The sequence below is a fragment of the Staurois parvus genome, unplaced genomic scaffold (genome assembly GCF_062004578.1).
Source record: "Staurois parvus isolate SC_StPar_1 unplaced genomic scaffold, SC_StPar_1.0 ptg000172l, whole genome shotgun sequence".
NCBI classification, from domain to species: Eukaryota; Metazoa; Chordata; class Amphibia; order Anura; family Ranidae; genus Staurois; species Staurois parvus.
In genome coordinates, this window is record NW_028317968.1 from 12142261 (window position 1) to 12260498 (window position 118238).

General features: G+C 43.7%; 2 protein-coding genes across 2 annotated transcripts; both read left to right on the top strand.

The window, feature by feature from the left end:
- Window positions 1–17577: 17577 nt before the first annotated feature.
- Window positions 17578–32909, top strand: RPL11 (ribosomal protein L11). Its single transcript, XM_089676693.1, has 6 exons — window positions 17578–17666; window positions 21114–21261; window positions 22089–22195; window positions 23381–23512; window positions 27525–27635; window positions 32838–32909. Exons 1-6 carry the CDS (start codon window positions 17661–17663, stop codon window positions 32865–32867), a joined length of 534 nt encoding a protein of 177 aa, XP_089532819.1. The 5' UTR covers window positions 17578–17660; the 3' UTR covers window positions 32868–32909.
- A 3534-nt stretch (window positions 32910–36443) lies between these two features.
- Window positions 36444–103481, top strand: ELOA (elongin A). Its single transcript, XM_089676694.1, has 11 exons — window positions 36444–36552; window positions 59846–59902; window positions 60330–60442; window positions 60556–61465; window positions 71205–71313; window positions 72352–72513; window positions 74913–75010; window positions 84519–84699; window positions 91075–91186; window positions 91273–91463; window positions 93338–103481. The coding sequence occupies exons 1-11, from the start codon at window positions 36481–36483 to the stop codon at window positions 93397–93399; spliced, it is 2067 nt and encodes a 688-aa protein (XP_089532820.1). The 5' UTR covers window positions 36444–36480; the 3' UTR covers window positions 93400–103481.
- Window positions 103482–118238: the final 14757 nt, after the last annotated feature.

Here is a 118238-nt window from a genome sequence, read left to right on the forward strand (position 1 = left end):
AAATCCACTGGCCCCCTAAGGGGGTGAGCAACCACAGGTGGAAGAGTGCCCAGCAATTGTATAGGTCTTTGTCACAGACTAAGGCAGAACACAAAAGGTTCATTTCTCAGCAAAAATATTTTGAAGTGGGCAAGTCTGCGGGACGTTTGTTATAGCAAAATCTTAACAGGATTCTTCCTTCATCAAGTGACAGCGTTTTGAGATTTTTATTTGGAGTTATACTCCTGTAAAGTTACACTATATTGCCAAAAGTGCCTGCCTTTACACGCACATGAACTTTAATGGCATCCCAGTCTTAGTCCGTATGGTTCAGTATTGAGGTGGCCCACCCTTTGCAGCTATAACAGCTTTAAAGGCTGTCCACAAGGTTTAGGAATGTGTCTATGGGAATGTTTGACCATTCTTCCAGAAGCGCATTTGTGAAGTGAGGCATTGATGTCGGATGAGAAGGCCTGGCTCACAGTCTCCACTCTAATTCATCCCAAAGGTGTTCTATCGGGTTGAGGTTTGAACTCAGTGCAGGCCAGTCAAGTTCCTCCACCCCAAACTCACTCATCCATGTCTTTATGGACCTTGCTTTGTGCACTGGTGTGCAGTCAGGTTGAAAAAAGAAAGGGCCATCCCCAAACTGTTCCCACAAAGTTGGGAGGATGAAATTGACCAAAATGTCTTGGTATGCTGACGCCTTAAGAGTTCCCTTCATTGGAACTTAGGGGCCAAGTCCAATGCCTGAAAAGCAACCCCACACCATAATTTCCCCTCCAACAAACTTTACATTTGGCACAATGCAGTCAGGCAAGTACTGTTCTCCTAGCAACCGCCAAACCCAGGCACGTTCATTGGATTGCCATACAAAGAAGCGTGATTGGATGCAGTTGCTCGGCCATGGAAACCCATTTCATGAAGCTCTCTATGCACTGTTGTTGTGCTAATCTGAAGACCACAGGAAGTTTGGAGGTCATTAGCTACTGACTCTGCAGACAGTTGGTGACTTCTGCACACTGTGCGCTTCGCCATGCGCTGACCCTGCTTTGTCATTTTAGGTGGTCTACTACTTCGTGGCTGAGTTGCTGCTTTTCCCAGTTGCTTCCACTTTGTTATAATACCACTAAGAGTTGACCAGGGAATATTTAGTTGCAAGAAAATTTTACGGATGGACTTATTAGACAGGTGGCAACCTATCACGGTAATTCACTGAACTCCTGAGAGCGGCCCATTCTTTCACCAATGTTTGTAGAAGCAGTCTGCATGCCAAGTTGCTTGGTTTCATACACCTACGGAATATTTTTAGTGTATAATTTACTGAAAATCTGTGTTTGCTTAAACACGTGCTATTATTCTGTGATTTAAAAAATTGCAACAACCACTATTTTTTTTCTCCATGGTCTTTGCTTTCAGAAAATATATACTATTTGGGAGGGGGTTTTACTAGTCTTCAAGCCTAAAATGTGAATCTGTGCAATAACATAAAAGCATGGCTCTGGTAGACAAGTGGTTAAAGGAGAAGTATGACCAAAGCTTTTAGGATCATAGAACTACACTTGTTCTTTCCTTAGATCCAGATTCAGCTGACAGTGGGCTAAAGCCCACTGTCGGCTGACATCACAGAGCTGTTCCAGGCTCTGGAAGGATCCAGACCATATTGTGGGGATAAACATAGCTGGCTGATTGACAGCTTGCTTTGGCTCTCAACACTCAGCTAAGAGCTGATGCCAGCTGCGTCTACCTACTCCCCAGCCCGTCACTCCTGTGAGCACTGGATGGGCAGAGTGGAGAGCAGTGCCTGACAGTCACCACTCTCTACTCAGAGCTGACCAATTAGTGGTCATGTTAAATTTTCAAAATGTCCCACTGAAGAGTCTATAAATCATGAACATTGTGATGTGCCAGAAAGAGACTCCAGATCCTTCCACACCATCCACCACTAGTGAGGACACAGAGCCTCTTACCAAAATAAATTGACCTTCTATGTATTGTGTGGTCAAATAGTGCTTGTTAATTTGGATTTCCAAAGTCATGCACATCTAAGGTTCAACAGCCTCCACTGGACCTCATCCACCCACCCAGGTTCAGCTGAGCCACTTTCTCATGTGTCTGAAACTCCCTCCTTGCCAGGGGTCTAAAGGCATCCAACTCCCATAAACATTCAACTCATGAAAGGCAAACAGAACAGCCTCATGGTGTAGAATAGAAACCCAACATTTATTAAAACCACATATACACTCACATGGTAGTAGAATTGATATGCATATCGTACCAAAAAGTTGGACATGGAGCTTAGCTTAATGACGTCCTGTAACTCCACCCTCCACGATTCGTCATATGGTGATGTCATCAGGGGCATAACCAGTGACCATCATCATGCTATAAATATAATATCAGAAGAGCGACCTCCCACCCCACCATATGTGTTCCAAGACCCAGAACTGATTTAGCCCGCCCGAACTGAAAGTCGCTCTAACCACTTCCGTTCCAAAGACCGGATGTTGTAATGTCAGTGAAGGCAAAAAGACATTCTTCTGTCCCGCCACAGTTCTCTGAAAAATGGAACTGATAGAAGGACTTTTAATCAAGTTGATCTTCATGTCCCCAGGGGTGCCAACTTCTTTGTGGGAAGCCAGCTGTGACTTCCTGGTGTTTTGTAGCCAGCTATCCGCTGCACATACGTAAGATGAGATGTGCTTTCTCAATGGTCCTGCAGTCTCCTGGGACATGCAATGTGTCCCAGGAGGTTGTGGGTGGGTGAACTTCTGCACTTAGGCTGCTCAGAAGTGAGAGTGGGTACCTGTCAGAAATAGGTATTTACCTCTAGGAAAAAAAAATTCACAATGAAAAGAGAGGAGGGAGAAGGATGAGAGGAACTTCTCTTTTCACATCACATTCTACTATAAGTTTGATAATTTTGTTTTTTAAAAATCAGCACAAGGGAAAGTACCTACAATACATAAAACAGTGTCCCTGTCAGGAATGGACTGGCCAGCAATGGTGGGACTCGCCTGCCTTATGGGCTGCAGTACCAGGGCTGGCCAGCGGATGCTCCCAGCAATCAGAGACTCAACCTTGCAGCCACCTAAACACCTGAAACTGCTTATACTGGTGTATTTAAGGGATGGCCAGACCTGCAGACTCTGCCTTGGTGTGTGTTTTTCCTGGGCCCTGTATCCTGTTCCTGCATCCTGTTCCTGTCTTGTTGCTGACCCTGCCTGATCTGACCTCTGCTGACTTCTCCTGCTCTGACCCCGGCTCGTTCCTGACCATCCCTCTGCCTGACCCTCTGTACCACGCTGCCCGCTACCTGCTGAACCTGGCTTGTGACCCCGACCATTCTCCGCTTGCTCCCCCTGTACCTACCTGCCCGATTGATATTGACCCGGCCTGCCTGACGATGCTTGCATTGTATGTACTGTTATCTGTGGGTGGTTTGGTTTGGTTCGTTTGCACTGTGTTATGTTTTAGTATTGCACTGCGTTTATGTTTGTATTGTTAGTGTTAATAAATTATATTGTTTATAACATATCTGAAGTCTGCGTTTCCCTGCGTCAGTCACACACCTCTGGTCATACCCGGGAGCCCTGACATTACACCAAGGCCAATCCTGACCAGAAGTGGCTGCACAGGGAAGCCATCTTGGTTTGTTGATGGGAAGGATGGATCTTGATGAGGTTGTGTATTTATATCTGATAGTGTATGATGACAGAGAGTATGCTTATCAGACTCTGAAGGAGTATCCCCGGGATCAACTACTAGAGTGTATACAGATCGCTCATGTTCTAGTAGATCAGGGCACAGAATTCTCTGAGGTGCAGCCATTGATTCAGATTTGTGCGGAGTTGGTTTCATCTGGTACCCCCGAATGCAGGGATGAATTTTTGCCGCCATTTAGTGCAGACCAGGTAGAGTCCCTGGTATGGTTATTAGAGGATGATGTGGATTGCTTCTTGGAGCGTTATTCTGCATGTTCACCACAGATACTAAGAGATTGTATAAACGCAGTGCAGTCTTTGACCAGACAGGCTTTGTGTAAGCTCAGCTTTGTTCAACCCATACTGCAGACATGGACAGATTTGTTGCACCCAGCCTCAGTCAGCCTACAAAGACCCAGTCCTGCTTCTAATCTATTTCCTCAAAGCTCTATTCCTGCATTCCCAACAGCTCCTCCTGCCCTGCTATCTACCGCATGTCAGTACCCTGTTCCCACTCGCTGCACCTATCCTGCCTTTAACCCTGTAAAAAAGCCCTCTGTAGCAACTGCTCCCTCCCCTGTTCCATCCTCCAGCTCTTCTCTGTCTCCAGCTTCTCCATTCGTTTACAGACCTGCGTTTACTTGCAGTGCTCCAGTAGTTAAAACCAGAAAAAAGCGGAAATTCTTTCCAACCAATACCATCCTGCCAGTATCCAAACCGGTGAGCCTGCCGTCTGAGAACCTGCCTTCCGTGGTTCAGCCTGGTGCCTCGGCACCCGCACTTCAACCTGATGTCTGTACCCGGCCTGATGCCTGTACCCAGCCTGATGCCTGTACCCAGCCTGATGCCTGTACCCAGCCTGATGCCTCTATTCAGCCTGATGCCTCTATTCAGCCTGATGCCTCTACTCAGCCTGATGCCTCTACTCAGCCTGATGCCTCTCTTCAGCCTGATACCTCTCTTCAGCCTGATGCCTCTCTTCAGCCTGATGCCTCTACTCAGCCTGATGCCTCTACTCAGCCTGATGCCTCTACTCAGCCTGATGCCTCCACTCAGCCTGATGCCTCTACCCAGCATGATGAACTGATCCAGCCTGATGATCCTATTAGGCCAGTTGACTCGATGCCCGCTGTTGATCCAGATGATCCGGTACCTGATCCGGTGCCCGCTGTCGTGCCAATTGACTCAGAGCCCGCTGTCGTACCTGGTGACTCGGTGCCCACTGCCTTGCCAGATGACGCGGTGCCCGCTGGCGAGCCAAATGACCTGATGCCTGGTGACCCAGTGCCCGCTGTCATACCTGGTGACCCGATGCCCGCTGTCGAGCCAGACGATCCAATGCCTGGTGACCCGGTGCCCACTGCCTTGCCAGATGACGCGGTGCCCGCTGGCAAGCCAAATGACCTGATGCCTGGTGACCCAGTGCCCGCTGTCATACCTGGTGACCCGATGCCCGCTGTCGAGCCAGACAATCCGGTACCTGATGACCCGGTGCCCGCTGTCGTGCCAATTGAGTCAGAGCCCACTGTCGTGCCTGGTGACTTGGTGCCCACTGTCTTGCCAGATGACGCGGTGCCCGCTGTTGAGCCAAATGACCTGATGCCTGGTGACCCGATGCCCACTGTCCAGCCAGACGATCCAATGTCTGACCCAGTGCCCGCGGTCATGCCAGTTGACTCGGAGCCCACTGCCTTGCCAGATGACGTGGTGCCCGCTGTCGAGCCAAGTGACCTGATGCCTGGTGACCCGATGCCCGCTGTCCAGCCAGACGATCCATTGTCTGACCCAGTGCCAGCGGTCATGCCAGTTGACTCGGAGCCCACTGTCGTGCCTGGTGACCCGGTGCCTGTCGCTCCGCCTGGGGGTCCGGCGCCCGCCGCTCCGCCTGGGGGCCCGAGACCTATCACTCCGCCTGAGGGTCCGGCGCCCGCCACCCCGCCTGGGGGCCCGAGACCTGTCGCTCCGCCTGGGGGCCCGAGACCTGTCGCTCCGCCTGGGGATCCGGCGCCCGCCACTCCGCCTGGGGGCCCGAGACCTGTCGCTCCTCCTGGGGGTCCGGCGCCCGCCGCTCCGCCTGGGGGCCCGATGCCTGTCGCCCCGCCTGGGGGCCCGATGCCTGTCGCCCCTCCTGGGGGCCCGGCACCTGCCGCTCCGCCTGGGGGCCCGCCGCTCCGCCTGGAGGCCCGATGCCTGTCGCCCCGTCTGGGGGCCCGATGCCTGTCGCCCCGTCTGGGGGCCCAGCGCTCGCCGCTCCGCCTGGGGGCCGATGCCTGTCGCCCCCCCGTCTGGGGGCCCGATGCCTGTCGCCCCGTCTGGGGGCCCGATGCCTGTCGCCCCGCCTGGGGGCCCGATGCCTGTCGCCCCGCCTGGGGGCCCAGTGCCTGCTGCTCCGCCTGGGGGCCCGGGGCCTGCTGCTTCGCCTGGTGATCCGATGTGCCTCTGCCCGGAGTCCAGCCCAATGTGCCTCTGCCCGGAGTCCAGCCCGATGTGCCTCCGCCCGGAGTCCTGCCCGATGTGCCTCCGCCCGGAGTCCTGCCCGATGTGCCGCTGCCTGGAGTCCAGCCCGATGTGCCACTGCCCGGTGTGCCGCTGCCCGGAGTCCAGCCCGATGTGCCGCTGCCCGGAGTCCAGCCCGATGTGCCGCTGCCTGGAGTCCTGCCCGATGTGCCGCTGCCCGGAGTCCAGCCCGATGTGCCGCTGCCCGGTGTGCCGCTGCCCGATGTGCCTCTGCCCGGAGTTCTGCCCGATGTGCCTCTGCCCGATGGGCCGCTGCCCAGAGTCCTGCCCGGTGTGCCAGTCTTTTATATCCCGCCAGTTACCAGACCCGGGCGGTGGAACATTTTGCCCAGCTAGGACTGTTTGGAGCATCCTGAGGCCGCTCCTTGAGGGGGGGGTACTGTCAGGAATGGACTGGCCAGCAATGGTGGGACTCGCCTGCCTTATGGGCTGCAGTACGGCTGGTGTGTGTTTTTCCTGGGCCCTGTTTCCTGTTCCTGCATCCTGTTCCTGCCTTGTTGCTGACCCTGCCTGATCTGACCTCTGCTGACTTCTCCTGCTCTGACCCCGGCTCGTTCCTGACCATCCCTCTGCCTGACCCTCTGTACCACGCTGCCCGCTACCTGCTGAACCTGGCTTGTGACCCCGACCATTCTCCGCTTGCTCCCCCTGTACCTACCTGCCCGATTGATATTGACCCGGCCTGCCTGACGACGCTTGCATTGTATGTACTGTTATCTGTGGGTGGTTTGGTTCGTTTGCACTGTGTTATGTTTTAGTATTGCACTGCGTTTATGTTTGTATTGTTAGTGTTAATAAATTATATTGTTTATAACATATCTGAAGTCTGCGTTTCCCTGCGTCAGTCACACACCTCTGGTCATACCCGGGAGCCCTGACAGTCCCTTGTGCTGGTCTCTTAGTTGAAATCCTTTGTCCCTCCCATACCCCTGAAGCTCTAATCTTCTAGTGCTAACAAATACACTAGATGGCGCATACAAGTTGTCAAGGTATAGGGGCCCTGCCAATTATTAATCCTCTTATTAATCCCCCATATCATATGTCCCTCAGCGTCTCGCTCTGTATGTCCCGTGTCACTCGGCCAAATGGCCTAATTCAATTACTGTGGCCCCCCTCCCTCCCGGCCAGCTTGCTGCCAGCTCGCCGCACACCTCCCAAATTGCCTTTCATAAATGCTGACACCGGCCCCTCTTATGTCCCCGGGGGGTCCGGTGTCACCCTGCCCCTCAGAATGTCCCTGTCACCAGCCTGATTCATCCCTGGGGTCTAGTGTCCCCCCCTCCACCTCTCATCCTGCTGCATGGGATGAGACGTGCGACTTCCACCACCCCTGTCCTATCTTCTCCCTCTCCAGCTGTGGCCGGAGAGGAGAAGGTGGCGAGATTCACACCTCTCCGCGGAGGGGTGCAAACCTCCCACAGGGATGGCCCGGGCTCCGGCATCTAGCTGACGCCACCTCAGCCCTGACATCTGAAGTGCGAGCATGCAAGGTTCCCGCGCTTGCAGATGTCCCTGGACAAGGGCCGCGCTCACAAGAGGCCCGGCCCTGGTTGCCTAGATGACCAGGAAGCGTCCTGCATCAGCTTAAGAAGCTGATGCCGGGCGCTCCGGTCATTTTTCTGCTGTGCAGCCACCGAAGGAGCCCAGCTGCGGTGGGACCTTCGTGGCTAGACTCTGCAAGCCCCCCAGCCTCACGGGGACCCGCACCTAAGCCGGCCAGAGACCCCACAGCATAGGGGAAGATTGCCAGAGACTGCCTGCCATTTCCAGAGACCCCACAGCATAGGGGAAGGTTGCCAGAGACTGCCTGCCATTGCCAGAGACCCCACAGCGTAGGAGGAGATTGCCAGAGGTTACCTACCAGCACCAGAGACCCCCAATCCAGGGGAGGGTTTGCCAGAGACCCCCAGCATAGGGGAGAGATTGCCAGAGATTACCTGCCAGCACCAGAGACCCCAGTCCAGGGGAGGGATTGCCAGAGACCCCAGCATAGGGGAGAGATTGCCAAAGATCACCTGCCAGTGCCAGAGACCACCCGCATGATCCAGACTCTGCAGGTACCTGTGTTCTGCTTCTACCCCAGTGCCAGAGACCACCCGCGTGATCCAGACTCCGCAGGTACCTGTGTTCTACTTCTACCCCTGGGAGACCAGGCACTCTGTCGGATCCATGAGTACATGCTTTCCCCCTGTCTTACCTGAACTGTTGCTGAACTGACCCCCCCCCCCCTTTGTCGATTACAATTGCTACAGAGACTCTCCCTTGGCTCTCCGTGTTGGACTATAAGTGGGTTGGCCCCTCTTCGCTACCCTTTACTGGCAGATTCACCCTCCCTACCAGTTCCTTTATTGAATGACTGTCATCTGTTTGTCTCAATAAAGCTTTGTGCATTTGCCATCTACTCTGTGTGTTGTGTCCTGCCTACCCTCCGTCACACGAGTAGATAAACACTAATGGTCAAAAAGCATGAATAAATCCCATATAATCCATAAAAAGGTCAGTCCTACTCTGATGGCAGCTCCTCGGAGACTGAAGCGATCTTTGTAGATAAGAACAAACAACAGAGGGCGATCTCTGTAATATATCTTAAGTGATATGTGCACCATCTGATTTTCACTTTCACTTTGTATTTTTTAACAAAGTGTACATCTAATACTACAGCAAGATCAGTGCTCTCTGTTTGTTCTTATCTTCTGGTGCTGTTGGGTTAATACAAACCACTGCACCTGTCATGAGCAATTTTCAAAAGTGCAAACTATGACCTCCTCTTCCGCCCCCTTCTCTGTTCATAGCAGCTGTAATAAAGCTTTCATGAATGGAAAGTGGTTTGTGAATGGAGGAGGCTGACCTTTCCTTCATCCCACAGTCTTCCGTTCATAGTGCACTTTTCACAGATGAAAGCTATAGTACAGCTTCTATAATTAAGAAGGGGTTGAAAAGGATGGGCATAGTTGGCACTGTTCACGAGTACATGACAGGCCCAAGGCTTGTATTAACCCCTGCAGCTCTAGACGATCATGGGTATGGGCATAGGACTTTAAGACAGCAGCCATCAGCGTAAGGGACACCTGTTTGCTGTGATAACCTCTGTTTGGCTATTACAGTGATCAGTCACTGTGCAGCCCACCCGTTTTCTTTCTCTCTGAATGGAGGGAGAGTTACATTGTATCTCTCTCTCCTTGCAGGAAGAAAAAAAAATAACTGTGTAAAAAAAAAAGAGTGAACAATAAAGAAAAAATAGCAAGGTTTGATCTAGGTCGGTATTAGGGTTAGTGTGTGGGTCAACAGTCAGGATCAGTAGATTTTGGATGGGATTTTAAAAACAAACAAACATTTTTTAACTTTGTATCAGTTAGTGTCAGTGTGTGTTAGGTAGGATACAAAAAGCAAAATGCTCACTGTTGTTTCTGGGCCATACTATGGGTAAAAACAACAACTAACATACACATATGTGGTATCGCTGCGATTGTAGAATTTATTTTGAGTTGGTCTTTGGTGGTAGGTTATGGTAGTAGCAAGTGATATACAGCTAAATTTAAAAAAATGATTTTTTTTTTTACTATTTTGGGACGGTTTTCCTATGATAATAAAAAAAATCAGGAGATATCCATTCCCATTTACCATGAAAAGATAGTCAATTTATCCTGAAAAAAAAAACAAGGTATAATCCACCTGGATGCACAAAGTAGTTGTGATGATATGTACAGTTTTACTAACACACGTCAAAGTTGCAAAATTGTGCTCAGGCATTAACATTTTACCCTCAGTCACTTAGTGGTTAAATTAGAACTATAGGCAAAACTTTTTTTTCCATTTTGGATAGAGTGAGGGAAGGTCATAACCCAGCAGATTTTTTTTTTGCCATCTGTGTACCATTGGGGAGATTTCCCTTCAATTCCTGTCCCATTGCTATACAGGAAGAGAGGAAATCCGTGCAAATTAAGGGAATTCCTTGGAGACCCACTAGAACTAGTGTCCACAGTGGAAAGGTTCCCCGCTTTTACTTTCCTGAAGCTTAGACTGCAAGCTGCCAGGAGCAGGGCCCTCCTAACCCTCGTTTTAAATTTGTATTGTCTCCCCTTATATTGTAAAGTGCTTCGCAAACTGTCAGCGCTATACAAATCCTGTATAATAATAATAAAGCAAAATTTGAAATTTTCTTTTTACTTTCAATAATGGTAAACAGGACAAATAGAGAGGGAGAATCTCCCTAACAGGGACACAGACAGCAATACAAATCTAATAGGGGTTCTAATCACTCTCTCCTCTATCCAAAACAAAAAACAAAACAATTTGCCATTGAGTAAACTTTAACCACTTCCTGTCCAAGATTTATAATCATCCTCGGATGAGAAGGGTGATATCTCGGTCATCATTGCAGCAATGATCGAGGTATCCTCTTGTAGCACTGGCAATCTCCTACAAAATAAAAGTAATCCAAACAGCTAACAAGCCGCTGGATTACTTTTACAGGGGAGTTCCAATACATGCAATTGGAGAGCCTGGCAAGGACATGTCCAGCAGCATCCAACTCTACACACACAGTGAGAGGAACGAATATCAGCGATGTGCTGCGAGTCTGAGCTAGCTGCTCCCGGCTGTGAGAATTCAGCAATCAGCGGTCATGTGATTGCTGAGTTCTCATACTTGGAGCCAGTAGGGGACCGATGCTGGATCCACTTAGGTAATTATGATTTAAAGAAACAAAACCCCCAAACTTCTCTTTTAATATTCAAAGCAAACTCACCCATCCATCCATTCATCCATATCTCCATGCTTTATTTTGCTGAGAAATAACTTTGATTTGACACCCTAGCATTTCTGTCAGTGGCCATCTTGAGTAAGGGCAGGTGATTCATGTAGCAGTTACTTCCTGGAATCCATCTGCATTTAGCTCAGGCATTTGCTGAGCTGAGAACCCTTCCTCCCCTCCTGAAGACTCCTGGGATGTATGATATAATTTTCCTAGGCATGGAAACCAGGAAGCAACTGAACAAATGAATAAAAAAAAGTTTAAAACAAGTAAATATGATATACTTTCCTATTCATTTACTACTGCTAGCAGCATAAGGATTAAAAATAGTCCATGCTGATTGACAGTGAAGTTCCACAAGGGAAGGGTTGGGAGCTATGCTTGATTTTCATTGCCTTCAGTACCAGTGTGAGATTTCTACTTACTTCCTATCCTGACAGCACTGTACAGCCCTGGCCAAAAATTGTGAGAATGACACAAATATTAATTTTCATATTGTCTGCTGCCTCAGTTTTTATGATGGCAATTTGCATATACTCCAGAATGTTATAAAGAGTGATCAGATGACTTGCAATTAATTGCCAAGTCCCTCTTTGCCATGAAAATGAACTTAATCTAAAGAAAAAAGACATTTCCACTGCATTTCAGCCCTGCCACAAAAGGACCAACTGACATCATGTCGGTGATTCTCTCATTAACACAGGTGTCAGCTTCATTGAGGACAAGGCTGGAGATCACATTGTCATGCTGACTGAGTTAGAATAACAGACTGGTAGCTTTAAAAGGAGGGTGGTGCTTGAAATCATTGTTCTTCCTCTGTTAACCATGGTTACCTGCAGGGAAACACGTGCAGTCATCATTGCTTTACACAAGAAATAATTAACATGCAAAATGATTGCTGCTAAGATTGCACCTAAATCAATAATTTATTAAATCATCAAGAACTTCAAGGAGAGAGGTTCAATTGTTGAGAAGAAGGCTTCAGGGCACCCAAGAAAGTCTAGCAAGTGCCAGGAACCATCTCCTATAGTTGATCTAGCTACGAGATTGGGGCACAACCAGTGCAGAACTTGCTCAGGAATGGCAGCAGGCATGTGTGAGTGCATCTGCATGAACAGTGAGACAAAGTCTTTTGGTGAATGATCTGGTGTCAGGAAGGGAAGCCACTTCTTTCCAGGAAAAACATCAGGGACAGACTGATATTCTGCAAAAGGTACAGGGATTGGACTGCTGATGACTGGGGGAAAGTCATTTTCTCTGATGAATCCCCTTTCCGATTGTTTGGGGCATCCAGAGAAAACCTTGATCGGAGAAGAAAAGGTGAGCAATACCATCAGTCCTGTGTCATGACAACAGTAAAGCATCCTGAGATCATTCATGTGTGGGGTTGCTTCTCAGCCAAGGGAGTGAGCTCACTCACAATTTTGCCTAGGAACACAGCCATGAATAAAGTGTACATCCCAGAGAGGTGGTGGATTCTTTTGTGTGATCATCAGCACATTTGCACTCTGCACCTTAATTATACTGTGCCTTATGGTTTCATGGACAATTGCTTCCATTTATGGATATTTGACTATATAAATAGCACGTTTAACCATGGACATTGATGTAGAGTTTTATCCTACAGTTGTGACCAAAATTATTCAACCCCCACTGAAATTGAGTGTTTTGGCCAGTTTGACATTGCTTTTGATCATTCAGTCATCTTGCTTACATTTACATTAAAGAGGCACTTGTAGGTCAGACAAATATAACATAACAGTTATAATGAAATAACCACAAATGTCTTTTCTGTGCTCACAGCATTATCAGTTTTATTCAACCCCCAAGTGACATTCAATCTTAGTACTTAGTACAGCATCCTTTTACAGTTATAACAGCTTTTAAACGTGAAGCATAGCTTGACACAAGTGTCTTGCAGCGATCTACGGGTATCTTCGCCCATTCTTCATGGGCAAAGGCCTCCAGTTCAGTCACATTCTTAGGCTTGCGCACTGCAACTGCTTTCTTTAAGTCCCACCAGAGGTTCTCAATCGGATTTAAGTCTGGTGACTGCGATGGCCACTCCAAAATGTTCCAGCCTTTCCTCTGCAACCATGCTCTAGTGGACTTGGAGGTATGCTTGGGATCATTGTCCTGTTGAAAGGTCCAACGTCTCCCAAGCCTCAGGTGTGTGACGGACTGCATCACGTTTCCATCCAATATCTCCTGGTACTGAAGAGAATTCATGGTACCTTGCACACGCTGAAGCTTCCCTGTACCTGCAGAAGCAAAACAGCCCCAAAGCATGATTGACCCTCCACCATGCTTCACAGTAGGCAAGGTGTTCTTTTCATCATAGGCCTTGTTCTTCCTCCTCCAAACATAGCGTTGATCCATGGGCCCAAACAGTTCTAATTTTGTTTCATCAGTCCACAGAACACTATCCCACAACTTTTGTGGTTTGTCCACATGGCTTTTGGCATACTGCAGTCGACTCTTCTTATTCTTTGGAGACAGCAAGGGGGTACGCCTGGGAGTTCTGGCACGGAGGCCTTCATTACGCAGTGTGCGTCTTATTGTCTGGGCTGAAACTTCTGTACCCACATCTGACAAATCTTTTCTCAGTTCCTCAGCAGTCACACGGGGACTTCTCTCCACTCTACGCTTCAGGTAGCGCACAGCAGTCGAAGTCAGCATCTTCTTTCTGCCACGACCAGGTAGCGTTTCAACAGTGCCCTTTGCCTTGAATTTGCGAATGATGCTTCCTAAGGTGTCTCTTGGTATGTTTAACATCTTTGCAATCTTCTTATAGCCATTGCCCTTCCTGTGAAGAGAAATCACCTCTTCTCTTGTCTTCCTGGACCATTCTCTTGCCTTCACCATGTTTGTAACCACACCAGTAAATGTCTAGAAGGAGCTGAGTATCACAGTCATTTTAAAGCTGCCTAATTGGTGCTTATTATGCTTGATTGCTGCTCGGTGACATCCACAGGTGTTTTCAATACCTGATGGAAAGCACCTGTATGAACCTCTGTTCTTCAGAGTGGTAGTCTTTAAGGGGTTGAATAATTGTGGCAATGAAGAAACCACATAAGAACCATTTACTACTGTATTACATAAACAATTGATGTCATTTTAGTTGCATTTGGGTAGTTACAACGTCCTTGTAGGATTTGATTCTGAATACAATTCCAAATGTACACTATAGTCCCTAAACCCCTTTACAGCATTGGGGGTTGAATAATTTTGGTCACAACTGTATTTATATATCTCAGATTTTATGTTTATTGTAAAATCATTTACTACTGCACTTTACTTCACGGATCACCACGGACATTATTGTATTTAGATTCTGCCCGTGATACACTTTATTGTTTGGCATTTGCTTTTTGAGCTGTTTAGCTGATATTTTCATGCTTTTACTTGATGCACTTTACTGTTTCACTCAGCTCATTACATTCAGGATGCACTTTATCATATTGTTTAATTTTTACATTTCGAATTTACCAATGTTTCTTGCACTTTTATGTGTTGCACTTTTGCACCATTCTGCAATATTTTTTTTTTTTTTAGTGCTGCACTTTCTTACATATCCCCTTTCCGATTGCTTGGGCCATCCAGAAAAAACCTTGTTCAGAGAAGAAAATGTGAGCGCTACCATCAGTCCTGTGTCATGCCAACAGTAAGCATCCTGAGACAATTCATGTGTGGGGTTGTTTCTCAGCCAAGGGAGAGGGCTCACTCACAATTTTGCCTAGGTACACAGCCATGAATAAAGAATGGTACAAAAACATCTTCCGAGAGCAACTTCTCCCAACCATCCAAGAACAGTTTGGTTACGAACAATGCCTTCTCTAGCATGATGGAGCACCTTGTCAAAAAGGTAAAAGTGATAACTAAGTGGCTTGGGGAACAAAACATCAAAATGTTGGGTCATGGCCAGGAAACTCCGCAGACCTTAATCCCAATGAGAAATTGTGGTCAATCCTCAAGAGGTGAACAAAAAACCTCCCACAAATTGTGACAAAATTCAAGCATTGATTATGCAAGAACAGGCTGCCACCAGTCAGGACGTGGCCCAGAAGTTGACTGACAGCATCCCAGGGCAAATTGCAGGTCTTGAAAAAGAAGGGCAAACACTGCAAATTTTGGCTCTTTGCATAGATTTAAAGCGGAGCTCCACACAAAAGGGGAAGTTCTATTTTAAGGACTGGTCCCCCGCTCCCTGTTAAGGATTGGCACCTTTGGGGAGCAGGTACCCCGAAATTGACAGGTACCCACTCTCACCTCTGCTGCAATCGCCTCGGCGATCAAAAGCGGAAGTTGCCCTCCCTCCCCATACTCTTCTGGGACACATGACAGGTCCCAGAAGACTACAGAACCATTCACAACGAGCAGCGCTACTCATGCATGCACAGTGGGCACCCGGCTGTGAAGCTGCAATCTGTCACAGCCAGGTGCCCATACTGAAGATGCTGGCACCGGGGACACTGAGCAGCCAGTGAAATGGGCTGTGGGAAAACACCAGGGGATCAAGGGACAGGTAAGTGTCTGTTATTTTGACTGGAACTAGGTGTTAAAGTAATTGTCAATAAAAGCCTTTGACACTTATACAATGCTTGTAATTATACTTCAGTATACCATAGTAACATCTGACAAAAAGATCTAAAAACACAGAAGCAGCAGACTTTGTGACAATTAGGGCTCATGTACACTGCAGCTGATAAACTCACATTCAGGAGCTGTTCAGCGTTTTTTTCAGCAGCCCCCGAACTCTCCCTAATGTTTTCCTATGTGTTCATGTACACATCGTCATTTACAGGCAGTTGAGTTTACAGTCATTTTTTTGAATGCAGAAAACTTGTGTTCAGCAGATTGTATCAGCGTTTAAAACGCAAAATGCTTGTAAAAGCGGCTAACCACGTTTATAAGCATTTGCATTTGGAAAATGTTTAACTTTTATTTCCAGATGCTGTCCAGAGCCTTTTTTCATCATGAAAAATGCATGCAAAGTGTTTTCCCGGTGCTCAAATGGACCTGGTACACCATACTTTGAGGTTTCGCATGAAATAAAATATGTTAGACACTGCTGCAATAATTTCTGCACAGAAATGAGCTGGAACACATCCAAACACCACATAAAAAAAAAACACAGCTAATCTCAACAAATACTGCTCTCTATGCTTCTGCTCTATTTCTCTCAAAATGTCTGAAATAGTTAATTTTTTACTGTTTTTCAGTGCGTTTTGGAAAGTCTCCTGAAGTTACCTTTAACCACCTCCCGTCTGGCCGTTGTATATAAACAGCCGGAAGGTGGCAGTGCAGGGTCGGGTGGCCATTTATAAACGGCCTCCCTGCCCCCTGCTTGTGCGCGAAGCACCGCGATCCGGTGCCCGCTGTGTCCTCCGGAAACAGTGGAACACCGATCATTGTACGGGACCTCTGTGCGAGGTCCTGATCATGTGATCACTGATTAGCCAATCAGTGATCACATGCAGAGTAGTAAGCAAGATGTCACTTCTGACATCATTGCTTACTATGTGTGAAATCTGTGAATGATCACCGAGGTCACATGATACAAGGCTATTCACAACAGCCTTGTACCATGTGACAAACTATGACCAATCATAGCTCACACAGTAGTTCTCAATGGCTGCAAGAATGCAGCCAGATAGGAGAAATGATTGCTTTTACAGCCTTTATGGGTATAAAAGCAATGAGTGTAAAAAAAAAATCTTCATCACCCCCCACAAGTAGTAGTGTCACCATGGTGACACTGTACTGCTAGGGTGACGGTATGTAAAAAAAACAAAACAAAACATAAATAATATAAAAAAATAAACATGTAAAAAAATGTTTAAAAATTATAATTTTTGGTTATAAACTAATTTGGGTTATTTTTTTTTTACTAAAAATATAACGGAATAAGTTTTGGCCAAGATTTATGATGAAATATTATTTATTTGCAAAATTTTATAGGAAAAACACTTTTCAAAATTTTTGGACTTTTTCATTTACATAGCAAAAGAAAATAAAAATCCCAGTGGTGAATAAATACCACCAAAATAAAGCTTTATCTGTCTAAAACAAAATGCTAAGAAATTCATATGGGTAGTGTTGCATGACCACACAATTGTCATTCAAAGTGTGATAGCGCTGAAGGCTGAAAATTAGCCTGGACAGGGGGGTGTCCACAATTGAAGTGGTTAACAAACGCTTCTAAACGGAAACGCTCATAAATGCGGTACGCAAACGCGGCTAAACAGACGTTTTTTAATCTACGTTTTCCAGCAGTTTCCATGGTTCAGAAGTGTCCCGTGTACATGGAACCTTAATATGTGTCATTCTCAAACCCTTTGGCCACGGCTGAACAGGAAAGGCAGTAAGAGGGGTCTCTACAGCAGCACCCACAGGTCCCACCTATTCCCCATTCTATCCAGCTCCTGCACCCACATCACATTGTGTGCATCTACCGCCTTCCACAAGGGAACCTATCGCCTTGGAACACTGGAGAGCCTGCTCTCTCAGGGATGTAAAGAACGTTCCATGCAGTGTAGATGGAATCATGACTATCACTCCACCATTCAGCTTTCTATCGTCTCTGAGGGACTTCCGCTAATCACGTGGTACGTAAAGCTCTCGAGAAGAGTGACTTCGAGCATTACGTCACAGCCCGGTATAAAAGGCAGAATCGGAAATCTCGCGATCTCTTCCCATCTCCCAACATGGCGGTGAGTGTATGCGGGAACGGAGAATACCGGCTGTTGTAATCTGCTGCAATCCTCCTGCTGTGATAATATCGGGCGGGTCGGCTTTGTGTTAGGGTTGTGTACCGTCCTGCGGACCTCAGGCGCCCTATTATTGTATGGCAGGGAGTGAGGAGGGGGCTGCAGTGACGGATGGGCCTAGTGTGTATGTCGCCCTGTACATTTCCCATCTCATCCCTAATCAGGGCACTAATGAGCCCTGTGTGTCTGCTGTATGTCACTCAGTGTCTTATTGGGATGCTACTCTGCAAGGAAGCGAAGGCCTACATGATATCTAGTTCTTGGAGCATCTGTTGGTTTTGTAATGTTTGTATTTGTGGGCTTTTCTAAAGATGATCCAAAAGCTGAACTGTATACATTGGAGACTTCATGATGATCTCATGTGTTGCTATGCAGTGTGTAAAGTCCGATGCTACTTAATGGCCAGGCCCAGATAAAATGGGGGGGGGGGGGGTGTTGTGGTCCCCTGTCCAGTGGATGTGCTGTGATCAGGACATGGCTAGACTTGTCTGATACTGCCCTCCGCATGTTGCTGGGATCATCTACTTCCTCTGGCGGTAGCCTCTGCTCTAGGCCTTCCTTTTATTAGGATTATTGTCTGTTTTCTTTTATTTTGGTGTAATGTATGAATTGCTGCAGCTTTACATCCCGGTCACATCAAAGCTGACGTTGACAATCGTGCGACTTGCATCCCGGTCACATCAGAGCTGACGTTGACAATCGTGCGACTTGCATCCCGGTCACATCAGAGCTGACGTTGACAATCGTGCGACTTGCATCCCGGTCACATCAGAGCTGACGTTGACAATCGTGCGACTTGCATCCCGGTCACATCAGAGCTGACGTTGACAATCGTGCGACTTGCATCCCGGTCACATCAGAGCTGACGTTGACAATCGTGCGACTTGCATCCCGGTCACATCAGAGCTGACGTTGACAATCGTGCGACTTGCATCCCGGTCACATCAGAGCTGACGTTGACAATCGTGCGACTTGCATCCCGGTCACATCAGAGCTGACGTTGACAATCGTGCGACTTGCATCCCGGTCACATCAGAGCTGACGTTGACAATCGTGCGACTTGCATCCCGGTCACATCAGAGCTGACGTTGACAATCGTGCGACTTGCATCCCGGTCACATCAGAGCTGACGTTGACAATCGTGCGACTTGCATCCCGGTCACATCAGAGCTGACGTTGACAATCGTGCGACTTGCATCCCGGTCACATCAAGCTTAATGTTAAATCACGCGGCCTACAGTGAAGTCGCACAATTTCAAAGTCTGGGGCCATGCCGATTTTAAGTGTGATTTGTAAAACATCTGACAGATGTCTATGCAAATCGCACCTAAAGTAGTGTATGTACTACTTTAAAAATTGGCGCAGCTCCGACCAAGTCGGAACCGCACTGATGTGACTGCTGTAATTGCGGACAATAGGATGTGATTTGCAAGTCGCATGCCAATTCACACTCATTGCAACTGGGGGTTTAAAGCAGAGTTCCACCCAAAATGGGAAGTTCTGCTTGAAAGACTGGTCCTCCGCTCCCCATTAAGGATTGGCACCTTTGGGGAGCGGGTACTTGAAAACGACGGGTACCTACTCCCACTCCGCTGTGATCGCCTAGGGAAGTGGAAGTTGTCCTACCCTCCCTCCCCGTAGTCTTCTGGGACACGTAACAGGTCCCAGAAGACTACGGGGCCATTCAGGAAGCGCAGCGCTATTCGCACATGCGCAATGGGCACCCAGCTGTGAAAGCGCAAGCTGTCACAGCCGGGTGCCCACACTAAAGATGCCGGTCTCCTGGAATACAGGACGGCTGGTGAAATGGGCTGCAGGGAGGACACTGGGATCATGGGACAGGTGAGTGGCTTTTTTTTTTTTTTAAAAGTCCGCTACAGTTTTTGTTGCAGCTGACTTATTTTTTTTTTTTTTACAGTGTGAGTGGAACTCCGCTTTAAGCCCCTGGTCATACTGCATGCGAATTGCCATGGGATTTGCATGCCATGCGACTTGCAAATCGCATGCCAAGTCACACCCTATTGTCCACAATTAGAGCAGTCATATCAATGCAGTTCCAACTTGGTCACCGATATCTAAAGTAGTACATGCACTACTTTTGGTGCAGTTTACGTACACATCTGTGTCAGATGTCTTGCAAATCACACCGGAAATTGGCATGTCACCCAACTCTGAAATCGTGCGACTTCACTGTAAGTCGCACGATTTCGAAGTTGGGGTTGATGTGACCGGGGTGTTGGGGCCCGTTCACATCAGATACAGTGGGATGCTATGCTGAACACATGCGTACTGCATTGACTGTATAAAATCCAGGTTTTTATGTTCCAGTGCACGAAAGTACAAGAAGCTTGCAATAATTTTTTGTACTGCAAAGTACCATATATAAAAGGCCAAAGGAAATGTGAACTCTTAAAACGCTTTGCAAGCATTCAGAAATGCATTTGATGTAAATGGGCTCTTACACTGCGGTTAGATTCTGCAATGGTGTGAATTCTAAATTTGTCTTAAAGTAGAGCTTCACCTAAAATCGAAAGTTCTGCCTATTCTCCCTCATCGTAAGAATTTTTGGAGGGAATTGGTACCTTTTTCTGACAGGTACCACTCCCATTTCTGCTCTTTTCGCTGAGGTGAGAAAAGCGGAAGTTCAGCCCCCTCTTCCAGCAGCCTCCTGAGACATGTTGCATGCCCCAGGAGACTCAAAGCACAGCGTGTCTCTCGCATGCGCAGTAGGATGCCAGCTGTGAAACAGCAAGTCACAGCTAGCTTTCCAAAAGCAAGATGGTGGTGCCACAGACCTGAAGACAGGTGAAGAGCTGACAGCACTGGATCCATGGGTTGGAAAGTACCTGTATATTAAAGTGCTTGTAAAGCCTTTTTTTTTTTTTTTTTTTCCCCCTAATAAAATGACATATGTCATAATTGCCTGCACTGTGCAGTGGTTTTGCACACAGCAGCCCTTATCCTCCGCCTTCTTGGGTCCTCTGGCTCAACCCTCCCCTGGTTGCTGTATCTGAACCAGTGAGGAGCAAGAGAGCCTAGGCTCTCATGCACATTGCTGGATTGAGATCAGGCTCAGCTAAGTATTGGGGGGGGGGGGGGGGGGGGGGCTGCATGCAGAATTTTTTTTTTTTTTTTTTTTTTAACTTACTGCACAGAATGCCTTTACAGCCACTTAAGTCAACAGCTATCGTATCTATATCTATTGGCTTTTACCTTTTTGTGTAATTGACTAGATCCTTTATAATTGCTTTATGTACTTAGAGCAGAGTGTTGAGCTGCCTAGTATCTGACTGTATTGATCATGCTAAACTGAGGCTGGCTTTCAGTTATGTATATTTTATCCCACAGCTTGAGGGTTAAGTCTTTTCATGAAATTGATATCTTTCCCAGGAAAAATCAGAGAAAGAAAATCCTATGCGTGACCTGAGAATCCGCAAGCTCTGCCTCAATATCTGTGTTGGTGAGAGTGGTGACAGACTGACCCGGGCGGCTAAAGTGCTGGAGCAGCTCACTGGGCAGACACCTGTCTTCTCCAAAGGTAAGCTTCTTGTCCTACAGTGAGGCCAGTCTTGCTGATTGTATAACAAAGCTTCATTTTCTTTTTTTCTAGGGGTGTACAGTACTGTTAGCCTCTGTGTACATTATAGCTCACATGTCAATCACACCACATTTCTGTGAGATTTCTATGAAATTCTGCGCACTGCACCAAAGAAGTGCACGCACATTTTATTGAGCTACTCTGGAAATCTTTCACATGGTTGGTTTTTTACTGTGCAATCAGGTTCAGCCAGACTCGCTGTGATTGCGACTTGCTTTTGAGGTGTCGTTAACTGAGAATTGACACCTGCAATAGATCGCAAAACTGTGTGTGCAGTACAGGAAATACAGGGGCCACAAAGTTTCCCACATAGCAAGGGGAAGGAGAACGTGGAGGCAAGTAAGGCTTTTACTACATGGGCTAGTAACACTGGGTGTGGTTTTTGTTTTTTTTTTTTTTTTTTTTTTTTTTTTACAGGGACAGTTAAGAGGAAACTTCCATAATCAATTTCTAAGACAGCCATCAGAGGTGATTGGCTCCACAATTCTCTTTTAACTGGGTATACAAGCACAGAAAAATTGGTTACAGGGTTAGGCAGGGGTAGTCGAGCAAGTAGAGAATCTCCAACTCCTGGAAAGAGATGATCTACAAATCTGTTTTGTTAAAGCTGTATGGTGCATCAAGTCAGGTCCTAGCTTAGTTTACATGAATTGGGGATGTTGGTAGTTGCTTGACTTATTTAGTTGATATCTGCCTGATTTTGGCCAAGAAATTTACAATGACTTGCATGTCCGTGTTGACTATTTTTTTTTTTTTTTGTTCTACAGCTCGCTACACTGTGAGATCTTTTGGAATTAGGAGAAATGAAAAAATTGCAGTTCACTGTACTGTCCGAGGAGCCAAAGCAGAAGAGATCTTGGAGAAGGGGCTTAAGGTAAATCAAAATTTTAAATGGGCCTGACTTGCTTTAGTGCAGCTTTCTGACTTTCACTCAGATGCCAGCTAAGGTAGGACTGCAGAAGGTGTCTTGTCTTATTGCTGGACATCTCAGCTGGTGCCATGATCTTCAGTTTAGTGCTCTTGTATTCTAGGAGTGCGAAAAGAATATGTACTTGGAATTATCTGGGGCTTTAAGCCTAATTCTGTTTTTGGGTAGTGATCATAACCTTTAAAATACAACCAAAGGAAGTTAATCACCTTTCCTTCAATGGTCAGTCGCACACAAACCTGTCCATTTTCAGCCATCTTCATCTGGTGTGGGATGCCATCACTCTGGCACATAGGGATTAGGTCAGCAGCTGCAAGCTCAGTTTAAATGCCAGGGGATGCTGCAAATAGGCAGGTAAGTGTTTTTTTTTCTTTTTTATTGCAAGCGAGACATTGTATATCTCTTCTGCAATAAGAAAAGCTGCCTGTGAGCGGCAGAACTTTGGCCGCGCTTTAAAAGACAAGCTCACCTTTTGGTAAAAATAAGTGTCTGTAAAGCATTTGCACAGGTGATCAGTAGATTGCTGGTGCCATGCAGGTCTCCAAATTTGTCAGGATTTCTGCTTGCCATTCTGGCATATACAAGCAAGCAGATATATTGACCGATTTAATGAACTACCATGGTGCTATACAGCACCTTGGTAGTTAATTGAGAACGGCCACTTTTTCTTTTCTATATTTTTATTTTTATTTTTTTCCTTGAGGGGGGGGGGGGGGGGGTTGAGAAGAAATGGGGGGATTGGCAGGGAGCAGGGGCTTATGCTTTCACAACATTGTACACACTATAAAAGAACAAGTTCACCTGTGTATTATTCAAGGGAGGATGTTAGTGTTGGTCTTTTACAAATTGTCAGAGCTTGATTCTGGCCTCGAATTGCCATTGGCTTGCATTGCTCTTGCTTGTTCAGAGACTTCGGGTCACTTAGGCTTTACTGGTCCCTAAGCAGGGATCATAGAACAGTAGGATTTGTAAAATCATTGGGAAATATGCTAGCATTGCTATACATGGATGTAAAATGTGGCATTTTTAAAGGTGTGTGGTGTTTTTTTTTTTTTTTTTTTTTTTTTTTTTTTGTTTTTTTTTTTTTTTTTATGCTCTGCTATAATGGTGGCTTGTGTTTTTTGTGTACAGGTCAGAGAATATGAGTTGAGGAAGAATAACTTCTCTGAAACAGGAAACTTTGGATTTGGTATCCAGGAGCACATTGATCTGGGGATTAAATATGACCCAAGCATTGGAATCTACGGGCTGGATTTCTATGTGGTATGTATAATGTAGTACACAACTACGGTGCTTTAAACCCTGTTTTCTGATGTGGTGAACAAAATGTGAGCATCTGTTAATGGCTTTAACAAGAGGCTCTTGAAGCAGTAGTAAACCGCAGGTTTAAAAAGAAAAAATCCCCTCAAAGGAATGTCACTATGTGCTAATATGCATTGCTTACTAGCACATTATGAAGGACTTCTTTTAAAATGAAGCCCTCCAGCTTTTAATATGGTGGCTGCCTTTCCACTTTTTGTTTCTACCCTGGTGACCTGCTAGTTTATATTTTTAAACTTGTATCAGAGTGAACAGTCCAAAAAAAGTTTTTTAAAGGGCTGAAAATATTTAAGACTGTTGCTTAGTGGTTAGCTTTTAATATCTGTAAAAACATTAAAGTGGCACTTTTTATGTAGTAAAGATGGGTCAATAGGCAGATGAGACCTGCTTTGTCTCTATCATTACCTGCCTGTCTGCCCTTGTACAGTGAGCTGCACCCATGAAAATGGGTCACTGTTCCGAACGAACTGCGCTCTTGTGATCCACAGAAGTACAGTGAAAATAGCTTCTCCTTTAACCGCCTCCCGCCCACCATATAAGCTAATGACGGGCGCAAGGCTTTTCTCTCATTCCGCGCATGCACGGATCCGCGAGCGCGGCGATCGGTGGTGCGCTGTGTCCCTCGGACACAGCGGATCAACAATCAATGGAAAGAGCCAAAGATGTCGGCTCGGTCATGTGATCAGCTGTGTCTAATCACAGCAGATCGCATGTAAATAGGGAAGTGCCAGTTATCGTCATTTCTCTCCTCACGAGCTGTCACGCTGACAGCTTGTGCGGAGAGCTGGTAATCGGCATTCCTCAGAGGGGACATTTGTACACTGATCATCGGTGCCCTGATGATCAGTGTAGCCCCAGCAGTGCCGCCTTATCAGTGCTCATCAGTGATGCCTGTCAATGCCCATCAGTGCCACCTACTATTGCCACCTATCTGCTCCTCAGTGCCAATCACTGCAACCATATTAGCGCACATCAGTGAAGGAGAAAAATCACTTATTTACAAAATTTTATAACAAAAATTAAGAAACGTTTGTTTTGTTCAACATTTCAGTTTTTGGTTTGTTTAGCAAAAAATAAAAAACCCAGGGGTGATTAAATACCACCAAAAGAAAGCTCTATCTGTCTAAAAAAATTCATATGGGTACAGTTTTGCATGACCGCGCAATTGTCATTCAAAGTGTGACAGCACTGGAAACTGGCCTGGGCAGGAAGGGGTTATAAGTGCCCAATAGGCAAGGGGTTAAATAGGTGTTTTTGCATTGAAGTCAATTATCCTTATCTGTTTTCCCTTCCTCCCTTCCTTCCTTTCCTCCTTCTGAAAAAGCTGATAGCCCTATTTGGCTGATTTTCAGGGATTGATGTATTGGTGCATCACTATATGCCCTTTGGAAAGTTAATTTTTTTAGTATATAAATGGAGTTAATGCTGGTTCAAAATCTTAAAGCAAATTTGTTATTTTGCCCATTGTAAACAAAGTTGCATATACAACTTGAATGTGTGCTAGTGTTTAACCACTTCCCGTCTGGCCCGCGTATATAAACGGCCGGACGGTGGCAGTGCAGGGTAGGGTGGCCGTTAATAAACAGCCTCCCCGCACCCTGCTTGTGTGCGTTCCCTGGGAGCGCGCAGCACCACGATCCGGTGCCCGTTGTGTCCTCCGGACACAGTGGAACATTGATCGTCGGACGGGACCTCTATGCGAGGTCCCGATCATGTGATCACGGATTAGCCAATCCGTGATCACATGCAGAGTAGTAAGCAAGATGTCACTTCTGACATCATTGCTTACTACCTGTGAAATCTGTGAATGATCAGAGGTCGCATGGTATAAGGCTATTCATAACAGCTTTGCACCAAGTGACAAGCTGTGACCAATCTCAGCTCACACAGTAGTTCTCAGTGGCTGCAAGAATGCAGCTAGAGAGGAGAAACTATTGCTTTTACAGCCTTTTATGGGTGTAAAAGCAATCGGTGTGGGGGGGGGGGATCTTCATCACCCCCCACTAGTAGTGTCACCATGGTGACACTGTACTGCTAGGGTGACAGTATGTAAAAAGAAAAAAACATAACTATAAAAAAGTAAGGGTTTAAAAATTTCAATTTTTGGTTATAAACTAATTTGGGGTTTTTTTGTTTTTTTTTTTTTTCACTGAAAAGATAACTGAATACATTTTGGCCAAGATTTATGATAAAATACTATTTATTTGCAAAATTTTATAAGAAAAACACTTTTAAAAATGTTTGGACTTTTTCATTTACATAGCAAAAAAAATAAAAATCCCAGTGGTGGATAAATACCACCAAAATAAGGCTTTATCTGTCTCAAAAAAATGCTAAATTCATATAGGTACAGTGTTGCATGACCACGCAATTGTCAGTGTGACAGCACTGAAAGCTGAAAATTGGCCTGAACAGGAAGGGGGTAAAAGTATCTGGACTGGAAGTGGTTAATGTTTGGAATTCAAACTGCTGTTCAAAAGTGGTTGTAAACACTCACATATGCTCAGTGCTGTGACTAGGCTCAGGTGATACAAATATGAAACCATTCCTCCTACATAAGCTCTACTTGTATCTGCAGCCATTCATAGTGCAGAATTTATCTTGCTTGTTGAGCTTTCAGAAAGCAGGGGGCAGGGATATGAAGTTACTTTGCAGACCTCAATGAGCGCTATTTGGAGTGAAGCACACCAACACCCCCCCCCCCCCCCCCCTCCACAGCACACAGGCAGGGAACTGAACTGAGGCTGTCAATTAGTTGTGTGCTGGAGCTCCCTCTCCTGTCATCTATTATTTTTTTTTTTATTTATTTTTTTTTTTTTAACAGCAACTCAAGGCTCTAATCTGTCAAAAAACTAGAACTCCTAGCATATTCTAGAACCTGTTGGACAGTAGCTAGGACTTAAAACACTTTCAGAACTATTGAGGATTCACAGGTCAGAGCAAATATGGTGGTCTCAGGCATTGGAACTCTGTTCACTAAAAACGTATACTTAAATTGCTACCTGGTTCATAAATATCCCTTTTCTGTTGAAAATAAACTTTCAGGGCCTGTTCATTAGTGGCTAATCCCATTTTATATTTTTGCAGTAAAACTTGTTGAATATTGCTATCTAATGTTCTTGGAACTTCATAGTAGACTTCATTGCTGTAGGTAACTGCACTGTTTACTGCATTAGTTTCAGCCTCTGTCATCCTGTACCACCAACAGGTTGTTTTCAGGATTTCCTTCACTTTTTACAGATTCATTAAATGTCATTAGCTTATTTGACAGCTTCTTAAAGTGTTACTAAACCCACAGCAGTAAAGTCAGTCTGTATATGCAGTAAAGCATGCTTGTTATACTCACTGTGGAACCTAAGGGGTTAATCCTCCACATTGTATAAAGACAGTTGGATCTGGTCTTCTCTGATCCTCCCCTTCTACTGTCCCCAATCAATCTGCTGATGGTACAGTGCTCTAGAAGTCACTCTGCACATGCATGCTTTAGTGTGTATTGCTAGTGTTTTGGGTTTTTTTTTTTTTCCCCCCCTTTGGGAGGGTGCATGTGATGAGCACTGTCCAGAGGATCATCGGTTATGCAGGCTCAGAGGAAAGTCGGAGCAGAATGAAAACTCTAACGGGTGCTCAGCTGCACACTGTCCCTAGATCCTTATATTGCTGATAAGGAATTTAGCAGTTAATATTTACTAAAATGATTGCATTTCTGTGTACTGTGGGAGACCAGATAAAGTGAATTCAGGGTCCTGAGTTTAGTAACACTTTAAGGGAAATTCCTAAAGCATGGTTTGTTTTGGGGTACTTGAGGACTGAGGTTGTAAACCATTGAATGTGGCTAGACAAAGGTAAATTCTGACTAGTTTCTTTAGGTACCGGATATGCTTTTGGTCATTGCAATTTTAATATAAAAGGCTCATGCGGACAACAATTTAGTTCTTGGTGGTCTATACTCTTGTAGGTCCTTGGCCGTCCAGGCTTCAGCATTGCTGACAAAAAGCGCAAGACTGGCAGCATTGGTGCCAAGCATCGGATTGGTAAAGAGGAGGCAATGCGTTGGTTCCAGCAGAAGGTAAATTGTTATAGGACTTATACTCTGAAGTATTGTCATATTTTTATATTGTAATGTTTCATCTAAATACATTTTTAAAATTTGGTCAAATATTTATATGCAAGATTTCATTTTTCAGTCTGTGTGGATGGTGCTCTAGGCTCCCCTTAAAGCGAAGCTCCACCCAAAAGGGAAGTTCCACTTTAAGGATTGGTCCCCCACACAGGAAGTGGCACCTTTGGGGAGCAGGTACCAGATTTTTGGCAAGTACCTGTTCCCACTTCTGCTCCAACCATCTAGGAGATCAGAAGCGGACGTTCCGCCTAAAGATAGATGAAATGTGCAGTTTTAAGCACATAAACATTTTCCAATTGAAAAACCATTCTAATTTTGACAGCTTTTGAAAGATGCACTGAATTGATTGAGATTGTCAGAACAGTGCAGGCCCTAGAAGTGAGGAGATCATTTACTGCTGGCATGACTTGTGCAATAAAGTGTTTGCCTCTTAAATCACACTTTAATAGAATGAGTAGAAGGCTGATCCTAAAGTAGTACTGTTAATCTCAATAAGGTTTGCTCGCTTTTCAAAGACTAGCCATACATATTTTTCTGAGAGCCATTCACATTTTGTGTAATGTGCAATATGCAGTAAGACATGCACTTCCCATCTATTCTACCGTGGCATGCTTTGTGAAATGCATCTCAAAGCACTGTTGTAGAGCGTGACATACCGCAGTGTACAAGCATCCCATGTGTTGTAGTGAGCTGCATTGCTAAAGGGTCACATGCATGGTTATCCTTTAGTGAGCCCTGAAATCTAGAAGTGCTGATGGAATGTTTGTAATTTTCTAGTGACATTCTAACTTTTTCCTAATTTTGCATCTTGGTACAATTCTTTTGTGCAGAATTGCATGTATGGTGTGTAGCAAAGTATTGGTGTCCTGCGGGGCTTGACAAATCCCACACTAAACCCCACCCCCTTGACCAACTCCTCTCCCCTGCCCCACAGTGGAGCCCAGCTAAGTGTCCTGGAACCCCTGGAGTCTTCTCCATTCCTCCCCGTGCACATTCCAGATTGAGCTAACTGGTGCAAAACACCACAGTAGCTGGCCCACTGGAGGACACTGCTTCTCACTGACAATCTGGTCCACTGATGTGGCCATGCATGAATGCTCGGAGGGTCGCCAGAGCCCGTCAAGGCCACCTTCACATGCAGCTTTCCCCAGTAGGCGCATCGAGAGACTGCAGTCACTGGGCCACCAAGTCAGACAGCCCCATCTCCAGCACAGCGTCAACACTGCAAACTGCCCTAACCCCCCTTCCCCAACCACCAGGCGGACATGAGCTCAGCTACCCCTCCTGGCACCAGATACACTCCACTGACACCATCTGGAGGAGCCACTGCTGGATAGGTAGCTGTGATGCTACCCCCACCTTGCTTTATAACTTTTTAGCTGGCTCCTAGATTCAAAGCAAATTTGTCAAGCCCTGGTGTACTGGACATCATGACTGGTGTAAAGTAGGTATGGTAGAGATGCGTCAGATAGTGCTTTGTGGCTTTCACTTGTTGGGCAAATGGTCTCAAGTCTAAAAATGGTGATCATTAGTGTTCAGATTGTAGTGTCCTCAAGCTTGTTTAATCAGCTTGAGGTGGCCAGTCAGGGTTAGAACGAATCTGTTATGATGCAGACACCTATAATCAGGTAATTTTTGGCAAACTCCTTTTTGTAAACGGCCTTTTTTGACCAGGTGCCTTGAGAAGTAAACCTACGCATATACTGAATCTCTGTCCTGGAATATGTGTTGAACTGAGAGTGATGGTCCCTTTTACACCTAGTTAGTTCTTAGAAGAGCGATGAAGCGATTACTAACCACATTGGTTTATATTGCTGTGTAGTGTCCGTAATTTCCATACTCATACTTTGTGATCACGTGTGGGCAAATTTCTGGGGTAGAATTGATGGCCAATGCTTTGTTTTCAGCTGGTGGTTTTAAATAATCATCCCTTTATAGTTGTATATTAAAAGTGTGTGTATATGTTTCTATTACAGATCTTTAGTGCTGCAAATTTATTTAAACCTTTAGGAATTGTACAGTATGGCTTTGCATGTTCTGCTTTTCACTTAAATTTTGGTGAGGCACACCAGTAAACCACAATGAACATCAGGCTATGTCATGCATGCTCTTTTGTGTGATAGTTGGGCCTTGCACAGACTTCTTTTTTTTTTTTTTTTTTTTTAATTGGCATGTATACTAGAATTTGGGGGACTTTAAACAGATCTTGGTGGTGGGACTGCAGTCTATTTACAAGAATTGCAGCCATGGTATTTTGGACCAGTATTTGTATACGATACCTGGCTGAAGCCCTTGGAAGCTAGAAATCACTCATGTAGGATACCACTACTTCAGTGATCTCCACTTGTGGGCCCTGTGCTAAGCCTGATGCATTGTGGACGTGGAAGTAATCCGCTTAGTGTGGGCACCATTCAGAAAATGCTTTGCATTTTCTGAATGAATACAAAGCAGTGTCAGATTCTGATTGAACAAGGTGGGGCGGCAATGCAGGGATGTTGAATTACTATCGCCTGATGCCCAGGACATGTAGTTCTGGGCGCTGGGCAGGTAGTTTCTTTCTACCTTTAGCCCTGCTGTGGGCAAGCAGCAGGGCTCGCCTGTCAGGTGAAGCAATCAGTGGCAGTGTTCTTGCTGATTGCTTCACACAGTGCCAGCCTCTCCACGCCCTGGCCATGAGGTCTCCCGGGCTCTGCTTGGCCATCTGCAGGCCCGGCTTGCCGTCAGAGGGTAGGGAGAAGCAGACAAGTCCACTCCCGTCCCCTTGTGCTAACCCGGACGTGATGTCACTTCTGGGTCCCCACTGAGAGATTGTAATTCAAAGAATGTAATATGGTGCGATGTGCACCACATTACATTCAGTGGAGCAGAGGGTGACATCCAGGGTCTTTTAGACCTTGGATGTCTCAGAACTTGTCACCAAAAATCATCACATAGGGAACTTTCGTCCCCTATGTGGTGGGAAAAAAAATAAATTTTTAATTGTAAAAAATTAAAGTTACACCCAAGCACAACACCCCCCCCCCCCCCAAAAAAAAATTGAGGCCCCAACCCCCACATATACGCATGTACAAACGTAAAAGCACACGCTGGGAAGCCTACGCATGAAACCGTTGATTGTGATACACATGTCACATATGGCTGCAGACGCCAGAATGCACGCAATAATTCTAGCACCAGACCACCTCCGTAACACGTGACCTATAAGGGGCTTTAAAAGTGTCACCTATAGAAAATATTGGGTACTGATGTTCGTCACCATTTCACGTAGCGCACAAATTTTAAGGTTTCACAAGTTGGATATCGATATACTCGATGCAACCTCATCTTTTATATTTTACAAAAAAATAAGGCAATTGTATTTTTTACTGAAAGTTTGCGGTAATATGTGACATAAAAAATTGGAACTACCACTATTTTATTCTCCAAGGTCTCTGCTTTCAGAAAATATATCATGTTTGGGGGTTTATGTAATCTTCAGACCTAAAATTATTTTATTTTTTAAATGTGTGCAAAAAATGGCTCTGGCAGCATAAGGGTTAAAGTACAAGCCCTGACCCACCCTTTTACGGGGGGGCAGCCAATCGTTCATCACACTGTACACGTTTAAGTTGCCATAAAGACCCTTTTTGTTTTTAAAAGCCCCAGACATTCCTAAAATCACCTTCGATTTTTAAATACGGTTTTTTTTTGTTTTTTTTTAATCTGGACAAGTAGATTGGAGCCCTGATTTTAGTCCCTGGACAAGTAGGTTTTTTTTTTTTTTTGTTTTTCACCAGCAATGTCACACCCTCCACTTCATCCAATTGGTGAATGCTTTGCATTTTTTGACACCCATGCCTGACTTGCTGACCACCTACTGGTATTCAGTATCTGGCTGGCCTCTTGGCACTGGTCCCAGAAGCAAGTGAAGATCACTGGAGTAGCGGTGTCTACTTTAGTAATTTCCAGCTTCTGGGGTATCGGCTAGGGATGATGTATTGTTCCAGCTTGAACCAATGTAACTTTGTATACAAGTATACACCATGCCTGGAATTTGCTTTTTAGAAAATTGAACAGTCTAACAGGAACTTGTTCTAAGCAATGGGCTCTCCCAGTAAGATGTGTGATCCCAAACTGGAGTAGAATCTTGCTTTTAAGAAACCTGTTTGAATGCAAGCGTGACAGGCTTAATGTTGCACAGAATGCTCTTATACAAGCTAAAACTTGTATACAAGGTCTTAAAAATTGGGTTCCTTTTTAAGTACATTCGGCTAAATACCTGCCTTCTTGCATTGCCAACCCCAATTATGTGACCAGAAAACTGGCCACATAATCGAGGTTGTATTGAACCATTCAGAAAATGTTGTCCACTCTCATGACCATGCTTCAACACCTTGATTCTGCTTGGAGCAAGTGTATTCGAAAAGGACTTATAATTTTGACTAGAATTTTTAACTCTTGCTAAACAGCAGATCAATGAAACATCCCCGTATTTCTTGTAACAGTTTTTACTTTGTAGTGTCTTATTGGTAAATTATAGCTTTTAAAGTGGGACTTTACCCAGAACAACTTGATAAAAAATGGATCATATACTCCACAATATACTACCAAAATTAGTGTGCACTGTAAATTGCCTCCATCATTGCTCCCATTTCTGCTTGCCGGAGGCTGCCATTTTTTTTTTTTTTGAAGGCCAGAGTCCTGTGCAGCATTAAGGTGTACATTTTTAATACCCTGTACACCCTCCCTCCTAGATTGTAAGCTCGAAAGAGCAGGGCCCTCAAACCCCTCATGTATTTTGTTACTGTATTGTCTCATGTTCTGTCCCCCACTATAATGTACAGCGCTGAGCAAACCTTCTGGCGCTATATAAATACTGTATAATCTTTAGGCTATCAAATCAACCTCTAAAAACTTGGCACAGTGCCTAAAAATGGAGCAACTGAGCATGTGTAGAGCACTGGATCTAAAACGATATAGGCACTTTTTTTTTTTTTTTTTTAAATCGTTATGCCTGCAAAAGGGGCCAGCCTGAAGTGATCCATGAGGACTTGATTTTCTGACTAAAGTTCCGCTTTAAGTAATATCCACACGTTTTGATATTTACTGCTGGCAAATATTAAACATGTTCCTTGATTCTCTAACAGTTTTTGTTTTGTTTTTTTCTAGTATGATGGCATAATTCTCCCTGGAAAGTGAGCTGCTCCCGTTTCTACAAAATCAATAAAATTTCTGACAAAACTTACTGTTGTCCCTTTTTTTTTTTACCTGTTTTCTGTAAAGAGTCATAATGTTTCATGTAAAAGTTAGGTGATCTATTAATCTCGGATTGTTATACTACAAACATCCTCAAAATGTCAAGACTTTAGACATGTTTAACTACCAGTTGTGAGCTATACCTGGGGGATGCACTGTAATTATGAGTTGTGCTTGTTATAGTAACCAGTCTCCCACCTGGGATGAGAATAGGAGAAATAATTGCGGGTCTTGAGCAGTGCAGGTTCTGTCAAGAGGGCTGCCAGATGTTGCTATGGTGTCTTTTTCCCTGATGAGATGAGATGTCACAAACCACCAGTAACTTTTAGCTTCAATTACTTGCTCCCTTCCATCAGGCTTACTGTGATATTTGGACACTTTCATGTTTTCATTTTTGAAAAAACCTAAACTGCACAGAATGCAAGGAAAGTGCTGTAATTTGTTTAAAACCAGTAGAAATTGTTTCTTTAAAATCTGAGATGACAAAGGTTGTCCTTTTTTAAAGGGAAGTGTAGCTTTCTGGAATTAAAAAAAAAAAAAAAAAAAAAAAAAAAAAATTGTACTCTCCTAGGTGGCAGTGGCATCTCTCCCCTGCCAGCTCAACAAGAACTGAGCCATCAAACACCACTGATCATGCAGTTCTCCCCTCTGCTCTGGGCAAAGAGTTTGACTGTCTGTCACTGGAGCGCTTGGCTGTGGAAGGGCTGGCACAGTGGATCATTAAGAGGCTGAGCCAGGTGCTGATCCAGGTTTCTTTGGTCAGGATCTTTCCAGAGTTTAGACAGGCTTTGACATCAGCTGTCAGCAGGCTTCAGACTGTTAGCTGAAGACTGAGAACTGCACTGTTTTGATCCATAGAAGTATAGCTTTGTATAGTATATACTTTGGCTATACTTTTAGACTCCTGAAAATGTTTTGCCTAGCTTAGTGTTCTGGAACAGGGATACAATAGGTGCAGCCAGCTCCTGCTCTGCATACTTAAAGCTGTGCTGTAGATCCATTACTGTAGCTATAAAGCTCAAGTATGTTCAAGCTTTATACTGGCAGACTTGCCTTTATAATTTGCCCCCCAGTGCTCACAAGACAGAACTGTCACTCAGTCTGGCTGCTTCTGGTCTTGGATTCACGGCACTCCTGCCATTGTGTGGCCAACTTATAAAGCTGCTGCACATGTGTACTTGGGGTTGTCATTCTAGCTCTTACAGATGACAGCAATGGGCTGGGAGTGAATGCTGCACTGAAAAGTAAACATTTCCTAGAAAGCACAGGTAGGTTTTGACTTTTTTTTTTTTTTTTTTGTTTGACTGAGGTTAAACACATCTCTTGTAAAAGGTTTAGAACTTTACATTTCTTGAAGAAAAAAGCTTGCTGAAGAATCTTTAAGCTAGGCATACATGCTTATTTAGGCTGTGGGGGGGGGGGGGCCTGGTGGAATAATCCAGCCCAAGCCTGGTGAAAAATTCTCAGCCAAAATGGTGACTGCAACTATCAGATGCAACCACTGGTTAGGTATTCAGACAGCTGCTTCACCCTTGCATAACTGCTGAGAAAAAGATGTAGCTTTTTCCAAAAAGGGTAAGATGAAAGCTGGCCATACACAACTGGAATTGGGAAAACTGACATTGAATAAAAACAAACTGAGCGAGGTGGAAATTGTTTTTCATAAGTGACTACATCCTGTTTCTGTATTTAGGTGGCAGTGGAGATTCCTCCCATGTGTGGATGGAGGAATCTTTGAGTGCTTTTATATAGATATAATTTTATATTACTGAAAAGACTTTCTTCTGCATTAAAGATCCTGCCTGTCTGCCTATTTTAATTACTCAGCCTAAAGTTTCACTTTAAAGCAGAACTAAACTCTTTAGGTATTTTTTTTTTTTTTTTTTTTTCCTTCAGTCAAGCTGACATTTTTAGACTCTGATCTACAACTGCCATGAAGCTGCATATGTGATCAGTTGTTTGATGGTTTGAAAGCACAAGCAAATGTGACAGTTGGCATTCCTCACTTGCTGGGACTTTATATAAAAGACAAAACATTTTTAGATGGAGTGGAGAGGGATTAAGACCCCACCCACTCCCTAGCAATTTTTATTGCTGTATGTGCCCTGTTAGGGAGATTCATCCTCTATTTGTCCTGTTTACCATGATCAGTGAAAGTGTTAAAAAAAAAAATTGGTTTTCCCTAGAAGAGTTAGAAATCTTTCAATGGGGACAAAAGTTCTGGGTACCTGGGTATTCCCAAGGAATTCCCCTAATTTTCAAGTATTTACTCTCATCTGTTTGGCTATGGGACAGGAAGTGAAGGGGAAATCTCTGCAATTGGGACACATGGGGGGAAGAAAGACAAGTTATAACCCTCCCTTAGGCTAGGCTCACACCTATGCAGTTTGCATTTTAAGCAGTTTCTGCTTTGCATTGCATTTTTGCACCTATGTTTAAAATTTTTCTTGATGCTAGGCAGATTTAAAATGCAGCAAAAACGCACTACATTCTTTTCAGCAGCGTTTCCATTGAAGTCTATAGTCCCTTAGTCCCTGACCCTTTCCAAAAAAATGCACCGGGTGAAAATACAGAGATGTGAACGTGTCCTGTAGGAAATCATGTTAAATAGACTGCTGTGCGTTTCTGCAAAACTGCTGAAACCTCTTAGCTGTGAACCTAGGGCAACCATCCAACCTGGGAGAAAAGTTTTTGCCTATAGTTCTACTTAACTTTTTTTTTTTTTTTTAACTGATGGGTCTAGTTCAGCTTTAAAGTGAGATAAGTGGAAAAAGAAAAGGTTGGTACTTTTCTGTGTGCCACTGCATTGGAATGACTAGTATGAAAGAAAAAAAATTAAGCTTCTGCACTTCCCTTTTTTAAGCAAGTTGGAAATGAGAGTAGTTAGCACAAGCCTATTGTCTTCTTGCTTAGTATTGAATATTAGTATTAGATTTTTATTTAAAAGGGGAAAATTACAGTAACCATTCCTTCCTAGAAGGGTTGTCAACTGCCATTCATTCTAAAACTGGCCATCCATACAAGTTTTTGTTTGATTTTCTAATTGTTGGGGGTCAAATCAATGTTCATTTTTAACAGCAGTGGTGGGAAAACTTTAAGGGGGCAGCAAGGAAAACTTTTCTTGAGCAAATTAAATTTTTAGCCGGTGTATGTGGTTATCGTTCACAAATTACATTTTGTTTCAAAAGTGTTAAAAGAATTTTAGAATGACATCCATCAAATGCTCAAAGAATTTTTGGATGACTCTGCTTACGAATATTCTCATCTGAAAATCTACACATGTATGGCTAGTATCGAGTAGCAAGCAAGGTTCCCTGCCAAAGCAGCGGTCTGTTTAAAATGTGTGATAGGTTCTCTTTAACGCTTTCTGTGAATGAAAAGGATGCAGGGGGGCGTTTGCCAGTACTAAATATGGGAGTCTGCGAGCCTTTCCCAGCACGCCCAGGGGCAGACACGTCATGTTGCAAGTTCCGGTTCCATTAACTGGGATGGTAGGCGATACTGGGTAATATGGATTAAATGTAACTTCCGGTGTGCTTGCCTGCCAGTACTAAAGATGGCGGAATCCGTGGTGGAAGTTGTAGAGAAGCTGCAGTCTAGACTCTCGGCCAGTACGGAGCCTAAGAAGGTAAGATTTGGGATATGGACGGCGGTCCGGGGCCAGGCAGAGAGATCAGGGAAGGCAGCGTGTGTGTATAAAGGATGGTGTGAGCAGGAGCTGTGTATGCGTCCAGATGATACACGGAATGATCGGGGGGGGGGGGGGAAGCTCGGACCCCCCTCCAGTCAATGGTGTGCTGTTCCCGGATAGTGTGACCGGAGTAGCACCTCCCTGTCCCTGTGTGTGGGGGGGCCTGGAGCCTGCTTACTGCGTACAGACCCCGATCCGGCCATATGCTGGAGGCTGAGCAAACACAGAGCTTCTCTGGTAGTCTAGTCAGGGTTAACTTACTGCAAGTACTTCATCCCAGTCATCAATACAGCCCCCATCATCCTCTGGGCTCCTAGTCCTGTGAGGGCACCGGAAGTAGTAAGAGTGCAGTGGTCTCTATGGGCTCATGTGAAATGTCAGGGCTCATTCACACCATAGTGCACCCATGCAACGCATGTGATTTGACTTGGCTTTGCAGTGCGTTGCCTCACCCCTCATTTCTTTGCTCTTAATACGTCACACATTATAGTATATAAGAACGCGTTGCCCAAGAACGCTCCTTGTCCTGTTTTGGCGCACAGCAAAGTGACCCATTGGGGTGACCTGAGCTCCTAGGGCAGGGGTAGGCAACCTGAGAGCAGCAGGACTACAAGTTCCATCATGCCTCTGTAAGTCATAGCTGTAACTCAGTTTTGTAATCTTTGCAATGCCTCATGGGAAATGTAGTTCCACAACAGCTAGAGAGCAACAGGTTGCCTACCCCCTGTCCTAGGGCAAGAGGCAGACTCCATTGGAACTGCACAGTCATATTACAGACGTGAACGAGTCACAAAGCCCAACTCCAGAAAGGAGTAGCACCTTGTTCACACAGGCATAGGCCCGCACAAGGGTTGTGTTGACCCACACGTGGATGGACAGGTGTTCCATGCACCTCCCATGCAGGTGGTTCCATTCGTTTCAGATGGGATGCAGCGGTTGCATGGTCACAGCTGCTGCTCCCAAGTTGACAGCTATGCCAATGCATGACCTCAGACACAGTCTATGTTTAGGGCCTTGCGCTCATGCAGCTGTCACCTTGGATCTGTGTAGCCGCAGTATCCCAATTGAAATGAATGGGACTGCCTGCACAAGGATTGCATCCCTGTGTTGGCATATGCTATAGCAAGGTTTCTCAACCAAGGTTCCATAGGACCCTAGGGTTCCTACAGAGGTTGCTAGGGGTCCCATGAGCAATTTCTGTCTCTCAGATAAGTTCCAGTTATCTTTTAGCTATCTTTAACTATTTGCCCCCCCCCCCAGGGGATTTACCCCCCGCCTCTCCTGACCTGGCCATTTTTGGCGCTGCATTACTTTAACTGACAATTGCGCGGTCATGCAACATTGTACACATATGAAACTTGTCTTTTTTTTTTTTTCTCCCACAAATGGAGTTTTCTTGCAGTGGTATTGATCACCTGTGCGGTTTTGATTTTTTGCACTGTAAACAAAAAATCCAGACAATTTTGAATAATAAAATAGTATTTTTGACTTTTTGCTATTAAACATGTCCAAAAAAGTATCTAAATCTAATTTTGTCATAAATTTAGGCCAAAATGTATTCTGCTACATGTCTTTTCTAAAAACAAATCCCAGTACGTGTAAATTGGTTTACATGAAAGTTTTATATCATCTACAAATGGCAGAATATGTACAGGAATTTTTTTTTTAACTAGTAATTGCTGCGATCAGCGACTTATTGTGGGACTGCGGTGGGCATTCAGACACTGAGGAGAACTGACTAACTGCTACGGACATCTTCAGTGACACTGATACAGTGATCAGTGCTAATAAAAAGCACTGACACTGTACTAATGACGCTGGGCAGGAAGGGGTTAACATCTGGGGTGATCGAAGGGTTAAATGTGTGCTGTTTGTGTTTTACTAGGGAAACAAGCTGCTTAGTATTGCTCTGCTGTGCAGAGCAATAAAATAGCAGCCAGTTTGTCCTGGCAGGGGAGAGATCTGTGTTGTTTACATACAGACCTCTCCCGTCAGTTCCATTGACAATCACCAAGTCCGGGCCGAGAGTCGGCGATTGACATGCCAAGGAGCCAATCACGTGTATGTATATGTGTGTAAAATATATATAATGTGCATCCCTGCTGCCCTGTAGCAGTACTTTTGCTATATGGCGGTTGGGAAGCGGTTAAGGAGGTAATTCTTCCCATTGATTACAAGTGTCAGGAGCATTCTTCCTACTGACCATCGCACTAATGTATCATGAGTTGTAGATATAGTAATATTTAGCAGGGGTTCCCCGAGACCGGAAAGTTATTTCAAGGGTTCCTCTCTATTGAAAATGTTCAGAAAGATTGTGTTATAGTATGCATGTGTGAACGAGGCCTAAAATTTCCAAAGCTCCTTTCCCTTCTCCTTCCCAACCACTTCAGGACTGCCTAACGGTAAATAGACGTTGTGGCGTTGAAAAGGCTTATGGGGATTATGGCTGCAGCTGGATGCCATAACCCTGATATAAAAAAATTTCCACAGCTGCTCCACTTTCTGCTAAGTGATCCTAGCTGTTGATTAGCTGCTGGATCATCAGAAAGCCCAGGAACAAATCTGGCAGCTGTCCATAGAGATGAACAGAGGAGAGATATCCTCAATTCAGCTCTAAGACCTCGGAGGTGGGGATCAACGGCTTGACATCTCCCTTTTTTTTGGGCAATGTGTACAATGCCTCTTCTTCCTTTTTTTTTTTTTTTTTTTTTTTTTTTTTTGCGGGAGGGGGAAAGTATTAGCATTAGTTTTTTGTTTTGTTTTTTTTTGATCTGATGCGTTCCATTGTAGAGGGGAGATGTGGGGTCTTATAGACCCCAGATTTCTCCACAAAGATGACCTGTTATGCCTTATCACAAGGGATGTTTACATTTCTTGTGATAGCAAGAACAGTAATACAATAAAAAAACAATCCTAATACAAAAAAAAGTTAAATGCTCCCATCCCCCTATGCTCATGCGCAGTGGCGAATGCATACATAGGTCACACTCACATATGTAAATGGTGTTCACACCACACATGCAAGGTATATCTGCAAACATTATAGTGAGAGCAATAATTCTAGTACCAACCCCTCTCTGTAACTCTAAACTGGTAACCTATAAAAACATTTTAAAGCGTCGCCAATGGAGATTTTTAAGTACTTTAGTACGCCATTCCATGAGCGTTTGCAATTTTAAAGCATGGTAGCTATTTACTTGGCATAAGATCATCTTTCATGTTATACTAAAAAATTGAGCTTGAAAAACCGTTGTGCATATACTGTGTGACAAAAAAAAATTGCCACTACTGCCATTTTATTTTCTAGGATGGCTGCTAAATATACAGCGGGTAAAATAAGTATTGAACACATCACCAGTTTTCTTGGTAAATATATTTCTAAAGGTGCTACTGATATGAAATTTTCAACACGTGTCGTCCCACAGCCCATGCAATCCATACATACAAAGAAACCAAAACAATTACGTTTAGAAATAAAAGTATGTGTAATAAAATGGAATGACACATGGAAAAAGTTATGAACACGCTAACTGAAATGTATTTAATACTTTAATATTTAATACTTGGTACAAAATCCTTTGTTGGTAATGACCGCTTCAAGACGCCTCCGGTATGGAGAAACTAGTCGCATGCATCACTCAGGTGTGATTTTGGCACATTCTGCCACACAAACAGTCTTCAAATCTAGAAGGAAATGAAAATTTAATAGTACCTTTCTATTTACCGGGAAAAATGGTGACGTAGTCAATACATATTTTACCCGCTGTATATAATGTTTGGGGGTTCTAAGTAATTTTTTTATTAAAAACACAAACCAAAAAAAACCTGATGTCTACATGTAGGAGAGAAGTGTCAGAATAGGCCTGATCCTTAAGTGATTAAAACTAATTTTCCGCACATGCAATACCTAACTCTGGATAACAAACCCCCCCCCCCCCCCCCAGCTAATATCGCTGCCAAAGGAAAAAAAACAAATAAAAAACTAATCAAACTTAAAGCCGTGGTCATGTGATGTTCCAGTCTCCTGGTTTCTTGAGGCAGGGTCTTCCTTTTGGGTGTCTACATCCCTGCCTGTGTGAACACTCCCAGTGGTGGGAATCTCTTAAATCCGCTTCAGTAGCAGTGAGTGAACTGGTCACCAAAGGGATCATGAGCAGGAAATAGTGACCAGTCCACAGGGCTGGAAGTAATCTTTTCTGACATACTATCATCTGAGATAAAAATGGGATGGATTACGAAGATTTCATTTCTTTTCTTCTATTTTTTTTTTAAACACTACTTCTGAAAAAAAAATAATTCACGTACATTGCAATGTCCAAAATGTAATTAAAGACCAACTCCGGGCAGAAATCGCATCCTAATCAGTAAAAGGCTCATGGATCTGCAATTTTCATTAAAATACCAGGTAATCCTACCATGGTGTTCCTGATTTAGGCACCTCCTTTTATAGTGACAACACTCTGTTCTTGCTCATTGTCACCCTGCTACATTCCCTCTGGGAAGGCTATAAGTAGCTGTGTCGGAAAGCCTGTCCTGATGCCATGCATCTACACTGATGTTCGTTGATGAGGCTGCATGAATAGGCAACACTGATGCGCATTGATGAGGAGGCACTGATGATGCTGCACTGATATTCAGCAATGTTGGGCCTTGCTGGGTGGCACTGCATCAGGAAACTGATCATCAGTGCCGATCTCCTCTGTGACTGCTATCAGCAGTACTTCCTTCACTCTGTGACAGCGTGAGGAAAATGCTGCCAAAAACTGGGAACTGTATTTACTCCGTGATCTGCTGTTATTGGACACAGCTGATCACGTGGTAAAAGGCTGATGTGATTTGCCTTTTACCTTATAACGTGATCAGCTGTGTCCGTAGGATACAGCGATCATGGAGATGGCTGGGTGCACACCCCTGGGGGTGCATGGGAGGGCACATTCTGGGAGGACGTCATATGACTCCCTCCCAGAATAGGTAACCGCGCTGAAGCCGTCATTAGACTATAGCGTGGTTATCCACCTGCCCTCCAGAGGATTTACCCCCTTTTGTGACCAGGCCATATTTTGCTTTGGCACTATGCTGTTTCATCTGGCAATTGCTCGGTTGTGCAATGCTGTACCCAAATGAAATTTATATCCTTATTTTTCATACAAATAGAGCTTTTTTTAGGTGGTATTTGATCACCTCTGTGGTTTTTACTTTTTGTGCTATAAACAAAAAATATTGAAAAAAACCCCCAATATTTTTCACTTTTGGTTATAAAAATAATCCAATAAGCTCAGTTAGTCATACATTTAGTCCAAAGTGTATTCTGCTACATGTCTTTAAAAAAAAGACATGTAGCAGAATTAAAAAAAAAAAGTTAAAAAAAAAAAAAAATATATATATATATATATATATATATATATACAGGGTGCAGCAACATAACTTCCTTTTTTCAAAACGCAATAAAACCCATTTTATGAATCAGAATTGTTTTTATTGTCTTTAATAATGTAGGTACATATCTAAAGTTCTGTTTTACACAGTTTTGAAAATCATATCAGGTACGTGATGCCCCCCATTGTCCATACACTGAATAAGCCGATTTCTGGCGTTTTTCATGACCCTTACCAGCATAGCAGCGGGTATGTTGGCAATTTCTGCGCAGATGTTGGCCTTCAGGTCTTGTAGGGTCCTTGGACGGTTTACATAAACACGGGATTTAAAAAAACCCCACAAAAAAAAGTCGCAAGGGGCCAAATCGGGGGAGCGGGCTGGCCACTCCAAATCGCCCCTTATTGAGATGAGGCACTCCAGGAAGTGTTCCCTTAACCACTTGCCTACCAGGCACTTATACCCCCTTATTTACCAGGCCAATTTTCAGCTTTCAGCGCTGCCGCACTTTGATTGACAATTGCGCGGTCATGCAACATTGTACCCATATGAAATTTTGATCATTTTTTCCTCACAAATAGAGCTTTCTTTTGGTGGTATTTACTTTTTGCGCTATAAATAAAAAAAAGTGCAAAAAAATTTGAAAAAAAAAAGTTTCTTTGTTTCTATTATAAATTTTTTCAAACAGGTATTTTTTCTCCTTCACTGATGTGCGTTGATGAGGCAGCACTGATGGGCACTGATAGGCGGCACTGATAGGCAGCACTAAAGGGCACTGATAGGCAGTACTAATGAGGTGGCACGGATAGGCGGCACTGATAGACAGCACTAATGAGGTGTCACGGATAGGCGGCACTAATATGAAGCACTGATAGGCGGCACCGATAGGTGACACTGATGATGGGTACTGATAGACGGCACTGACTGGCATCACTGCTGGGCACTGACTGGCGGCACTGACTGGCACAACCCCTGGGCACTGACTGGTGGCACTGACTGGCAGCACTGCTGGGCTGCACTGGTGGGTGGCACTGGTGGGCAGCACAGGTGGGTGGCACTGGTGGGCACAGGTGGGTGGCACTGGTGGGCACAGGTGGGTGGCACTGCTGGGCACAGGTGTGTGACACTGCAGAGTGGCACAGGTGGGTGCACTGCTGGGCACAGGTGGGTGATCTGCTGGGCACAGGTGGGCGGAGTTAGTGGGCGCACTGCTGGGCACAGGTGGGTGGAACTTGCGGGTGGCACTGCTGGGCACCGATCATCAGGGCACTGATCATCAGTGCCCTGATGATCGGTGCCGATCCCCGCTGTGACAACTGCCGGTTCTCGGCAGTACTTTCCTCACGATCTGACAGCGTGAGGAAAGTGCAGCCGAGAACCGGCACTTGCATTTCCCTCTGATCAGCGTGTCATTGGACACCGCTGATCACGTGGTAAAAGCCCGCTGTGATTGGCCTTTTACCACATCACGTGATCAGCTGTGTCCGTAGGACACAGCGATCACGGAGATCGCTGGGTGCGCGCCCCCTGGGGCGCGCAGGAGAGCGCGTTCTGGGGGGACGTCATATGACGTCCACTCAGAACTGGCCGGCCGCAGTGCAGCCGTCATTCGGCTATCTGCGGTCGGCAGGTAGTTAAAACAGCCATTGATGCTCTTGAAGTGTGAACCGTTGCTCCGTCCTGTTGGAACCAAATGTCCCCTAAGTCCAATTCATCAAGTCGTGGAAAAACAAATTCCTCCAACATGTTCACATACCGGTCTGAATTCACTTATTCAGTGTATGGACAATGGGGGGCATCACCTACCTGATATGATTTTCAAAACTGTGTAAAACAGAACTTTAGATATGTACCTACATTATTAAAGACAATAAAAACAATTCTGATTCATAAAATGGGTTTTATTGTGTTTTGAAAAAAGGAAGTTATGTTGCTGCACCCTGTATATACAGTCATGGCCGAAATTGTTGGCACCCTTGATATTTTTCCTGAAAATCAAGTATTTCACACAAAAAAGGTATTGCATTAACACATGTTTTGCTATACACATGTTTATTCCCTTTGTATGTATTGGAACAAATATAAAACAGAGGCAGAAAAGCAAATATGACATAATGTCACACAAAACCCCAAAAATGGGCTGGACAAAAGTATTGGCACCCTTAACTTAATATTTGGTTGCACACCCTTTGGAAAACATAACTGAAATCAGTCGCTTCCTATAACCATCAATAAGCTTCTGACACCTCTCACCCGGAATTTTGGACCACTCTTCCTTTGCAAACAGCTCCAGGTCTCTCTTATTGGAAGGACACCTTTTCCCAACAGCAATTTTAAGATCTCTCCACAGGTGTTCAATGGGATTTAGATCTGGGCTCATTGCTGGCCACTTCAGAACTCTCCAGCGCTTCTTTGCCATCCATTTCTGAGTGCTTTTTGACGTATGTTTGGGGTCATTGTCCTGCTGGAAGACCCAGGATCTTGGACGCAAACCCAGCTTTCTGACACTGGGCCCTACAGTGCGACCCAAAATCCTTTGGTAATCCTCAGATTTCATGATGCCTTGCACACAGTCAAGGCACCCAGTGCCAGAGGCAGCAAAACAACCCCAAAACATCATTGAACCTCCACCATATTTTACCGTAGGTACTGTGTTTTGTTCTTTGTAGGCCTCATTCCGTTTTCGGTAAACAGTAGAATGATGTGCTTTACCGAAAAGCTCTATCTTGGTCTCATCTGTCCACAAGACGTTTTCCCAGAAGGCTTTTGGCTTACTCAAGTACATTTTGGCAAACTGTAGTCTTGCTTTTTTATGTCTCTGTGTCAGCAGTGGGGTCCTCCTGGGTCTCCTGCCATAGCGTTTCATTTCATTTAAATGTCGACGGATAGTTCGCGCTGACACTGATGCTCCCTGAGCCTGCAGGACAGCTTGAATGTCTTTGGAACATGTTTGGGGCTGCTTATCCACCATCCGGACTATTCTGCGTTGCAATCTTTCATCAATTTTCCTCATCCGTCCACGACCAGGGAGATTAGCTACAGTGCCATGGGTTGCAAACTTCTTGATAATGTTGCGCACTGTGGACAAAGGCAAATCTAGTTCTCTGGAGATGGACTTGTAACCTTGAGATTGTTGATATTTTGCCACAATTTTGGTTCTCAGGTCCTCAGACAGTTCTCGTCTCCTCTTTCTGTTGTCCATGCTTAGTGTGGCACAGACAGACACACAATGCAAAGGTTAAGTGAACGTCTCTCCTTTTTATCTGCTTTCAGGTGTGATTTCTATATTGCCCACACCTGTTACTTGCCCCAGGTGAGTTTACAGGAGCATCACATGCTTGTAACATTCTTATTTATCCGCAGTTGTGAAAGGGTGCCAATACTTTTGTCCAGCCCATTTTTGGAGGTTTGTGTGACATTATGTCGAATTTGCTTTCTTTCCTCCCTTTTTTTGTTTTGTCCCAATACACACAAAGGGAATAAACATGTGTATAGCAAAACATGTGTTAATGCAATACGTTTCGTGAGAAATACATGATTTCCTGGAGAAATATCAAGGGTGCCAACAATTTCGGCCATGACTGTATATATATACAGTTGTGTTCAAAATAAAAGCAGTCAGACATCACAAACCTGATCAATCACTGTTTTTGGTAGAAATGATATTTCTACATGGAAAATAATTTACTAGCAGGTGTAGTAGAGTAATAGAAATCCAACAGACCCAACAGTCATGACATGCATGCTGCTGATTCTGTGTAATTGAATCACTAATTGAAAGGGGCATGTTCAAAATAATAGCAGTGTGGAGTTCTATTAGTGAGGTCATTCATTCTTTGAAAAACAGGTGGCAATTATTGCCCTTATTTAAGGAAGGAAGGCAGCAAATGTTGTACATGCTGGTTACAGTGCATTTCTCTCTGCAATTCTGAGGTAAATGGATTGTTCCAGACATTGTTCAGAAGAACAGTGTACCTTGATTAAAAAGTTGATTGGAGAGGGGAAAACATATAAAGAAGTGCAGAAAATGATAGGCTGCTCAGCTAAAATGATCGCAAATGCTTTAAAATGGAAACCAAAACCTGAAAGACGTGGAAGAAAGCGAAAAACTACCATTCGAATGGATAGAAGAATAGCCAAAATGGCAAGGACTCAGCCAACAATCAGCTCCAGGAAGATCAAAGAAGGTCTAAAGTTACCTGTGAGTACTGTTACAATTAGAAGACGCCTATGTGAAGCCAAGCTATCTGCAAGAAGCCCCCACAAAGTCCCACTGTTGAAAAGAAGACATGCTGAAGAGGTTAGAATTTGCCAAAGAGCACATTGACTGGCCTAAAGAGAAATGGCGCAACATTTTGTGGACTGATGAAAGTAAGATTGTTCTTTTTGGGTCTAGTGGCCGGAGACAGTTTGTCAGACGACCCCCAAACACTGAATTCAAGCCACAGTACAATGTGAAGACAGTGAAGCATGGTTGCGCAAGCATCATGATATGGGGATGTTTCTCATACTACGGTGTTGGGCCTATTTATCGCATACCAGGGATCATGGATCAGTTTGAATACATCAGAATACTTGAAGAGGTCATGCTGCCTTATGCTGAAGAGGAAATGCCTTTGAAATGGGTGTTCCAACAAGACAATGACCCCAAACACACCAGTAAACGTGCAACATCTTGGTTCCAGACCAACAAGATTGACGTTATGGAGTGGCCAGCCCAATCCCCGGATCTTAATCCAATAGAAAACTTGTGGGGTGACATCAAAAATGCAGTTTCTGAGGCAAAACCAAGAAATAGAGAAGAACTGTGGAATGTAGTCCAATCATCCTGGGCTGGAATACCTGTTCACAGGTGCCAGAAGTTGGTTGACTCCATACAACACAGATGTACAGCAGTTCTCAGAAACAGTGCTTATACAACTAAATATTAATTAAGTGATTCAAAGGAAAGCAAAATCTTCAAACATTTTTCAGTTTATATAGTGAATGTTTGAGTTTGTAAAGAAGAATACAAACACTGCTATTTTTTTGAACAGTCTAATATTCACTTTTCTTCAATTTTTTTAGAGGAACAACACAAATTTGATATATTTTTCTTCATGTTTTGATTTGGAATAGAATGTGTAGTGTTCCCAATGCATTTGTGTGTATGGAAATAAAAGCTATTAGAAGGATTTTGAGCTTTATTCACTTTTTTCAACACACTGCTATTATTTTGAACACAACTGTATGTATGTATGTCTATATATATATATATATATATATATATATATATATATATATATGTGTGTTTGCGTGAAAGTTATAGCGTCTAGAAACTATGATGTGTGTGTGTATATATATATATATATATATATATATATATATAAATTTACTAAGCTTTTACTTTCTGACTGCCTATCACATTTCTTGAGGTGCAAAAATGTCAGGGCAGTACAACACCCCCCTCCCCAAATGACCCCTTTTTAGAAAGTAGATACCCCAAGGATTTTGCAGAGAGGCATATTAGGTCCATAGAACATTTTATTGTTTGCCACAAATTAAAAAAAAAAAATTTTTTTGATAGAAAATTACTTTGAACCCCCAAACATTATATATTAATATAGATGGAGAATAAAATAGTGGGTGTTGACATGTTTTACATCACAGTACTTGCGCAGCGATTTTTCAAACGCAAATCTTTTAGGAAAAGTATACTTTTTAGAAATGTAATGCACTAAAACACAATATATTGCCCAATTGTGTGATAACATCCACTCCCTCATCATATCACGACTCGACTACTGCAACTCCCTCCTCACTGGCCTGCCTCGCCGCTGGCTATCCCCGCTTCAGTCGATCCTGAATACGGCTGCCAGACTCATTCACCTTTCCAACCGCTCCGTTTCCGCCACCCCCCTCTGCCAATCCCTCCACTGGCTTCCGATTACGCAACGGATCAAATTCAAAATCCTAACACTGACGTACAAAGCTGTCCACCATACTGCCCTGAACTACATCACTGACCTAATATCCAAGTACCGCCCAGCACGCACACTCCGCTCCTCACAAGACCTCCTTCTCTTTAGTTCCCTGGTCTCCTCCTCCAGGACTTCTCCAGGGTGTCACCCATCCTCTGGAACTCCCTGCCCCAACCCATCAGATTATCACCTACTCTCCTCTCCTTTAGGCGCACCCTGAAAACCCATCTCTTCAGGGAAGCCTACCCCACCCCCTGCTAACTTGCCGACCTCCTCCACTCTTCCTACCACTCCATCCCCCACAGCTATCTCCTCCTGTACCACTATCCCCTCCCTCCTAGATTGTAAGCTTGAAAGAGCAGGACCCTCAATCCCCTCATGTTTTGCATTGTATTGGTATTGTTCTGTCACATGTTCTGTCCCCCTTTGTAATGTACAGCGCTGAGTGAACTATTGGCGCTTTATAAATACTGTATAATAATAATAATAACATATAAAAGATGATGTTACAGCAAATAAATTGATATCAAACATAACATGGTTTAAAATTGCGCATGCCCATGCAATAGTGACAAAGTACATTATAATATCGATAGATGATGCTTTAAAAGTCTTTACAGGTCACCAATTTATATTTACGCAGGAGGTCTAGTACTTATAGGTAGTGACAGGTATTCTTTTCTGAGAAATCTGGGGCCTATTGGGCTCTAGTAGATATCTCCTCTGCCCTTAAAGCGGGGGGGGGGGGAGTCCCTTATTTGGGTGGGCGATGATGTATTGATGTGCCTATAAATTACCTTGTCCCACAATCAACTGATAGAAATCTTCTGGAAAACATTTTAATGGTATTTTTGTTTTATTTTTTTAACATTTATTATTTTACTTTTTTTTAAATACTTTTATCAGAATAGTACAATGTTACCATAGTTTTTTTTTTTATATATAATAAAGATTATTTCTCATGCAAAGCTTGCTGTCATGAACCTAAATCATTCATTAATTGTCATGAATGAGTTAGGTTTTTGACAGCTCAAGATAGTGATCTGTGATTGGCTGGAGCTGCTCACATGGTACAGGGTGCTGTGATTTTCTCCATGTACAGCCAGAGCAATGTACCTGTACATTGCTTTTCCTGTAGCTGCCGTCTGGCCGCAGTACATTGCGGGCAGTCGGGAAGCTTTTCCAGATACACTATATTGCCAAAAGTATTGAGCCACCTGCCATTACACACACATGAACTTTAATGGCATCCCAGTCTTAGTCTGTAGGTTTCTATATTGAGTTGGCCCACCCTTTGCAGCTATAACAGCTTCAACTCTTCTGGGAAGGCTGTCCACAAGGTTTAGGAGTGTGTCTATGGGAATGTTTGACCATTCTTCCAGAAGCACATTTGTGAAGTCAGGCACTGATGTCAGATGAGAAGGTCTGGCTTACAGTCTCCGCTCTAATTCGTCCCAAAGGTGTTCTGTTTGTAGGTTGAGGTCAGGACTCTGTGCAGGCCAGTCAAGTTCCTCCACCCCAGACTCGCTCATCCATATCTTTATGGACCTTGCTTTGTGCACTGCGCATGTTGGAACAGGAAGGGGCCATCCCCAAACTGTTCCCACAAAGTTGGCAGCTTGAAATTGTCCAAAATGTCTTGGTATGCTGACACCTTAAGAGTTCCCTTCACTGGAACTAAGGGGCCAAGCCCAAGCCCTGAGAAGCAACCCCACACCATAATCCCACCTCCACCAAACTTCACACTTGGCACAGTGGAGTCACGCAAGTACCATTCTCCTGGGAACTGCCAAACCCAGACACGTCAGTCGAATTTCCAGACAGAGAAGCATGATTTGTCACTCCAGAGAACACATCTCCACTGCTCTAGAGTCCAGTGGCTGCATGCTTTACACCACTGCATCCGATGCTTTGCTTTGCACTTGGTGATGTAAGGCTTGGATGCAGCTGCTCGGCTATGGAAACCCATTCCATGAAGCTCTCTACGCACTGTTGTGCTAATATGAAAGCCACACAAAGTTTGGACGTCTTGCGCTATTGACTCTGCAGACAGTTGGCAACTTCTGCGCACTGTACGCTTCAGCATGTGCTGACCCCACTCTGTCATTTGACGTGGTCTACCACTTCGTGACTGAGTTGCTGTTGTTCCCAGTTGTTTCTACTTTTATAATACCACCAGTTGACCGTGAAATATTTAGTAGCAGGGAAATTTCACGGATGGACTTATTGCACAGATGGTAACAAATCACGGTACCACACTTGAATTCACTGATCTCCTGAGAGCGACCCATTCTTTCACAAATGTTTGTAGAAGCAGTCTGCATGCCTAGGTGCTTGATTTTATACACCTGTGGCCATGGAGGTGATTGGGACACCTGAATCCAATGATATTTAAAAAAAAAAAACATATCTATACTTACTTGCTATGTGCAGTGGTTTTGTACAGAGCAGCCTGGATCCTCCGCTTCTCGGGTCCTCCGCAGGCTCTCCTGGCTTCTCCTGTCTATCAGTTGCCCCCACAGCAAGCAGCTTGCTTTGGGGGCACCTGCTGCTCCGTGTGTCCATTCACACACGAAAGGGAGAATGTCACCAGAACACCGAGGATCACCAATATGGGTCCAAACATTTTAATGAACAATCATATAGTTACAGCAAGGCAACGTTTCAGAGTCTCACAGGATCCCTTCACCAGGCATGTGATGTCACCGATGTGCTGGTGACATTCTCCCTTGCTGATTCTGTTTGGTTCCAGCCAACATCCAATGGCTCCCGCTTGCTGTCTCAGCCAATGAGGAAGCAGAGACCCAGGACAGCTGAGGCTGTTATTCATCGCTGGATCACAATGAGGCTCAGGCAAGTATTGAGGGGGCTGGGGAAGCTGCTGCACACAGGAGGTTTTTTACCTTCATGCTTTTGAATGCATAAAGGTAAAAAACCTTCAGTCTTTACAACCAGTTTAATGACATTATTATTATTATACAGTATTTATAAAGCGCCAATAGTTCGCTCAGCGCTGTACATTACAAAGGGGGACAGAACATGTGACAGAACAATACCAATACAATGTGATACACGAGGGGTTCGAGGGCCCTGCTCTTTCGAGCTTACAATCTAGGAGGGAGGGGGTGGTGGCACAGGAGGAGATAGCTGTGGGGGATGGGGTGGTAGGAAGAGTGGAGGAGGTCGGCAAGTTAGCAGGGGGTGGGGTAGGCTTCCCTGAAGAGATGGGTTTTCAGGGTGCGCCTAAAGGAGAGAAGAGTAGGTGATAATCTGATGGGTTGGGGCAGGGAGTTCCAGAGGAACTAGAGAGAAGGAGGTCTTGTGAGGAGCGGAGTGTGCGTGTTGGGCGGTACTTGGATATTAGGTCAGTTATGTAGTTCGGGGCAGTATGGTGGACTGCTTTGTACGTCAGTGTTAGGATTTTGAATTTGATCCGTTGCGCAATCGGAAGCCAGTGGAGGGATTGGCAGAGGGGGGTGGCGGAGACAGAGCGGTTAGAAAGGTGAATGAGTCTGGCAGCCGTATTCAGGATCGACTGAAGCGGGGATAGCCAGCGGCGAGGCAGGCCAGTGAGGAGGGAGTTGCAGTAGTCGAGTCGTGATATGATGAGAGAGTGGATGAGCTGTTTAGTGGTTTCTGGGGTTAGGAACGTGCGGATTTTGGCGATGTTGCGGAGGTGGAGTCTGCACGAGTTTGTTAAAGATTGGACTTGGGGCTGGAAGGATAGGTTGGAGTCCAGAATGACACCCAGTACTCTGGCCTGCAGGGCGGGTTTGATGGTAGCGTTGTTGGATGTGACGGAGAAGTCAATGGGGGGTGGTGTCCGGGCTGGGGGAAGACAAGAAACTCGGTTTTGGAGAGGTTCAATTTAAGGAAGTGGAGCGACATCCAGTCTGATATGTCGCTCAGTAGGTGTGTGATTCGGGCTGAGACCAAGGGGGTGAGGTGGGGGGTTGAGAGATAGATTTGTGTGTCGTCGGCATAGAGGTGGTAGTTGAAGCCGTGAGAGTGTATGAGTTGGCCAAGGGAGGAGGTATAGATGGAGAAGAGAAGGGGCCCAAGGACAGAGCCTTGAGGGACCCCAACAGAGAGGGGGAATGAGGGGGAGGTGGTAGCATTATAGGTAACGCTGAAGGAGCGTTGTGACAGGTAGGATGAGAGCCAGGAGAGAGCAGAGTCTCTGAGGCCGAGGGAGTGTAGTTTTTTGAGGAGGAGGGGGTGGTCGACTGTGTCGAAGGCCGCAGAGAGGTCAAGGAGTAGGAGCACTGAATAGTGGCCATTAGCTTTGGCGGTTAGCAGGTCGTTGGAGAGTTTGAGTAAGGCGGTTTCGGTGGAGTGTAGGGGACGGAAGCCGGACTGTAGGGGATCGAGGAGGTTGTTGTCGTTGAGGTGAGAGCATAGGCGGGTGTAGACTAGGCGCTCGAGGAGTTTAGATGTAAATGGGAGCAGGGAGATGGGTCTGAGGTTGTTCGGGTCATTGGGGTCCAGGGAGGGCTTTTTAAGTATGGGGGTGATGTGTGCATGTTTCAGAGGGGAGGGGAAAGTGCCGGAGGAGAGGGAGAGATTGAAGATGTGGGTGAGGGAGCGTAGGATGGAGGGGGAAGGAGGTCGTAGGAGTTGTGAGGGGATAGGGTCGAGGGGGCAGGTGGTGAGGCGGGCATCAGAGAGGATCTTGGAGACTTCCTCGATGGTAGTAAGGTCAAAGGTGCGGAGTGTGGGGGGAGCTTCAGTATGAGGAATGTAGGGTGGGGTGGAAGAGGAGGTCAGAGCAGTGGTGGGGCCATGGGAGAGGGGTGATGAGGGGGTAGCTGAGTGAGGGTGAAGGGGGTTGGAGAAAGTTTGAGCAGTGACGAAGTCCCTGCGGGTTATGTCGAGGGGGAGGGGGGATAAGGGGGTAGCTGTGTGAGAGGGGACGGGTTGAGAGGGCGTGTGAGTTGCGGCAATGTCCTTGCGAATTGTGTCAATCTTGTTTTTGAAGTGATTGGCAATCTCAAGGGCAGTGAGTGATGTGCTGGGTGGAGGTGGGGGTGGAGAGAGTAGAGAGTTGAAGGCAGAGAAGAGTCGGCGAGGATTGGAGGAGAGGGCCTTGATGAGGGTCAAGAAGTAGGCCTGTTTGGCAGCATGGAGGGAGGAGGTGTAAGTGTGGAAGGCAGATTTGTAGCGGGTGAAGGCTTGTTGGGATTTGGTTTTGCGCCATAGTCGCTCCAGGGCACGACTTTGTCATTTGAGGGTTTTGGTGTGATCAGTCTGCCAGGGCTGGAGCGGTCGGGGTCTGATGTTGCGTGTGGTTAAAGGCGCTAGTGAGTCAAGGGCTGTTGAGAGCGCATTGTTGTAGGCAGTGTTGCTCTCTATTTTTAATACACTATGAATAAAGGCTGCTTTGGTGATGCCCTTTAGGGGGTGGGACCATGATATCATGTGACAATATATCCTCAGTCCTCATTTTCTTGGTTGAATGACTCTCTGGGATGCTGAGAACGTCTTGTGGTTAAAGAGAAGTACTGCAGGTCAGTGCTTTTGATTAAAGGAGAGTATTGCAGTCTGAGCTGTTTTTTTTCCCCCCAGGTTATCCTTTTCAGCTTTGCTGAAAAAAAAAAAGTATTTTATATTCAATAGCTCAGGCTCTAATTAACCAACACAACAAAATCTAATCCAGTTTCTGTCGGTTCTGTTCAGATGGAAAATACAGTTTCAATTAGTGGTGCATGGAAATGAAAGTTCTTGTGCTGAAACAGAAAATTCAGAATGCATTTGGCCGAAAACCGAACCAAAATGTCTGCATATGTGGGGGTGGGGAGGCTCCAATTCTTTTTTTCTTTTTTTTTCTTTTCTTGTATTTTTTTCTACTTTCATGTATATTTTTGTTTATTTGTTTTTAATTCATGATTTTATTGCTATCACCAATAGTCCCCTATGTGATAGCATATGAGTGACAGGTCCTCTTTATAGGGGTAGGGGGTGGGGAGAGGAGTAGTGGAAGGAGCAGGAGAGGAGCAGTATATACAGTGAGGGAGTAGTGTATACAGAGAGGCTTCCTCACTGGCTGTCCCTATATCGTCGGTGCCGATTTTTAAGTGCAATTGCCGGCTTTTTTTTTCTTCTTCACTATAGCTCACAGAATTGGCGGTAACTTTCCCTGGAGCTAAAGTAAACTTTGTTTCTTTTATCTCAGGAAAGAAACTAAAAGGAAACTTTGTTTATTTTATCTTGGGAAAGAAACTAAAAGGAAACTTTGTTTCTTTTAGCTGGGGGGGAAAGTGACAGCTGATTCTCTGAGCTATAGTGAAGAAAAAAAAAGCCGGTAGTTACATTTAAAAACCAGCATTGACATATAGGGGTTTATTTACTAAAGCTGGTTCACACAGAATCTGGTGCACTTCTGCATAGAAACCAATCAGCTTTATTGCTAAAGCTTCATTGAACAAGCTGGGGTTGGAAGCTGATTGGCTCCCATGCACATTGCACCAGATTTGGAGTGAACCAGCTTTAGTAAATACACCCCATAGCGACAGCCAGTCACTGTATACACTGCTCCGCTCCTACCTTTCTCAGCCGCCCCCTCCCCCCCCCATCACATCTGCAGTACACACAGTCCCCTGTATCAGCACCTGTATCGGCTAAACTAATGCCGATAGGGCTGTTTTCGGACGATATGTTTTGGTGGCTGAAATTTCGGGGCATCGCTAGTTTCAATCAGAGAGAGTAAGCCTAAAAGTAAACCACTGCCACTGTGCTTTCTCTTTAGAAAACCAATGCCTGCTATGTATATCCTGTGAGTGGTACACACTTGCATTTAAGGTTTATTTGTAAAATAAATAACTTACAGAGTAGAAAGCTGTTAGATATTTAAAAGTTTTAAAAATTGACCCCGATCCACTATAGTTTCTTTAATCTCACTATTCCAGTGAAGTGTGGGAAGGTAGGGAGGGCTCTGTTACTCTTCCTGGGGTCACAGCAGAGCCTTCATTCCTCTCATGCGCTTGGCTGGGTTACTGAAATCAAGAGACTGCACAGACAAGAGCTGACATTGTGCCCTTCTTTGCCAGAATGACGGCAGCTGGTGGGAGGGTTTGGGCTTGCTTGTTCCCAGGCTTCTGTGCAGCCAGTACAAACATTGACCATAAGCAACATATATCTTAAAAAAGCCATGTAAAAATTTTTCAGTGACACACAAAAAAGTCCATTGCAAACCAAAGACATTTGAGAATATGCGTTGTTCAAATAAAAATTTGTGCAGTAAAAAAAAAAAAAATGAAAATGTAGAAAAGTTTGAATGTTATTGGTTGATTCATCCTGCTCTACTTGTATGGTGATATTGGATGTACTTCTGAGTTTTTTTATCATCATTCTCTTTCTGTAAGATTTCCTGTCTTGCTGAAGTATGCAATAAAAGCTGAAGTTTAAATCTTAATAGTTAAAAAATAAAAACATTCATTAAAAATATCAGCAGAACGTATTACTGCTTTGGATGCTTTAACAGATGACTTGTGAAACAAAGTAAATACTACGTAACAGTCACTTTCTTACATGGTGTTTCTAACTGAAAAAAGAATACCTTTACAAAAAAATTCTGCTTTATATTATACAAAATGTATATAAAAAAAATAGCAACATTATACATATGATAAAAGAGCACTGTAGTTATTCATGTGAAGAATGCAGTCATCCCTGACAAAGCATCAAGCAACTGTGATACATGTGGAGTTTTACTCCACTTGTACTACCATGCAGTTCACTCAGCTGGGAGGCACCATATTGGTTTTTGTATTTGAGACTTGCAGGGATTGATTTACATGCACTTTATTATTGTTACACTGCTTATTCTTTGTCTTATTTGTGTCAATTTCTTACAAATCTTGCGGTGGTAAGACCCAGGTCACAAGTATATGAAGGAGTATTGAATCATGTGATGCTGGTTTATTAGGCTCTTTGGTACTGATAAATTGGCATGGTGTTTTTCTTTTAATTGATTTTAACTTTGTATATAAATATTGTTTAAGTGGAATACTGCAGTTCTCTTTTATAATATATACAATGTCTCCAATAACTTCTTCATATATTTTTATGGCTGCAAAAAAAAATGTTATTTTATAAAGGATATTCTTTTGATTCGTTGGGCTGTGTTTCCCCTATATTGCTTGCAGTGGTGCAGGTTTTCTGCAGAGTATACATGTTATTTACAAATGAAGCTTGTGAAGTGTTCAGAACAAAGTTCAGAAACTCAGTCTTACACAGCAGTGGCTGCAGCTGCTACGGTGATGCACAGCAAGTCCCAGCTGTTAGGCCCCATGTACACGGGACACTTCTGAATGATGGAAACTGACTGCTGGAAAATGTAGGTTAACAAACGTCTGTTTAGCTGCATTTGCATATGGCCGTTTGCTTTTAGAAGCTTTTTTTAAAGATAACCTCAGGAGACCTTCCAAAATGCCCAAAATGCACTGAAAAACAGTAAAAAATTAACTATTTCAGACATTTTGAGAGAAATGTGTTCCAGCTCATTTCTGTGCAGAAATTATTGCAGCAGTGTCTAACATATTTTCTTTTATGCGAAACCTCAAAGTATGGTGTACCAGGTCCATTTGAGTACTGGGAAAATGCTTTGCATGCATTTTTCATGATGAAAAAAGGCTCTGGACAGCATCTGGAAATGGAAGAGTTAAAAAAAAATTTCAAACACTTATAAACGTGGTTAGCCGCGTTTACAGGCATTTGGTGTTTAAAATGCTGATAAAATCTACTCCTAAATGTTTTCTGTGTAAAAAAAATAAAAATAAAAAAATGACTGTAAACTCAACTGCCTGTAAACTACATAGTGTACATGGACACATAGGAAAACATTAGGGTGAGTTCAGGGGCTGCTGAAAAAAACGCTGAACAGCTCCTAAACGTGAGTTTATCAGCTGCAGTGTACATGAGCCCTTATTCTGACAGCTGGGAGTTGCCTGCAAGAGTAGTGGAGGAAAAGGTCCCATGGGCTGCTTGTTGGACAGCCCTGCTAGGCTTCCAAAAAAGATCGTAATGCATAAACAATCCACTTCATTCACTTAAAGTAAATCTAAATCCAATAATATAAAAAGGAATATATTGCAACCCACCAGTCCTTAGATGTGGTTACAGCATTGGTTCCTCATTTAACCGACTCCCGCCCGCCATATAAGGTAATGACGGGTGCAAGGTGGTTCCCTTGTTCTGGGAGGACGTCATATGACATCCTCCCACTCTAACCTCACGTGCGCGGCTCTGGGAGCGCGCAGTGCGGCGAACAGTGGTGCGCTGTGTCCCTCGGACACAGCAGATCAGCGGAAAGAGCCGAAGACGTCGGCTCGGTCATGTGATCAGCTGTGTCCAATCACAACTGATCACATGTAAATAGGGAAATGCCAGTTATCGGCATTTCTCTCCTCATGAGCTGTCACGCTGACAGCTCATGAGGAGAGGAGAGACGGTAATCGGCATTCCTCAGAGGGGACATGTACACTGATCATCAGGGCACTGACGATCAGTGTGCCCTGATGATCAGTGTAGCCCCAGCAGTGCCACCTGTCAGTGCCCATCAATGCCACCTGCCAGTGCCTCATCAATGCCACATATCAGTGCCTACCAGTGCACATCAATACCACATATCAGTGCATCTGAGCTGCTTTTCAGTGTCACCTATCAATGCCAGTCAGTGCCACCTATCAGTGCTGTCAATCAGTGCGCATCAGTGCTGCCTATCAGTGCCATATATGAGTGCTGCCTTTCAGTGCCCATCAGTGATGCCTGTCAATGCCCATCAGTGCCACCTACTAGTGCCTCCTCATCAGTGCCCATCAGTGCAGCCTATCAGTGCCCATCACTGCAGCCTCATTAGCGCACATCAGTGAAGGAGAAAAATCACTTATTTATATTTTATAACAAAAAATTTATAACAAAAACAGTTGTTTTTGGTTTGTTTAGCAAAAAATAAAAAACCCAGAGGTGATTAAATGCCACCAAAAGAAAGCTCTATCTGTCTCAAAAAAATGATAAAAATTTCATGTGGGTACAGTGTTGCATAACCGCGCAATTGTCATTCAAAGTGTGACAGCGCTGAAAGCTGAAAATTGGCCTGGACAGGAAGGGGGTATAAGTGCCCTGTAGGCAAGTGGTTAAAGGATAAGTTCACCTTTTGTTACATCCATATTCAGGGTGTAACATGTTACTGTAGGACCGCCTCCCGATTCCCCCGTTGTGACAGCTTGCAAGGGACCGGCCGTGTCATTCATTCAGAGAATTCTGCGAATGGGAATCTACAAGTCCCAACAGCCTTTGTCAGCTTCTAGTTCTTAATGAACTACAACAGTGCTGTTGAGTGCTGTGGTAATTCATTGATTCTTCCTGTCAGTGAAAAACTGCCTGCTCGTTCGATGTGCAAGCAGACAGATACACTGACAGTCTGCAGGAGACTTGCATGGCACCAGTGATCTGTTGATCACTGGTGCAATGCATTCCAGGCTTCTAAAACAGAAAATAGTAAAGGCACATTTTTTTTTATTTACCTGCAAAAAAAATGTGAATTTATTAGTTTTTGTTAACTGGTGAACGTATCCTTTAAGGCTAAGTGCATTGCCAGCAAGTACAGAAAATGCCCATTGATCCTGTCTAAATTCCAGTATTCTTGTAGCTTTCTGTGGACTGAACAGAAATCTCAAAACAATGTTATCTGCTTTCTCAGCAATCTCCTGTGAACCACAAAGCAATGCCCCTCTATGTAATAGTGATGAGGAGAGGACCATGCATATTTCAAATCAAGAGAGCAGTGTGGTGCTACGGTTGCAGTGCTGCTCCTCCATAGAATCGGGGCAGTGAGTGATTGTTGCCCTAGGACAGTGTATGTTATTGGCTGAATCGCCACGTGAAACTAAAGGAAATAAATATCCTGAAAGACAGAAAAATAATATAGCCACCATAGCAAAGAAATTATTTATTGCAATGCATTATGTTTTTTTTTTGGGGGTGGAGTTAGATGTGCTTTAATCTTAGAGATGACCAACATTACCCCTCTGAGCTTGGGATCTAGCTACAACCATGGTCACAGTAAGTGAGGGAGATGTAGTTTCCAGGCATTATGCATATCACAGAATGATAACATGCCACAGGGGAATGCCCACATGTAAATGCAGTTTAGTACGCAGTTTAAGACCTTTCAACCACTAGGATATTCAATAGAAAAATATGTATTTCTTTTATGTGTCTATCAGTAATGCAACTCACGTTTTTGGCCATGCAAAAATGCTTTGGAATGTGTTGGTGTAACCAGTGTTATGCTAGAACTGTAAGGTTTATCTATGCCCGAGGGGCCATTTCCACCTTTACAGTTCATGCATTAGCACGCCATTCATTTTTATTGGCATGTTGTACACTAACCCAACACACCGCCAACGCACATATGTTGTAGTGCACCAAAACGCTTAGTCACAAACTACTATGAGTTGTGGTATGCTGTGTTATAAAACATGCAACATATTGTTTTTTTTTCCCATTCTGGTGCATTGGTAGCCCATTTTGTGAATATTTTGCCTTAACGCAATTTGCGACAATGTGGATTAACACAACGCACCAGGATGGCAAAGTGTGAATGGGCCTGGTATGTTTTCACCCATAACATGACTAGTTTCATCATTACCAGTGATAATCAGGCAGTTCAGATAGCAAGTATCATTGACCAAGTGCTTAAAGCACTCTTTACAGTTTATTTGCAGAACAACTCATCATGTTGGAGAATCCCTGTGACTAATTTTGAATCCATCCCATTTCCATACAGATGGGCTAGCAATATTTCTTCATGATAACATTTAGAGATTTGTTATTCACTGTCCACTTGGCAACATCTAGACATGTGTAACAACGACCTCCTTTTTTTTCATTTGCAGCTTCTGAAGACACTGAAGAGGTTAACAGAACTTCCTGTTACATTTGATATATTGGTGGTAAGGTTCTTCATATGTTGTGCTTCTTTTTTGTTATGAAATGTATCCATTTGTAAAATAATAAGCATTGCATTGATTAAGTAAGTTGTTTCTCATCTTGCCTTTTAAAATGGGGACTGGCATTGCTGACCCCTCCTGAAATCGCTTTTTGCCTGGGTGCGATGCTTATGCTCTGGATCCTATACTTTCAGTGACCAATAACACGTATGTAGATCAAGACTTGCTGCAGTCTTTTTCTGGAGCAGTAATCCAGAAAGCTTTCAGAAGCACCCAGTCAACTAGCATTTTTTTGCAGTTACTGCTTCCATATTTATTTTAGTACAGAAAAAGTCTTTAATCGGGGACTTCATGTTTCTGTGATAAAACTGACGTTTTAGAGGAGCACTTTATCCTAAGTGTTGTCTGTTATGTGTTTTATTTATTGTAGGAGACTGGGATAGGAAAGACTGTTAATGGACTGCGGAAACACGAGTTTGTAGGAGACCTAGCAAAAAACTTGGTTGCTCAGTGGAAGAAATTGGTGCCTCAGGAGATTCCAAGGTAAAACTGAATTATATAGAAAAAAACTATTTGGTTAGCTAAAAAATGCAAGGCTGTTTTAATATAAAACCTGTGGAATTAATATTTACCTTTCTATAAATTTGCTTACATAGAACCGCTGAACCTGAGGAGCGGGAGTACAGTAAAAGCAGTTCCAAGAAAAGACCACGATCCCCATCGCCAGAAGAAGACCATAATGAATATGAAAATGAATTTGATGACAGTTACAGGTCTCCTAGTGGATCAGGAAGGGAACAGTATTCAGACCATGAGGATTCCGAAGATGGCAGAGGTTATTCTCCTGAACCCGCCTATAGTTCACCAACTGTATCCAGAGTCCTTCACTATCCTCACAAACTAAGCAAAGAGCAGAAATCATCCCATAAAGAAAAGCACAAGTCAGAGACTAAAAGTCACAATCCAGAAAAAAAGAAAGAAAAAACATCTTTAAAGGAAATGCATGACTTTCCATCCTATTCTGGAAGCAGCCGAGAGAAGCTGCCATCTCCAGAGATCAGAGAGCACAGCCATAAAAAGGAAAAACATAGGCACTCTGTTTCAAAGAACCAAGCTGAGGATGCTTTAGATAATAAAAAACTGAAGTATCATGACAAAGCAAAATCTGATAAACATAAAATAGACTATGAGAAAGGCAGAATGTCAGAAAAGGATCACGAGCCAGCACACAGAGACAAATCAGAGAAGAATAAAACTAAAACAAAATCTGGTGAACAAGGATCTCAGGAAAAGAAATCCATCAAGATCTCAGTTCCACCAGAAGACCCAGACTTAGATGATGATTTTGAGCAACCAACTATGTCTTTTGAATCCTATCTGAGCTATGACCAGCCCCAGAAAAAGAAGAAAAAAAACACTCCGAAACTGGTAGTAAGTGCACCTGAAAAGAGCAATAGGAAAGTGAGTGATGGCAAAACAGAACATAAGCAAGTTTCCAAACATAAATCAAAGCCATCTTCCAACAAAAGGGAAAAAAAGGAAACCTCATCAGCTATTTTAAACAAGGTGAGATGTTATGTCTTCTAGAATACTAGTTTTGGCTTTATTTGAAAAGAACAGATCAAAAAGATTAAAATCCTCTTTATTGGTTAAGTATGTACAGGCATACAATTAATTTTGTCTTTGGTTTAATTTTTAAAGTTTAAAATGGCTTTTGGTGTACTTTGCACATAAACATTTGTGTACCTACACACACATATATACAGTTGTACTCAAAAGTTTGCACACCCTGGCAGAAATTGTGAGATTTTGGCATTGATATTGAAAATATGACTGATCATGCCAAAAAATGAAAGAAAGATTGCAGCCATACCTGACAGAAGAATTGTCCGGGATTCAAAGAAAAACCCACAGGCAACCTCATAAGAAATACAGGCTGCTCTGGCAAAAGATGGTGATACGTGAACATAAATTAGCTGTTTGGTCAAGGTGCCAGAAAGAAGCTTTTACTGCACCAATGCCATAAAAAAGCCCAGTTACAATATGCCTGACAACACCTTGACATGCATAACCAGGCCTTCTTGTGTCAATGATGCAGTAAAGGCTTCTTTCTGGCACCTCCACCATGCAGCTCATTTATGTTCAAGTGTCATCATATTGTGCTCCTTCAAAACAACCACACTCTCTTTTTCCAGAGCAGTCTGTATTTTTCTTGTGGTTACCTATGGCTTTCCCTTTGTATCCAATCTATCAGACTATCACCTACTCTACTTACCTTTAGGCGATCACTGAAAACCTATCTCTGCAGGGAAGCCTATCCTGCCCTCTGCTAATACTGGAATCCTCTACTCTTCCAACCACTCCATCCCCCACAGTTATTATCTATTGTACAACTCACCCCTCCTAGATTGTAAGCTCCAAGGAGCAGGGCCCTCAAATCCCTCTTGTACTGAACTGTATTGTTACTGTATTGTCTCCCACTATAATGTAAAGCGCTGAGCAAACCGTTGGCGTTATATAAATCCTGTATAATAACAATCCCAAACAATTCTTCTGTCAGTTATGGCTGCAATCTTTCTTGGTCTACCTGACCTTGGCTTGGTATCAAGAGATCCCCGAACTTTCCACTTCTTAATAGGTGATTTAACAGTACTGATTGGCATATTCAAGGCTTTGGACATCTTTTTATGTCCTTTTCCATCTTTATAAAGTTCCATTACCTTGTTACGCAGGACTTTTGACAGTTCTTTTCTGATCCCCATGGCTCATTATCTAGCCTAGTCAGTGCTTCCACGAAAGAGCTAACAAACTCATTGACTATTTATACACTGACACTAATTGCAATTTAAAAAGCCACAGATGTGGGACATTAACCTCTAATTGGCATTTTAACCCGTGTGTGTCACCTTGTGTGTCTGTTCCAAGGCCAAACATTCCAGGGTATGTAAACTTTTGATCATGGCCATTTGGGTGATTTCTGCTATCATTGATTTAAAAAGGAGCCAAACAACTATTTTGATAATAAATGACTTCATATGATCATCATCCTTCAATAAAAGAGCATTTTTTGGCATGATCAGTCATATTTTCAATATCAATGCCAAAATTTCACAATTTCTGCCAGGGTATGCAAACTTTTGAGCACAACTGTACATGCACACAAATGTATACATGAGTGCATACACATTGAAACAACTGCATAATATGCAAGTATTAGTTAAACACACAGTCATTATATACAGTTAGGTCCATATATATTTGGACACAGGCACAATTTTCATACTTATGGCTCTGTATGCCACCAGAATAAATTAAAACAAAACAATCAAATGAATTTGAAGTGCAGACTTTCAGCTTTAATTTAAGGGGTTGAATATAAATATCCATTTTCAGGGGCTCAAATGTAATTGGACAAATGAATATAATCCTAAATAAAATGTTGATTTTTAATATTTTGTTGAAAATCCTTTACTGGCAATGACTGTCTGAAGTCTGGAGCCCATGGACATTACCAAACACTGGGTTTCCTTCATTCTGTTGCTTTGCCAGGCTCTAACTGCAGCTGTCTTCAGTTGTTCTTTGTTTGTGGGTCTTTCTGCCTTTAGTTTTGCCTTCAGCAAGTGAAATGCATGCTCACTGGGGTTGAGATCAGGTGATTGGCTCGGCCATTGCAGAATATTCCACTTATTTTCCTTCAAAAGCCCATGGGTTGCTTTTGCAGTGTGTTTTGGATCATTGTCCATCTGTACTGTGAAGCGCCGTCCAATCAACTTTGCTGCATTTGGCTGAATCTGGGCTGACAGTATATCTCTAAACACTGCAGAATTCTTCCGGCTGCTTCTGTCTTCTGTCACATCATCAATAAACACCAAGGACCCAGTGCCACTGGAAGCCATGCATGCCCATGCCATCACATTGCCTCCACCATGTTTTACAGATGACGTTGTGTGCTTTGGATCATGAGTTGTTCGAAGCCTTCTCCATACTTTTCTTTTCTTCCTCATTCTGGTACAGATTAATGTTAGTTTCATCTGTCCAAAGAATGCTTTTCCAGAACTGTGGTGAACCCTCTGTATTTGCTTTTGTGAAGTCTTCTCTTGATTGTAGACTTTGACAATGATACGCCCATCTCCTGGAGAATGTCCTTCACTTGTCTGGATGTTGTGAATGGGTTTTTCTTTACCATAGAGAGGTTCCTGCGATCATCCACCACTGTTGTCTTCTGTGCACGTCCATGCCTTTTTATGTTGCTGAGCTCACCAGTGTGTTCTTCTTTCCTCAGAATGTACCAAACTGTTGATTTGGCCACTCCTAATGTTACTGCTATCTCTCTGATGGATTTGTTTAGTTATTGAAGCTTTACAATGGCCTGTTTCACTTGCATGGACAGCTCCTTTGAACGCATGATGTAGGTTCACAGCAATAGATTCCAAATGTAAACACCACACTTAGAATCAACTCCAGACCTTTTACCTGCTTAATTGATGAAGAAATAACAAAGGAGTAGCCCACACCTGGCCTTGAAACAGCTTTTGATTCAATTGTCCAAGTACTTTTGGTCCCTTGAAAAAGGGGGGATGGTTACTCTTAAGAGCTGTAATTCCTAAACCCTTCCTCCAATTTGGATAGCTATACCCTCAAATTAAACCTGAGAGTGTGCACTTTCAGCCCATATCCATTATATAACTATAGCTTCAATATGTTTTGGTAAATACCTGAAAAAATTTAAAATTCTGCCTGTGCCCAAATATATATGGACCTAACTGTACATACAGTATAATATGTATGCCAATACTAAACTAACAGACAATGTCTCAGTGTGAGATCTGTAAAAATCTAAGAGCAGAAGTAGTACAGGATTATAACTTTTTTCTTAACGGTTGAACTGGATGGACTTTTGTCTATTTTCAGCCAGACTAACTATGTAAATACAGTGGGGCAAAAAAGTATTTCGTCAGCCACCAATTGTGCAAGTTCTCCCACTTAAAAAGATGAGAGAGGCCTGTAATTGGCATCATAGGTAGACCTCAACTATGAGAGACAAAATGAGAAAAAAAATCCAGACAATCACATTGGCTGATTTGGAAAGAATTTATTTGCAAATTATGGTGGAAAATAAGTATTTGGTCAATATCAAAAGTTCATCTCAATACTTTGTTATATATCCTTTGTTGGCAATGACAGAGGTCAAACGTTTCCTGTAAGTCTTCACAAGGTTGGCACACAATGTTGCTGGTATGTTGGCCCATTCCTCCATGCAGATCTCCTCTAGAGCAGTGATGTTTTGGGGCTGTCGCTGGGCAACACAGACTTTCAACTCCCTCCAAAGGTTTTCTATGGGGTTGAGATCTGGAGACTGGCTAGGCCACTCCAGGACCTTGAAATGCTTCTTACAAAGCCACTCCTTCGTTGCCCGGGCGGTATGTTTGGGATCATTGTCATGTTGGAAGACCCAGTCACGTTTCATCTTCAATGCACTTGCTGATGGAAGGAGGTTTGCACTCAAAATCTCATGATACGTGGCCCCATTCATTCTGCCCTGTACATGGATCAGTCGTCCTGGTCCCTTTGCAGAGAAACAGCCCCAAAGCATGATGTTGCCACCCCCATGCTTCACAGTAGGTATGGTGTTCTTTGGATGCAACTCAGCATTCTCTCTCCTCCAAACACGACAAGTTGTGCTTCTACCAAACAGTTCTATTTTGGTTTCATCTGACCATATGACATTCTCCCAATCCTCTTCTGGATCATCCAAATGCTCTCTAGCAAACTTCAGACGGGCCCGGACATGTACTGGCTTAAGCAGGGGGAGACGTCTGGCACTGCAGTATCTGAGTCCCTGGCGGTGTAGTGTGTTACTGATGGTAGCCTTTGTTACGTTGATCCCAGCTCTCTGCAGGTCATTCACTAGGTCCCCCCCCGTGTGGTCCTGGAATTTTTTCTCACCGTTCTTGTTATCATTTTGACCCCACGGGGTGAGATCTTGCGTGGAGCCCCAGATCGAGGGAGATTATCAGTGGTCTTGTATGTCTTCCATTTTCTAATTATTTCTCCCACAGTTGATTTGTTCACACCAAACTGCTTGCCTATTGCAGATTTAGTCTTCCCAGCCTGGTGCAGGTCTACAATTTTGTTTCTGGTGCCCTTCGACAGCTCTTTGGTCTTCACCATAGTGGAGTTTGGAGTGTGACTGTTTGAGGTTGTGGACAGGTGTCTTTTATACTGATAACAAGTTCAAACAGGTGCCATTGATACAGGTAATGAGTGCAGGACAGAGGAGCCTCTTAAAGAAGAAGGTACAGGTCTGTGAGAGCCAGAAATCTTGCTTGTTTGTAGGTGACCAAATACTGATTTTCCACCATAATTTGCAAATAAATTCTTTCCAAATCAGCCAATGTGATTGTCTGGATTTTTTTTCTAATTTTGTCTCTCATAGTTGAGGTCTACCTATGATGCCAATTACAGGCCTCTCTCATCTTTTTAAGTGGGAGAACTTGCACAATTGGTAGCTGACTAAATACTTTTTTGCCCCACTGTATATTTTGCTATCTTTGATTAAAAGCAAAAATCAAAAACCAAAACACGCCAAAATCCAGTGAGCTCCTAACTGCTGTTTCTGCTGATTATTGTTAGAACTAAGAATAATGATATATATCTGTGGACTGCAGAAAACCTTCCACTGTGTTATTGAGGTGAGTTGTCCTATAGTTCTAACACACTACTGTCCTAGGGTGACAATGCTGATACTCCCTAGACAATGAGTGAATGTTGTCACCGTAAGACAGGAAGTTTGTTACCAGCAGGATTATTTGGTGAAAATAAAGAGGGGAAAAAAAAAAAACTAATATGGTCACATTGTTAACCTCTCTGAAGTAAAATTCTTACTGAATCCTATATTTTTGTGGCTAGTTGCTTCACAGTACTCTCCTTTGTTCCAAGTGATTCAATAAGCATCCTAATTTTGTTGTAGTGCTTCACAGGATCTGAGTTTGGTTTATTCTTGTGCTTTTAAAAAAAATGATTTTATTTCTGTGAACCTTACCCCCAGCTCCCACATATTGCCCTCTTAGAATGGTAATGTTGCTTGTGTTCCCTGTACTTCCCAATCATTGTGAACCTATTAAATCTGTGTGATATTAAAATACAATATGTGCTGTTTGAATATTGGATTGGCACAACACATCATGGGCATCTGATTAGTTCCCTTGGTTTTCTGTTGTTATTCCAGCACTTGTTAGGGTATCATATGCCTAATAGTGTTGTGCTATTTTGTATTTATGAATCAATCTGTATAGCTATCCTAAACTGGAATGTAATGTGTGGATAGAATTAGCAGGTTCAGTCACTCAGCAGCTTCTGCAATTCTGTACAGCAAATCCAACAGTAAACTAACCATAAGTGCTAGACATGTGGTCCAAGTGAGTATGCAGCAAGAGGCTATACTAGTACATCCAGATTTCCATATATCAGAATGTAATTTGTTCAACAAATGATAAAGCAGTGACCTGGTACCTAAAACGTAAATCCTCCATCCCTATTCAATATTCACAGTGGGGAAAATTAATTATTTGATCCCCTGCAGATCTAGTAAATTTGCCCACTTACAAAGAAATGAAGGTGTATTTTAAATGATGGAGACTAACAACCAAACATCCAGAAAAAACACATAATACAAATGTTATAACTTGAGTTGCAGTTCAGTGAGTAAAATAAGTATTTGACCCCCTACCAACCAACAATAATTCTGGCTCCCACAGACTGGCTATGTGCTCATGTGGTACACAGATTAGTCCTGTCAATTTAAGAAGGTGCTCCTAATGACAACATGTTGTGTATGAAAGACACCTGTCCACAGAATCTTTTTCTTTCATTCAAACCTCACCATCATAGGCAAGTCCAAAGAGCTGTCAAAGGATGTCAGGGACACATTTGTAGACCTGCACAAGGCTAGGATGGGCTACAAGACCATCAGCAAGAAGCTGGGTGAGAAAGAGACAACTGTTCGAGCAATTATTCGCAAACGGAAAAAATACAAATATCAATCAATTGCCCTCAGTCTGGAGCTCAAAGATTTCGCTTCATAGGGTAAGGATGATCATGAGAAAAATAAGGAATCAGCCCAAAACTACACGGGAGGAGCTTGTGAATGATCTCAAGGCAATTTGGACCACAGTCAGCAAACAAACCATTGGTAACACAAAACACAAGCATGGATTGAAATTCTACAGCTCCCTCAAGGTCCCCTTCCTCAAGAAGGCACATGTACAGGCACGTCTGAAGTTTGCCGATTAACATCTAAATGATTCAGAGAAGTATTGGGAGACAGTGCTGTGGTCAGATGAGACCAAAATTAGGCTTTTTGGTATTAACTCAACTTGCTGTGTTTGGAGGAAGAAAAATGCTGACTATGACCCCAAGAACATCATCCCTACAGTCAAGTCCATTATGCTTTGGGGCTGTTGCTCTGCTAAAGGTACAGGCTGACTTCGCCACATTGGGGGGTCAATGGACAGGGCCATGTATTGTAAAATCTTAAATATATATAGTAGAGGTGTAGCGCTAAAAAATCCAAATAAAACAGATAAGTATGCCAATATGTCCACAGATATTATTTAAAAACGTATGTCAGACCATAAACGGATAAAACGTCTGATATAACAGCAGATGAACTTGCGACTCCGACCAAAAGTGAAAAATGCGCACTCACCGGAAGCGCATAGATAATGCGCATATATATCCTCAAGGTATAATGGTCAATCCGGTGTACTTTTCCTCATGGTGCAGTCATCAAGCCGTTAAGGAAGCGTTTGAATCCACTGGTTCCGGGGATCCTCCTTAAGATTGGTGGGATAATCAGCCTGGATAAGGATCTCCAATTCCTCCGGATATGCTGGGTACTAACTGCTGCCTGTGGGCTTAAAAGCTCCAAATAGGAGCCACAAAAGAGGTGCCCATAGTGTAGTATATTAAATAACTTTTATTGGTAGTACCACAAGAGACAGATAGGGTATAGTGATGAGCAAATAAATATCACTATACCTCCATTAAAATGGCCGCCTGGGCTCCCTTGTAGCAAGTGTTGTCATGTGCTGTCTGGTTCCTCCTGAGGCCTTTCGTGCAATGGCACTTCTTCAGAGGGCGAACCGACGTCGGTTCGGCTGATTATCCCACCAATCTTAAGGAGGATCCCCGGAACCAGTGGATTCAAACGCTTCCTTAACGGCTTGATGACTGCACCATGAGGAAAAGTACACCGGATTGACCATTATACCTTGAGGATATATATGCGCATTATCTATGCGCTTCCGGTGAGTGCGCATTTTTCACTTTTGGTCGGAGTCGCAAGTTCATCTGCTGTTATATCGGACATTTTATCCGTTTATGGTCTGACATACGTTTTCAAATAATATCTGTGGACATATTGGCATACTTTATCTGTTTTATATGGATTTTTTAGCGCTACACCTCTACTATATATATTTATTACTGTTGAGTGTTTGGTACCTCTTGGTGTTTTAGCGGCTGTTTTTTAGGAGCGCTCACTTCTTACCAATTTTTTCTATTGTAAAATCTTGGATCAGAACCTTCTTCCCTTAGCCAGAACATTGAAGATTAGTCGTGGATGGGTCTTCCAGCATGACAATGACCAGGACTTTTTTTTCAGAGGGAACGTAGTTCCGGCACCTCCAGCACTGCATGTATGTAATGGCAAGGGGTGCTTGGTGTGCTGAAGGGCATATTGGTGCTTGCTGCTGGGGGATCCATTGTCAATGGAGGGGATCTATTTTTGCGTGGTGGTCTATTGCTGCTGGAGAGGGATATATTGTTGCTGGGAGATCAATTGTTGCTGGAAGGGATCTACTTTTGAGGGAGATCTATTGTTTGCTGATGGGAGATCTGTTGTTGCTGCTGGGGGTCTATTGCTGGGGTGGCATTTTGTTGCTGTGAGAATCTATTGTTGCTAGGGGGGAGGGGCTATTTTTGCTAGCTGCAGGGGATCTATTTTACTGCTTTCTTATAATTTGCAAATTTAATACAAAATGATACTTGACCCCGTATTCTCAAAAAAGGAGCTCTAATGGGAGGTGGGTAGGGGGTAGAACGACAGTGCTCAGAGGTGGCTATGAGGTGGAAATGGGGAGACTCAAAAGGGTGGGAGTTCCTGCACATATTCTCCAAGAAAAAAAGCCTTGACAATGACCCAAAACATACCACCAAGGCAACAAAGGAGTGGCTCAAAAAGAAACACATTAAGGTCATGGAGCAGCCTAGCCAGTCTCCAGACCTTAATCCTATTAAAAATTTATGGAGGGAGCTGAAACTTCGAGTGACAGCCAAGAAATCTTAGGGATTTAGAGAAGATCTATAACGAGTGGACCAAAATCCCACCTGAGATGTGTGCAAACCTGGTAACCAACTACAAGAAACATCTTACCTCTGTGCTTGCCACCAAGCACTAAGTCATGTTTTATTTGGGGATCAAATACTTATTTTACTCACCAAACTGAAACTTAATTTATAACATTTGTATCACGTGTTTTATTTGGATTTTTGGTTGATATGCTGTCTTTATCGTTTAAAATACACCTATATTAAAAACTGTAAACACTGCATTTCTTTGTAAGTGGGCAAACGTACAAAATCTGCAGGAGATCACATAATTTTCTCCCACTGTATACAATACAAACAATAGTTTTGCCCCTGGGAGTTTAAATGAGGCATGACATATAGCTGGGTTATTTATTATAAATTTATTGGAACAAAACGTGAATTTGTTAATACATATATCAGAGTACATACATTGAGAATAATAAATTGGTTCTTATATCTGACAAGCATCAACAAAAAGTTTACAATTCTGAAAATAATCTACATTAGCACATGTTCCCAGCATGTGACGTCATTGTACCGAAAAGTAGTGCGAAAACGTGCACCACATCATCACGTTTTTTGTGGGATGTGGCCCTGGCACCATTTTGCCTGCATGGACAGTGGACTTATATGGTTGGGACTAGGTCCCATTACCTATGGGCATACATGGTGTTGAAGGTTGCAGGCCTTGTTTGCCTTGCAACCACTGCCCTTTCACAGCCCACCACTCCAGTGAGCGCAGATACAGCATTGTACTGATACTGCATCCACGTAGGTAAGTATAATTGGGCAAAAATAAATCCCACACTTCTAACTTATGATTTTTCTTCTTTTTTGGTCTTTTTTTTTCACTTTTGATTTGTAGTTATTTATGTATTGTATAAAATTTAATTTGTGTTGCTGTAACTTATATTCTATATGTATTATGATGCAGATAGACCAGGTTCCGGTTTTACCTGACATTCCGCTACCTATGATCCAGCCAAATTATCGTCCTCTTCCTTCAATTGAACCTGTTCAGTTCCCACCTCACAAGAGGAAAGGTAACATAGAATAATGGTGTAGCTAAATGAAAATAAGTTTGCATTTGTGATGAGTATAAATGTATTATCGGGGCTTCTTTTCAGTGGGAGCGTAGGGGAACGCAGTTCATGCACCACCAGCACTGAATGAATGTATGTAATTGCAAGGGGTGTTGGGAGTGTGCTGGAGGGTCTGTTGATGCTGGGGGATCTACTTTCACTGGTGGGGGTATATTTTTGTGTGGGGGGTCTATTGTTGCTGAGTAGATCTATTGATGGGGGGGGGCGACAATGTTGCTGGGAGGAATCTGCTGTTGAGGGGGAGGTCTACTGCTGCTGGGAGATCTGTTGTTGCTGCAGGGGTCTTTGGTTGCTGGGGTGGTATTTTGTTGCTGAGGGGGGGTCTGTTTTTGTGTGGGGAGGTCCTATGTTGCTGGGGTGGGGTCTATAGTTGCTGGGGGGTCTACTGATGCTGGGGTGGGCTCTATTGCTGCTCACTGCAGGGTACCTAATTTACTGTCTTTCTTGTTACAAACAAATTCCATACAAATTACAGAAAATGATAGTTGGTTCTGTGTTCTCTAAAAGGGGCGGTACTGAGAGGTGGGTAGGAGGTGGAACCAAGGAACAGTGCTCAGAGGTGGGTAGGGGGTGGAACCAAGAAACAGTGCCCAGAGGTGGATAGGGGGTGGAACCAAGGAACAGTGCTCAAAGATGGGAAGGAGGTAGAACCAAGGAACATTGCTCAGAGGTGGGTAGGGGGTGGAAACAAGGAACAGTGCTCAAAGATGGGAAGGAGGTAGAACCAAGGAACATTGCTCAGAGGTGGGTAGGGGGTGGAAACAAGGAACAGTGCTCAGAGGTGGGTAGAGGATGGAACCAAGGAATGGTGCTCAAAGATGGGTAGGAGGTAGAACCAAGGAACGGGACTCAGAGGTGGGTAAGGTGCGGAGGCTAAAGGTGACTCAGGCGGGGGGAGTTCCTGCACCTATTCCCTGAGAAAAAATGCCCTGTGTATTGTAAATAAAAACCTTATTTCTGTATTTCTTCCTTTTTTAGCTCCACTTTTGTCTTTTACTGAAGAAGACGAGGGTGCTGGATTCACAGGCCGCAGATTAAACTCCAAAATGCAGGTGTATTCTGGATCTAAAACTGCCTATTTGCCTAAGATGATGTCCCTTTATGAACAGTGTATCCGTGTTCTGGCTAATAACATAGACTGTGAGTACTGTGGGAAGTTACTTATGATGTATTGGAGCATTATAGAGAGGTCTACGTACGGCTTTTTTGGAAACACAGATAATATAAGTCTGGGAAATTAATGTTTTGTTCTGAAGGCATGAGGGTGCCTTGAAAGAGTAACTTCAGGCAAAGCTTATACATTTTTGAAATGGCACCTTCAGCATCTAAAAATACCAATTATCCTGTTTAGCAACCTCATTGCACAGATGATGGAGTATTTCTATTGAAAAATTAGGCTTTTTTATCACTCGCTTTTTATCTTGCTTGTACCCATTTTAACTGTGGGCATGTGAAACTAGTGCTGGGTAATGTTACTCTTTCCCCACCCTTTGTTAAATGTGAAATCTCGTGCATGTGCACTAACCACACATAGTCTGTTTGAAGAAAAAAAAAGTCCATCTAGTTCACATGCTGTGGCCGCGCCTGTGCAATAAGCAAAATGCCTCCAGTCCTTTGTATACACGATGCTATAGCAGCAGCAGCAGAGGAAGTTCGCTGCTCTTGCTATATTATACTTTAGTATCTTCTGCAAACTCTCACCCTCATTCACTCGTCCTCTGTTCTCCTTCCCTCACTGAAAATCTCTTGAGAGAATAAAAAAATTTTGAAGACTTCTGGGATTAACCACCTCCTGTCCGGCCGTTGTATATAAATGGCCGGACAGTGGCAGTGCAGGGTCGGGTGGCCATTTATAAATGGCCTCCCTGCACCCTGCTTGTGCGCGCTCCTTGGTGCCCGCTGTGTCCTCCGGACACAGTGGAACACCGATTGTCGTACGGGACCTCTGTACGAGGTCCCGATCATGTGATCACTGATTGGCCAATCAGTGATCACATGCAGAGTAGTAAGCAAGATGTCACTTCTGACATCATGCTTACTATGTGTAAAATCTGTGAATGATCACAGAGGTCACATGGTACAAGGCTATTCACAACATCCTTGTACCATGTGACAAGCTGTGACCAATCACAGCTCACACAGTAGTTCTCAATGGCTGCAAGAATGCAGCCAGAGAGAAGGAGAAATGATTGCTTTTACATCCATAAAGGCTGTAAGTGTAAAAAAAAAAAAAAAACTTCATCACCCCCCCACAAGTAGTACAGTGTCACCATGGTGACACTGTACTGCTAGGGTGACAGTATGTAAAACCCCCCCAAAAAAACCCTTAAATAATATAAAAAAAATAATGTAAAAAAAATGTTTAAAAATTATAATTTTTGGTTATAAACTAATTAGGTTTATTTTTTTTTTTTTTACTAAAAAGATAACGGAATACATTTTGCCCAAGATTTATGATGAAAGTTTATTATTTGCAAAATTTTATAAGGAAAAACACTTTTTTTCAAAATTTTTGGACTTTTTCATTTACATAGCAAAAAAAATAAAAATCCCAGTGGTGAATAAATACCACCAAAATAAAGATTTATCTTTCTCAAAAAAAAAAGCTAAAAAATTCATATGGGTACAGTGTTGCATGACCGCGCAATTGTCATTCAAAGTGTGATAGCACTGAAAGCTGAAAATTGGCCTGGACAGGAATGGGGTAAAAGTGTCTGGACCTGAAGTGGTTAATGACAACAATATCCCAGGAGTGAACGGGACTAGAGCTTCCTAGGCAAATTACATAAGACTGGAATCACTGAAAAAATATTTAGAGACTGAAATTTTTAGTTTTTAATGCATTAATATTAAAGTATGAGGAGACAATTCAAATAGAAAATACTTAAACTGATGATCCCACTTTAATGCGGTGGTAAACCACACCAAGAAAAAAAAAGGGGCCCCACGCTGTTTAAGTCGTAATGTGCTAGTATGCAGTGCATACTAACACATTATGATAGACTTACCTGAAAACTAAGCGATCCAGTGACCTGCTGTTACGGGAACCGACACTTCCATCTTCAGTTGTCTTCCTTCCTGCATGGCCGAGCCGTAATGACATCACTCCACGCATGAGCACGGGAGACACGGCTACGGCACAGAACTCTAAAGGAACGACATGAGTATGCTGTTTCTTTAGAGTGCATGTGCCAGTGACATCACCACCTGCTGCTAAAGTAAATATCTCCTAAACGGTGCTAATCTAGATATTAACTGTACCAATAGGTAAACCTTGTTGTAGGCTTACCTATAGGTAAAAATCTACAATGTGACTTTACTACCAAAGTAGATGTGATGATCTGAGATCTTCACCTTCGCACTGCTTTCACAGCCACTCTGAACATCTGCTTATCTCTGTGATGAGTAGAAGTTACTGTAGCTGACATAGGCTCATGTATTAGCAGCCTAATAATGTATACATTTTCCACATAAACTGTTACACATTGCAAGCCTTTTCATTTCTCACTTTATATATTATTTTACACTTTCTTTTTCAGCTATCTATGAAGTAGGAGGTGTACCATATTCAGTGCTTGAGCCAGTTTTGGAGAAATGTACCCCAGAGCAGTTGTACCGGATTGAAGAATGTAATCATGTGAGTGTTTTCTTGAGTACATTTTAGATTATACTATGCAAGCTAGTAATAGAGCACATAGAATAATGGGTATGGTGGAAGCTTTTTCTGAGCATAAAAAAATGTTCAATCAACAAAGGAAACAGAAGTCTGAAAGGAAGCAAACAATTATGTATGAGATGAACTTTGTATTTATTCTTGTGTTTTTCTTTTTTTTTTTTTTCTTTTTTTTTTTACAATGTCGGGGTAATTGATACATGCACACAAAGTGGAGAGGAGTGGATCACCAGGTGGATTTATTTAAATAGGCAGGTTAGAGCAACAAAAATGCCTTGAATATGATCTTCAGGTCCACTGTGTAAAGGACAAACCTAGCATAATTTTTATTCCTCAGAATTTTTTCATCAATAAACTCTTTTCTACATTGCTGCTAGAGCTGGTCTCTTTCATTGCAGCTATCCAGCTTGGCTTTGGAGTGCCAAGCTCAGACCTTGATGGACTGGACATTGCAGGGATAGCCTGGGAGTGACTTTCAGGCATTGGGTTCCACATAGGGCACTCTCTAGCCTATGTTCTGGTAACACATTAGCTGCTGAATTTTTTCTAGGCTCAGAGTTGTTGGTATTATCTCAGTGCCTGCTCTGCATCTGAAGTCTCACTCCGTGACTAGGCTGGTTAGTTTGTGTCCTGATAGCTACCCCATTTACAATTATTAATCATTCCCTTTCAATGCTCTGCTTTCGGCCAGCTTCCAACACAGAAGGAATTTATGATATGGGACTGAGCACTGACATCATTCGAATGGGTGCTGTGTTGTGCTTGCACTCTTTCCTGCCATACAGCTTCAAGGAAGCATCTCCCCACTTGCTCTCATGTGCAAAGAGCCATGTTGAACTCCGATCTTCTGTTTATTCCTGCTGCCTGCCTACAGTTACTTAGGTCTTCTCTGGCCATCTGATCCTCATCTGCTACCAGATGGTTTGTTTTGTGAGAACTTGAGGTTTTTCTCCATACTATGAGTCTTAACCACTTGCCCTGCGGAGGATTTACCCCCTTCCTTACCAGGTCATTTTTTTACTATTCGGGCTGCTCTATTTCAGTTGGTAATTGCGTGGTCATGTCCCCCTTTTTTTTTTCTTTTTTGTCACACAAATAGAGATTTCTTTTGGTGGTATTTGATTGCCACTAGGATTTTTCTTTTTTGTGATATAAATGAAAAATTTAGAAAAAAAAACTGACATTTTCTACTTTCTGTTATAAAAAGTATCCAATAAACTCACATTTTAGTCATAAATTAAATGATATTACTCACACATGCCATAGGTATATGTGGAAGCACACCCCAGAACACATTCTGTTACTTCTCCCAAGTATGGAGATACCACATGTGAGGGACATTTTGGCAGCCCAGAAAGAATACATTTTTGTTTTTCTTTCTTTTCCAAAAATGACAATCTGCAAAATACTCACCATGGCCCTTACCAAATACCTTGGAGTGTCTATGTTTCAAAAAGGGGTCATGTGGGGAAGGGGGAGCGGGTGCTTCTACTATGCTGGCATTTCAGAGCCAACATTAGAAGCTTATGCCACACATCACTCACTCTAACCACTTGAAAACCAAGCCTTTTCTAACACTTTTTCTTTCCTTACTGTTTTTTTTTTCTTTTTACACTGTGCCTTAACTTTTTTTTTTTTTTTTTCTTCTTGGATCACTTTTATTATCACTGGGAATGTGAATATCCCTCATGATAGCAATAAGCAGTGACAGGTACCCTTTTTTTTTTTTTTTTTTTTTTTTTTTTTTAGAAATCTGGGGTGTAATAGACTCTAGATCTCTCCCTTAAACATCTGATCACACCAAGATCGGTGTGGTCAGATGCTTTCCAAATTTTAAAATGGCGCTGTTTATATCCAACAAAATAAGTGCTTATAGCTTCTGGTTTCCTAGACTATAGAGATGATTGGAGCCATTCTGGTCTAGTCGGCGGAACTGCTGGCTGCATTCCCAGGTTCCCTCCCCCTGGATGGGAGAGCCTGAGAAAGCTGCGGAGGAGGGGGGACATGGTGGGGAACGTCCCTTCCCGCTGCTTGTAAAAGCGATCTATTGATTGATTAGCCTCTAGGATTGCTTTTACATGAAAGCTGACCACCAGCAGAAAAAAATGATACCAGGATGATGCCTGTAGCTGCAGGTATAACCACTCAGTCCACTCAGTCCAGCAACGTACCAGTACATTTTTTGTTGGGCATATATGTAACAGCAGAGAACACAGGCATATGATTAATCGGGTCTGTGAAGGGCCCCCCTGCGTTGGTACAGGCAGAGCGACATACCGGTACGTCACTTTGCCTGCAGCTGTTGTCCATCCGCAGTAAACTTACTGTGGGCAGTTGGCAAGTGGTTAAAGTGGTTGTAAACCCTTACATGTACCCAGTGAAGTGACCGGCCTCAGGTGATATACAGAGATTAAACAAATCCTCCTACATAAATTGAACCTGTCTATCTGTATTTTCTCTACATCCACACAGTGCAGAATTTACACAAGCTCTCTCACTTCTGAAAAGCAGGGGGTGGGGAGATGAATTTTCAGTCGGTGAGGAGAGTTCTGAGAGCTGATTGGAGGGATGGGACACAGCACCTCCAAACAGCACAGAGGAACAGAGCTGAAGCTGTCAATCACAGGCTGTGTCCTCCATTGTGTCAACATTTTTCTCTTGGTGTCAGGAAAACTCCTCAGAAGTGATTTAAGCTGATAGCAGAAAAATGAGGCAGCAGACATAAATGCACTTGCTAAGTGCACACTATAGAAGGATATGCTTTGATCATATTCCATGTCTGAGGTTTACAACCAATTTAAAGCCCAAATCCGGGAAACTTAAAAATTATCCTGTAATGCAATGCTGGATGCAATAACTAAAAGCAAGTCATATACACACAATAGTCACACACAGGTACGTTTTAACCAGCATTTACACCATTAATTATTCTAAGCATGTGAAAGACCCACTACCTGATGAACACCTGCCCTGGCACATCATAGCATTCACTCGGCACTCAAAGAAATAACAGCATCCAACTGCAATATTCTTGCACTGTCAAAACCTCCACTTTTTATTATGACACAACACACAGGAGGATATATCTTATAGTCATCACAATCTGCATAATAACGCACACCAATAATAATGTGAGCATTACAGCATGAAATAGACACATAATTTGACAGCATCACAGCATAGAATTAATACATTACCAAAGCTATGGGAAGACGGGAAGGAACAGGCCCCATCGGAAACACAATGCACAAGGGGTCGCGGGGAAGCCGTAAATGTGACTAATCGATGAGCCCATATAGGCTTGGCTGCATAGGAAGGCTGCTCCCAATGGATCCTACTTAAGCTCCTTGTTTTTAAACCCTTTTTTTGCCAGCTTTCCCGAAGTGGGCGGGCGCCACACCCACTCTAGGAGGAGCTAGTAGAAAAGTTCCTTGAGGATAACAGAGTCAAGCTCAGCCACTACACTGAACAAACAACGTTATCTAAGAATAGCACACATTTGCTTCAAATCAGCTTCCTATCTACCCTAAACTTAAAGATATTTAACTTCTCAAACAAGTAGACCTCTTTAATTGCACAAACAAGTTCTTATCTAATTTAAGCAGTCGTAACACAAACACGTTCTATCCCAGAAACACTCCTTATTTGCTTTAAGCAGTCTAATATCTTGTGACTCTGTTCCTTGGGCCTAGAGAAATGACAGCAATGTCTCATGCTCCTGGCATCTGGGCAACGGTGATTCATTGTAAAAATTACCCAAGAAACAAAGGGTCCAAGGCCAACACATTTCATAGGCATTACAGATCCCTTTCAGTCTGGCTGTGCCCATACTGCAAGGGTTAACTGCTTGTTTAGTTTAGGGAAGAGTTCTTTCGCACTTTAACTTACTTGATCCTTTGCTTCCCCGGCAGATGCGCTTCCCTATGCTTCAGTGGTGGACTGGCCCTTTGTAACCATGTCAAGTGCAGGGCTATTGGCCCTGCATTGGTCTGCAGGGACCAGTCTAGCAATGTGAAGGATCGGGTAAATAGACCCTTTTTTCTGTATCCCCTAGACCTAAAGAAGCTATTAAACCTTGCAGTGCAGGGTCAAGGGGGGCTGGGCAAGGTGTAGTCCTGAAAAAAAGCAAAAAATGGCGCACTCTCCTCATGCATTACCGTGATAAAAAAGGATTTATTAAAAATTACAAAAGTATATACTCACAAACCAAGGGTCATGTAAACAAACCAGAAACCAAATGTGACAGTCCCAGAAAATAGTGGCCCTGCAACAGGCTATGCGAACGCATTTCGGGAGTCGAACTCCCTTCCTCAGAGCTGAAACCCCTAGACATGTTGGAAGCCTATATATAGGAGAGCAAAATGTAGTAAGAGGTCAACTGAGCAAAACATGTGAGAGGCCAAAAAGACAACACCCCCTCCAAGTGACCACCCAGCTGATAGGTCAGCCAGTGGGGAGGAAAGGGATAATGTGACCATGGTGCCAGTCATCTGTGACCAAATCGACTGCCATAAAAAGTTCATAATGCTGTTAGTAATGAGGATATCAAATTATCAATATAGGTATATGAAAATGGAGAGAACCAGGAAGGACTTACTGTAACGCCAAGTTGTGGGCTGGAAAAACATAAATGAGAGTCAGTGTAAATGGCGTCCTCCACGTGTGTACAGACGCCGGGAGCTCAAGCTGTATATTGGCTGTCCCTCTACATCAGTGGTTCTCAACCTTTCTAATGCCGCGACCCCTTAATACAGTTCCTCATGTTGTGGTGACCCCCAACCATAAAATTATTTTCATTGCTACTTCATACCTGTAATTTTGCAGTGGGAGGAGTAGTGCCATGTCATTGGTGTCAGTGGAAGGAGTAGTGCCCCATCACTGATGTCAGTGGGATGAATAGTGCCCCATTGTTGGTATCAGTGGGAGGAATAGTGCCCCATCGTTGGTATCAGTGGGAGGAATAGTGCCCCATCACTGATGTCAGTGGGATGAATAGTGCCCCATCACTGGTGTCAGTGGGAGGAATAGTGCCCCATCACTGATGTCAGTGGGATGCATAGTGCCCCATCGTTGGTATCAGTGGGAGGAATAGTGCCCCATCACTGATGTCAGTGGGATGAATAGTGCCCCATCGTTGGTGTCAGTGGGAGGAATAGTGCCCCATCGTTGGTGTCAGTGGGAGGAATAGTGCCCCATCGTTGGTGTCAGTGGGAGGAATAGTGCCCCATCGTTGGTGTCAGTGGGAGGAATAGTGCCCCATCGTTGGTGTCAGTGGGAGGAATAGTGCCCCATCGTTGGTGTCAGTGGGAGGAATAGTGCCCCATCGTTGGTGTCAGTGGGAGGAATAGTGCCCCATCGTTGGTGTCAGTGGGAGGAATAGTGCCCCATCGTTGGTGTCAGTGGGAGGAATAGTGCCCCATCGTTGGTGTCAGTGGGAGGAATAGTGCCCCATCATTGGTGTCAGTGGGAGGAATAGTGCCCCATCATTGGTGTCAGTGGGAGGAGTAGTGCCCCATCATTGGTGTCAGTGGGGGGAGTAGTGCCCTATCATTGGTGTCAGTGGGGGGAGTAGTGCCCCATCATTGGTGTCAGTGGGGGGAGTAGTGCTCCATCACTGGTGTCAGTGGGGGGAGTAGTGCCCCATCACTGGTGTCAGTGGGAGGAGTAGTGCTCCATCACTGGTGTCAGTGGGAGGAATAGTGCCACATCATTGGTGTCAGTGGGAGGAATAGTGCCCCATCATTTGTGTCAGTGGGAGGAGTAGTGCCCCATCATTGGTGTCAGTGGGAGGAGTAGTGCCCCATCATTGGTGTCAGTGGGAGGAGTAGTGCCCCATCATTGGTGTCAGTGGGGGGAGTAGTGCCCCATCATTGGTGTCAGTGGGGGGAGTAGTGCTCCATCACTGGTGTCAGTGGGGGGAGTAGTGCCCCATCACTGGTGTCAGTGGGAGGAGTAGTGCTCCATCACTGGTGTCAGTGGGAGGAATAGTGCCACATCATTGGTGTCAGTGGGAGGAATAGTGCCCCATCATTGGTGTCAGTGGGGGGAGTAGTGCCCCATCATTGGTGTCAGTGGGGGGAGTAGTGCCCCATCATTGGTGTCAGTGGGAGGAATAGTGCCCCATCACTGGTGTCAGTGGGGGGAGTAGTGCCCCATCACTGGTGTCAGTGGGAGTAGTGCCCCATCACTGGTGTCAGTGGGAGGAATAGTGCCACATCATTGGTGTCAGTGGGAGGAATAGTGCCCCATCATTGGTGTCAGTGGGAGGAATAGTGCCCCATCATTGATGTCAGTGTGGTGGAGGGGAGAATAGTGCCCCATCATTGGGGTCAGGGGGGGGGGAAATAGTGTCCCATCGTTGGTGTCAGTGGGGGGAGGAATAGTGCCCCATCATTGGTGTCAGTGGGAGGAATAGTGCCCCATCATTGATGTCAGTGTGGTGGAGGGGAGAATAGTGCCCCATCATTGGGGTCAAGGGGGGGGGGGAATAGTGCCCCATCGTTGGTGTCAGTGGGGGGAGGAATAGTGCCCCATCGTTGGTGTCAGTGGGGGGAGGAATAGTGCCCCATCGTTGGTGTCAGTGGGGGGAGGAATAGTGCCCCATCGTTGGTGTCAGTGGGGGGAGGAATAGTGCCCCATCGTTGGTGTCAGTGGGGGGAGGAATACTGCCCCATCGTTGGTGTCAGTGGGGGGAGGAATAGTGCCCCATCGTTGGTGTCAGTGGGGGGAGGAATAGTGCCCCATCGTTGGTGTCAGTGGGGGGAGGAATAGTGCCACATCGTTGGTGTCAGTGGGGGGAGGAATAGTGCCACATCGTTGGTGTCAGTGGGGGGAGGAATAGTGCCACATCGTTGGTGTCAGTGGGGGGAGGAATAGTGCCCCATCGTTGGTGTCAGTTGGGGGAGGAATAGTGCCCCATCGTTGGTGTCAGTGGGGGGAGGAATAGTGCCCCATCGTTGGTGTCAGTGGGGGGAGGAATAGTGCCCCATCGTTGGTGTCAGTGGGGGGAGGAATAGTGCCCCATCGTTGGTATTAGTGACACAAATGATGGGGCACTATTCCTCCCACTGACACCAATGATACTTACTTTGCTGACCCCTGCTCCAGCCTGGGCTCGCTCTCTCACTTACCTGTCAGCTGTCTTCCTTCTCTGGCCGCTCTCCTCTTCACTCGCTCCGGCAGCTCCCTCGGTCTTCTTTGATGTACGCGCGCTGCCGCTCGGCTCCTCCTCTCCAAGCTCCACCTCCTCGCCGGTGATTGGCCGCCTGTGTGCCTCTCCTGAGCTACAGTTCCGGTGGCCAATCAGCGGCGAGGAGGCGGAGCTGCTGAGCGATCCCGGAGGTGTGGCCAGGTGACAGCAGCGTATCATCCCGCCCACACATCGCCGGAGACTGCAGCGGTGTCTCGGTTCCTAAGACCATCGGAAATATGTGTTTTCCGATGGTCTTAGGCGACCCCTGGGAAATGGTCGTTCGACCCCCAAAGGGGTCGCGACCCCCAGGTTGAGAACCGCTGCTCTACATGGATGTGTAATCGCTGTTAATGCGCATGCGTGCTGTGCGGTGTTGCTAGCCGCGTACTGGAAGTCCTGGAGCTGGCAGCACCAGCGGTCTCTATGGAAAGAGTGGTACAACATGCTGAGAGACCAAACTGACAGGCTCTTCACACTATGATGATGTAGTATTATAAAGTGTAGGTGTTAATGAAGGGGGTAACAGGACATGGGGAAAGCAAAAACTAGAGAATATTGGCCAGTCCCTGCCAATTCTGACATTCCTCTCCTCCTTTTTGCTAGAAAGCTGTTTAGAACCCCCAAACATTATACATTGTGCAAAAAAATTAAAGGAACACTTTTTAATCAGAGTATAACATCAAGTCCGTTAAATTCCTGGGATATTGATCTGGTCAGTTAAGTAGCAGAGGGGGTTGTTAATCAGTTTCAGCTTCTTTTGGTCTTAATGAAATTAACAACAGGTGCATTAGATGGGCAACAATGAGACGGCCCCCCAAAACAGGAATGGTTTTACAGGTGGAGGCCACTGACATTTTTTTCCCTACTCATCTTTTATGACTGTTTTTCTCTAGTTTTTGCATTTGGCTAGGGTCAGTGTCACTACTGGTAGCATGAGGCAATACCCTTCAGAGGTTGCACAGGCAGTCCAACTCCTCCAGGACGGCACATCAATACGTGCCATTGCCAGAAGGTTTGCTGCGTCTCCCAGCACAGTCTCAAGAGCATGGAGGAGATTCCAGGAGACAGGAAGTTACTCTAGGAGAGCTGGACAGGGCCGCAGACGGTCCTTAACCCATCAGCAGGACCAGTATCTGCTCCTCTGTGCAAGGAGGAACAGGATGAGCACTGCCAGAGCCCTACAAAATGACCACCAGCAGGCCACTGGTGTCTCTGACTTGTTTCTGACCAAACAATCAGAAACAGACTTCATGAGGGTGGCCTGAGGGCCCGATGTCCTCTAGTGGGCTCTGTGCTCACTGCCCAGCACCATAGAGGTCGATTGGCATTTGCCATTGAACACCAGAAATGGCAGGTCCGCCACTGGCGCCCTGTGCTTTTCATAGATGAGAGCAGGTTCACCCTGAGCACATGTGACAGACGTGAGAGGGTCTGGAGAAGCCATGGAGAATGTTATACTGCCTGTAACATCATTCAACATGACTGTTTTGGTGGTGGGTCAGTGATGGTCTGGGGAGGCATATCCATGGAGGGACGCACAGACCTCTACAGGCTAGACAGTGGTACCCTGACTGCCATTATGGACCTATTGTCAGACCCTACACTGGTGCAGTGGGTCCTGGGTTCCTCCTGATGCACGACAGTGCCCGGCCTCATGTGGCGAGAGTATGCAGGCAGTTCTTAGAGGATGAAGAAATTGATACCATTGAATGGCCCTCACACTCGCCTGACCTAAATCCAATAGAACACCTCTGGGATATCATATTTTGGTCCATCCAATGCCGCCAGGTTGCACCTCAGACTGTCCAGGAGCTCAGTGATGCCCTGGTTCAGATCTGGGACGATATACCCCAGGACACCATTTGTCGTCTCATTCGGAGCATGCCCCTGACGTTGTCAGGCATGCATACAAGCACTAGCCTGCTGCATCATTTTTTCACTTTGATTTTTGGGGTGTCTTTGAATTCAGTCCACTTTAGGTTGATAACATTTATTTCCATCAAACGATGGGGTATCCTTACGTACCCAATTTATCCAGACCCTAGAAAATGGCGCATGTTGCAAAATTTTATGTCACACAGTATTTGTGTAGCGGTTTTTCAAATGCAAATTTTTTTAGAGAGAATACACTTTAATGAATTTTAATGCACAAAAAACACAACATATCCAATTTTTTTGGTAAAATATAAAAGATGTTACAATGCGTAAATAAATATATACTTGGGTTTTTTGTTTGTTTTTTTTTTTTGTGCTTCTGTAAGCTGACTCTATTTTTTGTAGGTATTAGTGGAAGACACAGATCAGCTCTGGAAGAATCATTGTCAGCGAGACTTCAAAAAAGAGACTCCATCAGAATATGAGTCTTGGAGAGAACTGTACCTTCGGTTGCATGAGGCTAGAGATAGGAGGCTTCAAACTTTGACTGAAAACATTCGCTCTGCCCATGCAAATAAACCAAAAGGTAACATAGCTTATTATAAACTACTGCATTTAGATTTTTGTAGTTTTGCTACAGCAGTTAACACTTTGCCTCTTTTACTGAATAAGAAGATGGCAAAAGTGACAGGTCAGAAACCAGTGACAGCTTCGGAGTCCAGGAAGAGCCTTTCATAAACAACAAACCTCATGCTCTTAGCAAAAGCCTGTATCACAGTTCTGTAAGGATAACTGGACTTCCAAAGTCCTCTGATTCAGTGAAGGTGCGTCCCCTCTTATGTGTTGGCCTTTGTGGCTGCCTACGCTCAGGAAGCCAGACAACTCTGTTGCATTGTGATGTGAAGAGGCTACGAGTTAGAGCTACTCGCTTCCCCCTCCATGCTTTATGTGCTCAAGGGTATCTTTTGAAATAAGAACATTATTCATTGTGGCTGCTGTCCCAAGGAGCCATTTCACATGTACCAGAGGGAAGATGCCTCACCACCGTTTCTATTCCAACCTGTTCATGGTTCCCAAGCCAAATGGTCTGGTCTTTTCTGGACCTCAAGAACAAGTTCCTGAAAGTCCAGAAGTTCAGGATGGAATCCACCTGATTGTCGATCACTTCACTTTATTAAGGAGACTTCCTGGCGTTAGTGGATATCAAGGATGCCCACTTACATATCCCTATTTTTTGGCCTTGCCAGTGGTTTATGTGATTCTTGGTGGAGGATTGCCACTACCAGTTTGCCTTTCAGCCTGTGTAAAGTGCCCGGGGAGTTTACCAAAGCATTGACTCCGATTCTGGGATTGTTGAGGACCCAGGATATCCCCATTGTGTTGTACCTGGAGGACATGCTCCTCGGGTAACAATGTGCTCAGAAAGTGACATTAAATGTCCAGGAGACGGTACAGGTCCCGGAAAGGTTTGGTTGAGTACTTTAACTTCAGAAGTCAGTCTCGGTTCCGACTTAACATCTGGAATACTTGGGCTTAAGCCTGGTACACGCATGGGACGAAATTCAGCAGGAAACATCCGACTTTGGTCTGTCTATAGAGCTTTCTGTTCTACAGAAGATGGTCTAATGACTGACTTCTGTCAAACGGGCATGCTGAAAAATGCATTTGATCAGCCCTTGCAGCGATCTGTTCTTGGGGTATTCGATGTACGATGGTGCTGAGGAAGATAGTAGCTGCCTTCAACTTAATGTCATGTCGGTATGGGACAAACATCAGAAGTCTTTGGATCCTTCAATGCATGTGACTCCCAAGACCAGGTCGGCTCTGGAACAATGGATATCATTGCAGATGCTGGATACCTGGACATCCATCCTTCCAATCAAGTGAAGGTCTTGACGATAGACGCTAGCCTGTCGGGCAGCGGAAAGTGTTCTGAGGAACCTCTTGGTTCAGGGAATGTGGTTGTCAAAGCAGAAGTTGCCGATCAACATCCTGGAAAGTTAGTCGATTTGGCTGGCTCTGCCACAGTGGTCTGTCTGCCTTCGGAGTGTCTCTCAGGGTGCAGTCAGACAATGCCACAAATGTGGAATAAATTGACCATGAAGGAGGGAGACGTTTCTCTGCTCAGGATGAAGTGGGCCTGATCTTGTCTTGGGCAGAACACGTGTTCCAGCTCTCTCCACTGTACACATTTCCAGTATGAAAAATTGGCAGGTGGACTTTCTCAGCCAACAGCAGTTGAATCTAGGAGAATCCTTCACCTGAAGATATTCAAAGATTTGTCCGTGGTGGGGAACACCAAATGAGCTGTGGGCTCTTACGGATTGGTCAGAATTGCTGTCAAAGGGTCCAGTCTTCCTTCCTACTTTACAGTCACTGACTTTAAAAGCCATGTCATGCTTCAAAGTCCACATCCTGGGGAATACGGGTGTTTCTAACTCTGTGATCCCTACCATTCTTAAGGCAAGAATGTTGGTTTCCAGCAATGCGGTTCAGACCTATCGCATCTTATTTATTAGTAAAATCATTTGTGTTGGGATTCACACAGATTGTTCCGCTTATGCAGCCCCTGTTGTCTCTGCAGAACCTTAACTTTGACTTTGTCTGTTTGGCAGATTTCTCCTTTTTGTAGGTTCTCGTAGTTGGCTGCGCTTTTTTTGTAAGGAGTCCTTTTTGGTTCTTCCCCCAGGTGGTGTTGAGGCCTCAGTCCTCTTTCCTACCAAAAATGGTTTCTTTGCTCCACCTCAATCAGGACATTGTGTTGCCATCTTTGTGTCGCAATCCTAAGCATCCTAAGTAAAAGGTGTTTCATTCTTTGGATTTTCTTCAAGCTGTTTGCATTTATCTGAAGTCTACAGCTTTGTTCCGACAGTCTGATTCCCTGTTGATTGTGCTTGAGGGTGCTTACAAGGCTCCGGCTGCTTCTCAATCCATGATTTCTAGGTGGATTTATTAGCTGGTTTCTTTTTTTATGCTTTCCTTATTTAAGGAATTTCTTTTTTCTAACAAAAAATTACAATCCACAACAAAGTATAAACCACCTCTCATTGGATGTGATAACAGAAATACAACATCCTTAGACAAATATAAGGCACATATCCATATTACATCATTATCAAGGGATCAAATATAAGGGTACTATCCTTTTCAACAATAGAAGCAACTCTGAGGTAACAAAGACCACATACATGACCACGGGTAGCTAACCGTGAAAGAGCCACTACTCCTGACTTCTCATTGTGACAGCCCAGTGTCATCTGGTGAACACACATTTTTTGAGGAAAAGAGGAAGAAAAAGGTGGTGTGTCTGTTACCTTTTTTAGAGCAATAGTCAAGCTCTCCATTTGCCAGATATCCTCAGTCTTATGTGACCACTGTGCCAAGGTGTGTAGTGTAAAATAAAGTGTGAGTTTATGGTGCAGGAGTGTCCGTAAACTTCTGCATGTAGCATATCTCCCCGATCCGTTGTCTGATATAGATGGAGTACATTTGGTGTAGTGTCACAGATATATGGTACCACTTTGTGATAATGTTATAGTCAAATTCTTGGTATTTATTACTGATGGATGATTTGTAAGAGAGGATTAAGATTTAGAACTCGTTGCAGGAGACAGCTCAATTTGAAATTCCCTTATACATATATTCTAGAATTTGGGTGTTTAGTGAGAATATTCGATGAGCAGTAGTTTGTAGGTAAAGGAGAAAAGGAGGGAATCACACCTAAGTGTCCTCAGCCATTGAATGCCATTCATCCAACTCGAGTTTCCTGGAGGTCTGTTTTCAATTTCTGTATGAATCCTAGTTCAGAACTCAAAATTTCAAGTCCTGAGCTACTAGCCAGAACTTAAGAGTTAGTTGCCACCATTTGCCCACACCCAACCCCTACCCTGCCCCTATTTCCACTCACCAAATGTGAGCAGACAAATGGAAATTTTGAGGCCTGTCCTAGTTTATCCGAGGCCCCAGTTTAAAAATAGTGTAAATTTCTGAAATATGACTTTGGATTTTGTTGAATCTATGAAATAACTGTTCCATAGAGGACATGGAGACAATGTTGGATCTGCGAGGCGGGGATTGCAAGAAGTGTGTAATCTGTAAAATTCAGATTCAGGCATATTGTGTTTCTCTATCAAAGTTTACTTTGACAGGATTCCCCTGTGATCACAAAGATCAGTTATACGTATAAGACTTTTGTTAGTCCACCATTAAAGTGTTACTAAACCCACAACAGTAAAATCAGTCTGTATATGCAGTAAAGCATGCTAGTTATACTCGCTGTGGAACCTAAGGGGTAATCCATTATGTAAAAAGGCCGTTTTGATACTTTCTTCTCTGCCCCTCCTCTTGTTCAAATGTCCACGTCTTATCTCCTGATAAGACAGACTGAACCCGTAGCCCTTCTGCACATGCTCAGTTTAGTGTGTATTGCTAGAGAGGTTTTTTTTTTCTTGGGAGAGTGCTTGTGATCAGCACAGGCCAATCACCACTGTCCAGACAGAGGTCAGGGGTTTTGCATCCTCTTAGAGCAGAAAGAAAACTCCTCCTACAAGCTTTAACCAGTGCTCAACTGAAGTCACAAGACTGCTGTAACTGCTGATGAGAAAAGGTATTTACCAGTTTTATACTTATTAAAATAATTGCACTTCCGTATTCTGTGTACTGTGGGAGACCAGATGGAGTGAATGCAGGGTCCTGGTTTTAGTAACACTTTAAAATACGCTGGCGGTGAGGCCCAGGGGTGAACTTCTTATTGCAAAGTATTGGGGCCAATGGACAATGGGAAGATTTGAAATTGTGAGATTTAGAGACTCTGTCCCAGATACCTGGTGTGAATGAAAGGGAAAGGGCATAGAATCAAGGGCCTTTCCTTCACCGGCAATTGTAGGATGTGAGAAATTGGTCTAGATTAACAGGAACAGGATTCCACTTAAATCCATAGCTGATGAGGCCTACAATAATTAAATTTAATTGGCTGTGCCAATTGGGCAGCATACAAATACTTCAAGTGAGTCTGGAACCCCCAATCCTCCTGTCCGTTTTGGAGTAAATAATGTTAGCTTGTTCACCCTAGGCCTCTAACGTGGAAGATAAAATACAAGGCCCATGGCCTAAAACATCAGGCAAGTTGTATAGCAAAGATCGCGTTCTGCAGTGGGTGATAGCACTTTCCTGGGTCCCCACCCTGGATGGCAGCCGTGAGGTTGTCCTCAACATACAGTAGGGGCAAGGTCACTAGAGTAGCACATGTGTCCACCCTGGCTAAAGGCCAAAATTGCAAAAGAGGCCAGAGGAAGGGCCAATAAATAATAACTATTAAATCTATGTAGCTCGACTGTTAGTCTAATAGAGCTATGACTGAACCAGTAGTCTGTGACTGTACAGGGCCAAGTCCGCAAAATCTAGACAGGTTCACCGAACAATGATTAATCTTGCCGATTCCTGGCTGCCAACATCATCTTTTCTTTGATTCTGTGGTAATGCAGTTTGACGATGACGCCTCGAGGCAGGCCATCTGACCTGGGAGCGGTCAGGGCCCTATGAATTTTGTCAACTTCCAGTTGGTGGGGTAAAATATCTGGAACGAGATCCTTCATCAGGGAGTGGATCGCCCCCTCCAGGTCGGTGTGCGTTTCCAGGAGGCCCCTTAGCAGCGGGACCTGTTCTTTAAATGCTCAATTTTGGCATAGGCCTCATCCAATTTATTCTGTAGCTCCAAGATCAAGCTAGTATTCTGATTCACTCTAGCAACTGTGCCATCTACTTTGGATTCAATGGTATCCAGACCTTCCCCAATACTCTGTATGTCCCTTTTTAAGATTAGCAGTAATGATGGAGCATGCTTTTGAGAGCTCTTGCTGCAACTGTGTAGAAAAACAGGTGGCAGGCACAGCGTCTCCCGAGTAGAGAGCTGGCGGTGAAGCACGACTAGGCTGACTAAAAGCTAATTCAACCAATTCGGCCATGTTCCTGTCCATGGAGGAAGCTGGAGTGGCTACAGGTCCCTGGGAGCCCAGAGGAGTCACTGGGGATGGAGGGAGGGAGAGAGAAGTACTCGCTCTACGGTCCTGCATCCAGGTCAGCTGACGACTGAGAGGAAAAGGGATTTTGCTCTGCTGCTGTCTCAATGGTGGCCTGAGGTGAGTGTGGCTGGGTCACCTCCCAGCTGCTGCATGGATCTCATGTCCGGCGCCATCTTGGATGCGTGTGACTGCCCGGGGGGGGGGGCACTCCCCAGTGATTACCCTGCTTGTTCGGCCTTTTTATGAGCTGCCCTGAAACCCGACTACATCTCCCTCTCCAGGTGCTCTGGGGCTCTATGATGGCTTCCACCCTCCCAGCTCTCCAAATTCCTGCGGTCTGCTGGTGGTGTGCGTAGCTCGTTCAGGACGTGTCCAGTCGGGTCCATGTGCATGCACACTGCAAGTTTTGTTTAATTATATTGCATCTGCCCATCCAAGAAAACGTTTATCTGGACCAACTTGGCAGAGTCTTGTCAGGTCATTCAGTAAAGGTCTAATGGTATCCCCAGGTAATGAATGTGGAAAAAAAATTCCATTTAAAGATAAAGTTGGTTTTGGGCCTTTGCAGCACCACACCAGACAGGATTAAATTTAAAGCCTTCGATTTCTGATAATTTGTGAAATTTGATAGTTCCTCATAGCGGTGGAACTCAGTAAGCAGGTTTGGAACAGTGTTATCTGACTGAAGATGGCAGCATAACCAAAGTAGTTGTGAATATGAAGTCCTTTGTGTCCTGTAATGTTCTACACAAAGAGGATTTTACATGTAAACAAAAATTCTAATTTTTTTAATCAACCTAGGTGACACACATACATAGGTGTCCACAATCCTTTAACCCAGTGTCTCACAGTAATACATACATACACAATGCAGTATTATAATTCTCACAGTGATTTTGGTGGCAGTCAAAATGTCCCATTTATTTTTTTTGTGAATATAGTACGACAAGCAAAAATGGCCTTTGTAAATACGGAGGTGAAACCCCCACGAGATGTGCGCAGAAGACAAGAAAAGTTTGGAACTGGAGCAGCAGCTGTCAATGAGAAGATCAGGTATGGGGTAAACCATTTAGAAGATGAGATGTATTCCCACAGCATAAAGTCAAATTCCTGACCATGATATGTTTATTGCACTTTAGGGTTAAGCCATTTACTCCAGTTGTTAGCAGCAGCAGCAGCAGCAGCAGCAGTGGTAGTAGTAGTAGTAGTAGTAACCATGTGTCCTCTGAGGAGTCGCACTCATATGAAGGACCCAGCACCAGCTGTACTGTGCCACCACCAAGCAGTGTTCAGTCTGGACATCATGATCCACGGAAACCACAAGTCAAGAGTAAGTTCCTGTGAGATAAATCAAATCTTACATATACATTATTCTTTTATTCTTTTCTTTTATCATTTAGTTTAAGGGTGTTGTGGAAGATTTCTATAAAAAAACAAAGTACTGCTTAATCAAATCTATCTCTCCTGCTCATTTACATTTGTAGATTTGCTTTTACAGTTGTGGCCAAAATTATTCAACCCCCACTGAAATTGAGTGTTTTGGCCAGTTTGACATTGCTTTTGATCATTCAGTCATCTTGCTTACATTTACATTAAAGAGGCACTTGTAGGTCAGACAAATATAACATAACAGTTATAATGAAATAACCACAAATGTCTTTTCTGTGCTCACAGCATTATCAGTTTTATTCAACCCCCAAGTGACATTCAATCTTAGTACTTAGTACAGCATCCTTTTACAGTTATAACAGCTTTTAAACGTGAAGCATAGCTTGACACAAGTGTCTTGCAGCGATCTACGGGTATCTTCGCCCATTCTTCATGGGCAAAGGCCTCCAGTTCAGTCACATTCTTAGGCTTGCGCACTGCAACTGCTTTCTTTAAGTCCCACCAGAGGTTCTCAATCGGATTTAAGTCTGGTGACTGCGATGGCCACTCCAAAATGTTCCAGCCTTTCCTCTGCAACCATGCTCTAGTGGACTTGGAGGTATGCTTGGGATCATTGTCCTGTTGAAAGGTCCAACGTCTCCCAAGCCTCAGGTGTGTGACGGACTGCATCACGTTTCCATCCAATATCTCCTGGTACTGAAGAGAATTCATGGTACCTTGCACACGCTGAAGCTTCCCTGTACCTGCAGAAGCAAAACAGCCCCAAAGCATGATTGACCCTCCACCATGCTTCACAGTAGGCAAGGTGTTCTTTTCATCATAGGCCTTGTTCTTCCTCCTCCAAACATAGCGTTGATCCATGGGCCCAAACAGTTCTAATTTTGTTTCATCAGTCCACAGAACACTATCCCACAACTTTTGTGGTTTGTCCACATGGCTTTTGGCATACTGCAGTCGACTCTTCTTATTCTTTGGAGACAGCAAGGGGGTACGCCTGGGAGTTCTGGCACGGAGGCCTTCATTACGCAGTGTGCGTCTTATTGTCTGGGCTGAAACTTCTGTACCCACATCTGACAAATCTTTTCTCAGTTCCTCAGCAGTCACACGGGGACTTCTCTCCACTCTACGCTTCAGGTAGCGCACAGCAGTCGAAGTCAGCATCTTCTTTCTGCCACGACCAGGTAGCGTTTCAACAGTGCCCTTTGCCTTGAATTTGCGAATGATGCTTCCTAAGGTGTCTCTTGGTATGTTTAACATCTTTGCAATCTTCTTATAGCCATTGCCCTTCCTGTGAAGAGAAATCACCTCTTCTCTTGTCTTCCTGGACCATTCTCTTGCCTTCACCATGTTTGTAACCACACCAGTAAATGTCTAGAAGGAGCTGAGTATCACAGTCATTTTAAAGCTGCCTAATTGGTGCTTATTATGCTTGATTGCTGCTCGGTGACATCCACAGGTGTTTTCAATACCTGATGGAAAGCACCTGTATGAACCTCTGTTCTTCAGAGTGGTAGTCTTTAAGGGGTTGAATAATTGTGGCAATGAAGAAACCACATAAGAACCATTTACTACTGTATTACATAAACAATTGATGTCATTTTAGTTGCATTTGGGTAGTTACAACGTCCTTGTAGGATTTGATTCTGAATACAATTCCAAATGTACACTATAGTCCCTAAACCCCTTTACAGCATTGGGGGTTGAATAATTTTGGACACAACTGTATTTCTTTTCAGCTGTTTTTTTTTTTTGTTGGATTGTTTAACTCTTTTTTTGTGTTTTTATTGTACCAATTTCTTTTCTTTTGTTTTTCAGAAGTTGCTCCAATGATGGCCAAAACAATAAAAGCTTTCAAGAACCGGTTTTCTCGGCGATAAAGTACAGGGGGAAAAAATGAACTTTGGTGTTGTGATGGGGGAGGGATTACGCAGCATAGGGGGCTATTTTGCTTTTATAAGATGGAGCTCCTGGAACAGTGCTTCCCTCTACCCTACCTTTTCCTGTCCCCAGTTGCCGAATATTTTACGTCTTGGTGACACTGTCATGTTTTACTACACGTTTCATTCGTCATATGTATAGTTCTGCAGAGTATCCAGTTATTCCATTTTATTGACTCATGTTTAAACAGCGACTTGTCCCCTCCTTTGATGTGCAGAGCATAGCAATAGCTCCTGTTATCTGGATTTTTTCACTCTTGGGCTTTACAAAGAGGGTGCAAAGAGCGGTTTATGTGCAGTATCATGTGAAATTCATTAGCGTATCCACTAAAAGCTGAGGATATCTTGTTGCTGTGGGTTACTGCATATCATTCCCCAATGGCCTTCGATATAATCTCATCTGTGATTGCAAACTGCATTACTGTATTTGCAAGATATCCACATGTGGGACATTAATGTCAAATGTTTATTGGCAATGTCACTTCAATCAAGTCTATAATCCCATTACGATAACTCATTTAAAGTCAGTTTTTGCACTAATTAAAAAAAAAGATTTCAAATCTTTTGAACTGTTAAATCTGTTTGAAATTTGATCATCCCTGTAGATGACTTGACCTATATCTTAAGTTCCACTAATTTTGGAAACAAATGTAGCTCTTTTTTTCAAATTTTTCCAGATACCCATGTACCGAGCATTCTTGTCATGAAACTGATGTTTCAGTGCTGCAGTGTCATGCAATGATGAGAATTATTTTGCAGAGACCTTTTCAGTGACATAGGATTTTATGACATACTTCCAGTACATACAGTTGTATGAAAAGTTTGTGAACCCTTAGAAAGTTCCTATATTTTGGAATGAATGGATCTTAAAAATATATTGTGATTTTTAATTACAGACCTCTTATGTGTTTAAAAAAAAAAAACAAAACAAAAAAACCCACAAAGCATTTTACATGTAATATCATTAAAGGGGTGGTTTCAATAAATAGATTAAAGCGATTCCGCCTCTTTAAAGAAAAATTTGATTTGTCAGCAGCTTTTTTTTTTTTTCCTGAATACAGACACCATGGAGCAGATACCTGGAGCAGCTTTAAGTGCCTGTGCTGTGGCCAGATGCTAGGCTGTTCTGACTGGGCAAAGCTTGCCTGCCGTTGGAACAACCCATCATAGTGATGGGTCAGTCTGCATGAGTCACTTCTGAATTTTTTCCTGACACCTCAGCCTGAGCTTTCCTGAGCTTGTATGCCTGTGTAAAGAGGAGTGTGCCTCTTCCCTCCAATCAGCTCTGGTATCAGGGTGCTTTGTGCTCTAGCTCTGCAGTGTGTGTGACAGATCACTGCCCCCTGCTGCTAGAGGTGAGGAAAAAAATCCTTTTGATCTGTGTGTTTTAAGAACAGTCCACAAAAGAAATGTCTGCAGATAATCAGACACAACGTATGTCGAAGGATTTGTATCATCTCTGTATCATCTGAGGCTAGTCACTTCACAGGGTATATGTAAGGGTTTATAACCACTTTAATATTTGTGCAAAGTGGTAGGACTGAAAGCTGCTGCGTCAGTTGTTTCAGATAGTTTTGTTGTGAGCTTGTGTTTCCCTGCCATATAGGAACAAAATTAAGCACAGGTAACCAAAATGGTGAGAACATTTTGATTTTTTTTTTAATTTGTTCATTAGTTATATGAGAATGTTTGTTTTATTTATTTGTTAACTAAAAAGATGACGAGGTAAAATGTGTGTTTTTAGGACTTTCAGAAATCCAGAACATTTTTAGGGGTTCACAATCTCTTTGTACCGTACTTCTATCCCAAGGTTTGTAGCTTAAATAGATTCACATTTTTTTCAATATTGACTGAATTTTTTATAGTTTCCATGTCTCAATAATTTATTTTTATTGAAAAATTATTAAATGGTATTTTGCACTTTGCACCAGTTTAAGTGCAATCATGTTTTCAAACAATAAGGTTTCAAGGGCAGGCTAACTCCCATTTTGAAGCCCAGCAACTACCCCTTTTTGGCCTTTGCATCAGTAAATATGCTGCAACTTTGTAGCCTAGATTTGTCAATAACACAGCTTCCCCGTGCTGTCTTCTCTTCATAGATAAACATTTTCAATGAGACACACCAGTGCAGAGCAGCAGAAAGGCAGCTGTCCTAGAAAGTAATTAGCTCACCTTGTTCCTATGCTGAAGTGATGGTCTTTTCTTGTCTGCATTACCGTGCAATTTTCTTGCTGAATTTTATTTTTTTATGAAGAGTAGGCTGAGCTCAGCAAACCTAGCAATGCAAGGGGAAAATGTGTTATAGGTGCATGCATGTGATCTTGATACAGAGGCCATGGGTAGAGTGGTTACTGAGGTTTATCATAAAAATTAAACTGTCCTTAAAGAGAGGCACTTTGGCCAAAACTTCTTTTCAAGCATTTTTAATGGACACTGCCTGTAAATTTTTTTTTTCTGTGCAACCGGTCCTTGGTTCTGTCAGTGTTCTGTGTGTTCCCTATCTTGCTTTCTGATATGCCAGAATGCTTTCTGCTTCCTACAGCCCCTCCCTCCTTTCTAACATTGTTCCAGCTTGGGGGAGTTAGATAGGCAGGTACTAAAGAGGCCATTCACTATCTTCTCTCTTATTTCTTCAACCAAGACAATAATTCCCACTATGAACCAGATTTAAAATAGAAGTTGACATACAGGGAATTAAGTTAATTTATTACGCAGAAGGATTACATGTGATTACACAGTATTGTGTACAAATAAATTGTTAATCTCTTTATTCTTGTGTATTCTAAACCCCTACTTTAGAAGTTTTTAGTAATATTTAGCCATTGCTAATCTTAATTGACAGCAGTTTCTAAGACATAAATGGTCCATTAACCTAGGTCAGCTGTGAATTCTGGATTCTGCAGTTTGAAATAAATGGGGAGGGGCTGTAGTGGACTCTTGTATTTCACGTGAGCTCTTGCTTTATGTAAATAAAATGGGGGGGGGGGGACAAAAAACTTAAAACAAAAACTGGTCTATTGAGGGATACAGTATGTCTTAAACCTTCAGGTTTACTACCACCTACTGAAGGACTGGACACTGGCAAACAACAGACTGTAGCCCAGCCCAGGATAGCCCCTCCCAATACCAGCATGCCTTCATTTTTTGCTAGTGTCCTAGGAGGATGGATTTTTTTTTTTTTTTGGTGTAACTTAATTTTACTAGCATAATTTTTTTTTTAATTACTATTTAAGACTCATTGCATCACTGCTATAGCGCTGGTCTCTGTGATGCAACTATTCAGTGCAGCTGTCCTGACTTTTGAAGTGCAACTGGAACCTGCTAGACTGCATATGGGGCAGGAGATGGTTTAGCCTGGAAGGGACCGTTTGGGCATTGGGTTCTGTGTAAGGTGATTTCCAGGCTCCATTCTGGAACAAGTTAGATGCGGGACCCTTTCCAGACTCCGAGCTGTTGGCACTGCCTCAGTGCTTTGCCTGTCTCTGACAACCCACTCTGAGTAGGCTGAACATGCTAAGCTCCAGGGGCTGCCTTATTTGCTTGGATTGCTATGCACCTTTTATTAATCTCACTTTCTGCCAGTTTCTACCATGGAAAGGGTAGTGACAGGAAGTGTCAACAGAGCATACCACACTCATTCCCTTCATTAAGTGCCAAGTAAGCATCTCCCAGCTGCTGCTACTCAAGCAATAAGACGTGGAACTCTGATCTTTGGTCCACTCTTCCCCCCCCCCCCCCCTTCCAGAGAAAGACCATGAACACCTCCGGGAATTTGACCCTCATTTGCTTCCAGCTGTTTTGGTTTTGTGATTACCTGATGCCTTGCCTTGTACCCTGAGCTTACATAACTTAAGTGCCACGCAGTCACAATATGTCTGATTCTAGACATGGGAAAAGGTCCCACTGTCCCAGGTGCCCACAGCTCACACTTTACTAACAGCTCAGGTGCTGCTTGCAGCATTACCAATGATGTGGCCAATATATGCAATTTGAAATCATGTTGCCTTCTGCTAGAGTATGTCCCATTTTTAGGATCTCAAGCTTCTTTGCCCTTTCACAAGACATTCTACAATTGTGCAAGACATTGTGGCCCAAATCACCCAGCTATTTACTGTCTGACTGCAGAGGCCACAAGCATGCTGCCATGCCTTTCCCCTGTAGACTCTGTATCCAATCTGCCCATTGCCTCTGTGCTATCAGCCACTGACGCTCTTGATTCCAAGTCAATCCAGTCCCTACTGGACTAGCTTGCCTCAGAGGAGTTGCAGTGTTCTGCTTTAATTCCAAAATTTAGACTCCTATTGATGTAGTGCCCACCACTCTGAAAACTAGAGGACCAGCCTTTTGCTCCTGCCACTGCTATTCCCAGTCTTGGGCCTTTTAGAGCCACTGAGACCACAAAGACTGTTACAGTGCATCCTTTTTTCTAAGTTTTCCTCTATGGAGTTTAGAAACACACTAACAAGATATTTAGTCCTTCCCCATTATTAGCCTTGTACTTTGTTAAAAAGCAGTCTGCAACTGCTTTGTGTGGATTTGGCAGTGGCCACCTTGATAAAGCAACTATTGTTCTGGAGGGGGATGAGTCTGTTTTTAAGGACTCAAATGATATGCAGTTGAACACCTTCTCTAAAGCTCTGTTCACACTGGCAGGCTTTGATGCTCATCCTGTTTTGACTTTGCATTGCCAAACTCTTACTGTCTGGTTAAATCCTTTTTAAAAAGGATCTGGTCTCTGCTGCGATTAAACCCTTGGACATAAAACTGTGGAGCTGATGACTGTTGCCTATAGATGTGACTGGCTGCTGAGGGTTTCCCATCTCATTTCCACCACAGGTCTCCTGTCAGTACACCGGCAGAGGAATCCACGGCTAAAAAGCACCTGCTCCACATGGACTTCAACAGACATCTCTTCAGATCTGCTCTTGATACGATTCTAAAGGATTCTTCTGGTGGCAAGAGCATTCATCTTCCTCAGCCAGAAAAGCTTGAGACAGTCTAGGAGGACTTGCCCTCCCATTAGCAAAATTCCTTCTCGTTACACTTGCTCTCGCAACCTTCACGTCCAAGCCCCCTAGGTTTGGCTCCCAGTCTGTCCACGAGGTTTGGAGCTCAAAGTCTATCAAAACCACAGACAAGCCACCTCCGTATCAACACTCACACCCCACTTTCCAAATTGGAGTGGGGGGGGAATGTCTGTTGGCCTTGTGGATACTTGGACAACTTTCATCTCAGATGCTTGGGTGCAGAATGGTTTCCGGAGGCTACAAGCTTGAATTTAGTTCCCAGCGTTCTCCTTGGTTTCTCATTCCTAACCTTCCTGTGTCACTGCACAGTTTAGCAGATTTTCAAGTAGACCCCTCAGGTCTTCTGGATCAAGGTGTCATTGCCCCATTTCCTGTAATAGAACAGTTTTTAACAGTTTTACTGCAACCTGTTCACAATTCCCTAACCCAATGTGCCCTATCTTGGATCTCCAAAGCACTGAATGTGGTCTGTCATCTCCTCCCTTCACCAGGAAGACCTAGCTTCTCTGGACATCATGGACACATACCTAGCATAGTGGCTAAATGGTTAGCTCTTCCGCCTGGCAGTACTAGGGTTGTTGGTTCGAATCCCAGCCACAGCACCACCTGCCTGGAGTTTGCATGTTCTCCCTGTGCCTGTGTGGGTTTCCTCCGGATACTCTGGTTTCCTCCTACAATCCAAAGACATGCTGGTAGGTGAATTGGTTCCTATCTAAATTGACCCTAGTATGTGTATGTATGAATGTAAGTTAGAGATCTTAGATTGTACGCCCCTTGAGGGTTAGGGACTGATGTGAATGTACAATATATATGTGTAAAGCGCTGTGTAAATTGACGGTGCTATCTAAGTACCTGAAATAAATAAATAATAAATACCTGCTTGTCCCCATTTTTTGATGGCTCAGGAATCTGGGAAGTCCTTCCTTCCCATCTTTTGAAAGATTCTCATGATCACACCGCCAACCAGTTGGGCTGGAGGGAAGTCCTGGGCACCCTGTTGGAATAGGGAACTTGGTCATTGGAGACCTAATCAAAGTGCTGGGAATTTGAATGGTTTCACTGATTGCCTATGGTGGAGGGTCACCAGATCCTAATTGTGTTGAACAATGCCACAGCAGTGGCATGCATCAACTATAAGAAAGGAACCAAAAGTCTCACTGTGACTGGCAGACTCTCTCAGCCAGCAGCATCTGGACCCATGGCAGTGGTCCTTACAACTGTAGTTGTTCCAGGACTTTTCACACAGGTAGTTGTCACCATCTATTGACCTCCAGGTTTAACTACTAACTGAACAGGTTTGTCTCCAGGTACAAGGATCCTCTTGAACCAGTGGATGGTTTTGGTGGCTCTGTGGAATTGGTTCACCCTAAACTAATACCTTTTTTCCCCTTAAACATCTTCCTCTGCTTTCCAGGATTGAGATGGAGGGCATTCCAGTGGCCTTCAATGCTGCGGATTGGTGGATGTGGGACTCTGACCTGGTAAGGTTTCTAGCGCTTGCTTTGTGTGCTCTTCCAGATTGACCAGATCTTCTGTCCCAAGAACTGATTTAATATCCTGCTTCACAGTCATTGGCTTTCAATAGTATGGCTGTTGAAGCCCACATTCTGGGAGACTATGGCATCTCTGAATGGGTGGTTCACACAATGTGTGGGAGGTTGGAAAGTATACTTCTCCCAAGATCTATCATCGTGCATGGAAGACATACCTCACCTGGTGAGAGTCTTCAGGCTTCCACCTTAGGAGATTTTAAATCTTCTAAATGCAGATGGGTCTGGACCAGTGTTGGGCTGTCAGCATCATCAATATATTAGTAGAGGGGGTCTCCCATTCATTCCACCTATTTCTTTCCCTTTGACTCCATGAGATTTTAATCTGGTTCTCTCTCCTTCCTTTTTTTTTTTTCTATTTTCCTCAGCTCTGCATGGTGGGTGCTTAAACCTAGTGGCTTTTTTCTGTAAGTACTTTTTCTGGTCTTGCTCAAGGAAAATGTGAAGCTGAGGCCTACCTAACCACTTTACCCCCATGCCAATTCTGACATTCCTCACATACATGTAAAAATCAGCATGTTTTTGCTGGAAAATGACTAAAATAAAAACCCCAAACAAAATAAATATATGTGTATGCATGTGTGTGTGCATGTGTGTGTGTGTATATATATATATATATATATATATATATATATATATAGTTGTGTTAAAAATAATAGCCGTGTGTTTAAAAAAAGTGAATCCTTATAATAGCTTTTATTTCCATACACGTAAACGCATTGGGAACACTACACCATCTATTCTAAATGAAAACATTAGGTAAAATGTATTACTTTACAAACTCAAATATTTATTGTGTAATCTGAAAAATGCTTGAAGATTTAGCTTTACTGTGTATCACTGAACTAATATTTAGTTGTATAACCTCGGTTTCTGAGAACTGTTTCACATCTGTGTTGTATGGAGTCAACCAACTTCTGGCACCTGTGAACAGGTATTCCAGCCCAGGATGATTGCACTACATTCCACAATTCCTCTGCATTTATTGGTTTTACCTCAAACAGCATTTTTATTGTCACCCCACAAGTTTTCTATTGGATTAAGGTCCGGGGATTGGGCTGGCCACTCCTTAGCATTAATCTTGTTGGTCTGGGACCAAGATGCTGCTCGCTTACTGGTGTATTTGTCTTGTTGAAACACCCATTTTAAGGGCATTTCCTCTTGGGCATAAGGCAACATGTATTCAATGATGTATTCAAACTGATCCATGATCCCTGGTTAGCGATAAATAGGCCCAACACCATAGTATGAGAAACATCCCCGTATCGCGATGCTTCCACCATCATGCCTCTGTCTTCACAGTGTACTGTGGCTTAAGTTCAGTGTTTGGGGGTTGTCTGACAAACTATCTGCGGCCCCAAGACCCAAAAAGAACAACCTTGATTTCATCAGTCCACAAAATGTTGCGCCATTTCTCTTTAGGCCAGTCAATGTGCTCTTTGGCAATTTATAACCTCTTCAAGCACATGTTTTTTTCAACAGTGGGACTTTGCGGGGGCTTCTTACCGATAGCTTGGCATCGGCATAGGCATTTTCTAATTGTTACAGTGCTCACAGGTAACTTTACACCACCTTTGACCACCCTGGAGCTGATCATTGGCTGAGTCTTTGCCATTTTGGCTATGCTTCAATCCATTGAAATGGTCGTTTTCTATTTTCTTCCACGTCTTTCTGGTTTTGGTTGCCATTTTAAAAGAATTTTGAGATTATTTTAGCATAGCAGCCTATCATTTTCTGCACTTCTTTATATGTTTTACCCTCTCCAATCAACGTTTTAATCAAAGTACGGTGTTCTTCTGAACAATGTCTGGAACAATTACACTATATGTAATTGCTGCATGGCATATGATATTTGAGTGATATAGAAGGTTTTGAGGGGATTACCTTTCATGCTAGCTGCTTCTGCCCTATAGATCTAGCGCTCGTTCTTGTCTTTGATATTTCAACAATTACACTATACCCAACATGTATAACAATTGCTGCCTTCGTCCTTAAAAAAGGGCCACCTATTTGACGCACCTTTTTTTCACAGACTGAATGACCTCACTAATAGAACTCCACACTGCTATTATTTTGAACATGCCCCTTTCAATTAGTGATTCAATTACACAGAATCAGCAGCATGCATGTCATGACTGTTGGGTCTGTTGGTTTTCTGTTACCCTACTACACCTACTAGTAAATTATTTGCCATGGGGAAATATAATTTATACCAAAAACAGTGATTGATTTGGTTAGTGATGTTGAACTGCTATTAATTTGAACACAACTGTGTATGTGTATATGTATGCATTCATATATGTATGTGTGTGAGATATAATGAACCCAAACACAATATAATACGCAATTACATCCACCCATAGAATGGTGACAAACTACAGTATATTAAATTATCCATGGGCAACACTTTAAAAGCCTTTACAGGTTACCAGTTTCGAGTTACACAGGAGATTTGGTGCTGGAATTATTGCTCTCACTCTGATAGTCGCGGTGATACCTCACGTGTGTGCCGGACCTACAAGCGTGTGAGCAATGGAAAGAGCGTTACATGGTTTTTGTTTTGTTTTTTTTTACACTGTCCCTTAACCAGGATATTTCCCTCCATTGCCTGGATGTGGTTCAGGCTGTGAATGTCTTTCTGTCACTGCTTTTTTCAGAATGACTGAAATGCCTTTTTGTCACCCCGAATGATTCCATAGGTGTGCACCAGCTTCTCATCACACCATCATTCAAGCTTATGGTCTCAAAAATCTGGTTCCTGGTAAGACTCACTCTATCTCTGCTAGATCTGTGAGTTCTTGTTGGGCTTTTCGGCAGCAGGCTGCTGGTTTCCAGATTTGCAAGGCTGCCACCTGGTATTTTCTTCACACTTTTTTTTTTTACCAGGTTAATGTTCAAGCCTCATCTGATGCCGGCTTTGGGTGTAAGTTCCTTTTAGATGACTCTTTAAGCTGCAGGCATTCTCCAGTTCTGTTGTTTTTTCTTGGGCCTGTTAGAATTTGTTTTCTGTTGCCTTGCCCATCAGTTGGACCACTTTTGGACACCCAAAAGTTCAGACTTCCTGAGTCCCTCAATTGACTAGAAAGAAATAGGATTTTTGTACTAACTGTAAAATCCTTTTCTTGGAGTTCATTGAGGGACGTAAGTCCCACCCCTCTGTGTTTTATGATCAAGCTTTGTTACAAAAACTGAGATATGCTGGTAATAGGAGGGGTTATCCTGGGCTGGCCAAAAGTTGCTTGCCAGTTTCCAGTCTTCTGTAGGCAACAGTATAACCAGACAGTTTAACACTTCCTGTGTTCTTTTGATGGGCTCCAAGAAAAGGATTTTTACGGTGAGTACAAAAATCCTATTTTTGTGGTTTCAAGGAGATTAAATATTTTAATTAGACTTCTGTATGCAAATAATTTTATCTGGCTCTTAATAAAATGTGAATATTGCAAAATGTATGTGTCTTCATTGTTTAGTAGTTATACATGGATCCATTTCTTTCTGTACATCATTAGTACTCAAAGCTCTAACTTTCAGGGCTGTTCTGAACAGATACTGTGATTACTTTCTGTGACAGACCAGTCCAATGCAGTTAAAGGATGTTCATCTTTCGTAACATGGTACACCCATATTCGGGGTATAACATGTTGCGAACAGTTTGGCCCTCACTCCCCGTTGTGAAGTCGTGGGGAGAGAAATCCTCCTTCAAGAGTAATGGTTATTTTAGAGCTACATAAAGTAGCTAATGCAGGCTTTAAACTAGTGCACCTTCCACCCTACTGAACCATATCCAAGTGAATAGCTATCAGCCAGAAATGCATTGTAATATATAGTGTGCATTGCAGGGATCCAATATGAAGTCCAAAATGCAACACAAACTGGGGTTTCAAGATGTGCTGTTCAAGTTCTTTTGAAGCAGCACAAAGAAACAGGCAACATTGAGGACTGTAGCCGTAGTGGTTGGCCAAGGAAACAATGCTGCAGACACATCTTACTTCCCTTCACTACTGGAAGATGTCCAGCAGTGCCATCAGCACAGAACTGGCAGAAACCAGTAGGACCCAGGTACACCCATCCACTGGAGAAGTCTGGCTGGAAGTAGTCTTCATGGAAGAATTGCAGGAAAAAAACCATACCCCCGATGTGGAAACAAGGCTAATGAGTGTCTGCAGGCAACAAGCATGGTGGAGGTTCCTTGCAAGTTTGAGGCTGCATATCTGCAAATGGTGTTAGAGATTTGGTCAGGAACAATGGAGTCCTCCATGCTGAGAAATACAGGCAGATATTTGTTCATCATGCCCAGGGCCGAGTAAGGATTTTTGTCTACACAAGCGAAGGGGCATTTTACTGCCCCCCCCCTTCTGGTGTCCTAAGGTGGCTGCCTAAGCAACCGTTTGCTGGCGTCTGCCTTTGATCTGAACACAAATAGCTCTTCAGAGACCAAAGCACATGTGAACGTGTCCTCAAAATGTGGAACGAGCGAAGTTCAAAGTCTTCATTCCCAGGGTCGCTGAGCCCCATACACCGTAAAGAGCTGTTGGTTCACATTTCTTTCCTAGCACTGAGCTGGGTGCAGGCTGTCCATGTAAGTAAATAGTGATTGAGCAGCTGCACAGATGGGTATGTAGCTCTGAATGCAGACCGCATGTACCTATCCCTTCCAAATACGGGTACGGTGTCTCAATGCATGCAGCTCAGCGCTACACCAAAAAGACAAATGTCTCTTTATGCTGTACAGGGCTCAGCACCCATGTGAGGGCTTGTTCGCACCAGGTGCGGTGTGGGAAAATCCCTGTAAAATTGCACTTTTTCCAACACCGCACAAAAACCCGCTGCCTTTTGCAGATGTGTACATTAATAGACACTTCCACACACTTCCTCCTAGAATGTAAGCTCGAAAGAGCAGGGCCCTCAATCCCCTCATGTTTTGCATTGTATTGGTATTGTTCTGTCACATGTTCTGTCCCCCTTTGTAATGTACAGCGCTGAGCGAACTATTGGCGCTTCATAAATACTGTATAATAATAATAATAATGTACAGTGAAGGAAATAAGTATTTGATCCCCTGCTGATTTTGAATGTTTGCCCACTCACAAAGAAATGATTAGTCTAAACATCGAATGGTAGGTGTATTGTAACACCGAGAGACAGAATAGCAACAAAAAAAACAAAAATGCATGTCTAACAAATTATGCACTGATTTACATGTTCATGAGGGAAATAAGTATTTGATCCCCTTCACAAAACATGACTTAGTACTTGGTGGCAAATCCCTTGTTGGCATTTACAGAGGTCAGACGTTTCCTGTAGTTTGCCACCAGGTTTGCACACATCTCAGCAGGGATTTTGGCCTACTCCTCTTGGCAGATCCTCTCCAAGTCATTAAGGTTTGGTGGCTGACGTTTGGCAACTCAAACTTTCAGCTCCCTCCATAGATTTTCAGTCAGATTAAGGTCTGGAGACTGGCTAGGCCACTCCAGGACCTTAATGTGCTTCTTCTTGAGCCACTCCTTTGTTGCCTTGGCCATGTGTTTTGGGTCATTGTCATGCTGGAACACCCATCCATGACCCATTTTCAATGCCCTGGCTGAGAGAAGAAGGTTCTCACCCGAGATTTGACAGTACATTGCCCCGTCCATCGTCCCTTTGATGCGGTGCAGTTGTCCTGTCCCCTTAGCAGAAAAACACCCCCAAAGCAGAATGTTTCCACCACCATGTTTGACAGTTGGGATGGTGTTCTTGGGGTCATAGGCAGCATTTCTTCTCCAAACACAGCGAGTTGAGTTGATGCCAAAGAGCTCGATTTTGGTCTCATCTGACCACAACACTTTTAACCAGTCCTCCTCTGCATCATTCACATGTTCAATGGCAAACGTCAGACGGGCCTGGACATGTACTTTCTTGAGCAGAGGGACTTTGCAGGCTCTGCAGGATTTCAATCCTTGTCAGTGTAGTGTGTTACCAATTGTTTTCTTGGTGACTGTGATCCCAGCTGCCTGGAGATCATTGACAAGATCCTCATGTATAGTTCTGGAATGATTCCTCGCTGTTCTCATGATCATTGACACTCCACGAGGTGAGATCTTGCATGGTGCACCAGACCTAGGGAGACTGACAATTGTTTTGTGTTTCTTCCATTTGCGAATGATTGCTCCAACTGTTATCACCTTCTCACCAAGCTGCTTGGTGATAGTTTGGTAGCCCAGTCCAGCCTTGTGTAGGTCTACAATCTTGTCCCTGATATCCTTGGACAGCTCTTTGGTCTTTGCCATGGTGTAGAGTTTGGAATCTGATTGATTGCTCCTGTGGACAGGTGTCTTTTACACAGGTAACAAAATGAGATTAGCAGCACTCCCTTTAAGAGACTGCTTATAATCTCAGCTTGTTACCTCTATGTAAGACATCTGGTAGCCAGAAATCCTGCTGAATGATAGGGGATCAAATACTTATTTCCCTCATGAACATGCAAATCAGTGCATAATTTGTTAGATATGCATTTCTTTTGAATTTTTTGTTGTTATTCTGTCTCCCAGTGTTACAATACATCTACCATTTGATTTTTAGACTGATCATTTCTTTGTGAGTGAGCAAACATTCAAAATCAGCAGGGGATCAAATACTTATTTCCTTCACTGTAGCAAATGCAGGTGTATTCATGCCTGCCAAAACACATGGTAACGCAATAGCATGCAGTTTGGTGTGGCATGATTTTAAAAATCATGCCTCCCATTGTGTGTTTCAAGTGCACACAGCAGCCCATTGATAGTAATGGGCTTCCCTAAAACGCAACATGTTGGTATGCTCAAAAAAGCACACACTCTTTGACAAACTTCATAGTGTGAGCAAGCCCTCAATGAAGCCAAAAGGGTACATGAGCTTCTGGCATGCATATGGCTCCTTATTGAAACTCACAAGTTGTCCTTCCTGCAAAGTGCAGGGAGAAAAAAAAGTGCAACACAGCACTACCCCTATGAGAATGGGACCCCATATAACAAAATAGGAGCCTTAGATTACACAAAGATCGAACCCGCCTCCCCGAGTATGATCACATGGTACATACAGTCATGGCCGAAATTGTTGGCACCCTTGATATTTCTCCAGGAAATCATGTATTTCTCACGAAACGTATTGCATTAACACATGTTTTGCTATACACATGTTTATTCCCTTTGTGTGTATTGGGACAAAACAAAAAAAGGGAGGAAAGAAAGCAAATTCGACATAATGTCACACAAACCTCCAAAAATGGGCTGGACAAAAGTATTGGCACCCTTTCACAACTGCGGATAAATAAGAATGTTACAAGCATGTGATGCTCCTGTAAACTCACCTGGGGCAAGTAACAGGTGTGGGCAATATAGAAATCACACCTGAAAGCAGATAAAAAGGAGAGACGTTCACTTAACCTTTGCATTGTGTGTCTGTCTGTGCCACACTAAGCATGGACAACAGAAAGAGGAGACGAGAACTGTCTGAGGACCTGAGAACCAAAATTGTGGCAAAATATCAACAATCTCAAGGTTACAAGTCCATCTCCAGAGAACTAGATTTGCCTTTGTCCACAGTGCGCAACATTATCAAGAAGTTTGCAACCCATGGCACTGTAGCTAATCTCCCTGGTCGTGGACGGATGAGGAAAATTGATGAAAGATTGCAACGCAGAATAGTCCGGATGGTGGATAAGCAGCCCCAAACATGTTCCAAAGACATTCAAGCTGTCCTGCAGGCTCAGGGAGCATCAGTGTCAGCGCGAACTATCCGTCGACATTTAAATGAAATGAAACGCTATGGCAGGAGACCCAGGAGGACCCCACTGCTGACACAGAGACATAAAAAAGCAAGACTACAGTTTGCCAAAATGTACTTGAGTAAGCCAAAAGCCTTCTGGGAAAACGTCTTGTGGACAGATGAGACCAAGATAGAGCTTTTCGGTAAAGCACATCATTCTACTGTTTACCGAAAACGGAATGAGGCCTACAAAGAACAAAACACAGTACCTACGGTAAAATATGGTGGAGGTTCAATGATGTTTTGGGGTTGTTTTGCTGCCTCTGGCACTGGGTGCCTTGACTGTGTGCAAGGCATCATGAAATCTGAGGATTACCAAAGGATTTTGGGTCGCACTGTAGGGCCCAGTGTCAGAAAGCTGGGTTTGCGTCCAAGATCCTGGGTCTTCCAGCAGGACAATGACCCCAAACATACGTCAAAAAGCACTCAGAAATGGATGGCAAAGAAGCGCTGGAGAGTTCTGAAGTGGCCAGCAATGAGCCCAGATCTAAATCCCATTGAACACCTGTGGAGAGATCTTAAAATTGCTGTTGGGAAAAGGTGTCCTTCCAATAAGAGAGACCTGGAGCTGTTTGCAAAGGAAGAGTGGTCCAAAATTCCGGGTGAGAGGTGTCAGAAGCTTATTGATGGTTATAGGAAGCGACTGATTTCAGTTATGTTTTCCAAAGGGTGTGCAACCAAATATTAAGTTAAGGGTGCCAATACTTTTGTCCAGCCCATTTTTGGGGTTTTGTGTGACATTATGTCATATTTGCTTTTCTGCCTCTGTTTTATATTTGTTCCAATACATACAAAGGGAATAAACATGTGTATAGCAAAACATGTGTTAATGCAATACCTTTTTTGTGTGAAATACTTGATTTTCAGGAAAAATATCAAGGGTGCCAACAATTTCGGCCATGACTGTAGGTGGGTGCACCTTCACCTCTGCTGGATCTGCTCCGATTGAAGTTTGAAGGAAGTGAGCTGGAGGAAAACAGCCCCAGCAACACTTTAGATGGGACTCTGCCCCGGGACTGCTAATTGGCTAGGAAGGTGTGAAGACAAACCGAGCTAACTGATCGATTGATCACTACCAGGGTGCACTGGCCCTGATCATGCCATACCATCAGGGAGGCATGTGATTGGCCCCAAATTTATTCTGCAGTAGGACAATGACCCCTAACATATAACCAATGTCATTAAGAACTATCGTAAGTGTAAAGAAGAACAAGGAGTCCTGGAAGTGATGGCTTGGCCTCCACAGAGCCTTGAGGCCAACATCATCAATCCTGTCTAGGTTTACTTAAAGAGACAGAAGGATTTGAGGCAGCCTACATCCACAGAAGATCTGTGCTTAGTTCTCCAAGATATTTGAAAGAACCTACTTGCCGAGTTCGTTCAAAAACTGTGTACAAGTGTACCTAGAAGAATTGAAGAATCGATGCTGTTTTGAGGGCAAAGGGTAGTCACAATGAATATTGATTTGGTATGGACTTCTCTTCTGTTCATTAATTTTCCATTTTGCTAATTGATAAAAATAAACTATTAACACTTTTTTCATTTTTTCACACCTGCCTAAAACTTTTACACAGTAGTCTTCATTTGTGATCAGTAGAAGAAACAATGCCCCCCCCCACCCCACCCCTCTGTAGTGGATTGTGATAGACAGTCCACATTTTATTAGATGATCAGTAAAATGACAATTTTATAGTCTTGCTACATTCTGTTTCTTGCTCTTTAAATTCCTTACTCTCTTAAGTAAACAATCAGATATAGGTTGACAGAACAATGATGATAATTAAGATGGCGCCTTCATCCAGAGTCTCACCCTTGGTGACTCATTAGGAGAAAAGTATCTTTTAATGTAAACAACCCCCATAAAAGGGAATGAGTCGTTTTGGGGACAATGATTGGAAGATATCAACACGGATGGACGAACACGCAGAAACCAGTGGACTTTTCACCCAATCAATGTATATGCTTTGCCTGCATCATATGCCCTATAAATGATACTGTTAGTTCCTCAATAAAACAGAATTTTAGGAAGTTGGCAAACTGCGAAGTGTCAGTGTCTTACTTCCACGTGCACGTATTCGCATATTAATTTGGCTCACTGGTAGATCACGATAAATGGTCTGTAAGTGACCTAGTCCAAGACACCTCAAATTGGTGGTCAGTGGATAAAAGGATGTCCCCTTAGCCTGGGTGCACACTGAAGCGGTCCAGAATTCACAGCGTTTTCTGTGCGATTTCCGCACAGCATCAGAATCACACCCCGTTCATGCGAACCGATACGGGTGTGTATGTTAAGTTAACAATATCCTGAAATCGGTCCGCAAAACGCGGTGCGATGTGCAGAATCAGATCGCATAGGTGTGCATACCCATGCGATCCGATTCTAGTACGGACCCAAAAAAGGGTCCTGCACCTTTTTGGTGTGGATCCGGTGCATTTTGAGCTATACAAAATGTATGGCTGCAATTGCATCGCACACAAATCGCATGTGATTTGCACAGGAATGCGGTGCGGTTCCTGTGCACATCACGTGATGTACCGCACCGCATGAGTGTGAACCTAGCTTTAACCTGACAACAGTCACAGGAAGACTTTTCTTTCACATTGATATTCAGTAGAAGGAAAATGAAAAAATAGTTTTTTATAGCGGAGTTCCACCTGGAGAAAAAAAAAGTCTGCAGCTACAAAAACTGTAGCTGTTGACTTTTAAAATACAGCCACTCGCCTGTTCCTCGGTCCAGCGGTGTCCTCACCACCGCTGGTGTCACCGGCAGTCTTCTTTCCCTGGCGCCAGCATCTTCAGTGTGGGCACCCAGTTGTGACCGCTTGCAGCTTCACAGCCGGGTGCCCACTGAGCATGTGTGAGAAGCACTGCGCTTTGTGAATGGCCCCATAGTCTTCTGGGAGGGGAGGACAATATCAGCTTCCGTACGCAGTGGGAGCGGGTATCTGTCAAATTGGGTACCCGCTCCCCAAAGGTGCCAATCCTTAATGGGGAGCAGGGTACAAAGGCTTAAAGCGGAATTTCTCCTTTTGGTTGGAGCTCTGCTTTAAGTGTATAAAAATATTTTATCTCATTAAAGGCTCATCAGCACATGCATCAATACCCTGTGTTTATGTTGCATTAATTCCACGTTTTTAAAGCCTAATAACTTTCCTTCAACACGTGCCATGATTACTACAATGGCACCACACAGTGCTGTTCACACAGGAGCAGTAGTGTTGTGTTAAAAATTAGGCAGCATGTGCTTTCATCAGGTATTGATGCTTGTCAGCTGCCTCCATTAATTTCAATGGTAACGCTCTACCACCTCACCTTAACAGCACCTAAAGAAATTATGGTGTGTTGTTGAAGCATTTATAAAACGTGAGCTGGGCACTGGGGGAGAGGCAGAAGAGGTTCCTGTATACTAAATTGCAATGGGGAATAATAGAGAACTAGGACAGAGCAGCTCCAGAACAACCGTGTGGTAACTCCATTTGCTTCTGTGTGCTGGCAAAATCCTCAACCAGCCAGCAATACTGCCAGTGCCAGGTAGGAGCAGAGACAGAGCATTATTGTCTGTGGCAAAGCATTTTGTGCCAGCAAAGTTGAGCTGGATCAAGCCAAGATCAAAGTATACAAATCTCAATTCACAAAAATGCCTGTTATTACATCACAACCTAACCAAACCTCAAAGTAAATTACTACATCACTTCCCCTTTAACTGCTTTCCTGCCGCCCCATAGCAGATATACTGCTACAGGGCGGCACGTGATTCTGCATTGCTGGGTAGGGGGGTGCACGCAAGCCCTACCCGCGCCACTATTCGTGATCTCGGCTGTCAATCACCGGGTCCTGGCCGGTGATGGAGCAGGATTACAGAGGGAGAGAACTGTAAGTAAACAAAACAGTTCTCTCTACTGTCAGCTCCTGCACACTGCTATGCATGGCTTTGCATAGCAGTGTGCTTACAGTGAAGCACACATTTAACCCTTTGATCGCCCAACATGTTAACCCCTTCCTGCCCAGTGCCATTAGTACAGTGTCCGTGCTTTTTATTAGCACCGATCACTGTTGGTGTCACTGTCAGTTCACCCCAGTGTCAGAATGCCCGCCGCAGACCTGCTATAAGTCGCTGGCTGCCGCCATTACTAGTAAAAATCAAAAATTAGAAAAAAAATCACAGTATATATATACAGCCATTTGTAAACGTTATAACTTTCAAGTAAACCGATTAAGCACTTCCCACTAGAAAAGCAACGATTTTATGAGCATTTATTAAGCATTCTTGAAGCTTTATCAATGCTTTATAAACGCAACAAAAATGCACGGTAAACTAAACTTCTGCTATTATATGATGTGACTCTACTAACTTTGTTTAAACCAAGATTACCTGCGTATTTTTCCTTTTTTTTTAAGTATTGCGCACCTATTTGATCTATGTTTATAATTAACTAACTCCTGACTCTGTATGTGCAACTGAATGATAATAATAATAAAGACCTTTGTAAAAGAAAATACATGATAAACACATCATAAATGCTATAGGTGCATTATGAGCATTGTTTTGTTCTTCATAATCAACACACATGTGAACAAGCCCTTAACCCCACTTGACCTCCTGAGGATTTGCCCCCCTTCCTGACCAGGCCATTTTTTGCGATACAGCGCTGTTACTTTAACTGACAATTGCGCAGTCATGCAATGCTGCACCCAAATTAAATTAATGTCCTTTGTTTCCCACAAACAGAGCTTTCTTTCAGTGGTATTTCATCACCTGTGCGTTTTTTATTCTTTGCACTATAAGCAAAAAAAGACTGACCGTTTTGAAAAAAAAATTTATATTTTTGACTTTTTGCTATAAAACATATCCAGTAAAAAAAAATTAAAAAATCAAATTTCATCATAAATTTAGGCCAAAATGTATTCTGCTACATGTCTGCTAAAAAAAATCCCAATGAGTGTAAATTAATTGGTTTACGTGAAAGGTACAGCGTTTACAAATGGCGGTATATGTACTGAAACTTTTTTTTTATGCTATTAATGACGGCAGAGACTTATAAGCGGGACTGCGGCATGCACTCTGTCACTGGACGGGGGGACAGGGAATGACTAACTGCCACTGACTTCCCCAGTGACACTAATACAGTGATCTAAAAAAAAAAAAGCACTGTCACTGTACTGATACTGGGCAGGAAGGGGTTAACATCTGCAGCGATCAAAGGGTTAACTGTGTGCTGTTTTACTGTGTTGACTGTGTGTGCATTACTGTGTAAGCATGCTGCTTTGTATGGCTGTGCTATGCAAAGCCATACAAAGCAGCGTGCTGGTGCTGACGGGAGATATCTGTATTGTTTACTTACAGACCTCTCCTCTGTCAGTGTTCCTCAGCGATCACTGGGTGCTGGCAGGGAATCTCCGGATGGGACCTGGTGATCGACAGCTGTACCTGCCAATGGCCTTCCCGGAAATACAAAATCATGTATATATTTTGCGCTGTCCTGCAGCAGTACATCTGTTATAGGGCAGTCGGGAAACAGTTAAAGAACATGTAACCCAGCATTTCATATTCATGATATGTGCCTGCTGTACCATGTACTTGTATGAAAAAGTATCCTGTTCTCTTTGTATTGCTGCCTTTGTGTGAAATCCCTGGTGTTCCTGCGAGTCCCTCTGCTTTCCTATTAAAAACTGACCTCACTAGGCATGAGAGCACAGCGTGGTCAGTTCTCTAGCTGAGATAGGAACTCAAATCATCAGATTAGTCCTGTCAATCCTCTCCCCTGCAAAGCCATTCACTGGGAAGATCAATGTGCTGTTGTTTCTCTCCACGTAGAAAGGGGAGGGTTCTTTGCCTGAAAAAGTAAAATCAGTAGCCCTGTGGTGCCTATTCTTAAACTGGTGTTAAAGTGATACTAAACCCAGGATCCTGCATTCACTATATCTGGTCTCCCACAGTACACAGAACATGGAAATGCAATTATTTTAGTAAATATAAACTGCTAAATACCTTTTCGCATCAGCAGTTAGAGCAGTCTTGTGACTTCAGCAGAGCACTGGTTAAAGCTTGTAGAAGGAGTTTTCTTTCTGCTCTAGGAGGATGTGAAACCCTGATCTCTGTCTGAACACTGCTGATTGGCCCTGTGCTGATCACATGCACTCTCCTAAGACAAAAAAAAAACCTCTCTAGCAATACACACCAAACTGAGCATGTGCATGTGACTACAGATTCAGTCTGTATCAGGTGGTCATTTCAACAAGAGGAGGGGCAGAGAAGAAAGGATCAAACAGCCTTTTTACACAATGCAGAGTATTAACCCCCTAGGTTCCACAGTGAGTATAACAAGCATGCTTTACTGCATATACAGACTGATTTTACTGTTGTGGGTTTAGTAACACTTTAAAGAGTTGGCTTTTTAAGAAAAAAGTTTTGCAAAGAGCAGCCCCGAACCTCTTTTTCTCGGATCTCCCGCTGGTGCTCCTGGCTCCTCCCCCTTGACCAGTGCCCTCAATAGGAAGCTGCTTGCTATAGGAGTACTGGTGTGTGCTCACTCCTGAGTCCATAAGGCACATAGAGCTGTGGTTCGGCCTTGCCCCCCCCCCACTCTCCTCATTGGCTCACTGGCTGTGATTGACAGCAGTGGGAGTCAATGGCTTGCGCTGCTGTCTCAGCTAATGAGGAGAGGGAGTCCTGGGACATCTGAGGCTCCCATACGTCGCTGAATGGAGAAGGGGCTCAGGTGAGTATTAGGGGGGCTGTGGGGGGAGCAGCACACAGAATGCATGGCGGTAAAAAACCTTCAGCCTTTTACAACCACTTTAGGCAAAGGTTTTTATCTTTAAAATGTTAGAGAAGCTGACAGGTTTTATATTAATCTGGAATTGTAACTGTAACACAGAAGAACACAAGTTAAGATAGAGGGTAGCAAAGCAGAAGACAAGGCTTATAACAAGAATATAAAACTTGAAACCGCATACTAAAGGATAAGTTCACCTTTTGTAAATAAATAAGTAAATGAATGCACTTCTTTTTTGCAAGTAAAAAAAAAATGTGCATTTTATTATTTTTTTTTAACTGCCTCGTATGGGTAGGCAGTTACTGAATGGTAGGAAGGATCAATGAACTATGAGAGTGCTCACCAGCACCCTCGCAAATTGAGAATTACAAGCTGTCAGCTGCAATGGCCTATTTTACTTGTAGTCTAATGCAGGCCATAGACGGGTCGATTATTATTGGCCGATAATCACGCCGTTAGTGGGGCCAGCCCATCGGCCGTTTTTCACGGATCTCATATATTTTCATCGGTCATGCTGGAAAATGGGTGGCAGCATCAGCAACGGGGTCGACCGATTTTTCATTTATCGGCCGAAAATTCGGCTGATAAACGGCCCGTCTATGGTCTGCATAATACATTCCCAGGAAACTAAATAAAGTAGAACTATAGAGAAAACTTTTTTAAATAGAACATGGTTGAGTTATAACTCCTGCCAGGGTTTTTTTGTGCCATCTTTGTCCCATTGCAGAGATTTTCCTTCACTTCTTGTCCCATAGCCAAACAGGAAGTGAGAGGAAATTCCTGAAAATTAGTGGAACACCTTGGGGACTGCCAGGTTGCCTAAACTAGTGTCTCCATTGGACAACTTTCCAATCTATTACTTTTCTGGGGACATTCCAAAATTTGGGATTTTCCCTTACTTTCAATCATAATAGTAAACAGGACAAATAGAGAAGATGAATCTCCCTAATGGGGGGCACAGACAAAAATAAAAACCTGACGGGTTCTAATCCCTGTTTACACTATTCAAAACTAAAAAAAAAAAAAAAGTTTTGCCTTTAGTTATACAGGGTGACCGACGGGAGATAGGCTGGCCATACAGTATACAATTTTCTGTTCAATTTCTGCCCAATTTCCTTTAGATTTACCTTCAACTATGTAGTGCAAGGACCTGCCTAATTGGATACAATTGAAAGTGTTGTTTAGATTTGACCTCATATTATATGGTTTTTGGTAAATCTAAAGCAATTTTCTAAAGACAATTGTATAATGTATGGCCAGCCTAAGTGGTGATGGGAGGGGGATGAGCTAGGTGTCCTTTCCCCCCACTGGAATGCCAATTCAGTCACAATGAAGCAGTGGATGTTACTACATCGTTTGTTTGCTTACGACACTTTGTTCGAAGTGGTGAGTCCATCACAGCAATGCAACAGCTATTTCGGCAGGATGGTGCCACAGCGCATACTGCCAACACACCAATGGAAGTTCTTCGAAATATTTTGGTGATGTGCCATGGCCCCCAGGGTCTCCTGACTTATTATGTGATTTCTTCATATGGGGGTACCTGAAGAGCCATGTGTACACTCATAAACCCTGTAACTTGAATGAATTGAAGGATGCCATCCGACAAGTGCTCACAATGGATGAACAGCTGTTGGCCTGAGTGATGGACAGTTTCAAGCGAAGGATTGAAAGCTGCATTCAAGAGGATGGTCGTCATCTAAATGACATTATTTTTCATAACTGAATAAGTAACTCAAATAGCATGTCTTGACCTCTGTTTTTGTCAAAATAAATACATTTTTAGTTGAAAATCTGTGGGGTACTGTTTTTTTCAAAACCGTCTGACTCCCGTTGGTCACCCTGTATTTTCATTTCAATGGCCAGAATAAATTATTATTCTGGCCAATTAAATAAGTTAGCACCTACAGTAAATGCGCTACACAAATTTACAAGCATCACGTGTTTTTTCTGACAAAATGCTGCTGCAGGGTGGAAAGGCTTCTAGGAGAGGTGGCAAAGTGTCCAATGTGCATGAGGCTTTCTAGTTGCCTGGTGGTAGTTGCTCCGGTTTTAAAATGTTTGAGTCAGGTTTGAAATCGCAACAAGTATGCTGTAAATTTGTGTCAGAATTTCTTATATCTGATTCCAGGCAACAAGACCTGAGGGATGCCTCTGTCTTTTACATCAGCCTTTTTCAACCAGGGTGCCTTGAGGTGTCTTCAGGGGTGCCTTGGCAAAATGCCTACAAATTGCCCAAAAATTTTATACAAGTGAGCAGGTGGATCAAGCCTGCCTTTTAATTACACAAAGCCATAGTTTTTAACCACTTGCCAACCTCGCTATAGCTGAATGACGGCTACAGCGCAGTGGTCCAGTTCTGGGAAGTCCTTCCAGAATGTGCCCTCCTGCGTGCCCGCGGAGGTGCGCACCCCGCGATCTCCGTGATCTCTGTGTCCTACGGACACAGCTGATCACATGATGTGGTAAAAGGCCAATCACAGCGGCCTTTTACCACGTGATCAGCTGTGTATCCAATGGCACAGCAGATCACTGGTATATGAAGTTGCCTGTTATCAGCCGCACTTTCCTCACGCTGTCACAGAATGAGGAAAAGTACTGTCGATAACTGGCAATTGTCAGAGGAGGGATCGGCACCGATCATCAGTGCCCTGATAATCAGTGCCCAGCAGTACTGCCCATCAGTGCACAGCAATGCCGTCAGCCACTCATCAGTGCCAGTGCCACCTATCAGTGCCCATCATTGTTCCTAATCAGTGCAGCATCATCAATGTGCAGCAGTGAAGGGGAAAAATTACCTGTTTGCAAAATTTTATAATGGAAACAAAAACTTTTTTTTTCCAAATGTTTGCTCTTTTTTTGTTTATAGCGCAAAAAATAAAACACCCAGCAGTGATTAAATACTACCAAAAGAAAGCTCTATTTGTGTGAAATAAATGAGAAACATTTCATTTGGGTACAGTGTTGCATGACTGTGCAATTGTCATTCAAATTGCGACAGCACTGAAAGCTGAAAATTGGCCTGGGCAGGAAGGGGGTATAAGTGCCCAGTAGGTAAGTGGTTAATGTGCACCATTACAGCCTTCTAACTGCCGGTATCCTAACAACCAGTGACGCCATCAGTTGATATGGAGGATGTCGGTTGCCTGCATGGCATCCTTGTTTGACCCTCCCCTGCCCCTCACCATCAGTAATGGGGTCAATTTAGCTGAGTGATAGGAAGGAACCGATCAAGAAGAGAAACATTGGAATACTAGTCAGTACCAGTGTGCAAAAGTGTATTTGCTCTGGAAGAATAAATCCCCTCTAATGTTGGGTGCCTTACATGTCTGGATGTTGCTGCGTTATATAAAACTGTTAGAATAGCTTTTTATATTTTAGAATGGGTTGCCTTGAGACTGTCCACAATTATAGGGGTGCCTCAAAATTGTTCATAACTTTAACCACTTACCCTCCGCTCTATAGTAGAAGTCATGCTACATGGCGGCAGGGCTGCGCAAAATCACATGTAATATACGTGATTTGCATTTCCGAGTAGGGGGCACACACGTGCAGCTCTACCCACGCTGCTATTGGTGGCTAGAGATGTCAATCACCAGGTCCTGGCTGGCACTCAGCCGGGGAAAGCTGACAGGGCAGAGACCTG

Coding starts and splice junctions, on each gene's coding strand:
- RPL11 (XM_089676693.1), top strand. Junction 21,262..22,088: donor GACACCTGTCTTCTCCAAAG/GTAAGCTTCTTG, acceptor TTTGTTCTACAG/CTCGCTACACTGTGAGATCT. Junction 27,636..32,837: donor TGCGTTGGTTCCAGCAGAAG/GTAAATTGTTAT, acceptor GTTTTTTTCTAG/TATGATGGCATAATTCTCCC.
- ELOA (XM_089676694.1), top strand. CDS start 36,481: ATGGCGGAATCCGTGGTGGAAGTTGTAGAGAAGCTGCAGTCTAGACTC. Junction 60,443..60,555: donor GTGCCTCAGGAGATTCCAAG/GTAAAACTGAAT, acceptor TTGCTTACATAG/AACCGCTGAACCTGAGGAGC. Junction 71,314..72,351: donor CCCACCTCACAAGAGGAAAG/GTAACATAGAAT, acceptor TTCCTTTTTTAG/CTCCACTTTTGTCTTTTACT.